We start from the raw sequence: 127,647 nt of genomic DNA on the forward strand, positions 1-127,647 counted from the left end.
CCCCCCAACAGGAGTATCCCCTGTGGTACAAGCCATGTGTACAACACATGAATCACTGTAAACCAGGGGTCACCAACACGGTGCCCGCGGGCACCAGGTAGCCCCCAAGGACCACATGAGTAGCCCTCAGGCCTGTTCTAAAAATGAAAATTGAATATTGATATTATCTGTTTCCCACCTTGTTAAGTCATTGTTGATAATTATTGTGAGAAATCATTAACGTAATCAGTGTCTTCACATAGATGAGTATCATTAATCATTAATAATCATATATAACTAAAGGCAAACTGAGCAAATTTGTTATTTCAGAAGAGCGTATCAAACTGGTAGCCCTTCGTATGACTCAGTACCCATGAAGTAGCTCTCAGTTTCAAAAAGGTTGGTGACCCCTGCTGTAAACTATCGTTTCATTGTGCGCGCTCTCGCGGTTCTTGTGCACTGCTCGGAAGGCGGGCTGTGTACGCCCCGCTATGACGCAGCAACGCATTTTTGTTCTTTTTAAATATAAAAATTAGATTTATTCGCATTTGTTTTTTAAACAATTGCATGCCGACTGCAATAAACGTGCTGTACATGTTGGTGGTTGTCTCTGGATATAAAACAAATATACATATTTGTTTTATTTTTTACGCGGGAGGTCAAAGGTTACTAACAAAATGGCTGCACACACTCGAGCCGCCACCACAATGCTGTCAGCAGCCAGATAGTGAGGACATATTTGGATGTTTTGATCCCCGGCGACCGCAGCAATCATTATACGGAACTATTCTCTCTCCACACAACACCGACTGCTGGCCATGGCCGACTTATATTTATGGATAAGTCCGCTGCGGCTGCACTAAAAACACTGTACAGCAATCTGCGGGGATACAAATCGAATACAGAGAGCCTAACGTTAGGATAGTCAGCCCAACACTGCTGCGGGGAAGAAGGAAACATCACGGGCATGTTGGAACTTCAGTCAAGACACAACTGCAAGACACGAAGATGAACAGGAAGAAAGATAAAGGATTTGAGAGCCCGCGCCCCTTTAAATTATAAGTATTTTTTGTATAATTGGGTCCTTGTTGGCGTTAAATTAATGTGTTAGTTTGCAGTCGATAGTAGGGCAAATATGACGTTAGCTTAACATTAGTAACATGTGCATAGAGTACAGAGTGCTCTGCTTATTGAATGAGAGGGAGTACCGTTAAGTTCATCACATGTTTACATTGTTCTCCTGTCACTGCTTTTTACGACCCACCAGGTGGTGTGCATCAACAACATCAACTTCCAGAGGAAGTCCGTCATTGTGAGTACTACAGAAGTTACAGGATATTTAACGTTACAGTACCAAATATAATATACAACGGTCATTCTGCTGTGGCTAATATTAAACCAAGGTGCATCCTATCCAGTGCTGCACCCATTGTTATATTATAGTTGACTGCTTGACAAGGGTTCAACCCTTTTTTGGCCACCTACACCTATTTACACATTACACTTATTCACATAGTATTACACAGATAACTCAGGTTTATTAAATTGTTAGTCTAATGATTCATAATTTGTATTTGCTAGATATGATGAAGGCTTATGTGTCAGACTTAAAGAGAAATGTCAGTATTTTTCAACCTGGACCCTATTCTCCCACGTAGAGCTGGGCGATATGGAGAAAATCAAATATCAGGATATTTTTGACCAAATACATCAATGTCGATATTGCAGCAATATTGTAGGGTTGACAATTGGTGCTTTCTTAAAATATTTACACAATGAGATTTTAGATAAATAATCATCAGTAATGTCGATATAATGACTAAGTGGGTAAAGGTAAATAATAGAACAACTAGAATAGTCTGGTAAGTTCAGAAAATGACATCACTTTACTGTCATGCAGCCTTTAAAACCAGGAAAAGACAACACTTGCCTGTGTCATGTTGTGCTATTACGACATCCAAATTGTAAGACGAAATCTAGCCTCATATGTCGATATAATATGGATATATTGCCCAGCCCTTCTGCTAAGTTTTAGCTTAGTGCTCTTTAAACAGACCAAACTCGGACCAAAAAGTGGACCCACAGAAAAGGGACTCAGTTCTTTTTGCGTTCACATTGTCAGTTTACTTGTAAGAGGACTCAGTTCTCTTTCTGATGTGGCATCAGGGCTAAAATACCTACAGGGCAAAAGGCAAAACAAACCTGAAATGTGTTGTGTTCACAATGTACAGGTGAATAGAACCGTAACACAGACTTGAAGCAAACCGTACTCAGACCACCTCCTGGAGGGTCTGAAACATCAAGTGTGAAAACCTCCTAAGTAACTATTGGGAACAACATTGTTTGAAATGAGTCCAGTATTTAGAGCGAGAGCCCTGCAGCCAACAGCTGCAAATCGGACTGCAATGTAATCCTATGGGGAAAAAGTGAACGTTTACATCCACTAAAAGTGCCGTTTTTGCCACTGACGGGCTCTGATAGTTATTACTGTGCTGCAGCCCAACAGAATTATGTAAAATGTAAGAACAAGGACATGGAAAGTCCAGCACAGATAATAGTGTTTGGAACATTTCTTGGTGAACAAACCCTTTTATGCAGTTCATCTAATCCAGACAATGAAAATCACTTTAGCTACTAATGACAATTGTAGTCCCTTTAACCAACTTCTTCCTCTCTGTTGCGTCCCTTAGGGCTATGTCGAGCTGACCATTTTCCCCACAGTGGTCAACCTGAACAGGATCAAGCTTAACAGTAAACAGTGCCGCATCTACAGGGTCCGCGTCAATGAACTGGAAGCCCCATTCATTTACAATGACCCGACACTGGAGGTGTGCCACCATGAGTCCAAGCAGTGAGTATTCAGTGTAATAATCAGTGCTCGAAGTGGGCCGGTACTCACCGGTACGCAGTACCGGCACTTCTACATTTTACTCTTAAGCGTACCTGCACTTTTTCTTGCGTACCGCTACTTCTCGCATGTAGCCGGTACTAGATTTTTCACTGCTGAAAACCTAGAAACTAAAAATAAGTGTGTCGAGTTTGTAAGTTGTTATATTAGCCTGGCTTCAGAAAGGTACTAAAAGAATGCGTGTGCCAGAGCCAGACACGTCAACAGAGGTCCAAGTCCAACCAGAAACATCAGGTACGATTCATGAGCTTCAAACTAACATTAATGTTGATGTGAGCGGAACAGCTCAGCAGTTAATGAGGAGTCTGCAGCTACCAACCTTAACGTTACCTTAGTCAGTGACACCAACGTCAACATTAATGTGAGTAACGAAACACATGGATGGCCTGACTGTTGGTCAAGGGACCAAATGATGTATTTTTGCTCCACGCACAGCTGGCTCGTTTTTAAAGATGACAAACTGGGCTGCAAAACATGTAGCAGCATCCCATCACTTGCTGGCCAGACAGAGAGGGGACTAACACGCACACACACACACACACACACACACACACACACACACACACACACACACACACACACACACACACACACACACACACACACACACACACACACACACACACACGACTTGTTTAAATAAATACATACATTTATGTTGTTAATAAATAACAATAAATTGTTGTTGTACCAGCAATATCTCCAAGTTTTGTTTTTCACTGTAGAAATCTCAAATGTCATAATGATTTGTAAGATAGTACCGGCACCTTTTTTTTCTCCAATTCAAGCACTGGTAATAATAATAATAAGCAGTTCTGAAATTGACATAGCTTGGAATTTTTTGCCAGAGGCTTCTAGTTGTTGGTCAACAAATGAAATCGTACTGTGTTGCATTAGATCTGTCAAATCAACATTGTCTGCTTACTTTGCTAGTAGGCCGACAACAACCGTAGCTAGTTGTATGGTTGAGTGAAAGGCTGAAAAACGTCAGTTTAAAGGCCTAGACACACAGAGCCGACGGCCGACCCTCGGCAGAAAAGGCAGTTGGAATCAGTCTCCCCGAGTTGGTCAAAAAAGTGCCTCAGAACACACCCAAGAGACAAGACGTAATACGTCTCCATAACAGCAGACGGCGCTAATCTGTATTGTCGCCCAAAAAATGAAAACCGGCAGCTGATTGGACGAACACGTCACGTTGGTCTGGTTTCTCTGGAAAGTCAAATCCAGACTGTCATGGCAGTTTGTTCAGAATACGATCTCATATTGTACTAAAATAGTTCACCGAAACGTGTTTCTGAAAACATTTTAAGCGAGCATCAATTTTATACATAATCCTGATTTGTTGAGTATTTATTTATCTGAAAACCCAACATGGAAATCTAGCAATTTTATCTGTAAAAGGTTTCTCAATTGAATTTTAAGAATATGTGAGGTAAGAAACTCATTTCTATTTTTTTTTTATTAAATAAGACAAAGTATTTTTATTTATCTTGTTACATTTGGACTACTGGCCAACATTTGACCATGGCTGGGTATAGTAGAGAAACTGTATGGTGCCAATATGATCATTTAGTGTAAATGTTTTTTTGTGTGTCTATGTAGGAGGAACCTCAACTATTTCTCCAGTGCGTACACCGCAGCAGTGAGTGCTGTGGACCCTGATGCAGGACATGGGGAGCTGGTCATCAAAGTTCCCCCTGAACTCTGGAAACAAGGAGATGGTAAGACGATGGCCACTTCTAATTAAAAAAGGCACACAGAGTTGTTTTCGATCAGGAGGAATCTAAAGTGTGTTTATGCCACATACACTACTGGCCTTTAAAATTCCATCATCTTCACCAGATCGAAGAGGATACAATTCCATAATAATAATCCCTTACCTGATAGTTTAAATTGACATGGGCACATGAAGTGGATTACCAAATTCCCCTGGAACAAGTGAAACATTTTTCAGTGTGGGGTTATTAATAGAAATGGAACTATAAGGTCATGACTGATACACCAATGTTTCTGTGTTTTGTGTCTCCAGATTTAAAAGTTTTGAAGGTGTACATAGAGTTTTCCCTGGACCAGCCGAAGGGAGGTCTCCACTTTGTTGTTCCTGATGTGGAAGGCAGCATGGCGGAGCGAGGAGCTCATGTGTTCTCCTTTGGATACCAGAACTCCACCAGGTCTAGAAACAATGGCTGCGTCTGAAATTCCACACTAACATGCTATTTAGTAGGCTAAAACAGTATGTGAGATTTTTTTAGTATGTCCGAAACCTTTGTATGAAACCAGTAGTACGCGAATTGCATACTATTTCCGGTAAAATATTACAGTATGCAATACTGGACACTACGCCGGCATAAATATCCCACAATGCAATGCGGTAGCAACGACAACGTTCATACCAAACAAACGGATAGAAACCGAGGAGCTCTGTAACGTCGATAACGCTCTAGTTTACATTTCTACATATTTAAACGACTGTTGGTGTAGCTATTCACCTCTTTCAGTAATTTAAGCGTTATCTGGCTAGAGCGGAGGTCAGCAGGGGTTACCATGGTTACGCGGAAATTACAGCTTGGTGCGTCCGAAAAGATCCACACTCCTTTTTGTTTATTTACACAAAAGCCTGTTGAAGGATAGTATATATGTTGAGTATGCAGGGCAGAGGAGGAGACTTCAGACGCAACCACTGACTAACCATGATTTACAGTAGTTGATTTTATATGCCAGTTGTGGAATACATCAAACTGGAGATTGAACCATTTTGTGTATTGCTACATGCACTTTGTCCATTTCCTGTATGTGCATGTGCTCAGAGCTCACCATAGTGTCTGCTTCCTCAGGTTCTGGTTCCCCTGCGTCGACTCCTACTCGGAGCTGTGCACGTGGAAGCTGGAGTTCACCGTGGATGCTTCCATGGTGGCCGTGTCCTGTGGCGATCTGGTGGAAACTATCTACACCCATGACATGAGAAAGAAGACTTACCACTATGTCCTCCCCATCCCCACCGCGGCCCCAAACATCTCCTTGGCTGTGGGGCCCTTTGAAATCCTTGTAGACCCCTACATGCATGAGGTGGGTTTGCAGTGACCAGTGGTGGGTTTAAATGAGGATATTTCTGTAGTTTGGGATGTTGAAAAAGAACAGATTTTGATGTCTATATTGATTATTTTTTAGACTAGCAAAAGGTATAATGGTGTGATTTCTTTTCCGAAACATCTGCTTTGACTTAAACAGTAAGCACGAAATACCTTACATGTTCTGGCTCATGTGTTTGAAGTCACAGTGGAACAGTAGTCGGAGCATTTAGCTTTATCTTCTGTCATTTGATGCATTTGTAATTTCATTTCATTTATTTATTAATAAGGACAATGCACATTGATCAACATTTCTGTAAATGTGCTAGTGTTAGCCAGCCACGCTCTTTAGAAATGGAAAGGTTTTTGCTGACTAATATCCAAACACACACCTCTCAAAATAGCTGGTCAGCCCAAATCACATTTGATTGGATAAACCTGTGTGACCGCACCCGTGTTTAAGATGAGTCATCGAAGAATAATTTTACACTAAAAGGGATATTTCATATAAAAATACTCAAAAACATTTTTTTGACACATTCAACAACGAAGGGACACAGGAATAGAAATTGGAAAATGTATTTTTAATTTCATGTGTCTTTAATAGCGGTTAAGTTCTGGGAATTTTTAATGGGACATTTTGTAGGACATGAATGGGTTCTGAATATAATCGTTAGTTGCAACCCTGAAGTGAGTTTCCCCTACACTGACACTGTGGCTGAGGTGCTGTAAATAACTGGCAAAGGGCGTTTCATAAATCGAATCCAGGTCGTTCCAGGCCTTTCTGTGTGGAGTTTGTGTGTTCTCCCCATGTTTGCGTGGGTACCGGGTACTCCGGTTTCCCCCACCATAAAAAAACATGTACCATCAAGTACCCTTGATCAAGGCACTGGCTCAGATCTGGAGTTGGTCCCCGGACGCTGTAAATGGCTGCTGTAATGGGTTAAATGCAGAGAATGAATTTCGCTACACGTACAGTGAGGAAAATAAGTATTTGAACACCCTGCTATTTTGCAAGTTCTCCCACTTAGAAATCATGGAGGGGTCTGAAATTGTCATCGTAGGTGCATGTCCACTGTGAGAGACATAATCTAAAAAAAAAAATCCAGAAATCACAATGTATGATTTTTTTAACTATTTCTTTGTATGATACAGCTGCAAATAAGTATTTGAACACCTGTCTATCAGCTAGAATTCTGACCCTCAAAGACTTGTTAGTCTGCCTTTAAAATGTCCACCTCCACTCCATTTATTATCCTAAATTAGATGCCCCTGTTTGAGGTCTTTAGCTGCATAAAGACACCTGTCCACCCCATACAATCAGTAAGAATCCAACTACTAACATGGCCAAGACCAAAGAGCTGTCCAAAGACACTAGAGACAAAATTGTACACCTCCACAAGGCTGGAAAGGGCTACGGGGAAATTGCCAAGCAGCTTGGTGAAAAAAGGTCCACTGTTGGAGCAATCATTAGAAAATGGAAGAAGCTAAACATGACTGTCAATCTCCCTCGGACTGGGGCTCCATGCAAGATCTCACCTCGTGGGGTCTCAATGATCCTAAGGAAGGTGAGAAATCAGCCCAGAACTACACGGGAGGAGCTGGTCAATGACCTGAAAAGAGCTGGGACCACCGTTTCCAAGGTTACTGTTGGTAATACACTAAGACGTCATGGTTTGAAATCATGCATGGCACGGAAGGTTCCCCTGCTTAAACCAGCACATGTCAAGGCCCGTCTTAAGTTTGCCAATGACCATTTGGATGATCCAGAGGAGTCATGGGAGAAAGTCATGTGGTCAGATGAGACCAAAATAGAACTTTTTGGTCATAATTCCAGTAACTGTGTTTGGAGGAAGAAGAATGATGAGTACCATCCCAAGAACACCATCCCTACTGTGAAGCATGGGGGTGGTAGCATCATGCTTTGGGGGTGTTTTTCTGCACATGGGACAGGGCGACTGCACTGTATTAAGGAGAGGATGACCGGGGCCATGTATTGCGAGATTTTGGGGAACAACCTCCTTCCCTCAGTTAGAGCATTGAAGATGGGTCGAGGCTGGGTCTTCCAACATGACAATGACCCGAAGCACACAGCCAGGATAACCAAGGAGTGGCTCTGTAAGAAGCATATCAAGGTTCTGGCGTGGCCTAGCCAGTCTCCAGACCTAAACCCAATAGAGAATCTTTGGAGGGAGCTCAAACTCCGTGTTTCTCAGCGACAGCCCAGAAACCTGACTGATCTAGAGAAGATCTGTGTGGAGGAGTGGGCCAAAATCCCTCCTGCAGTGTGTGCAAACCTGGTGAAAAACTACAGGAAACGTTTGACCTCTGTAATTGCAAACAAAGGCTACTGTACCAAATATTAACATTGATTTTCTCAGGTGTTCAAATACTTATTTGCAGCTGTATCATACAAATAAATAGTTAAAAAATCATATATTGTGATTTCTGGATTTTTTTTTTTTAGATTATGTCTCTCACAGTGGACATGCACCTACGATGACAATTTCAGACCCCTCCATGATTTCTAAGTGGGAGAACTTGCAAAATAGCAGGGTGTTCAAATACTTATTTTCCTCACTGTATGTGTATGTGACAATAAAAAGTACCTGTAACTGGCAGCGTGTTAGAGCTTCTATAGACCTCTGAGGCAACGCGTAGTGACCTTTACAGGTACAGAGAGAGCAGAGAGTAGTAATAAGTAATAAGTACACTTATGTGGAATTTGGTGTACATACATAAACAAACAAACAAACATATTAAACATTAATTTTGATGTTAATTAACAATAATGAGATAAACAATAAATACAGAAAAACAAATATATACATACAAAGTAAGAAAAAAAATCTCCACTATTCTAACATTAATTACTTACTAAACAACACAACAATCTACAGCCATCTGTTGAACATTATCTCTTCATCTAACTTTATCTCAACATAAAAAACCTGATGACATCGACTGACTAGTTTTTTACTACAGGCCTGATGTGATGTAGTAATATTTTGTCCATCCATGTGTTTTCTACTAATGACCACTAGATGTCCCTAAACACACGGTAGCAGCACTGAAGATGACTTCAGTGAAGTAGTGTAGTATATGGACGTGTCATGGTAGTAAATCCAGTAAAGAAACACAAAGGGGACATTCCTGCTATTTAGACAGAATCATAGGCGTAGATTTCGGGGGGGGGGGGGGGGTATGCAAGGTGCAGGGAATATGCCCCCCCCCCCCCTCCCCCCCATATTTGGAAGCGGTAGATTTGTCCCCCTCATAAAAGATGAAAAACAACCCACTACCCAAGAGTTAAAAATAACCGTTAAGGGGGCTCAAAAATATTGTTTAATCCCTTGTCAGGGTTGCGTTTCTACAAAAGTTGAATATGTCTCAAATTTATTACAGTATTGAAGGAAAAACAAAACAAAAAATGAATATTCGAATCCCAAAATTGAAAATCAAAATACTTACCCAACAAATGAATATCTGTATAGTTGGATATTTGGATCCAGCCCTACTTCTTACCAGTAAATAAATGTTTTCCAACGATTTCAGACACATTAACTTTAGTGTTTGACGCTGAAAAGATTTTGGGGGACACTATTATCACCACTGTGGTCTCACCAGAGAGCTAACTTTGAACAGTTTTGTATCTGTCTTTTTCTACACTTTCTTTTTCTGACGTTTTGAAATCTGCTGTAATAAATAGCTATACCATTGTTCTTTGTCCTGTCCCCCCCCCTCAGGTGACCCATTTCTGCCTGCCACAGCTGCTGCCACTGCTCAAACATTCCATGTCCTACCTACATGAGATTTTTGAGTTCTACGAGGAGATTCTGACATGCCGCTACCCTTATTCCTGCTTCAAGACTGTGTTTGTGGACGAGGCCTATGTACAGCTGTCTTCCTATGCTTCCATGAGTATTTTCAGGTAAGCATGAGATGGAGTGTGTGCATGACTCTCTGTCTTTTCAGGTGAGGTTAGGATTGTGCCTGATCCGTGTCCCCTACATACTTGTCTCGCATTGCCAGACCTTCCTCCACAGCGTTGCGGAGGAAGGTCTGGCTAGTCCACACAGCATTCCGATTGGAATGTTTGTCAGATCAGAATAGGTTTATGTGGTTTCATTTTCAAAAAACATCATATTTTTGTTGTACTGCACATTGCTGCAGCTCCTCTTTTCACCCTGTGTGTTGAGCTCTCTGTTTTAGCTACAGAGTGAGACATCTCACCTCTGTTCCATCTTTGTTGGGAGTCGCACATGCTCAGTAGCTAGGTAAGGACTACTAGCCAGTCAGAAGCAGAGTATGAGGGCGTGCCATGCTAGCAGCTAGGCGAGCATTATAACGTGTGTTCCAAAGTGACCACGTTTGTCTCTGAAGTAAAGGCTGGACTACAATAGAGCTGTTTGGAGCAGTTTGTGAACAGTGTTTTCTGTTGGAGATGGTAAGTCTCTTTGGGGGGGACTTTGGGCTTTTTCACTTTGGAAACCTATAACATGCACAAAAAAAAACACAGTAAAGGAAAGGAAAAAGCACAATATGAGCACTTTACTCACTTTATTCACTCACTTGGGCGGCACTAAGCGCCAGACGGAGCATTGGTGCCGCTGCAAAATAGCCTCGGGAAGGAACTTGTTTTGGTGGAACATGTGTATGTTCAAAAGTAGTTTTAGTCGTGCAACAGAAAACTCAGATTGGACAGATAGTCTAGCTAGCTGTCTGGATTTACCCTGCAGAGATCTGAGGAGCAGTTAACCATAGTCCTCAGAAATCTACCGGAGTAACGCTAACACAAAGAAAGAGGAAGGTAACTGACATCCAGCCGAAAATGAGGGACATGCGGCCGAATTTCTGGCGGCACCTGAACAATCCTGGAAATGAAGCGTTGTTGATATGGACTTCCTAAATACAACCCCAGCTATAGACAACTGGCAGTATTTACACTAATATGTCGTTGAGGCAGGTTGTTGTAATAATATATGTATTCATTGTATTCATCTCATTCGTTCTCACCTTGACTTGTTGGCTTTGTGTTTCAGTACCAACCTGCTCCACAGCGCTACGATCATCGACCAGACCCCGCTGACACGGCGCTGCCTGGCCCAGGCCTTGGCTCAGCAGTTCTTTGGCTGTTTCATCTCCAGGATGTCATGGTGAGATTTAAAGCAGTGAGGCTGTCAAGTCTGAGCCACACAGGCAGATATGACTATTGAAGGCTCATTTCTCATTGGCTAATCACAGTGTCAATCAAGAGAGTGTGTGTGCACTGTGTGTGTGCATTTTTCTCCATCCACCAGGAAACAAACTTTAATATAATAATAATAATAATTAAACAAAACATAAAGCCCTTTTCAGCAGTAAAACATTGCAGTGGTGGCAAGCAGTTGATGAGTTTGAGTTGGTGAAATATAGAACATGTCATCCCTGAAAGATGCTTTACTAATGTGATTGGCATTTATTGAAGAGCCATTGTCCTTGAAAAGAGTGCTTGTTGTTACATGATGGATTAAAAGAAATACAAAGGTGTTTTTCTCTTGATCATGCATGCATGAACTAGCTTTGAGACTAGCTCTGGCCTAGAGGGCTCAGTGTGCATTGAACAAAGTGCTGTAAAAGTCTTGACACAGTGACTGGCCAGGTGAGCAGAATTGTAAAAGTATGGGCGGTTTGAACTTCACTAACTGTTCACTGTCTTATTTCATTCTTTACAAAATGACTTCTGTCACTTTCCATGTGTACTACTAGGTGCAGTGCCTTCATGAAAAGACTATCCAACTGTGTGTGCTGTTATCCTTATTTGTACAATTAATCGTGTCTTAACCCTCTCTATAACAGCAGGCCACCTTTTAAATGTGGCCACAAAAATCAGTTATAAATTCTGAAGCAAATGCGTTACTTTAATTAACCTCAGAGGCCAGATTTGTATGAAATGGAAAAGTACTGTCGTTATTGTTTGGAAGCATACTCTCATAATGTACAAACCACTTTCAATAGAGCTCAGCAATTCTCTCAATTACAATGTGGTCTTTTTGAGAAGTGTGGTAATATTTAGCCCTCAGAGCATAAATATAAGACTGGTGATTAGAGATTTACAACAGAACTAAGCTATTTTGTCCGTACTAGGAGTCAGAAGTCGGGCCAGCACTGGCCTGAGTGACTGTATTCGTCGACATGATGGATCGCTGGGTTACCGCTTGGCAGCTTGGCCAGTGTGGTGAGAGACTGACGGAATGATTCGGCGGGCGGGGGGTCGCTTGCGTTTAGAGGCATAACAGAGTTTAACACTCTAGTGCTGCTAGTACAGTGGAGAGGTCATGCTTTGAAGGTAATCAACAGGATCTTATACTATATTCTGAATTTTTCCGGAAGCCAATGAAGGGATGCAAGGATTGGTGTGATATGAGTCCGGCGATTTGTTCTGGTTAATAGTCTGGCCGCTGCATTTTGTACAAGTTGTAGACGACGTAGAGCAGCTTGACTGAGGCACGAGTAGAGGAAGTTACAATAATCAATAGGAGAGAAAATGAATGCATGAATAGGGCTGGGTATTGTTCAAAAATATTTGATACCGGTACCGATACCAATACTGTGACTTCAATACCGGTTCCTAAACGATACTTTTTTACAATACCAAATATTTATTTTACATTACGGCACGAATGTATTTATGTATTTTTCAGCTCTGACTATGTGAGCCCTGTCTCTGTGTAGTTTTTCCTGTGTGTCTCTACGACGTGTAACGTTAGACAGCCAATCATAGACAACATTAGATCTTGGTAGAACCATGCTGCATGCTGATTGGCTCACTGACGCTGATGAGCTTTACTCCTTAGGTATTGAAATTGGCTATTGAATGACGAGGCATTTTTCGATACTCGATACGAAGTAGGCAATTCGGTTGGTGCCTAAAAAGTATAGAATTTGGTACCCAGCCCTATGTATGAATGAATAGTTCCAGATGTGAAGGGGACAAGGTACATTGGATTTTTGCAGTGTTTCGTAACTGAAGAAAACGAGACTGGATAAGCTTAGCTTTTGTGATTGTGATTCTTCTTTGAAAATCGTCCAATGAAGGGACTTTGAAAACCAAACCACTCCTGTTTCCTCCTCTCCTCTCCTGTTTCCTACTTTCCTGTTTCCTCTCCTCTCTCGCTGACCTTTAAACACACATCAGATGTGGGGCCTCGGTTTGCTGTTGTTGTTGAGCTGGCTTCTGTCGTGTAAGAGAGCTCGGGAAAGTCAGATCTCTTTGATTTTAGGAAAGTGTGGCGCTGCCTGCTAGCAATTAATCGGAGTGGGGGTTAACGTGGGCCTGTAATTGAAAACAGGCCATGCTCAGGAGCCTGTCTGACATAAATGAGAAGGCATAAGAAAAAAACTGCTCTTTTCTCCAAATCTATGAAACTGTACTGACAAATAGTAAAGTTAATTATAAACTTTAGAAAACAAGACCTTGGGTTACTTGTTTATCTCTGCCTTGTGTATCTAATAGAAGAGGAACCAGGTTTTCTTCTTGATGAATGTCTGCTGATGTGAAGATGGACTTGACCAATAGTGAAGGTTCTGTTGTCCAATATGATGTATTTTAGCGCATTTTGCCGCTTTCCAAGCCTGAATTTGGGTTTCTTACGTCATGAAAGAAAGGAAATGAAGAAAGGAAATTCATAGCTACAGAGATCCATGGTTCTTAATTATCCATCATAATATGATCCATAGACAGTTCTAGGGCAAAGAGTGGATCACATCGTTTATAGGAAAATACTTCCATACACTCTATCCTGCTGATTATAGCAGATGCACAGATGAAATCATCTGTACTACATAAGCCAGACTGGATTCAATTCAGCCTCAAGCGGTGAACTCACCAAGGTGGAATCAGCATATTGTGTCCCTTTTTTACGAGCTAATAAATCCAGGCTGATACATTTATAAGAGTTGTGTTTGCCAAGTCTTTTCCTTGGAATACCAGAGGGTAATATTCCCAATAATACAAAAACACAAGTATGGCCTTAAATAATTAAAAAAGGGTGTCAACTTTTTAAGAGCTCCAAACTGTGTGGTCAACAGGGTCTCAGTTCTCAGTTTCAAGATGTTCATATTCCATATGCATATTTATTGTAGCTTCACACTTCTTGGTTGCCATAAATCATAAGAAGAGGCCCTTTAAGTCTGAATAATTGCTGCTCTGAAGTTAATTCACTTCAAACTCATGGAGTTGCTACCATTCATTCGGAATAATTCCTGAAAGGTTGTACATTTACCAAAAAACCATGAAGGGAACTAAACTCACCCCTACGTTTTTAATTGATTTGTATTTTAACATGTTATGTTGTTACTTCTGAAGGGCGGATGAGTGGGTGTTGAAGGGAATCTCAGGCTACATCTACGGCCTCTACCTAAAGAAGACCTTTGGAGTCAACGAGTACCGGCACTGGATCAAAGAGGTAACACTTTTAGTTTCACCTGTTTATCCTGTCATAACTCCTACACGCTTTCTCCAGGAGATTGGTCAGTGGATTAGTCCTTACTTAGTCTATATCCACAATGTTCCACTTCTGAGATTGCTCCGATGCTGCAGGAACTTCCGCCGGATGCATGTATTTTCGCCGATATCTGTTACCTTCCTCTTTCTTTGTGTTGGAGTTCTAAACTCCGGTGGATTTCTGAGGACTATGGTTAACTGCTCCTCAGATCTCTGCAGGGTAAATCCAGACAGCTAGCTAGACTATCTGTCCAATCTGACTTTTCTCTCGCAATTATTTTACAGCGGCTCCATGCGGAGCTTAGTGCCGCCCATGACGATGATGATTGGTTTAAAGAAATACCGATAAACCAGAGCACATTTTTCTCCCATCCCGGAATGCTGTGTGGACTAGCCAGACCCTCCTCCACTCCACAGCGTGTGGATGGTCTGGCAAAGCGGGACTAGTGCTTACTTAATGCAGTCCATTTACTTTCAATCAATACATCATCTGCTAAACTAAGTCTATCCTGATGCATCTCGTCTTGTCAGTGTAGTTCTTATATGTTGGTTTACACAGTTGCCTCACTCACTAAATATGTTACCTCAGCTGTGTGATGTAGCACTAGGGCTGAACGATTTCATCGTTTTCAAATCGAAATCGCGATTTGAAAGAATGCGTTTAGCTAATTGTAAAGACCGCGGTTTATCGAATGTGCAATAATTATTTGAATTTGTCATTTATTTTATATTACCTTATTTTACATGATTGTAGTAGGTGCAATATGTAGATGCTGCTTTTGAACGGAGGCATATCAGACATTTCAGTTTACAGGAAAGTACTGATATTTTTAATAGAATTGTTTATTATTATAACTTTAGCCTTTGTGCTAAATGTTCTGTTTGACTGTTCAGTGTTCCATGTTAATTAAAAGAAAAACACTTATTGCTGGCAGTTCATATCTATGTTCTCATCCCTGCATAAGAATACAGAGCAGTTTTAATCGTGTCTCATGTTATAATGCTCCATGACATGTTTTATTTGTTACACAGACAATATTGAACTTTAGCTAAACCGAATCGTAATCGCAACATCTGGCAAAATGTTCAGCCCTATGTAGCACTCAGTTTCCCTGAACCTCCATAACCTTAACAGTTGATAAACACGTAACCATGTCTTATGTCGTTAGAGGAGGCCCTTTTTAGTTCAGGCAGATTGCCTCCACTACGAAACACTTCAGATAGTGCCAGGAAAGATAACTTTAAAGGTGCTCTAAGCGATGTTGTGTGACGTCACTTCTTGTTGACGTTCGAAGTATTGTCAAAAAAACGGAGGCTAGCTTGCCCCTCCCTCCTCCTCATCCCGTCCCCTCCCCCTCCCTTCCGCACACTAACTCCCCCAACCCCCACCCCAGAATCCTTCTTGTTGGCCTTCCCTGGTTAAAGCTACTCATGTAAGGATTTGTTGCTTTTCTTTGTCATGTCTGATTGTAACCTGAATATTTTGTGTTTTGGACTGTTAGTCAGATAAAACCAACAATTTGATTAGATCATCTTGGGCTTTTGGAAATTATATCTTTCTCTATTTTCTGACATTTTATAGACAAAATGATTACTTCATCAATCAACAGATGAATCAATAAAGACAAAGGTTGCTAGTTGCATCCCTTCATTTTATAGACTAAACGATGAATCGAAAAGTAGTCTGCAGATAAATTGATAGTAAAAATAAAATGTATTTGCTGCCCCACAAATAACGTGCATGAGATGCAAAAGAAAAAAAGGAAGTATATATAAAACAGAAATGAAATGACTGAATTCTTTCCTGAGCTGTTTGTTAATAGATGTTATCCGGTTGTTTCCCAGGAGTTGGACAAGATTGTGGAATATGAACTAAAGATGGGAGGGGTTCTGTTGCACCCAACCTTCACCGGAGGCAAAGAGAAGGACAAGTAACATATTCATTTTCACTCCATTAGAGTTCTTTAGTTTGAACATTTGAAGTATAAGTGACAGGCAGGGTCCAAAATGAACTCTTTTGTCCACCAGCCAAATGGCTAGTGAATGTTCAAATTGTACCAGCCACTCAATAGATGGCCACTGTTTTTTTGGCTGGTGAGTGAAGCAAACTTGCATATTTTACCAGCATTTTGCTAGTAGATTGTGCTAATTTTGGACCCTGGTGACGGGTCATTTTCCTGGATCATACAGTATATAATTAGATATATACATGACACACTGACAAAACATTTTTCTCTTTAGTCCAACTCCCCACCTTCACTTCTCCATCAAGCACCCCCACACCTTGTCCTGGGAGTACTTCAAGATGTTCCAGTGTAAGGCCCATCTGGTGATGAGGCTGATAGAAAACAGGATCAGCATGGAGTTCATGTTGCAGGTTAGACACAAGCAGCATTTTCTCCTCTTCTGCCTCTGTGATTCATCGTCAACGTCAGAATTTGTGAACTCCATAACAAAAAAAAAACAGGGTTGGTCTTCATCTGAATTCTCTGTTTTCTGCTGCCGTCCTATAGGTTTTCAACAAGCTTCTGAGCCTGGCTAGCACAGCCTCATCCCAGAAGTACCAGAGTCACATGTGGAGCCAGATGCTTCTGTCTACTCACGCCTTTCTCAAATCCATCTCCAACGTCTCGGGCAAAGACATAGGCCCCCTCATCAAACAATGGGTGTATCCTTTTATCTGTAATGGATCTCTGATTGCAAACACATATAGTGATTATTAATGACCTAACACAGTTGGGAGCAATAGAGGTTAAATGCTTAGTAGGGCTGGGTACTGAATTCAATACTTTTTAGACACCGACCGAATTGCCTCTAAAGTATCGAATATCAAAAATTGCTATCAGCGTCAGTGAGCCAATCAGCACGCAGTACGCTTCTACCAAGATCTAATGATGTCTGTGATTGGCTGTCTAACGTTGCACGTCGTAGAGACACGCAGGAAAAACTCTACGTTACAGAGGGATGAGGTCATGTAGTAGATGCTGAAAAGTAAATACAAAGATTTGTGGCGTAATGTTGTAATTTCTTTTTGTTTTATAAAATTGGCATTCAAAAAGAGTATCATTTAGGAACTGGTATCAAGGTCACGGTGTTGGTATCAGTACCGGTATCGAAACTTTTTCTCGGTTAACTTTAACCTCTTCGTACCAGAGACCAAAGTTCTGTAGTGAAGTTCTTTGGCAGTTTTGCCTTTAACAGGAAGAGGAATGTTCTCGAGCTGGAGATCCGTCAGGACTACACATCATCTGGAACTCAGAAATATGTGGTGAGCGTTCAGAAACAGTATGTGGAATGGATGTGTTGTCTGTGTCTAGAGCAGCTAAAGTACAACTGTAGACGTTGGTGGATGCTTTTTTTTCTTTTTTATAACCAAAGGTTGAAATGAGAATTAAATAAATAAAATCAAGGTATTCTGCTGGCCACAAACCTAGTCTGAATGCCCAAGATTGCTGACGCTATTAGTCAATGAATGGAGTGTTTTTTTTCTGCAGTGCAGAGTAACAAAGAAAAAATGTAATTCCTCTCTTTAATCTTCTATGCCAGGTACCAAATATGGCACAAACATTGCTGTTCTTCCTGAAACAGTCCTGTCATGTTGATCTTTCAAAAAGCCATGACCTAAACAGAGAAATAAATACAGTAATGTTACAGATTCCCTGTCTGTATGTGGCTAGAAGGGCTCTTACATTTACGTTATTATTACTTTGGTTGTCATATCATGATATGTAAATTTACCTGCAGGGTCCAATCAAAGTGACAGTGCAGGAGCTGGATGGATCCTTCAACCACACGCTGCAGATCGAGGAGAACAGCCTCAAACATGACATCCCCTGTCATTCCAAGAGCAGACGGTACCTACTACAGCACAACACATCTGTCAATATTGTATTTTGCATACTTAATATGTTAAGTGGGGGGGGGGGGGGGGAAACGCTACACATGCACACTATATATTGATATACTATAAATACATTTCAATCCATACAGAGAATATCGCCTGGGACAACAAAGAAACATTTTTTTCATGAGAGCCACACTGATAGGACAAAGTCAACAGGAGAGCCACTTTTACCGCAAAGTATCAACAGTTACATCCAGTCAAAAACAGCATGTCTGCTTATCAATCTGTCATCCCTGAACATACGATATGCAGTTTTTTCTACATTAGCCCATCATGTATCTAATCGTCCAAGAGCACATTCGGTGTTAAGAGCTGGGCAGGCCGCCCAAACTGGGAACTCGGCAGTAAGTTAGTGTTATGGACGGAAGGGCAGAGCAAGTTTAAATATCTTTTCTAGTCTATATTTCCATCTTGTAATGCCGCTATTTTGGGTATTTTTTAAATATATATTATTTGTAACAGAGCAGACTTAGGGTTATGTCAAAGCCCTGCTTGTTTTGAATGTTTTTTATGAAACATCTATTAACTGCATGATCATATCACCGCATTATTTACTGCCATGCGAGCCACAAATTAAAGCTTGGCGAGCCACAGGAGCCTCACGAGCAGCACGATGAGTAACACTGGTCTGGAAGCACGGGGGAGACTTTGTTCTGCCTCCAGGACAGATGTTGATGCTCACTACACAGCACGACTTTACTGTTCATTTCTTCTCTGCTCCAATCGCCAACAGCTGTCTGCTCTGATCCACCAGTCACACTCTCCCCCTAAAAAAAGTGTTTTTTTAAATGGTGATAGTATATTTTATGCTGTAGTTATGTGGTTGCTGTAATGTTGTATCGTAAAAGTAGTTTTCATCCTGATACTCCAGTATCACTGCCACCCGTTGTCTTTGAGTAAATGTCTGACTTTTTGTTGGATGTTTCCTGGTGGCTCTGTGGCGCCGCCTGATACGTTAATCTAGTTGGCCTCTATTCCGTCTTTGCTGTTTCTCTCCTCAGTCCTCTCCTCTGTTCTGTCTGTTGATTGTTCTGTTTGTTCCTTTCCACAGAAACAAGAAAAAGAAGATCCCTCTGATGAATGGAGAAGAAGTTGACATGGATTTATCGGCCATGGAGTAAGACATCATCGCTGTCACTATTTGATATAAGATTCAGTTATTGTCCTTAAATTTAATTAATATATTATGTGAATGTTGTCTTTTCCTGGTGTTAAAGCTGCATTACAGTTATATAAAATACAGTTTTCAGAACTTATTTGACTACTCTAGCTCAAACAAACCGTGCCTCTACCTGCTAAGCCGTTAGATCCACATGACTCATCATCATCAGCCACACCTTGTTCAGATGAAATGTGTGAAAGATACGGTGGCTGACCGGGGCAAACATATCGCAACTCAGAAAAACCACATGCAAATAGACAAAACACAAGCTAGCTCAAACAAACCGTGCCTCTACCTGCTAAGCCGTTAGATCCACATGACTCATCATCATCACTCACACCTTGTTCAGATGAAATGTGTGAAAGATACGGTGGCTTACCGGGGCAAACACATTGCAACTCAGAAAAACCACATGCAAATAGACAAAACACAAGCAAATTAAGAAAACATCTTCACTAATTTGACAACACATGCACAGCATTAAGCAAATGCGCTGCAAATACACACAACACAACCAAATACAGAAACGTGCTGCAAATAAAGAAACGGTGCAAAATTAAAAGTATGCAAACCCCGAAAACAAATGCAACAGCAAAAAGGCTGCATCCAGTTTACACAACGGAAGTTCTCCAGGCCTCTAGGGGGAGCGCTAAGTGGAACAGCTCCCACGCGACCCCATGGAGAGAATTAAGACCCTATCTTGCTTACCCGGCGCAGCGCAAAGCCCCACGCAAGCGTCTTTGCTAGTTTAAGACCGACGCAGTTGTCAATTTTTGTCCAGCGCCCACGTCATTTAAATAACAAATGCACCTAGGCCAATTTTTAGATTATTAGAACGTTAAAATAGGGCAGTGAGAGAGAGAGAGATTTGTTTTGGAAATAGGAAGAAAAGTGTAGTAAAGGGGTGACATAAAAAGGTGCATATTCATTTGTTCGTTTGGCCCTAGTCTTTTACAGTATTATAAAAGAGCAACAGGACTGCCTTCTACAAAATCTTGCTAGCTAACAATAGTAAGCCCATATATGTAGGTTAGGAAAACAAAATATCCACTCTCTTTGACATAACCTCACCTTCCGTGTAAACTGGATGCAGCGTTTTTCTGTTGCATTTGTTTTCGGGTTTTGTGTGCTTTTCATTTTGCATCGTTCCTGTATTTGCAACGCGTTTGTGTATCTGGTTGTGTTGTGTGAATTCGCAGCGTGTTTGCTAAATGCTGCGCATGTGTTGTCAAATGAATTACGATGTTTTCATAATTTGCTTGTGTTTTCTCTATTTGCATGTGTTTTCTTAACTTGCAGTGCGTTTGCCCCTGTCGGCCACCGTAGTAGAAAGATCTCTGGAAAACAGCTTGGACGCAGTGCAGGATTCGGGTGTACTTTACTTTTCTTAACTTTCTGTTAACGTGTTTGCCTCCTGTTTCGTGTGCAGTGCTGACTCTCCTCTCCTCTGGATCCGGATTGACCCAGACATGTCCATTCTGAGGAAGGTGGAGTTTGAGCAGGCGGACTTCATGTGGCAGTATCAGCTGCGCTATGAGAGGGATGTCGTTGCACAGGTGGGCTAATGGCAAGAGTACAGTCCTTCACACTGGCCTTTTTTTTAACATTTCTAAATCAGTGACCTAACTTGTTATCCTATACTTCCACATTAACCATATCACCCTGCAGTTTGTTCAGTTTTTTACCTCCAGCTAAGACAAATCACTACACGCTTCCAATCTCTAGGTATGGTGAAGGGTATGTGATGATGTGGGGCTATTTTAATTCCAAAGGCCAAGGGGACTTTATCAGGATGCATAGTATCCTGGATCCATGAAATAACTGGCCTTTAAAAATAAAAATCTGCCTGCCTCTATGGGAATTTAACATAGGGGTGTGTATACTTATGCCCCCTGTATTTTAAGGAAGAACATTTATTTATTTACGATACATTATTCATTCACAAAGAAAATTGGTGTCCTTAAAGGTTGGATTTTTCCTTTTTTCTTTTCTTTTTTTTTTTTTTTTTTTTAAGGCATTAAGGTCAATTTCCAAAAGATGATTTTTTTTATTTCTCTTTTTAGTCAACTTTAGCATGGGTTCATAATTACAATTGGTAGTTTACTGAGTTAACGTTACCGGGAGGTCATATAGTTGTGATGAATATTTTGCTCAGACAGAAAATCATTGATTTACAATAAGAGAATACGTTACAGATGCATCGTTGCATTTCAAGTGTTGCATACGGTAACTTAGCCTACTTTGGATGTCTCGTGAGCTAAACCGGGTAAAGTTATCACTGTCACTGTGTCACGAGCCAAAGCATTCAGAGTTTGTTGTAGCAACCAATGTAAAAATAATAAAAATAATAATAATAATAACTTAGATTTATATAGCACCTTTCATTAAACCCACAGACGCTTTACACAAGTACAGGGGGACAAGGGGAAAGAAAACAGTAGGCCAACACAAACACAGACTGAAAAGAAATAAAACCGGCCGCTAAATGGAAGAGGGATGTAATTTGATGTAGGGTACTGACAACCACATCACGCATTGTAAAGTAATTTTATGAATGAAATAGACATATTACATACCTAAAGGCCAATTCGGGGTCGGTTTTGAATCATTTACAATCCCGTAATTGTCTCCATCTGTTAAAAACATCTGTCACTCTCCCTTTTAGCTTTTAGTTGTTCTTCGGTTAATTTCCTTTTTTCCTGTGATGGCCCTGCCCCAGTAATAAAAATAAAATAAAAATACAATAAGTCCGATATAAAGAAATCTCCTGATACCTTCTACCTGACTGGATAAATAACACAGGCTTTTCCGTTGTTACGCCAAAATCTGTGACCCATCAGAATGTGTGACTGTAGCGCCGTCTACCTGCCGTAAATCATTCTTCTGTGACTTTGCGGGAAAATCGGACCCGGACAAAGGCTTTAATAAAAACTATATAAAAATAGCATTCTTTTCACTGTTAGTCTCATTTGCTGTTACAGGTCATTTATGATCATCAGATGGAACATTACACAGTTTCAGAAACATTTCAAATTTACATATAGTAACTATACCATACTATACAAATCAAAATCCTATCAAATCCCTTAAAGTTACTATTGGTTACTTTAAGGCAGTGGTTCCCAACCTGGGGTCCGGGGACCCCTCAGGGGGGGCAGCAAAGATCAGAGGGGGTGTGCAAGTCTTTATCTGGTTTGAGGTTGAGGTAAAAAAAAAACTATTTGCACATGTTAAAGGAGAATTCCGGCCAATTTTTACGTTAATCTTGATCGCTATAGCTACGCGAGTACTTTCGATACTTGCGTTTTCAACTCAGACATTATTTAAATTCACCTACCCTGGTCCTTGTCTCGATCCTGCCGATAGCTAGCTTGCCCTGCTAGCTGATAGCCGTTAGCCGCTAGCTGCCGTCCAGTGAGTGTATTCAGACAGGCTTCTGTGATAATCATCCCAATAACAATCCATGGAGCGGCGGTGGTGTGGCTATGTCCTCCAGAGGACAGGTCATGTCATGTCTTGAAGTTTATTCTCCCTTAAAAAAACAGTAGTGCAGTAGTAGCTGTTAGCTGCTAGCTGCCCTCCGGTGAGTGTGTACAGCCAGATAGCCGTTAGCTGCCGTCCGGTGAGTGTATTCAGCCAGGCTTCTGTGATAATCATCCCATTAACAATCCACAGAGCGCCCGGTGGTCTGGTGGATGTCCTGGATAGGACATATCATGCCTTCGCAGCGAAAGGTTTAGATTATTTCACTGCACTGTAGTGGTTATGACCACATCAGTGACTATGTAACTACATGGAAACGGGATAAACGATGTCTGTGGCTTGCACAGTAATAGTGTTACTGAAGCTTAGCTGTAGCATCGCGCTGTCTCCTGGGAATTCAGTTGTAGCAGGAAAAGGTAAACAGTAGTGTGCAGATTGGAGCGTAGTGTGTGAAGAGCGGAGTTGTTTATAAGGGAAGAAGCTTGGAGTAACGTAACTATGGAGAATATAGCAGATATACAACACACGGGAGAGCCTTTTGAGTTTGATGGTCGTCCTTATTTATTCAAACCCGAGTATACAGACAAAGAACTTTTGTTGGAAAGAACAAGACAGACAGAGGGGAAACAGGCAGATGAACTTGCTGTTCCAAGCACAAGCTAAAGCTAGCCTTCAGTAACTGGAGGACATAGCAACACCATCGCCGTTCTGTGGATTATTATTGGGATGATTATCACAAAAGCCTGGCTGAATACACTCACCGGACGGCAGCTAGCAGCTAACGGCTATCTGGCTGTACACACTCACCGGAGGGCAGCTAGCAGCTAAAAGCTACTACCGCACTACTGTTTATTTTAGGGGGGAATAAACTTCAAGACATGACATGACCTGTCCTCTGGAGGACATAGCCGATTGTTATTGGGATGATTATCACAGAAGCCTGTCTGAATACACTCACTGGACGGCAGCTAGCAGCTAACGGCTATCAGCTATCAGCTAGCAGGGCAAGCTAACTACCGGCAGGATCGATACAAGGACCAGGGTAGGTGAATTTAAACAATGTCTGAGTTGAAAACGCATCTTGTTGACATGTAAGGGCCCTGTTCATGTGGCACAGACATATTAATTGCATTTTGTGTCTGTTAAGAGGAACAAAGGCACTCTAAAACTTGCCCCGACCACTGCCGTTTTAGCTCAGGGGACGCTTGTACATGTAGCTGCAGCTTCTCCGTGTTACCTGCACTGATTCAGGTCGGGGTTTTTTCTATCGAAAGTACTCGCGTAGCTATGGCGATCAAGATTAACGTAAAAATTGGCCGGAATTCTCCTTTAAACAAATTATGATAATACACTAGAATATATAATGTATACAAAAGTCTGTATAAAAACTATATATTTTTGTTCTTGCTTAAAATTGTAGGCAGGCTACTTAGTAGGCCAAACCTCTTAACCTGTGACCCTGCTGTCATCCTGCCACGGCATCACTATTTTATGAATGAAACATGGCGGAGAAACGTAAAAGTGCTGATAACTCCTCTGTATCAAAAAAGAAAGTAAGGCTCTATCTCGAGAATTACCTCAACTTCGGTTTCGGAAGGGGGGGGGGGCTCAGCTTTTCTTAGACATAAGTAGGGGGGCGCCAAGGAAAAAAGGTAGGGAACCACTGGTTTAAGGGATTTGAAAGGCTTTTGATTTGATAACTGGATTCTGTACTGGATTTGAACAGGATACAATGCCATTAAACCATATCCAGAGCTTCCAGTTTGATGCTCATCAGATGAACATTTACTTTATCTCTCTGCTAGGAGGAGGCCATCTCAGCATTGGAGAAGTTCCCAACTCCTGCCTCCAGACTGGCTCTGACAGACATCCTAGAGCAAGAACAGTGTTTCTACAAAGTCCGCATGCAGGCCTGCTTCTGTTTGGCCAAGGTGTGTGTGTGTGTGTGTGTGTGTGTGTGTGTGTGTGTGTGTGTGTGTGTGTGTGTGTGTGTGTGTGTGTGTGTGTGTGTGTGTGAGCGTTGTATTTCAGCAACACTGGACCATAATAGTACTGAACAGCACAAACTAAGGTAGAAAATTGTTGAATGATTGTGTGACACTTTATGTATGTATATCTTCACAATTGATGTACCACACGTTTCTGGAGTCTGTATCACGAATTCCATCTTAGCCTCAGGTGTCACTAAGTCATACTTTACAAAAAGTGACTTCCATATAATGGGAAAATGACCATCCATTATATAGCACATGATTGGGTTTAAGATATGACATAAATATGACACAATTCAAGAAGGGCCTGGGCCAGCCATTGTAGTTTAGCCTAAGCAGATACATTTAGTCATGTCAGGGCTATATATATATATATATATATATATATATATATATATATATATATATATATATATATATATTCTTTGACCCATCATTGGGCTATGCTGTCATAAATCTACTGGGCCCTCTGACAGGCGACACCTTTCTCCAGCCCTGACATGACTTACCTATACATAAAAGCTGCAGTATAGTGCATATACTGCAGCTTTTATGCATTTTGTTGTTGTTTGCTAGCTGAGGGAATTGATGAGGAGGCACCTTCCAATTAATGGAGAGCGAGTCTTTGGCTTCCCCTCCGGTGGGGGCGGGACTTAAATGCACTCTGTCTCTATAGGGAGCAGTGGTGAAATGTAACTAAATACATTTACTCTAGTACTGTACTTCAGTCCAAATGTTGAGGTACTTGTACTTTACTTGAGTCTTTTCTTTTCATGCCACTTTCTACTTCTACTCCGCTACATTTCAGAGAGAAATATTGTACTTTTTACTCCACTACATTCATCTGTTACAGCTTTAGTTACTAGTTACTTTACACATTAAGATTTCTCCACACAAAACACATGTAGTTTATAAAATCTCATGCTTTATTATAAATAAACTAAAACTAGCCAACAATATAACGTCCTACAAGTCCAGCTGAGATGATTAGACCATTAAACACACAACTGTTTGGATCCTTTACACTTTCTAAAATGGGACACTTTTACTGAAGTAACATTTTCAATGCAGGACTTTTACTTGTAACAGAGTATTTGTACAGCGTGGTATTAGTACTTTTACTTAAGTAACGGATCTGAATACTTCTTCCACTACTGATAAGGAGTAATTTAACGTTCAGTTTATAGACATCTCAAACTAGCATGATTCAGCTCTGATAGTTTCTAATGAATGGTGACAGTGTCTTAACCATATTTCCTGCCTGTCTCATCTCATTTATTTTGGTAAAAATCTTAATTGTTTTCAAAAACCTCAGTTCAAACAATATTGTGAAACAGGCCACAGTATGTGAACAACATATAACTTCTGAGCCGGCGAGGCCACCCACCTGAATAATCCTATTCTGTGGCTCCAGGAAACTCTCTATTCTCTGGATTTGGTCTATTCCAACTTTAACCGCACTGGATTTCCACCATTCGGGTTCCACCTGAACCAATATTTTTACAACATGATAAACTGAGTGGAGGTTGAAATGGCAGCACTTCACTTCTTTCATTAAGTTGTTGTGTTTGGCCACAGAACCCCCAACAGACTCCATCGTAATGGCCTATGGTATATACTACACACACACACACACACACACACACACACACACACACACACACACACATATATATTCTGACTCCCACTCACAGACTTTCATACTCACACTGCCCACAAAGTGAAATATGACTGACCTCGGATGGACTTGGCTGCATTATGATTTGTTGGGATGGCATTGACGTGCTTGTTTTTGGTAGAAAATGTTGGAAGGCAGAAGGAACAGCCCAGGGCTGTCATGCACATGTTAACAACTCTGACACACAAAAAATACAGATGTGTTCATGAATGCAGGCATACACACGTACAAAAACATTCCGGTGTGCATGCCCCCCTTTATTTATCTTGTCAAATGACAACATCCTGTGTCAGTGACCCTTAGCCCTATATTACCACATTAACATAAATTCCCCAATATCCTGTTGGAACCCAAAGGCCACTGGAGCCGCCAGTCTTCATGCCTGTGGAAACCTCATGTGCTGCTCATGTGTACATTTGCCTTTTACCTTGTAGTTCAGTTCTCACCACAGAGATTATAACGGACAGAAAGGACATTGTTATACAAGCTACAACATTCTTGACTTGTCATTTGTGTGCCACGCAGTATTTCTCATGTAACTACCACAACTCTTGAGAGTGTGTGTATATTTTACATTCCACATGCTTTGCAGAATTCTTGAATGTTTAGTTTGGCCGTTATTTTTATGGTGATCACAGCAAATGGAGGACCCCCGACAGATGCCGTCCTCCGCGTGTGGCAGCTTAGACAGACGTGAAATGAAGTAATTGACTAAAGTAGAGCTGCGTTCTTCTCTTCTCGTGTGTGTGTGTGCATGTAAACCGTGCAGATAGCCAACTCCATGGTGAGCACGTGGCAGGGCCCGCCGGCTATGAAGTCCCTGTTCACACGAATGTTCTGCTGTAAGAGCTGCCCCAACATCGTCAAGACCAACAACTTCATCAGCTTCCAGAGTTACTTCCTGCAGAAGGTACGTCTAACGGACAGGCACACACAGTTCAAGACACACTTGTTCTCAGTACCGTAAACACACTCTCAACAGACTATAAAAAAACAAAAATGATCTGTCATTCCAGGCGATTTCAGCTTATCACAGATATACGTCAGCTGCTAACAATACATTGCTGTATAGATATATTTCTAAAAGGTTTTTCTGTATTTGTTTTAGTATTTTGTCAACCATTTTTCAGCAGTAAAATGTCCCAGTCAGAACATGTTTAGAGCACAATTCCTAAACAACCAAATCTAAGGATCCTTATGTAATTCCAGCAACAGTTGGGCTCTATTATACAAGGGCACAGTGAAGCACAGTGTAAAATGAGATATGAAATTGGTCTTTTTCGCAGCAATATCACAACATGGTTACGGTCTTCTCTTTGTTGTCCATGTCAGACGATGCCCGTTGCCATGGCGCTACTTAGAGATGTCCACAACCTCTGTCCCAAAGATGTCCTCAACTTCATCCTTGACCTCATCAAGTACAACGACAACAGAAAAAACAAAGTAAAGACACACACACACACACACACACACACACACACACACACACACACACACACACACACACACACACACACACACACACACACACACACACACACACACACTTTTACATGCATAGTAACTATTAAAGACGCGATCAATTATGGCTGTCAAGTACACACAGTATTTCATTTTCAAGTTATTCAGTGGTATTCTAAACATTAGTGGTTAAAAACCTGTGGCATATTTAAAACCTTAAAAAACTTATTTTTAAAATGTTATTTTACAGATGCTAACAGTACAACATTGGCCCCAGTGATCAGCATCCACAAACAGGGGTTTAACTTCTCCTCTTTCTTCCGGTGTCTTCAGTTTTCAGATAACTACTACCGTGCAGATCTGATTGAAGCACTGACCAACTCTCTGACCCCCGCCATCAGCATCAGCAACGAGGTGCGCACAGTGGACAACTTGAACGCTGACGTCCGTCTCATCTTGGAGGAGATCACACGCTTTCTCAACATGGAGAAACTGCTGCCGAGCTTCAGAAACACCATCACTGTCCGGTTAGGAGCACAGTCTTTGCCTCTATATGTTCCACACATGATACCCTCAAACCTGTTTCTCCTAGCAACTCTTCATCTCAACTGTTAAAATAATTTCAAATGTTGCTATATTCCTTCCTATTGCTGTAAACGGAGTAAAGAACCCTCTTATCTCCAACCATGAGCACCAACCACTAATTATTTTAGGAAATCAGGCTTAGGTGCTAGGATTCTGCCACAATAATTGAACAACAAAATAAGGAAACACATTTTTACAGGATACAATACCTGTTTTGTACAACCAATGTATGTAATTAGTCTTGTTTAGCCTTTGCTTAAAAAGTCAGAAAATAAGATAAAAATAAGATTGGTCTTCCATATACCACAAATAATGTGTTAACCACACAAAATGTTTTTATTTATGCTGAGATTGTAGATATGGAAGATAACTTTCAATGAAAATATAATGGAAATATAGCATTTATCTTCCCTTAAAGTTTCCATGCCCTCTGCCTGTAAACATTACTGAGGGATTAAAAAAAAATCATTTCATCTCTGGCATATGTGTCCCATGTTAATATTATGTCAGCTCAGCTTGTAAATCTCATATTTGTTTTCAGGCACTTGAGGCAGCATAGCTTTATTTTAAAGGTAGACTCAGTTTTAGATTATGCTCAACGCATATCCATCTGCCACAGTCAGTTTAGCATATTAAATAAGAAAAGTAACTGTAAGGTTTGTGGGAAAGAAAGAGGGAGTCACGAGGTTTCATTAATGTATTATTTATATTTACTTCATCCAAAATGAAGAGCAAACTGTGGCGTATTGCCTTCCGTTAGAACTCTTTCTGCATTAATTTCACACACAACTAGAAGATCCCTGATTCCTCTGTTCCCCTGCTCTCTCCAGTTGTCTGAGTGCGATCCGTCAGCTTCAGAGGAACGGCCATATTCCCAGTGACGCGTCACTCTTCAAGTCCTACGCTGAGTACGGGCACTTTGTGGACGTGCGCGTCGCTGCACTGGAGGCTCTGGTGGACTATACTAGAGGTAGGACATTTATCTCAAGGATGCTAGCTGTTATTGGTATTATTATTATTATTATTATTATTATTATTATTATTAGTAGCATTTTTGTGAAGCTCATTGACCTAGCTCACGGGTCCTGGAGATGTTATAGGTTTGTTGAAGCCAGTTAAGGTGGATATATCTATCTGTCAGTGTATTAATAGGATGTGTAAATTACAATTCCATGTTTAATCAGATTGTGACCCAATTTTTTTTAAATTCCCACACCTCTTATAGTTAAAAAAACACAAATTATATTCTTTTGGTATGCGGCACTGATAGGTGGAGGTTAATTAAGGCCAAATCTTCAAATGCCAGTAAACATAATATTTGAACGTTTGTTGAAAGCAACCACGGTTGTATTTTATTTTGACAGCATCTTCAGGATCTTGAGGATGTTTGTTCACAGTGACATGTCTTCATGTGTTCAGGTCTCTGACGTGTGCACGATGTCTTTGTTTGTCCCGCAGTTGAAAGAAGCTCAGCGGAGCTGCAGTGGCTGCTCAACATGGTCCAGAATGATCCAGCTCATTATGTCAGGTCAGCTAACAGCCAGCACACATATGCATTCATTACATACACGCCCATGTGTACATTATCAGTGTAAGTGCAGTGTCCTTGCCTCAACGTTATTAAATCTTGTCTTCCCAAATGTGTCAATTCTAATCTTCTAATCAGGAATGTTTTTTAGAATCTGTCCCTTGACACCTTCAGAGGCCTTAAAGTATGGGTTAATTTTTTCAAGTCTATCTTAAAGGAGAATCCCGGTCGATTTCAACACGTAGCTCTGTTGTTTGTAAATTTGGAGTGCTGTCAGTAGCGAGAAAGACGAAAACAATCGGTGTTGCCTACACAGTGTTATCCTCCTGCTACAGTTTGCACCCAGGAGGATGAAACCGGCAAGTTTTAAACGTGCTTTTAGCCTCTTTACATGTTCAAAATGTCATTACAAGTGCCTACCCATGTGAAGTGATTCCTTCTGAGTGAACACAGTGAATCTGACTGCAGTAGATGTGAAAGAAATGCATAAAAGTTGTGCTAATTCAGCTCTGTTTAGTTCCGGTGGTGAGACGGCAAGACTTAGGGACCGTCCACAAACTACAACACCAAAAAGAGATGCAACAAAAATATTTATTAATTTAATGATTAAACAAGGTAGTGTCTCCAAACTTAACTCAATTATAACTTGTCTCCTCCTAGTTACAGCACTCCAAATTTACAAACAACAGAGCTACGTGTTGAAATTGACCGGAATTCTTTAATACGATAATTGCATACCCAAATGTACATTGAAAATGTTTTTGGCTGTCCATACTGGGCACAAAAGGATCCCTTCCTAAAGCGATTTCAGTGTAAGTAAAGAGCAAAGGATAACAAAAGCTAGAGACATTGTTTAATTTTTGGGTGACTTCTTAATTTCAGCTAAAGATGATATGAGGCTTTAGCTGTCCAAGTTAGACAAATCAATTGGGCGTCCTCCAAAGTGAGAGTGAAATTCCTGCTTTGTCTTACTCCCACTCTGCTGTGGCTCCCCAAGAAACACAAAGAGGGAACTTCATACTAAAAAAGGCTGAAACTTTGGGAACGCCTTTTGCATAGAACAGGTCTGAAATTGTTAAACGTCTTTATGGCTTGAACAATAACAGCAACCAATAAGCCTTTCAGTGTGTACACATATGAGTATTTTAGTATTGTTTTTAAGATAGACTTGAAAATACGTGAACTCTTCTGCCTCTGCCATTCCAATGATATGCAACCACTTGTCTGACACAGTCACACAGACAAACCTGTAGATTACAGTTTAGTAATACCCGTTACCCTTTAGTGTATTTTACCGTCTGGATAAGTGATTGTGCGTGGGTACTCTGATTGACTAACCTCATTTTATGTAGATGTAGTTTATGTTAAATGACCTGTAACTTAGAAACAACCAGCATGGATTTTTAATCGTCTTCTTGTTCTTGTCTTTTTGTTGTCCAATTAGACATAAGATCCTGGGTATGCTCAGTAAGAATCCACCTTTCACCAAGACAACAGACTCAGCTCTGTGTAACGAAGCTCTGGTCGACCAGCTCTGGAAACTAATGAACTCAGGTGAGGTGTACACACACACACACACACACACACACACACACACACACACACACACACGCGCACACACGCACACACACACAAACACACAGGGCCAGTTCTGACCTGGTATTAAAATCCGATCCGAGTGGAGAGCTCTAGGTACATGGGTTTTCACCTGGCAGCAGAATGTGTCTTCACACGTCCTCAGTGACCACTTGTGATCAGATCTCACTTCCCCGCTTTATATGCAAAGACACACGTGCATCATTTCCATTTGCATGTTGACTGGTTGTGTGTTTATAGTGTCAGTTGTTACTAGGGATGTCCAAATCCGATCACGTGATCGGAAATCGGGCCCGATCACGTGGTTTCAGACTCGATCGGAATCGGACGTTACCTCCCGATCAGGACTCGGATATATATGTATATATATTCTCATTATTTTTTAACACATCTATAGTTATGCGGTGGCACAGAGTTAGACCCTTTTGCCTCCACACAGAAACAGCAGCACGTGCGGCATGACATCACTTTGTTGCAGAGATGCTATTGGTTAAATGCCAAAGTAGAACACGGAAGCAGCTTGAAGTGGAAAGCGTGAGTATGTCTGCGGTCTGGAGGTATTATAAAGTTGATGACAACAACATTGCCATAGCAAACTGTGAGATATGTAACAGAAGTGCTCTGTTTGTTAACAGAGTTGTTGAATGTTAAAATAAAGTGAATTAAATAAAAAATAAGGAACATCCTGGATCTGTTTTTTCGCTCTTCTTTATTCTTTTTTTTATATATTATAGAAGTATCGGATCGGGACTCGGTATCGGTAGATACTCAAAATCAAATGACTCGGACTCGGACTCGAGGGCAAAAAAACCTGATGGGGACATCCCTAGTTGTTACTCTCACATATACAAGTGAAAAATGAAAAAAAGTGCTTCACACAGTCCATCTGCGAGCCGACATAAGGAGATCTACTGACGGGTGGCAGGACCTGTGCAGGAGAGAAAGCTCTCAGTACGTTTGTATCTTCTAAGTGAATCTCTGTGGCTTGAAGTTTAGTTTATATTATAATTTTTTACCAAAATAACGGGGAACTTTTATTGTGAAGAACTTATAGGAAATGAAACCGTTTCACAGCCGCTGCGATTACCACGCATTTCATCGTGAACTCCAGCTCTGGTAATGCCAGACTAATAAATAACAGAAGGAGAAGAGACGCAATATTTGTTAAAGGCAAAATGTGTCAAACCATTCTGACTGAAGTACTGTGGTGCTGCAGAGACGTCCCGGCCTACAGATCCTATCCTACAGACTTAATTAATAATTTTCAATGAAAATAATGATACAAAAACGATCATTCCCTCCAATATCGTGAATCATATCGCAAGCACAATATCCGTCTAAATAATCGCAATTATTTTCCTCATATCGTGCAGCCCTAATCTGTTATCATCCCATTCATAACAAGAAATGGTAACAGATGGCTTTCTGTCCTTCAGATGGACCAAGGCAGAGTTCAGTTAGTTTCCCTTTCCACATGTGTTTGACTGGACAGACTTCTGTCAGACTGCCTGTCTGCTGTTGCACAACTCACTGACACCGTTTGAACGTCATCGTCCATGAAAGCTGCCAAGGAGTTCTGAATGAACTTTAAAGGAATCACGGTGACAGAGTTGGTATGCAGCACTCGTGTTTCTCTATCAGCTGCTTTCCAGACCTTTGCTCTGTCTGTTCTAATCAAGTGAAAAACTTTGCTGTTCCATTTCATTCTATATTTCACTAATTCTCTTCTTACCTGTGTTCTTCTTTTCTGAGGGGAATTTTTGGGACTAGCTTCCAGTTCCACTAGTTTACTTCTGTGTACATGGCTGCACATTAATTTCCAGTCAATGTATAGCCACGTGTACTGTAACTGTGTGGTTTTAATAATCATGTATTCTATAAAACGTAGAAGAAACTAAAAGAAGCCTATCACAAGTTTTTGTCAAGTTTATGTCCAAGATGACTGCTAAATAGCTTGTTTTGTGCGACCAACAGTCCAAAACACAAAGAAATTCTCTTTACAATTAAGCAAGTCAAAGCACTGAGAGGATGGAGTGCGAGATAATCTGGCATTTTCTTTGATACATCACTTGATACATTTTTCATCAACAGTGAATTGTGTTGAATCGTTTCATCAACGGTTTCCGCACTATTTCATTGACTTGACAGGTCGTCTTTGCAGTGCCACTTTCATTATAACGTTATATATGATTTTTTTTGCTTCCTGTGCATTTCTTTCATTATTATCTTGTTGTATTATCCAGTCTATGAACTGAAAAGGTTTAAGGTCTACTTTTTGGCCGTGCCTCCACCATATACGCACATGGTTCTGCCTTCTATTGAGTCCTCAGGTTTCATTATTTCTCTCTCTTCCTGGGGGTCCTATGTGTCTTTCATCTAGCTGTGTATCAGTCTGCCAATCCATACACATCCCATCTACAACTATATCTTCACTCTTCTGTTTTCCTGAAGACCATTGGGCTCTTATTGCAGCAATGTATTTAATTTGTTGACTCACAAGCTTGAAGGATGAACAAAAATGTTGATGCTGATTGTTCCCAGTGAACTTGTGTTTGTCGGTCAGTCGGTGTGGGTGGCTGCTGCCGCTGGACAGCCTGGCCTGTGCTGCCAGTTTAAATACACAGTGACCAGAGTGGTAACTTTAAATACTGTTATAGAAATGTGTTGGTGCTTTTATTCTTCTCCCCCCATAACTCACAGCCCCCCACGTGTTAAACACACACACACTCACGCAGGATGATGTTTCACAGGCTGAAGGTCAGTGCCGTAAGAACAAAAACTCTGTGTACTTTCTGCTGCAGTTCGAGCCATTTATTTCAACCTTCTTCTAAAGCCACAGTCCACCACCCCATGTTAGGTGCCTGGCCTTTGGATTGTCAGCTTCAGCAATAGTTTTTGTTTAATTCATTCCAACTCTTAAAACACTACTACTCAAATGACTCGTATAAAGATGTATTTAGCTCTCATGTCGCTGAGAGCTGATCGTCTTGTGTTAAGTTAACATGTCTCTTCGGTTAAGTCAATAAAATGTGTGGTTGAAGAACAGGCAGCTCAGGATTAATGGCTGGGATGCACTCTGGTACTAAATGAGTTTGTACCACGACCATGTCTGAAGGCAACAGCGTTGATAGCTTTTCCGAATGGCCACACACTAACGTGGGATGAGAAGCAGGAGCAAGATACAATAATGGTTGGAGTGGGGATAACGGTCTTTAGTCGAAAGTGCTCATGGCGTTGCCCTCGTTTTTACACACCGTGACCGTCTGACGTGGGAAAGCTGTGGGCAGAGGAGGTTTCAGACAATGTTCTTCCCATAAAGATATCGTGATATCTTGATAGGTGTGGACTTTTCCTGGTTTTAAAGGCTGCATTACCGTAAAGTGGTGTGATTTTCTGAACTTACCAGACTGTTCTAGCTGTTCTATTATTTGCCTTCACCCACTTAGTCATAATATCCACATTACTGATGGTTATTTATCTAAAATCTCATTGTGTAAATACTTTGAGAAAGCACCATTAGTCAACCCTACAATATTGCCGCAATATCAATATCGTGGTATTTGATTTTCTCCATATCGCCCAGCTAGTTAAAACGGATTCCTGAAGACCTCTCTCCGTGTTTCTCTCGTAGATGGTTCGATGACCAAGGCCTCTTGTTTTGTTTCCTGTTAGCAACCTTGTCTTCTTCTCCTGTTTACTGGCCGGTTTCCGCCATGCGTAGCCTAAGCGCCGACTTCTGACCAAACTACGCTGTAGCCCAGTTTATTCACTCCAAACCAGCTGACGGAAACGCACCGGATTCACGTTACTTTTTTTGCAGACAGTTGAATGGAAACAGGGCTATTCCTGTTTCTTCCCTCCTCCCATTCTTTCTGTCTCCATCTCTCTGCCTCTTCATCCAACTCACGGTATTGGTGGCTAGTTAGTTTTGCAGGTAAGGCTTTTTTCATCACGCTTTGTCTTTCCATCTCGTTCCTTTTCTCTGTAATAACTGGTCAGTTACGAAGTGACGCAATTAGCCTTTACTTCTCTGTTCGACTGCATTTGATCTAGTCTATAGCGACGACGTTTCATGTCCGGGATTGCTCCAGAAATTCCTCTGGTTGTCCCTCATTTTCGGCCGGATGTCCGTCGCCTTCCTCTTTCTTTGTGTTGGCGTTCTAAACTCTGGTGGATTTCTGAGGACTATGGTTAACTGCTCCTCAGATCTCTGCAGGGTAAATCCAGACAGCTAGCCAGACTATCTGTCCAATCTGAGTTTTCTGTTGCACGACTAAAACAACTTTTGAACATACACATGTTCCACCAAAACAAGTTCCTTCCCGAGGCTATTTAGCAGAGGCAATGTTGCTTAGCGCCACCCAAGACGATTGTGATTGGTTTAAAGAAATGCCAATAAACCAGAGCACGTTTTCCTCCCATCCCAGAATGCTGTGTGGACTAGCCAGACCCTCCTCCGCAGCGCTGCGGAGGAGGGTCTGGCAATACGAGGCTACATTTGATCTAACCGGCTTTGTGCTTTTGTTTTCAATCCCACTGCCCTCAATTGTCAACCCCATAACTCCCTTCCACCTTGCCCTTTCTTTTCTCAGGTACCTCCCACGACTGGCGGCTGCGCTGTGATGCCGTGAACCTCTACTACACTTTGTTCGGTTTGACTCGACCCTCCTGCCTTCCACTGCCAGAGCTGGGCCTCGTGCTCAACCTGAAGGAGAAAAAAGCTGTCCTGAACCCCACCATCAAGCCTGAGCTGGAGGTCGGCCCCGTTGTGGACACCCCTGCCAGTATCGGCATCCATGGCGTGGGCATGTGCTACGCAGCTGTAAGTGGTGTGCGCTCGTTTGTCAGGACAGTCGGTTTAGCGTAAATAGAAAATGCACTTTATGAACTACTGACCAAACTGTATTTTAAGTTATTTCTTGACAGGTCGTATTTGTATTTTGACCATAAATTGTGTCGTTTCAGCCAACACACACATTAGTTAAAGACGTACTACATCAAGCTGCAACTTGACTTTCAATGGTTTCTGTGCTCATGTCATCAGCGAGCTGCTTGGTGGTCTTCATGTCCCTGTTTTGAATGTCTTTGATTTATGAAACCTTTCAGATGGCACACAGATAGTAACTACTTCATAAAAACTGTGTTATCTTAGGTTGGATCTATGTAATTATGGCTACTGTAGTGCTGCCAACAGTATTTGGCTGTACCTTGTTCCCATTGCATCACTGCTGTACCCAGATTCACTGTTCTCACGGTTGAGAGCACAAATGTGGTTATTAATGCATCTGATTGAATCAGTTTTATCAGCACATTTAGCTTTATGATGAATCATGCACAAGTTTAAGGAGCTGATGGGATTACGTTTTACCTCGTACGACTTCATGAAATGACTCAACATGGAAGCATGTTAGGTCATCCATTCTGGTTTCATATACACTATTTGAATGTGTTACAAACTCACATAATTATTATATATTAAAGTTACATTAAGTAAGCCATCCTACTACATATTGAAGTTTGTTTGTGTGTGCCAGGTGGATGAGGAGCCAGATCCTATTTCATTAGGGGTGTGTGGGGTGGGCCAGCCCCCTCAGGGCCTGAAGAGGAAGGCTGAGACCCCGCTGGGCTCCCCCCCAGAGCCAGGACAGGTGCTGCAGCAACAGGACGATGATGCAAGAGGAGGCCACTTCAAGATCCGGGTAACAGACTGCACACCTCTACACTCCGGCTGGGCTCTGCTTTTATTCAGGCTAATCATTTCTAAACTTCTGTTTTGTTTGAGTTTTATCTGGTGTTAATATGTAGCTCTGGTTTGTTGCAGTTCAACACAATGGAAGATGAAGACATTGATATGGAGACGGTTCATGATAGTCAGGCTTTCATTCACCAACATCTCCATCTGTTAGAGAGACCCTCTACACCAGGTACACACACACACACCAGCGCTTGCATGCACGCACGCACACATGCGTGCACACACACACACACACACACACACACACACACACACACACACACACACACACAGGCACCCATGCATACACACACACACACACCCATGCACACACACACACACACACACACACACACACACACACACTATTTCTTACATCATTCTGGAAAATAAATAAAAATAGCCATCACCTGGTAACACACACACCTGTCCTCTTTGTCTTGTTAGGTAAAGAGCCGCCGTCAGTGGAACAGTCCCTGCTCTCCATGCCGGCCACACCCGTGCCGTCCTTCTCCAAAGAGACGTCCTCTTTGGCCTCCAAACATGCCGGGGAACACGGCCACCACCATCACCACCACCACCACGAGCACAAGAAGAAGAAGAAGAAGCACAAACACAAGCACAAACATAAGCACAAACACGAAAGCAAGGACAAGGAGAAGGACAGAGAGAGGGACAACTCGCACGCCTACAGCAACAGCCCGGCCAGCGGCAGGTCCCTGCGCTCGCCCTCTATGTCCGACTAAACATCCAACTGCTATTGGGTCAGTTAGAGTTAACTGAAATGGAAAGCAAAACATGTTTGGTTTATCTAAATATTAGAGTTTCCCCCAGAAAAGCTGTTTTAGCCCGGTGGCAAGTGTCTTTTTTTTGAGGAGAGCCCGGCTGGGGCCAGTCACAGACTGATGGTAGCATTGATGTTTCTGTGATACCAGAATCATGGACGGAATCGCAAAATTGAGAATTTAAAAAGGCTTTATTATAAGACAGATTCCATAGGGCCGTACATTAAGTCAGTGCTAAAAGCTAACTGGAGATTTGAAAATATGACTACGTCTTAGTTTCAACCGAGCCACCCCACTGCAACTATAGTTTAATAAACGTCTCAAAAATACCTTAAAACAAACTTCCCAGTGGCTCAGGCCTGGTGGGGGGCAATTTAAGCCCGGTGGGCCACCAGGCTTACAATACACTGGGGGAAACCCTGAATATTCATTACTCAGTGGTATTAACCTTAGAGCTGCAAAGATTCATTGATTAGTTGTCAACTAATAAATTAGTCTCCAACTATTTTTTTTTTTTTTTAAGATCATTTTTGGGCATTTTAGGCCTTTATTTTTACAGGACAGCTGAAGAAATTAAAGGGGAGAGAGGGGGGAATGATACGCAGCAAAGGGCCGCAGGTCAGAGTCAAACCTGGGCCCGCTGCGTGGAGGAGTAAACCTCTATATATGGACGCCCACTCTACCAACTGAGCTATCTGGGTGCCCGTCTCCAACTATTTTGATAGATTGATAATTTTGAGTAATTTTTTCTGAAAAAAATGTCTGTAATGTCAGCTTGTTAAATGTGAATATCTTCTAGTTTCTTCTCTCCTCTGTGACAGTAAACTGAATATCTTTGAGTTGTGGACAAAACAAGACATTTGAGGACGTCATCTTGGGCTTTGGGAAACACTGATCCACATTTTTCACCATTTTCTGACATTTTAGAGACCAAACGACTGATCCATTCATCCAGAAAATAATCAACAGATTAATCGACTATGAAAATAATCGGTAGCTGCAGCTCTAATTATCATACAGGAAGACTCGAGTGGAAGAAAGGATGCTGTTCCAAGTGTCATTAAGGTAAACCCTCCAGAGGCATCACACCACACAGCCTGCAGCACTTTGTGGACTTTTTGACACTGCTTCCAATCTGTCTGAGGCATGCAACCACGTACACCTCTCTCCACAAACAGGCCAATAACCCCCCCCCCTACAAAGACACCACTCTGGTGTGCCTCATCCCCACAGCTCAATGCCAACATTCAGTGAGTGGCTTCGGAGGGGAAACATGATGATGGTGGTGGTGGTGTGGATTAAACCATTCTGTCTGGACTGAGCCTCCGCTGTATTTCACATCCTGCAAATGACATTTCCCCGTTTGCTTCCAGATGAAAATAGAGGAATTTCCTGTTAGATTTTTTTTTTTACTGTACAATTGAAACTCAAGTAATACTAGTTTTTTTTTTTTTTTTTTTTAAATATATATTTTCTTTCTGTTTTTTAACTGTCACTGATGATGAAAGATACTTTTGTATTCATGAATGTTTTAACTAGATTGAATCCAGCTTCACAAAGGCATTTATGGCTGGTTTACTCTGGCACTGTTTTCTTAGTTTTGATTAGGTGGTTTCAAACAATGAGCAGAACATGCAGAATTCAATATTCTTCATTTAGAGAACCAGAAGAAGATTAAAACTGATTCCACATGTTAAAAAAACAAACGGTTTTCTCATTTAAACAGCCTCCTGAATGAATCTTGCCTTGGCTATTTACAATAACATTCATGTAAAGATTCTTGCCATAGTCCCTGTCAGCATTTGTTCCCAGTTAGTGCTTGTGAATGATCCTGGGGACCCTTTTATCCAGTGGGTTATGGAGTTTCCCCTGATGCTTGTGAATTCCCTTCTTGGGATTAGAAACTGTTAACCAGGTGTTTAAAATACAAAGTTCACCAGTTTATTTAAACACAATAATCTACTTAAAGCTGAGACAATATTAGATTTACCAAATGTACAGTAGATTTAAAGTAGAATTCACAAGCTTTATGGAAAATTAAGGATGCTTAATTTAGGAACCTGAGCCTAGTGATTCCTACATTGTAATTTTGTTTTATCATTTCTGGATTTAATTATGTTTAAAATAAATTGAAAACAATTCTCCCTCCTTTTTATTTTTTGCCCTCCTCGCTGCTCCCGTCGCACTTATTCAGACATTCATCATCGTCTGGCAACATACAGAGGTCATCGCTCACATCTTTCTCAGTTTGGTTATTTCTTGACTCTCAGAGGGGCTGACTTCACGATGGTGCAGACTTCACTGATCTGCATTTACAGTGAAAAGTAAAATCTTTACATCAAAATGAAGATTTTGAAATGTTCCAAACTCCAACACAAAACTTTGTTTAGATGCTATAAGCAATTATTTAATAAATTAGAAACGTTCACTATAATACCCATTGAAAGAGTCAGATAGTGTTGTGGGGGGGACGTTAAGTCAGACTCAGTGGTGAGTAAATAAATTAACTATCGGTTATCGGGCAGATAAAACGCAGATACAGATAATCAGCAAACTGCCAAAAAATGGACCGATAATCGTCCAGAGACCATAATCGGTCTATCCCTAGTTTTTAACCTCATTTTCCTCTTAACCGGCTTTCTTAGTTTTGGTCAACGCCCACCTCTACATTCTCCAACACCCCATGCTTATTAGAGATAGGCAACACTCTTTCTGAAGACCACATTTTTGTTATTAGGTCATTATTAGGCTATGCTGTAGACCTGGATCAACCATCTCAACAGGCTGGATAGGCTTCTTCTAAAACGTTCTTCAGGAACTTCTGTTCAGGGCGCTGCTCCTCCATGTCCACCATCGTTGCACCAGGAACATCCGCCTTCATTTCACCAGGTTCATTGGTGGACTCTTCTTCTCTAACGCTTCAGTCCGGATTTCTCTCTCCTGTAACAGCATGACTCCCCCTCCCAGCTGCTCCTGGGCCATTTTCTCTTTCCCCTCAAGTCTTCAGTCTGTTCTGAGGGCCCAGAAAAGATGCTAGAATGAATAGCTGTGGATGTGGAGGGGCCCATAGAGAATGCCCAGTATTTTGTGCTACGCCCCTATGTGTTTCTGTGATATTATGCCTTTCTATCAAACTGAACTATGTGCATATGCCACTGTAAACTTTGACACTGGCCCTGTGTACATTTGTAAACTGTGGTCGGAAATTGTCACTTTTACACATGCTTTTACACCACATTAAAGGAAAATGGAACATTCGCGACAGGAAATGACGTCATCGTGCACAGCACGGCGCCAATGGCCAGACAGGCACAGCAAAGCAGAAGAAAGATGGCGCCGCCAGGCGGCGCTGTTTTGAGTATTCCGAAATTTGCTGAAAGCCAAAGAAACTTGCCTATTATTTGGGTAGACATTCCCAATATATTATATACGCTAAATACCAGCGACAGCTAGCTAACACTTAGCGCAATGAACAATAGAGACAGAAAAGTAGTTTCCCCACCAATAAACTAGCTAGCATGGCCAGTGTAAACGGATATAGCCTAGCTAGCTAACGTTACCGCAGCCAACAAGACTTAGTGTCTTCGCATGAATGAAGAACTAACGGCATCCAATGATTCAAAGGAAAGGTGAGGACATGTCTCAGTGACAGCAGCAAAATATTCAATATAAAAAAGCAATTTGCCCCATACGTTTTGTGTCTTGTTAGATTTTGTCTCTCTGTGGGTTTTTGCGTCTCTTTGTAGTCGGTTTGTGTCCCTTTGTGGTGGTTTTGCGTCTCTTTTTCACATTATTGTGGACCGTTATTATTACCATATCTGTGTTTAAAACATTGGAAAAGTTAGAGCAGATAATAAATAAGAGCTTAAAGACAAAACCCGTTTAAGAAGTCCAACTACAGTCATTATATCTGAGAAGTATTTTAGTTACATTCATTTGGTTAAAGTGCTGCCCAAAACGGCTCTAGTGCTGCACCTAAACCCCTATAACGGACGGGGAAACCCTGGTCTTGCATGTTTGGCTCTCTATCCTGGGCTGACCTGCAGTCCTTTGACATAGGCTACCCTACCACATGGACACCCCCAGCTCCGGTGTCGTATTGGCTGGTAAACTGTATAATCTGAGTCCCGGCTGAGATAGGAGCCCTCCTCTTCCCCAACACCAATAAAACTCCGGTGCGCTCCTCTCCGTCACCTCCCCCTCTCTTCCTTCCTTCTGCCTCCTGTTCTGTTCAACGGCCCTCCTCTCCGGTGGTCCTCCGCACTCAGCATCACTCACTGTCCGACCTACAGCACAGGAGTACGCTCAGCCCGGCGCAGAAACATGTTGCTTCACAAACCGGTACGGTAAGAGTGCACGTCTACACCTTTTAGCTACAGGGTCACGGCAGAGTACAGACATCGCTGTGCGTAAAACCGTGCGTAATTACGCCAGCGCTTAAGGAGTTCAACTCCGCACGTATGGAATGTTTAACTGTATGGAGAGATAGTCTTGATACCTAGTGGTGAAATGTAACTAAGTACATCTACTCCAGTACTGTACTTAAGGACAAATGTTGAGGTACTTGTACTTTACTTCAGTCTTTTCTTTTCATGCCACTTTCTACTTCTACTCCGCTACATTTCAGAGAGAAATATTGAACTTTTTACTCCACTACATTCATCTGACAGCTTTAGTTACTAGTTACTTTACACATTAATATTTCTGCACACAAAACACATGTAGTTTATAAAATCTGATGCTTTATTATAAATAAACTAAAACTAGCCAACAATATAACGTCCTACAAGTCCAGCTGAAATGATTAGACCATTAAACACACAACTGTTTGGATCCTTCACACTTTCTAAAATGTTTTAATACTTTAAGTACATTTTCCTGATGATACTTCCAGACTTTTACTGAAGTACCATTTTCAATGCAGGACATAACAGAGTATTTTAGAGCGTGGTATTAGTACTTTGACTTGGGTAAAGGATCTGAATACTTCTTTCACCACTGGTTCTCTTAGCTTTTTTTCTGGAACATCCCCCATCTTCCCTCTTTCTGTCCTGCTGCTGAGCATTTGCAGAACAATTGTAGATTGGTCCAACTATCAAAGGCGATTGTTATGCCAATGCGGGTGGTCTCCATTCACTTTGAACTAAGCACCGCAGTAGTCTTGACAGGTCATCGACAACATGCAGTCAGCACGACCTGTGTAGACCAATTCCAGTAATGGAAGAGCTCTGTGTTTTCTGTCCATGTTTGGATTGAGTGCTTCACAAACTTTTGAAAATATAAAGTTGAGATTTAATTTTAGAGCAGCCAGTGAAGGCTGAGCCCCCCCCCCCCCCCCCCCAGGATAGAAAGTTAACACATTTGGAAGCATTTCACAATCATCACACCAAATGTAAAACCAACCAAAATACACAAATTGTTAGTTACTGTGTTATAAAAATAGATGTTTGTTGTTTTAAGCCCCCAACGCCGTCTTCCAGGCAGCACTGCCTGGAAGGCACTAGGATTAGGCAATGGTTAGGGTTAGGGTTAAGGTTAGGGTTATGTGCCTTGAAGTTTCCGGTCGCAGCGCTGCCTTGAAGTTGACGTTGGGGGCTTAAAACACCATCAAGCCTTATAATGGAACCGTGCTAAACTGTCTAACAAGCGGCTGTGATTTTTTTGTTGTATTGTCGACTCGGAACAGACCTTAGTCTATGCAGCAGTTATATTCTAATGTCCGACGTGTTGTTGTCTCAGTTTGTTTGGGTCCTGTCAGTCCTGTGTGCCACTGACGTGTGTTGGGGATTTGCCTACGACCGGCCCCGACGCTCCGGAGAGGACGGGACTCCAGCCAGGACAGAGTGTAAGTACGCTGGTTTTGTTACTGGGAAAAATGGAGAACATCTTTGAACTGCTTTCACCCTGAGCTGACAGGCATCCACATCCCCCCCCCCCCGTAGCTGGCCTTGAGCGCTGTAGAAGGCAAGAGAAAAGTCTCTACAGGAATCAGTAAAGTGTCCCGTTGACAAGAGTGAGCAGTGAACCTCCTGGATTGTCTGTCAAAAAGAAGTAAGATTTCACTGAGTCTGTGGGTACCTGGGAATCAGCCTTTTTCTGTGTCATTTCGGCAAATAGTATTACAATAGGTGAGGAAATCACTAAGGTAGTCATCCACAGTGACAATAAAACATGATTTATAAAATCTAGCCAGCAAATATTTTAATAGCTTAGTATTCTATGCACTAAAAAGGTATGTATAAAGGCTTTAGCCTGCCCACACCTTATTGTAGGCCCAGTTTATTATGAAACTTCATTTTATACAATATATGTAGTAGGGGGTCCCTGCTCCGTCTCTCTTTCAGCTAAAGGGTCCTTTGCTTAAAAAAACGTTGAAGACCGCTGCTCTAGACATTAACAATGTACATTAGGTGACATACAGTGTGCGGTTCATGCCCCTTTCATAAGCTTGATTTTTAGTTCTGCGAAGGCTCCATGCAGAGCACCGTAACCTACGTAAGTGGCCTGAACGTTATACCTGTGCGTTGGTGTGTGCGTCGATCTCTTTAAGAGAATAGCAGGGCCGGCATATGTGTGTGTGGGTAGTGTGTGGTAGAGCGAGTGAGAGAGTGAAGGCGATTAGCTTCGGAGCGAGTAGCGACTCTAGAGTCATAGTGAGAGAAACAAAGTGTCTCCCCTGTTCTTTCTGACCACGGTGGGAGATCTGGAGCAGGAAAAGTTAACCCTCTCCTTGATTTTGTGTTGTTTATGGAGAAGGAGAACCAGGAAATGAGTCGGGGGGGAAATGCAACGCTACAATATGTAACTACACCTCGCGGCCGAGCGACGTGCGTCGCCGCGAGGTGTAGTTACATATTTCGAGAGGTGGGCGTCAGGCTATGGCGTAGGGACGGGATCTCCACATACCTACGTACATAGCCACGGCGTAGATTTTACGCAGAAGCATAAATCACGCTATACAAAGAGTTGTGTACTCCTCGTCACAGGTTGCATGTGTCTGAGCTGCGAGGAGTTGAACTAAACGGGGATTTTCCTTCACACACTAACATTGTTATCATTTCTCGAGTGTAACTGTTCACAAAACAGCAAAAATAAGAGTGAAATAAGTCGACCTTTGTTTTATTTATGTTTTCCTAAGTCTGTTAATTCTCTTGTGGACCTTTGGGTCCTTTAGAGTAGGGCTGCAGCCAAAGATTATTTTCATTATTGATTAATCTGCAGATTGTTTTCTTCATCAATTAATCATTTGGTCTATGTAGTAGTGAAGAAAGTCCATTCCAGCTTCCCAGAGTCCAAGATGACAACAGTCCAAAACCCAAATATATTCAGTTCACTGTCACACAGACTAATGTGAAGTTTTGCTGCTTTTTAAATTGAATACATTTGGGGTTTTCACTGTTTGTTGGACACAATTAAACAATTTGAAGATGCCCCATTGGTCTCTTAGAAATTGTGATGGACATTTGTCACGGTTTCTAACAATGAACTAATTAATCATAATGAAAATAATTGTTAGCTGCAGCCCTGCATCACCACACTGCTAGTCTCCTATTGCCAGAAGTGTGACAGCCATGAGTAATCTCTGCCAATCAGATGGCAACATTGCCAAGAGACGGAGCAGGGACCCCTTACTACATATTGTAGAAAAATAAGTTGTATATTAAACTGGGCCTACAATAACGTGTAGGGCATCCTAAAGCCTGTATACATACAGTACATTTTTTGCATAGAATACTAAGCTTTTAAAATAGCATTATAATTGTTGGCATGATTTTATAAATCATTTTTTAAATTTTAAAACATACAACATGTGGCACAGTGAATCTTTAGGATTAACTGTATATGTGGATGGCTATTTTACCTATAGGCCAGTAAGCCTATCATCAGTGGTGATTTATATTTGCTAATAATATGTTGGCTTCATGTTAAGACTTTTTCATTTTTGAAAAAAAACTTTCAAAAATTAGCAATATTTTGGAGGCCCCCCTCCATTGACTGTGAGGACCCCCTAGCGGTCACGGACCCCCTGTTGAAGATCCCTGGGCTTGTATCATGTGGACGCGCTGACAGATTGGTTGTCATTAGTTAGAATTCCTCATGGGGGAGACAGAAACTACGCACTATAGTTTAAAATTAGCTGATATATGGTTAAACCTCATTGGCTCTTACCAGTGTATCTCCGTGTGTACTTCGTCCACAGCAATCCCACCAATCGGTCCCAAAACCCAATTAGAGAGGAAATGCCCTAAACATATTCTTTGTAAATCTTTACAATCATTCTCTAAAAGAACCAAGCAGGCCTGCCTACATTTTATTCAAAACTTGACATTTTCAGCGTGCACCTCGCTAGCTCGAAGTTTGTTGTCGAGGGTTTTCGAGAATGACAACACATATACGTTTGTTGTGTTTTTCTGCTGTCAGATTAATGAGAACAATGCAAAGGCGCATTAAGCTTCTTAAAACTGTGTTCAGTAATTCAAACCCGAGAAAAAGTCACACACTTCACTTTAGTTGCCAAAGTGGCTGAGGGCAGGCGAGTGTATTTTGGACCCGCATTAATGTATCTTGGCCAAGTGTAGGTAGGACATGCCTGAAGCTACGCTCCAAGACACACGCAGAACACAACTTTTCAGGTTTTTTTTGGAGCAGAGTAAATCTTGAACCCCTATGTGAGCTTCAAGTGTAATCAGTCACCCCAGCGTCAACTGGAGTGACACGCGTCCTGACCTGGCTGTCTCCAAGATCACTCCTCTAATGAGCAACATGCAGTTAGATGAGAACTAACTTTCCACACCAGCAACTGCAGCTCCAGAGGAATGTCTCCTGCTCAGTTTATTTGCTGGGTTATTTTCTATATGAAGTGTCTGCCAGCGCATGTGAAATGAGCGAGCAGAGAGTATATGGTGGTAGTGGGGGAGGGTGGGGAGGGGGGGTGTTACAACGGATCACTGTGACCCTGCGAGGTTGTGATTGGGCAGCCCGAGTGTTTTTTTTTTTTGTTTTTTTTTTTGGAGAGAGAGTGTGTTTGTGTTGCTCTACCTTGAGTCAATATTAAGAGAGCTCGCAGCTCATTTTGTGCCTCAGATTCTCCTGTCGGCGTGAGAAGGTAGAGGTTGGCTTCACTGTGCTACAGATTGTCATAGCAACAGGCAGCGGCTGCAGTCTACTCTGGAATTTGGTTGCTGTATGTTTTGCTACATTTTTGCATTAGAAGACTTTACAAAAAATACATTTGTCAACGCCCTGAGAGTGAAATGAAACATTCCCATGCTTTATTCACTGAAACATCTCGGCTCTCTCACCTTCATCTGAAGCTGTTTGCAGTTTCATTACAGTCCATCGGTTAGTCATGAGACTTCATCTATCCCAATTATTGGGCAAACAGGTTGAAACCCATTTTTTATATTAAAAAATAAAATGGCCAATTTTGTACTCTTTCTACTGAATATTTCCAAACACAGTATACTCAGATCTCTTCCATCTCTGAACATGTGTGGATAATCCGTCATTCTGCAAATCACAGTTCTGATCGTCATCTGTCAGGACATTTGAGTCACTCAGCTCAGGAAATTTGTTACGTGAAGAATGTAAAAAAAAATACAAACTTACCGGAGGCTGAGCGATCGGCTTCAGTCGATCGTAGCGACCGTAAAGTCAGGATTTACTCTGACCAGAAAGGTCTCTGCCATTTCTGTAGATACAAACCATCAACCAGCCTACAGTTGCACCACTGAGCGCCCTGCTGCTGAGCAGAAGGTATTTCGCCAGGTCTCAGTAGAAAACGCACAGGTGTGCATAACGAAATGATTGATGTAGGGCTGCAACTAACTGATGATTTTCATTGTTAAAAAATCCGTGGATTATTTTCCGGATGATTGGATTAGTTGTTTGGTCCCTAAAATGTGGATCAGTGTTTCCCAAAGCTCAAGATGACGTCCTTAAATGTCTTGTTTTGTCCACAACTCAAAGATATTCAGTTTACTGTCACAGAGGAGAGAAGAAACTAGAACATATTCACATTTAACAAGCTGATGTCACACAAGTTTTTCATAAAAAAATGACTCAAACGGACCAATCGATTATCAAAGTAGTTGGAGATTGATTTAATAGTTGACAATTAATGGAAGAATCTTTGCAGCTCTAGAATGCTGGCTGGATTCCATTTAGCTGCTTCAGTTTCAGTTGTATCATCATACAACAATGTTAATGTTGTAATTAATAACAGCTGTGCTTTTCCTACTTTGACAAGTCTGCTCCGATGTGAAAGCTCATTATTGACTGTAGGAACAGTCATTTTACCAAAAAAACAACCCATTAAGATACATTCCCAGAGCTTTCAATCTCATAATTCATGTTTTGTTATTTTACCTGCCTGGCCTTTTTGTTCCACACTAAAAGTTGCTAAGACCATTGCCAACAATCATTGTGTATTTTAAAAATTTGTGAGACAGTGAGTGAAATCTCTTATTAGGGTTGATGGTGGTCCTCGATCAAGGTCTCGCATTGCCAGACCTAAGGTCTCTCTACACCACACATACACTCTGGGATAGGGGAAAAAAACGCCCCTGAAAAAAATATCTAATGATATCTAATTTAGTTCTTTGGGTTTAAAGTGCATAATTTCAAAATGCTTCAATCCCTGTTTTGGAGTCACTCTTAATCTCCCCTCAACACTGGGTGCTTCTCAGAAGAAAGAGCTTCACAAGCAGAGCTTAAGTTAGAATTTAAACTCTGGAGCCAAGAGGACATGTATATGCTCTAGTACAGTGTTTCTCAGGGGCCCTTGGAGGGTTCCAGTGGGTCCCCAGCAACAAAATGGAATAGTAGTATAGTGTTTTCATCATAATGACATCCACAAGTAACACAGTGACAGAATGTATGACTATTTTGATCATTAGTTTCATACACTTTAAAAAAAAAAAAAAAATTCTATCAGATGGGGGGCCCCTGGGACAACATTTTATCAAATGGGGGGTCCGTGGTCTAATTTGTTTCTAGGGGTCGTTGACGTTAAAAAGTTTGGGAACCACTGCTTTAATAGGCTGAGACAAAGAAACATCCACAGTTCTCATCTTTGACCTGCAGTCCACAGAGCGGGAGTGAGTCTTATACTCCACGCTCTGAGTCGACACGCTGCGCCAGCCAGCTGGGCAGCATTTAAAGTGTTACTCAGTTGCTTCGCACATACTGAGTACATATGCACGTGTACTTGCAAAAACACACACACATACACGTACATACAGTATGTCCACACAGGAGCACACAAACTCCCGTTGGCATCCTCTGGTTTTCTCTGTGAGTAAGGCTGTTGGTGGACAAGGAGCATGTTGTTAGAAATGAAGCAATATGTTCAGTCTGTCTCCCTCTCAGATCTCCAGGATGTCTTCAGTTAAGCCAGGGGGTTCTCACAATGTGGGTCGGGTTCCATACCGGGCCAGCGTCCTTTGGGACCTTAGTGGACTAAGAGCGTTAGTGTGTTAGTGTTAGGGGACCTGTCCACATAGTGAGACAGAATTACCACAGTTAGTTTAGGACTTCACGTTCAGTCACTGTTGAGTTTGGCACATGGCTTACAGACCTTTGTCACATTTATAAGAAGTTGTTATCAAATACAAAACTAAACTGAATTGCTCATTTTTAGTTTGCCACCCATGTTTGTTGTTTTTGACAAAGTAGTATGTTCTAATGATGACAGCAGGTCAGTACAGGTTAATACGTTTCATTTCCTCTAAAGACATTTGAACAGTGCAGCCATTCACACAGTGCTGTGTTATGTCCTCCCAGTTCTCTGTTAATGGTTTGGAACTGTGGAAGGTGTTGAGTTCAATGACCAGGGCATTTGTGGGCCAAACCAAAATAAGGTTATTGTCGTTTGAAGTCACAGTGAAAGTGTGTTAAAGCTATAGTGCGTAGTTTCTGCCTCCCCCATGAGGAATTCTAAGTGATGACAACAAAACTGTTGGCGCGTCGCCCCCCGCCACCCCCCATCGGCGTGTAATGGGCTTATAGTGTTGTCATTTATACATATGTTTATTTGGTTTATGGTATATTGTCTATTTTGTTGTATGGTCTTGAATATTGTAGTTATTGTGTCATCTTTTCTTCATTTTTGTCTGGGTGGGTGGTGATGACGAGGGGGGTGGTTTTGTATGTTAGAAAAATAAAAATTGTTAATCACAAAAAAAGGAAAGTTCAAACTAGTGCTGTCAGTTAAACGCGTTATTAACGGCGTTAACGCAAACTCATTTTAATGGTGTCCATTTTTTTAATCGCAAGATTAACGTTCTTTTTGGCCTAGCAAACTTTGTAGTTTTTTTCACATGCTGTTACAACAGCTAGTAACGTTAGAAAAACTACAACACCACACCGGATCTAGCTAGACTGGAAACTAAACAACACGCACACCGCACACACACTTGTTTGGGCTTGCGATGCAAGCTGGCCAAAGAGTAGTAGGCTAACGTTACGTTTTGAGTGGATGGCGAGCGTGAGACGCCGAAATGGATGCCAGTAAGATTCTGAATGGAAAGTTTACTTTTAAAAAGTTGTCAAATGGTTCCATTGACAAGACCAAAGTGATCTGTGTGTTGGTCGTTGTGAACTGAGCTATCATCGCAGAACGTCCAGTCTGAAATACCACTTAATGGCCAAGCAAACAGCTGATGGCCAAGCACACAGCTGATGGCCAAGCACACAGCTGATGCCAATTCTCCACCCCCCCTCGTCAAAGCCAAAATGAGAAAAAATTATTGGACAAAAAGAAATCTAGGGACATTTAGAATAGATAAAAATGTGCGATTAATTGCAATTAATTGCGAGTTAACTATGACATTAAAGCGATTAATCGCGATTAAATATTTTAATCGTTTGACAGCACTAGTTAAAACACAAAACACAGGTATACGAGACACAGGCAAACTGAACTGTTCTGTTTTTCAGCCCGCTCTGCGCCTCAGTACGTGGCCACCTCCGGCTCCTGCAGGAACCGGTGCTTTGAGCTGCTGGAGCTGGAGCCGCCAAACTGCCGCTGTGACAACCTGTGTAAGACGTACAGCGGCTGCTGCTCGGACTTTGATCAGCTCTGTCTCCGGACAGGTACTTAATCCTCCTCTTCTCATCACTTTTTCCTTTCTCCGTAGCTTTTTATCCCCTCTGTCTTAGTTCTTAGTACTATACGAGCAAAATATAGCTGATGAAAGTAGACTTTGTCTTGGTTCTATTGTGTGTTCTGCTATTTTGAGCAGTGCGAGTAATTAAAAAGTGCTTGCATTGTTTAATGTAGTTCGATATATTCCTAAAGTAGGGAGATCAGGAGTTGTGCTGTGACTTTTGGCGGTGTGTTTGCTATCAGAAGAAAAGTAATCAGGCCGGGCTAGAGAGGCCAAGTGAAACAGTCTCAGATTTTTATCGCCATCAAGCTGGAGGAAATCCTTGGACATCTGGCGTTTGATATCCATCAGGTGGTCAGGAATACAGCTGCCACTTTGATGTGTGTGTGTGTGTGTGTGTGTGTGTGTGTGTGTGTGTGTGTGTGTGTGTGTGTGTGTGTGTGTGTGTGTGTGTGTGAGAAGGGACAGGATGCTCTTGATTTATATTCCACATTTCAGAATGAGTTTTGTTATGTTACACCTGACACATACGTGTGTGTTAAATAATTATCTAAATGATGAAAAGGAAGCAGAAGAAAAACACATTAAGTTTATAAATATGCTCTATCATTAATTACTAATAAGCAGGCCCACACGGACTCTTAACACATCTCCAACCCAAGCAGAAAAACATTCTGCAGATTTTCATTTCACCACCACTGAAAACTGTTAAAACATCAGCTGATTCCATTTGAGTCTGCTGATAAGTTACTTTTAGTGGTGGAAAGTAACTAAGTATATTTACTCAAGTTCGGTACTTAATACAAATTTGAGGCACTTGAAATTTACTTGAGTATTTTTTATTTAATGCTACCTCATACTTCTGCTCCACTACAATCCAGATGGAACATTCTTACATTTTGCTCTAGTTATTTTACAAACTAATATTTACATACCAAACATATGATGAGTCTATAAAATGTGTTGTCTATAGGTTACACTCACAGTATATATATATATATATATATATATATATATATATATATATATATATATATATATATATATGTATGTATAGCTGTAAAGCTGTGAAGTCCTACTTACACACAGACTTTGGATACTTTTAAGTACATTTGTTACTTTGATAAGTTTTGTTTTAGTCAGTTTAATGTCTTAAACATTGGTGAGTTCAAATTATTCTTTTTTCAAAAATACTTTCTCCTTTAAATCCAGACTTTTATATAGATAGATAGATATATAGATAGATTAATAGATTGATAGATAGATAGATATATAGATAGATATATAGATTGATAGATAGATAGATTGATAGATTGATAGATATATAGATAGATATATAGATAGATTAATAGATTGATAGATAGATAGATATATAGATAGATATATAGATAGATTAATAGATTGATAGATAGATAGATATATAGATAGATATATAGATTGATTGATTGATAGATAGATTGATAGATTGATAGATAGATAGATAGATTGATTGATTGATAGATATATTGATAGATAGATTGATTGATAGATTGATAGATAGATTGATAGGTAGATAGATTGATAGATAGATTGCAGTGTGCATACAAAATTGAATAAAATAGAACAAAGTTAAGTAGGGGTGCACGATATTGAAAAAATGTGATATTGCGATATCGATAATGAATATTGCGATATCGATATTAATTTCGATATTTTTAAACATATGTAAAATTACCAAAGTTATGGGAAAACACATCAAAATAGATTTATAACAAATAAAACAAGTTTTCTTACAACACAAGGTTTATTTCAACTGACAGTCATATTGGACTGGTCCAACATGTGTCTACAGAACAGGACATGTTTTACTGCTTGGACAGTATAAAATAAATAAAGAGCATGTCTATAGAACAGGACATGTTGTACTGGTTGTATATACACGACTACAGTATAAAAAACAATGCAATGCACATCTCTTGGCTTAAAACCAAAGTATTTCCAAGCTACCGAGGAGGAGGCATTACCCTACAGTCACATTAGCTACAAGAGACAGCTACCATTCATTTTCAATGGGAGTGGCCGTTTGGTCACGAGCGACTGCCAATCAGAGTGAAGGCAGCGTGAGGGCAGCGTGACGTATGTCAGTGGCTCAAGTCGAAGAAAATAATTCAAGATGGCGGACAACGCTTCAGGACATCGTATATATGTATATATCTGATATGTTTGGCATTTAATCTCACATATTGTGTTACTTTTATCGAGAAATAAATACTTTTAAATCCAAAAACATCGTTCTTGTGACTTAACAATACCTCTGAAGTAACTTTTAAGACGTGGTTTAAGGTAGCACCGGAGAATTTCTGTCGCTCTCTTTTGTAGCTAATACTTTGGGCCTCTAAAGTTTCTTTTCAGTCTGTTATTTCGTCGTCTCCCAGAGCAACACTCATTTTCTTACTTTTGTGTTCTTTTTGCTCCACTCTTCGCTCTCTCTTTAGCTCCTTTCTTTTCTTTCGCCTTGTTTTATGGTTCTGCGGAGGCTCCACGGTGTGTGCGTCGAGCATGTGGGTGTGTGTGGGTGTGTGTGGTAGAGCGAAGAAAAGGTGAGAGAGTGACGCCGATTTTCTTCAGAGTGAGTAGTGACCGTAGAGTGTTAGTGAGAGAAACTTAAGTGTCTCCTCTGTTCTTTCTGACCACGGTGGGAAATCTGTAGCAGGAAAAGTTAACCCTCTCCTTGATTTCATGTTGTTTATGGAGAAGGAGAACCAGGAAATGAGTCGGGGGAAATACAACGCTACCAAGTGATGTGTATTCTTCGAGAGGTGCATCAAAGAGTATAGACGTAACAAGAGGAGAAACTCAGTGGAACTGCAGCTCCGCCATCTTGGACTGAATGTAACACAACGTTCTATTGAGTTTCTCCTCTTGTTGCTTCTATACTCTTTGGGTACATGTCGGGCGGGATGCAACGCAAACAAAATATTGCGTAATTATCGCGAGACTTTCGGTATAATATCGCGCAACGTGATATCGCGATAGCGATATTGAGTTGATATATTGTGCACCCCTAAAGTTAAGTAAACAGAACAAAGGCAACTAGAAAACATATGAATAAAAGCAAAATATATACAACGTATCTTAAATTGTAAAAGTGTTTAAAAAGTTTGAATTTGAAACAGTGGTAATATAAGTTAGCAGCGTTAAATGGATTGTTTATGCATATCAACATCCAATCCAAGACAAGATCTCTGAGAGATCTGATCATTTCTGAGCCTGATTGTTCCGCTGTAACATGTCGTTGTGATGGTTGTGACTTACTGTGGGCCTTTTCTTACTTGTTATGTTTATTACTCTTCATGTATTGCCATCGCTCTTTTGGTCTGTCATCGTTTCCCCCTGCCGCTTCCAGCCTTGGTGGTCTGATTTTATGTCCTCTCCTTCAGCCTGGTGGTCCTTGGCTTACCACTGTATTCCTCCCTGTGCCGGAACATGATGATAGACTTGTGTTGGTTGTACCCAGGGACTTTAAGCTACAGCTCTCATCTGGTGTTCTCATCTTGAGAATTTTGGCCAGAATACAAATGTCAGTGATTGTCCCAAACTGCTCAGCTGTATAATATGCAGCCAAACCACTGGAGCATTAATATATCATCTCTCATTTATCAACACTAATCTGTATATATCAAGGTTTTGGAGTCTACTGTTTTTATTCACATCTCTCTGTTCCCGTTTACAGAGGGGGGTTATGAGTGCAGTAAGGATCGCTGTGGGGAGACTCGGAATGAACAACATGCCTGCCACTGCTCTGATGACTGTCTGGCCAGAGGAGACTGTTGCACCAACTACAAGTCTCTGTGTAAAGGTTTGCAACTTTAAATGTCCTAAATGTTATAGTACATACAATGATTTTTATCGCTGCAATCAATGATTAATGTGTGGATTATTTTCTGGATGAATGGATCAGTTGTTTGGTCTCTAAAAAGTCATAAAATGGTGAAAAATGTGGATCAGTGTTTTCCAAGATGACGTCCTCAAATGTCTTGTTTTGTCCACAACTCAAAGATATTCAGTTTACTGTCACAGAGGAGAGAAGAAACTAGAACATATTCACATTTAACAAGCTGACATCACACAACTTTTTTTCATAACAAAAATGACTCCAACCGATTATCAAAATAATTGCCGATTAATTTAATAGTTGACAACTAATTGATTAATCTTTGGAGCTCTAATGAAATGCATGGTAAGGCTTAGAATTCAAATCAGAGGTTTTCACGTCTTATCTTGCACCTTACCGAACAAGCTTGAAACCAAACAAAAGTGCACTGCTAACTTCAGATGATGCTATTTATCTAGTAAGCTGTTGTGTCTTAAAGACATACACCCAGTTATCAACATCAGTCAGCTTAGATGGTAAATGCTTTTTTTCTTTAATACTAATATGAACAAAATGCTGCCTGTCCTACAGTTAACATGCTTGTTCATATCAGTCTGTTTACATGCATTTAAGGTCTTTCTAATCTGCTTTACAATTATGCGCGTGCATAACAAAGACTTCAGACAGGGAAAAGATCAAATCAGCTGATCTCAGCAAAACATTTGACTGTATTGTACAATTCAGACTCCGCTGTCCTCTCACTGTCAGTCTGCTCAGACACACACAGCAATAAAACAAAAGTCAGGAAGCTGCGTCTTCTGTTAGTCCTGTTAAAATAAGGTTGAGGTGTAAAAGAAGTGTGATCACTGACCTATATGTATATGCAGCTTTAAAGTCACCGTTAAGCACACTGATTGTGTCTGTGTGCCCTGCTGGCTCAGCCGCCAGTCAAACACATTCAGAGGTTTGGAGGTGCAAGGTTCAAAGTTCTTTATTTGTCACGTACACGACAATAACAGAAGTAGTCGTTGGCAGGCCTCAGGCACCTCCAACAATGCTCATCAAATAACTAAAAAACACAAAACGCACAATGAAAAGCTAAATCTGAATCTAAGACAAAAGAACAAAGAAATAGCTGAAGGCTAAAAGAGCATTTCTGATATATCATTGAAGACTTTTGTTTCCTTTCCATAAGACAAAAATACAGTATTAACAATGTGGACTTTAATATTTGCTATGTTGTCTCAGTCCCTCCTGTGATCATGTTCTTTCAGGGGACAGTTCATGGCTGCAGGATGAGTGTGAGGAGATCAAGACAGCTGAATGTCCTGCTGGGTACGTTCACATCTGAGCAGTAAAGGAGAATAAAGGGATCGACCAGTGTTCATATTAAAGCCTTTTTTGTATGCCACATATCTGAATGATTTGCTGAGGATTGAACTACGCTGACCAAGGTTGATTTCATTCAACCTTTTTCTTCTTTCTCTGGTGTGTGTGTGTGTGTGTGTGTGTGTGTGTGTGTGTGTGTGTGTGTGTGTGTGTGTGTGTGTGTGTGTGTGTGTGTGTGTGTGTGTGTGTGTGTGTGTGTGTTTATGTGTGTGTGTGTGTGTGTGTGTGTGTGTGTGTGTGTGTGTGTGTGTGTGAGGGGTATGCTGAGGGATGTGCTTAATATTTTAAAGACCTGCTGTATGCCAATGGCCCATGATTTTGTATATGTATTTAACTGCATCTATAATATGTATGTCCCTGTAAATTATTAATTTCAAGTGGACTTAAATAAATTGTTAAAATGTGTGTGTGTGTGTGTGTGTGTGTGTGTGTGTGTGTGTGTGTGTGTGTGTGTGTGTGTGTGTGTGTGTGCGTGCATGTTTATGTGTGTGTGTGTGTGTGTGTGTGTGTGTGTGTGGGTGTGTACAGGTTTTTGCGCCCACCACTCATCATGCTATCAGTGGATGGATTTCGAGCTTCTTATATGAAGAGAGGAAGCACTGTCATACCCAACATCGAGAAACTGAGTAAGAGTTGGAGGGCCGATGAGAAAGATTTGGTTTAGCTGTAAGATCTCTGTGCTTTCTCCTCGGCAAGGGGAAGATTGTGGATGAGCTGATTTATGGAGCCATGGGCTTCAATAGACGACCGGTAACTGATTTGGTGTAATTCACAGGGTTCTCTGTGCTAATCTAGGGTGTCCCTTTGCTCTGTTGTCCTTCCAGGAACATGTGGATCCCATGCTCCATACATGAGGCCTGTTTACCCGTCAAAAACCTTCCCCAACCTCTACTCACTGGCTACGGTAAGGCACAGCACAGCATGTTGTCATCAATATTCAGGTTGTCAGATGTTGTCTGTGTCATGTCATAAAACATTGTTTGCCTTTAGTGTTTACATGTGTTAACCTCAGCTGTATCTTAAAATGGTCCGCTAATGTTAGTGTTAATCTTAAAGTACAGCTGAGGCTAACTGCTGAAGCTGAATAAGTTAGCATATTTACAGTTATTATGCTGTCATGTTGACATTTCACTAGTACTTTTTACCAAGTGTAACTGTGATATCTAATATTGGTAACATACGCATGTAGCCTAGAGCATCTAGAGCGAAATAAGTCAAGTCAAGTCCGCTTTATTTGTCAATTTCTTCACATATACTAGACATGCAGAGGAATCGAAAGTTTCTTTTCTCACCATCCCACGGTGAAGACGAAAAATGCACAACAGATAACACAAGACATTTCTACCACAAGAGTAAAAACAAAAGTGCTCAACAGCTAGGGACATCTTTCCTAACACTAAAACAATAAACGGCAACAATATCACAAGACAAGATCACAAGACAAAAACACAAGAATGCCACAAGCAGCAAACATTTTTATATGATGTGGTCTGGTAGTGCAGACAGATGTGCAAAAATGCAACAGTGCAACAACAGCAACTTCAGAGTCCAGAGTTTTTGTGCAAAAAAAAAAAATAATGTAAAAAGTACAATATTCCACTCCAAGATGTAGTTAAGTACTTAAGTCTTTAAGTAAATGTCAATGTGCAGTCCCCTGGACATGTCCTAAAATGGCTACCATTACTGTAGCTCTGAAATGGAGTCACAGTATGCATGATGTAATGCACACACTCTTACAGTTTATTCTTTAAATGTTTTGTAGGTAATACAGAAAAAAGAAGACTTACCAAGTATGGTTATTAAATGAGCCTAAGCATAACCTCAGTTTGATTGGTTCTCAGGGTCTTTACCCAGAGTCTCATGGTATCATCGGCAACTCCATGCATGACCCGCTGTTTGATGCCACCTTCACGCTGAGAGGCCGAGAGAAACTCAGTCACCGCTGGTGGGGAGGACAGCCAGTGAGTACTGCCTTCTTGACGATAAATAACTTGTGTTGGCTTTGAACGTTGTGTTTTTCGAATTCATCTGACAGGCCACAGATCAGAGGCCAACATAGGCAGGAAAGACTTTTCTTTTGAAGCCCAGTGCAGTATGAATGGCAGGACTCAGATCTGACGAACCAAGTCTGATAGGCTTTATAAACCAATGATTAAAAACAGATGTTAATATGAAAGCTGGGTTGGGATCACTTTTAGGTCTTACATAGACCGAAGCATTGACATTAAATAGTCTGAATCTCTTCAAGGCTTTGTTTTTGTGGACTTACTTAAAGAACAAACCAGTGTTAGTTTTTTCGACAAATTGATCAAACTAATTATTGAGTCAGGATCATAGACTGTAAAAAAAAATGCACGTAGCATTGGTGACGTCACCCATTGGTTTGTGGAGTGCCGTTTTAAAGCCTCGAGTTTGCATTTTGTCTGTCACCATCTTGTTTTTTCTGAGCCAGAAGGGACCATATTTGGACAAAAGTGTGGTTGAAAACCGGCAGACTTTCTTCTTAAGCTACCAGCTAACGCTAGTGCTAGCTAGCTAGCTTGGTTGGCAGAACGCTGAACAAGACATTTTTAGGCGACCAAATGTTCCAATTAACTTTGCTGAAGTGAAAACACACAGTTAGAGAGTCAAAGTTTAAGATGAAAACACGGGGTTTTGTGTCCCCAGTGTTAGCATGGTTAGCATTGCTAAGCCTCTGTCCTGATTGACAGGTCTTAAGGCATCCCCTGCTTTATCCTCTATTTTAAAATAAATGGGACCATCATTTACTAAATGAACATAATGCTGTGGGATATCCTTCTTATTTACCGTAGTGTACTGTACACCATGGCCTTGGTCTGTGTCCTGGGTGACGCTCCAATAGTATCATCCTAAACTATATCAGTCAGACTGATAAAATAATGCGACTGTACTGTTTCTCTCTTAGATCTGGATCACAGCACTCAAACAGGGAGTGAAGGCTGCCACCTTCTTCTGGCCTGTGTAAGTCCACATCCGCATTTTTCCCTTTTACAGCAGTGTGTTGGTGCTCTGCACAAGCCTTGGATGTCCAAAAAAATAAATGTAAATGTCTTCCTTTTTCTTTTCAATATGTGTTCTTTTTTTACCTCATTAATTAGATTAGTTTATTTGCACAAAAGAAGCAATAAAGTACATACAATATATATATATATATATATATATATATATATATATATATAAAGCAATTTTAGTGCAGGAGAGGAAGGAAGCCTAAAAGGCTTATTCAGAGTCCTCCCCTAATGCAAATAAAAAAAAAACAACTAAGATTGATATAATAACTCTACAAAAGTAAAACAAGCAATACAAGAAACAAACAAACAAACAGGGAAACATACAATATAACAATATAACACACACAAAATATATGCAACTAAAAAAATAAAGGGTAATGTTTTAGTGACCCATTCAATGAATTCCACAGCAGTGCACCTCTATTTCTGATTTTTAAAAAACTGTCTTGATTTACAACAAATAGGCAAATGGAAATAATTTTTTGCCTAGTTAAATGTGAGTGAATATCTGCAATACATGGATTTATATATAAACATGCATGTTTGAAAGACTATAGACAGCAATAAATATTTCCTGAATAGAGGTACTGATGGATCCTGTCTGTAACCTCACAGGGAGTCAGATGTAGCTTGTTTAACATACTGAATGCACTGTTTGTTGTAATTCATGTACTCTGTTACCACGTTAATAAAGTGCCAACAATGACCTTATTGATATTGGAAGCGTGACATCTCTGCCAATCAGATGGCAACATCAATGTCTCGCATTGGCTCTGTGGAGTAAGGTCTGACTACCCCACAGATGCATTCTGGGATAGTAGGAAAAAAACATTATTATAAATATTCTCTGGAAGGAACTTGTTTTGGTGGAACATTTGCACCCCGCAAAAGAAAACACCACATACAATATTAGATGAAGTTACCTGTTGACACAATACAGTATTGTGAGTTATTTAAACTAGCTGATACATGGTTAAACCTCATTGGCTCTTACCAGTGTATCTCCGTGTGTACTTCGTCCACAGCGATCCCACCAATCGGTCCAAAAACCTCCCAGTTAGAAAGGAAATGCCCTAAACATATGCTTTGTAAATCTTCACAATCATTCCCCGAAAGAAGTACGTAGGCTTGCCTTGTTGCGCCATCCAAATGTCCGTGTAACGTTAGCTCAACACACAGTGAGCGGAGGGTGAGGGACATCCTAAAAAATGTACTTCCATTAATCTAAACTAATGTCCTCCTCATACCTATGAAAGCATATGTTATGGGATGTTTCCTGTTGTTGGTATGTATAATGTCCTAACTAGTAATTGTAGTGCACTGCAGGTTACTTACACCTGGTCCAGTGACCAAACCTGACACAGGGCCACCTACGTCAGGTTTGTTCTCATCTGCCCAAACAAAGTCAGCTAAACAAATAAACTCTCCAGAGTTTGATGTTAATGTGCATTAAAGACCACTGCGGATGCATCCTCTTATAATTGATAATTTAGGGACTGTAAATAATTTGGTGGTGAAAGTTGTCAAAGGAAGTTATCAGAACATGTTCCTGCTGCTTACTCAGACCTTTAGCCTGTGGAATACAAAGGAGCCCACATTTATCAGCACAGAGAAGGCTTTGATGGAGCTAGAGGCACATCTCAGCAGAGGGCTGTTTTTACAGCAATTTGTGCAAATGGGCCTGTTTACAGTGTGCAGGATTCCTCTGTGAGCTGGGGTCGCAGACATGCTACCCTATAGAACCAGAGTGTGGTTTACAGTACTGTTCTTGCACTTGGCACTGCCAGAGGTGTGTGAGGGAGAAAGAGACAGGAGAGTGCATACGACAGTGAAGGTCTGTGCTGACATTTCTGTGTGGCTGAGAGAGACTATTTTACAACACACATTACATATTTTAGTGTGCATTGTGGGGTTGGCATGTTTAATGGTGACCAGCGATTATAGCTAAATGATTGGCGGACTGGTTGAAGGTCTGTGTTGAGTTCAGACCGAAAGAAGAGAGAAGAAAGAAAAAAAGGGAGAGTGTATTAAAACAGATTATTGGAGGAGGGGACATTTTTTGAAAGAGTGAAGATAAAAGACAAAAGTTCAGAAAGGAATCGAACACGGAGAAAGTGTAAAGCAGTGTAACCACGCCTTCACGCTCCCCCCAGCTGCCTCAGACATCAAGCCACGTTCAGGGCCTCAGTCCTGGGCCTGATAGTTGACAGCTGTGGGCTGTATGACAGCCAGCAGCTTGGTTGGTGGCCTCTTCACTACACAGGCAGCCTTTGACTGCCAGACACTTGAAACAGCGAGGGGGCTTGAAATTGGTTCTTTTCTACAACCCTCAACTTTATGAGTCTTTTTGAGTTAATGGTTTAATTGTTCATGAAAGCAGCAGGGCTCCAGAATCAGTCTATTACTGTCACTCTCTGTTTCTCTCTTTGCCTTGTTGGTTTTCTTCCCCTTCATTGTGTGTGTGTGTGTGTGTGTGTGTGTGTGTGTGTGTGTGTGTGTGTGTGTGTGTGTGTGTGTGTGTGTGTGTGTGTGTGTGTGTGTGTGTGTGTGTGTGTGTGTGTGTGTGTGTGTGTGCGTGCGTGCGTGCGTGCGTGTGTGTGTGTGTCGCAGTGCTATCCCATTGGAGAGGCGCATACTGACCATGCTGCAGTGGCTCCACCTCCCTGAAGCAGAGAGGTGAGTCTTTCATTGTTTCTTTGGCTCACATTTGTCTTCCATCTTCCTGTTTTCTCTGGGCTATTGTTTTTTTTTTTAGTTTTTTTGCAGCCACAGCTTTTCAAGAGTGTGAGAATAGTTTCACCCATTATCCCATTAGTTGTTTGGAGTTCTGTGATGTAATCCAGTACCACAGCTGGATGTTCGTAATGAAAATATCTATATTAGTGTTAATTTGCTAATGAGTGCATTATGCAAATACGTAGCTTTATTGTGCTCCTCTGTAACCATTACAACCGCTAATGATGACACTTTCTCATTTTGGTTCAGTGGAGAAAAGCCGTTGATGATCATGAAATAGCTGCCAATTTTTCTAAGCGTTTAGAAAAAAAAAGGTCTGAGGTGCTCAGAAGTTCGGACAAATCATGAAGGTGCTTTCGGAAGGGAACACAAAAGTTAAAAGGCACTCTTCTTGCGTAGTTAAAAAGCCTTTATTTGAATGGCTATTTCATAGTACATTAAAAATAGAGCTGGGTAACAGCCCACACGTAGAGGCACAAACAGCCTTCTAATGCTTTTCAAATAGAGGCTTTTGAACTTTTTGCAAGATGAGTTCCTTGGACCTGTCTTTTTCAGCTGTAAGTGTTGTTGGATAATCTTCTGAAGTATTCACCAGGAATGTTCTGTATCTCTGACTTTGTAAATGTATTGATAAAAATAATCCTACCACTGCTACTACTAACACAGATACCATTGCTGCTACAACTACTATCTCTCTTATTACTGCTAGTACTGTGGCCTTCTACTTCTACTACTACTATCACTTTACTAAACCACTGTAGTTGCAGTTGTACATACTGTGGCTGCTGTCAGTGACAGTACTGCTGCCTCTATCAAATGAAGCACTGTAAAGTAAAGGTATTATTATTGATTATTACTATCAGGACCACAAACAAAGACATCTGCAGTGTGACTTGCATCTTGTTTCAGGCCCTACGTTTACGCCATGCACTCTGAACAACCAGACGTATATGGACACAAAATGGGACCCATGAGCATAGAAGTGAGTACCGTGTGTGTGTGTGTGTGTGTGTGTGTGTGTGTGTGTGTGTGTGTGTGTGTGTGTGTGTGTGTGTGTGGGTGTGGGTGGGTTGTGACTCCTTTTCTGTGTTTCAGTTGAACAACCCTCTGAGGGTGATTGACAGAATTGTTGGCCAACTGATGGACGGACTTAAACAGATGAAACTACACCGTTGTGTCAACATCATCCTGGTGGGGGATCATGGTACACACACACACACACACACACACACACACACACGCACAAAAGCATTTCCATTCACTTCATTATAGGTTTCACCAGCCAATCACACATGCTCCTGTGTGCTCTCAGGTATGGAGGAAGCCCACTGTGATCGCACCGAGTTCCTCAGTAACTACATGACCAACGTTGATGACATCATCCTTATCCCGGGGTCTCTAGGCAGAATACGCTCAAGATACCCCAATAACCCGAAATGTGAGAGAGGCCAAGAGAAAACCTTATAATAAAGAATATTATTACTTAACGTTTTTAAGATTTTTGCGCTCTAACTCATGCAGACTTCATTGTGTTCACAGCTTTTGGTCAGTTAGACCTTCATCATTAAACATAGACACAGACATAATCATTAAAAGGCACCAACAAAAAGCCTTGGCTATCACTGAGTATGTTTACATGCACACTAATATTCCATTATTATTCCGAATATGACAATATTCTGTTTGGATATTCTGAATAAGACCCTTTTCCGATGAAGACGTGGGATATGTCGGTATTATTCAGGTTTTAGGTTTTCAGGTATTTGGACATATACAGCGCATTCAGAATCTGCGTCTCAATCAGGGTTTTTACTGCAGTTTGTGGCCGTTTATGGCCACTTGCCTGTTTACGTCAGCTCTGGGCGTTGTGGTTGTTGTACAAAACCAACCAGCCAACAGTTTGCAGGGCTGTGCAATGGCCAAAAGCAGTGCCGACCATTTCAAAAGCTGGTTGAAGGAATGAAAGAGGGAGGCTGTGTTCGCACGGTCCAACAAGTCCACCACCGCTGGAAAACTTAAAAAAAAAAAAATCCTGTTTTGCACGGCTGAATGTAAACGGGAATATTAGTGGAGTATTCAGAATAAGGGCAAAAAACTGAATAATATGTGCATGTAAATGTAGTCATTGCACACTGTAAACATGGTTGTTAGAGTGCTGTGTCCGACCAAAGCCATGTTTTATCTTCTTGATGTCTACATTCATTTGTCCTACCAACCCCCTTCTCAGTAGTACACCAGTTGGTGTTTTTTTCTGAGAGTGAACTGTTAAAATACACAGATCAGTACTGTATGTTGCTTTGTTGGGAAGGTAAATGCTTTGCAACAGTTGTATCTGCTCTGACCATGTTCTTTTTTTCAGATAACCCCAAGGCTGTTGTTGCAAATCTAACAGTAAGTGTCAGGCTTGAATGGAAAATATACTGTGTGAACAAGTGCAAAAGTACTGATTGAGAATTTTGTACATTTTGATAAGAAGAGAGATTCTACTATTGTTGCACAAATAAGGTGGAACATGCAATACTGGGTGGTGATGTGTCTGTCGCCTTTTTGATTGGCTCTTACAGGATCAAAATGATTGTTTCTTTGTTCCAGTGTAAAAAGGCAGACCAGCACTTTAAGCCGTACTTGAAGCAGCACCTGCCTAAGAGACTGCATTACGCCAACAACCGACGCATTGAAGACATTCACCTGCTGGTGGAGAGGAAGTGGCACGTTGCCAGGTACAGTAGCACCACTACAACAGGAAGCACAAATAACCAGACCCAAACAGAATTTGCAGATTTTTTTTTTGTTTTCAGTAGTGATCCAGAATGAAAATCTTCTCGGGATAACGATACAATATTTGCTGATATCACAAAGTCTGCCACGATTAGATCCGATTCGATTCAGAAGCCTGCGATCGATATGAGACGATATCATTAACGCCCATTTAACACAATTAGTTACATTTGTTATTTATCAACTCACAAAAAGCAACTAAAATATGATTTGACAATTTGATTACTGAGCTCTTTCAGCCATTTAAAAGAAAAACAAACTTCTTTAAAAAAAAAGAATAAATATAAAGTGGGAATTTCAAATTAAGGTGCATCTTAAGGATGATATGTACCTGCGACCCTTTCATCCCCTCTCTCTCCCCCTTTCCTGTCTATCTGCACAATTAAAAAAATATATTAACATATTTAAAAAATATATATATTTTCACTTTGCATTGATGATATTGAATTGTTGATCATTGAATCAATATATCGATCAACATCGGTGTACAGTATGTTACATCCCTACCAACCTGACACGTCAGGTTGATAACTTAGCCAAACCATACACACAGACATCACACACACAAACTCCAGTACTGCAGTGAGGATAAATAAATGTCAATAAGGTGCTCCTTGTAACTTCAGATTTTGCCCCCATAATTCATTTTTTGAAAGAATTTCTCCAGAAATTCTAACTAATTTAGTTTAAATTTGTTGCTGCGTCTACAGTACCAGGAAGGGCTCTAATGTTGTGTGCAGTCAGTGTAGATGTGGCGTTTTCAGCCCACGCGTCACTGAAGCTTTTTATTGCACATCTTGCTTAACTTAACAACACATTCTGTGTCAACGTGGGCTGCTACCAACGCATCATTAACACATGTAGTGCTGAAAAGTTTTAGGATGTGCTGTACAAAAAAAAAAACAACTCACATCTTTTTTTTAAAGTGCAGCTGCTAAAACGTTAATGACTTGCTAAAATCAACTGACAGGCGACAGTGACGAAACTTACTGCAGTGATTCAGGGACACAAAGTAAACCATGAAGTCATCAGGACTGAAAGTGAAAAAGAAAACAAACTACCTCGGCTGACAATGCTACATATATATATACACACATATGACACACACACACACACACACACACACACACACACACACACACACACACACACACACACAGCTGCTAAATGAAAGAGATCTTTGAGGTTTCTGTGCAGCTCACCAGATAGACAGACGGTCTAATCATTGGCACCGGAGCTTTGAGCAGAGTATCAGAGCGTTTATACACACACACACACACACACACAAACATACGCACGCATGCACGCACACGCACACGCACACACACATGCACACACAGACACAGTCAATGTCTGACCACTATTCACACCAAATGAAACACTAAGTTATTTCCCTGTCAGCTACTCATTTACATTTTTAACATGCTTGTGGCTTCACGCATGCACGCACGCACGCACACACACACACACACACACACACACACACACACACACACACACACACACACACACATATATATAAAGGTGTATAACGGGAAGCAGTGTTTTAATGGACACTTAGTAAAAAGTGGCTGTTTTTTGAGGCCTGGGTTGTGTGAAGAGGTGCTTGTCCTGGGCTGAGGGCTGAAGTCGCTGAATACTGACAACATATTGCAGTTCAACTGTTACCACGATTTAACCCTTTAAAACCTGTGTGGACCTGACAACACACTGCATCAGGTCTTTCTAAACCATCTGCATATTTAACCCCTTGAGATTAATGTAGTAATTAGTTTTGTTGTTTTAATGACTTCTTAAGTGCAACGTGACTTAATGAGGCATGCACCCTGAGATCACATGGAAGTATGTCAGTGTGTTTGTACTGTTTCTTCCTCTTTTGGTCACTTTGACCCCACATTTCACAAAAACATTCAAAAACGTACTGCACTTAGGAATTGAAAGAGATTCAACACGTTAGGTACCACTAATCCTGAACAGTTTGTTCATGATAGAAGTTCTAGATTGCAAATTGTTTTTACAATTGTTTTTAAAGTTGTTCTCTATCTCTATTTGCCTGATTTGACCACCGTTTGGCACGGATGATGGGCATCTTTCAGAACTGCCAAAAGAAATGTAATTAACACAAATAATTAGCTGAGCAGCAAATGACCGCAGTTTGAAACAACAGTGGTTGCTGTGATATGCAATATTTTAGCTTGTATCGCAGCTTGTGATTGGGCTTTTGTTGCGAAACCTTCATGTTCAATATGTGGTCAATGTGCATCAACCAAACTCTGATCTATGATTCATACTATTCATTCCAGGAAAGCTCCGGAAGGGAAGAGGCACTGTGGCTTCTCTGGGGACCATGGCTATGACAATAAGATCAACAGCATGCAGGTACTCTTGATGATCTACAGTGGCATAAAGAAGTCTGACAGCAGGCTTTTATTATCCAGTGCAGCAACATAGATTATAACGTGATGTTATAGATAGGCCTGTCGCGATAGTCAATAAATCAATTAATCGCACGATAAAAAAAATGAGCTGGATAATTTTTCCGGCTGCGATAATTTCCATTTGCATGCTTGTTTGTTTCCCTTGTCTCTCTCCCTCTCTCTCTCTCTCTACCAAAGAGACTGGAGGACCACTCTCGGTTCCTTAGCGTAACGAGGAGTGAACCCTCTTGTCAGTCGCATGGTCTTTGTGTGTGGACTCCTGGTGGAGAGACAGAGACAGAGAAACGCTAGTTGAGAGTTGGGCCGGTTACACACTGGCTGCGTCGCATGAGCGTGGCGTTTCTGTTGCGTGTCAGCTGCGTGGTGTTTTCTATGTCTTTACATACCAGAAACGTGTCTGACGCGGAACTGCTGCTGCTGCTAGCTACAGAATATTTTGTTCTGTATTGACAGGTGCAATATTAGAAAATCGATTTTTTTTTTTTTAATTACATTTATATCTGCATTTATATCAAAACCTAGAGACTTTCAAACATCAACATGTCATTTATTAATATGTATTAGTGTCAAAATGACATATAAACATCTTTTTATATAAACATGTGGCAGATAGCCACATAGATATAGATATAATTTATTAATTATATATTATTTAAATTTAATATTTAGTGTTTAATAAATAATTGTTAAATGTAGTATAGAGTCTGTAGTCTATCGCACAAACACTCGACTAATGCTGCAAACATTTGATAGCCAGTACGAATTGCCTGGGAGAACATACGTGTCACAAACGGCAATTCCACAACTGTACAACAGCGTGAAAGACGACATACTAAAGGAGATCAAAGACATATTGTGGATATTTAAAATGTCTTCCAGTTCCAGCGTTAAATATTCTTTAGAAATAAAAGTGTATTGGTCTTTGAAAAGGTGTACTTGCATTATTATGCCATTATCATTATATTAGATGAAAATGGTCTCGGAACAACAATATTATCGTTTATCGCAATAATTTCTGGGACAATTTATCGTCCAGCTAAATTTGTTATCGTGACAGGCCTAATTATAGAGCCAATCACAATATTTGTTTACAGTAACTTCCAGTTAGAAACCTCCTGCGTCCCGTACATACAATTTAACGTCTCTGAGCAAACCGGACGAGGAACAACTGGATATACATATATATATATATATATAAAATGCATGTTTAATGCTATCATATGTCAACACTAATTTACCTTGTGCGCCACTAAAGAAACTGACAGCACCCAAACTAGCAGCAGTCAGTTCGACCGACGGTGACATGTTGCTGTTCCTAACGCTAGATTTGGTTTACCAAAGATGCTAGCAAAGCAACACAGGACAGAAAATAAGCTCAGCAGAGACCACTGATAGGTCGGAACACCGTGTTTAACTATATATCTTTAAATGTTACAGTTATAGCTGAAAATGCTTTACTTAACACATTCTATGTCAGCGTGGGCTGCTACCAATGCATCATTAACACATGTAGTGCTGAAAAGTTTTAGGATGTGCTGTTCTGATCCACACCTGTGTAAAACGAAAAACCCACATCTTTTTTAAAAGTGCAGCTTCTAAAACGATGATGACTCGGTAAAATCAACTGACAGGCGACAGTGACGAAACTTACTGCAGTGATTCAGGGACACAAAGTAAACCATGAAGTCATCAGGACTGAAAGTGAAAAAGAAAACAAACTACCTCGGCTGACAATGCTACATATATATATATATATATGTGTGTGTGTGTGTGTGTGTGTACCATGATCCCCCACCAGGATGATGTTGACACAGCGGTGCAGTTTCATCTGTTTAAGTCTGTCCATCAGTTGGCCAACAATTAAGACACACGCACGCACGCACACACACACACACACACACACACACACACACACACAAGCGTAGCTGCTAAATGAAAGAGATCACCAGATAGACAGTCGGTCTAATTGTTGGCACCGGAGCTTTGAGCAGTGTCAGAGCAGTGACCACTGATAGGTCGGAACACCGTGTTTAACTATATATCTTTAAACGTTACAGTTATGGCTGAAAATTACAATAGAAATTAACAAGTTTGCCGATTTCACAAATCTCTGCAAATTATTCAAATCAACTGCCCACTTGTCTACCTAGAAGTGATTTTTTTTCTTTGTGCGACACCATGCTGATTCCCATTATTGACACTGAACGGTTGCACAAGTATTAGGTCTAAATCTGAAACTGTTGTTATTTATTGTGACAAATATATTTATAACTTGTGCCCTCAACTTTTACTTTCAGACTATTTTCTTGGGGTATGGACCTACATTTAAATTCAAGACTAAAGTTCCAGCCTTTGAAAACATTGAGCTTTATAATGTCATGTGTGGTAAGGCATATTTTTGTGTACATGTGTTTGATTCTAGTCCTCTTGGACCAGCCACAGTGTGTTTTAATGAATATGTTAGTGGTTTATGTGTGTCTACCTCACTGATTCTCCCACTCTCAGATCTTCTGGGTCTGAAACCAGCTCCTAATAACGGAACCCATGGCAGTCTGAACCACCTGCTGAGAAACCCACCCTACAAGCCCACCATGCCGGAGGAGGTTTCCAGGCCAGTGGCCTCTGGTCTGGTTGATGGGGGAACAGAGGACCTGGGCTGCAGCTGCGAAGACAAGGTCAGCCGCGAAGACTCAGTGGCAGACGTGGGCCCGGCTTCCTGTACACTATGACAGGAATACTACTTTTTAGGAGATTGGCTTGTCGAACCAGGCTACTTAGATTAGTGATAACAGCAGTAAAACCAAAAGCATCCTGATCTTCCTCACCTGCCACGGAACTCCACACTAACACGCTAACTCCATTTCAAAAGTGTCAATAATTCACTAACTATATTAACTTGCATCCTGCAAGTTTCAGCAGCTGTAAAGCTCAGTAATATGTTATCTGATATAGATCATAACATCATAACATGTAGTCAGTGATTCAGTTTATTATAACTTTTGTTCGAACATTCTATGGTTTTAGTAATATTGTATTCACCAAAGTAACGGCTGAGTTCTAGGAATACTTTGTCATTAGCTATTATTCCGGGTTTTGCCCTTATTCTGAAAAAGATCATATTTCGACTAAACTGGTTACATGGCTAATGAAAGTCAATATTCCACTAATATTTCTGTTTACATGCAGACGTGCAAAACGGTCTTTATGTAGATATTAAGAGCATGGAGCACTGCAGCTGATGGTGACACATGGATGCTTTTGGTAACTTTTGTATGTTTTAGGTGATCAACAAGCCAATTTCCAAAAAGGATTCTGTATTACTTTATTGTTATGGTGATGACAATGATGCAAGGGAATTTGTTGAGTCTATGCAACAAGGCAGTTTTTCTGTGAGATAGTTTTGGTTGATTCTCTAACACTCACAGCGTATAAAAATGATAAAATATTATAAATGTTGGTAAAACTGTCAGTCAGCATGTTCTCAAACTTCTCCTGTATATCATGACCTCCAGGGTTGCACCTAATGTTACAGCTCCCACTGCTGTGATCACAGTCAAATGGCCGGCTTCATGCCAGCGCTGTACATCTGGTGAGGGACAATGCACAATTCATTTATTGTACCAGATATAGCTATGACGTCATCTGTAGTCCCCGAATTACCAAACTGGTATTTTGTAATACTTTGATATTACAGATATGAAGGAGCTATACGGAGCTATCCACCATCCCTCCATTCAGTCCAAAGACTGACCCAGAACTGAGTCCGTCTTTGGATTGAGATGAGATGAGACATGAGGATCAGTTGGTTAATCTTATTGCTCATGTGATCTGTTGACTTTTTTTGGCTGCTAAACACGATCTGTAACTCAAAATCCATTACTAGCTGTTCTGAAGAGTCATTATATTCTGTTTGTCTAAGAATAGGAAATTGTGTAGAACCCTGGTACTGGGGAACAAACAAAAATTAACAGATTTTATATATATATATATATATATATATATATATATATATATATATATATATATCCCTCATATACTATATCAGAATCAGAAAGGGCTTTATTGCCAAGTACGTTGCACATACAAGGAATTTGTCATGGTGTTGTTGGAGCATGTCACACATTCAAATATAAGAAGGATAAAAAGAATATAAACAATATAAGTATAAACATATACACACAAGATGTATTAATAACGATAAAATACATTTAAATAAATAGTAAAATAAGTTAAACAGTAGTAAAAAGAGTTAAACAGTAGTAAAAAGGTATTAGGTATCGATATTAGGTATCGGGTAATGATTAAAAAATGTTTGTAAACCTTTAAGAAACCATTTTTAAAACATCTATAAACATTACATATATAGATGGACCAGATATTCCTAACACTTTGTTAAGGGTACTAGTTGGTTTGTAAACTGTCTATAAACAGTGTTTGGATGGTTATTATAAAGTTGCAACAGATGACTATCATACCTTGTTAAGTACCGGTAGTTAAAAAATCTATAAACATTATTAAGATATATAGTTAATACTTTGTCAGTGGTTACTAGTAGCTTTGTAAACTGTCTATAAACAGTGTCTGGATGGTCTCTGTAGCGCACTGGAGGACCAAACAGCAAGGAAAGGGGTTTGGAGTACAGATGATGTCTGTTTTGCTTTTTAAGTGCAGTTAATATTTTACACAGAGGACCTGTAAAAAGAATCATCTACATGGTTACTTTATAATGTGCCTGTGACTGTTTGACTTGTGAACATGTATCTAAATACCTGATTGCTTTGTTGTTTCTTCTATTCAGCTTCCTTAAAAACTTCAATAACAATTTTGCATCTTTGCTTTCTGCTGCAGAGTGGGTGTCAACTCACCTTCAAGCCAAGTCATTTAAACAGAATCTGTAGTTCATTTGCTCACGAAAAGGCAATCTCTCATTTCATTAAGGCTAATCCTTCCCATTAGACTTCTCCGTCCAGACATTGTCAAAGCATTTCTGAGATCTTCTTCCTGAATGGCTTGGATTGAAAGTGACTTGGAGCCAGACCCTCTCTGCAGTGTTTCACCTTATCTATGCTGTGTTTGTGATTCCCATGTAGATCTCTGGCAAGAGATTGTTTCAATCTCCGATCTTTTTGCAGTTGCGTGTAAAAAGTAGGGGCCAGAGAGGTTTGAAAGTGACCCTTGTACGAGGCTATAACCTGGAGTCACTCTGGCTCTGTCTCTTACAGAACAAAGTGGAGGAGCTAAACCAGCGACTGAGGCAAGCTATTGATGGTCAGTTTGTCATGATGTTACTGAGAATGACCTGTTTCTTATACATAGACTGTAAAAAACATAATGGACGTAGCGTCCGTGACGTCAGTCATTGGTTCGTGGACTGCTGTTTTGAAGCCTCGATTTTGGCGATACAGGCATCGCCATCTTAGTTTGAAATCGAACGTTAAGATTTTTAATTAACTTTACCTTAAGTTACCAGCTAACGTTAACACTAACGCTAGTTTGTTTGGCAGAACACTGAACAAGAACTTTTTAGGATGACCAAAATGTTCCAGTTAACTTTGCTGAAGTGAAAACACACAGTGATGTCAAAGTTTGAGACAAAAACACAGACAACAGCCAAAAACAAGTTGAGGTCTTTTTTAATGTCCACAGTGTTAGCATGGTTAGCATTGCTAAGCCTCTGTCCTGATTGACAGGTCCTAAATCCTCCCCTGCTTTATCCTCTATTTTAAAATAAATGGAACCATCATTTACTAAATGAACATCATGCTGTGTTGAAGAAGACTTGAAACTAGAGATTGAGACCATAAACTCATTATGAAAATGTTTACTGAGATAATAAATCAAGAGAGAAGTAGGCTCATTTTCTCATAGACTTCTATAGAAACAGACTTCTGTTTGGAGCCAGTGGAGTCTCCCCCTGCTGGAAGTTAGAGAGAATGCAGCTTTAAGGAGCTTCAGCTTTGGCTTCACTTCTCAGACCTGGAAGCTTCGTCCATTATTTTTACAGTCTATGCTCTTATACAGTCAATACAGTAATTGAGAAAAGACATTGTAAATACAGTAAATGATCCACCATGTCCCAAGTAAACCTGCATCATCATCCTTTGCATTCTCATGGATTTTAGCTTTCACATGTTGCAGTTGGTTCACTTCGGTGTAAACGTGTGGTGTTACACACCTGCGCTGTGTCCCTCTGTGCTCTTCCTCTCAGACAGCAGGAACCTGCCGTACGGTCGGCCTGCTGTACTCTTCCGTACCAAATACTCCATCCTCCACCACAGTGACTTCATCAGCGGCTACAGCGAGGCTCTCTCCATGCCTCTCTGGACATCCTACTCCGTCAGCAGACAGGTACTCCTCATGTGCTGCTGGACCTTCTTGTGAATATTTACAGTCAGCAAACAACCTGAAAAACATTTAGACGGCAGCATGGCAGTCTCATACACCAAACAGATTGATTCATTAGTATGATTATTAGTTTATAGACAAACATATTGAAGAATTTAGGATCCAGAACCAGCTTAAAAAAACTAATTTTACCTTTTGAACACTGGCTCTGAGGTTTTCAAACGTGGCTCCACAGACAGTTACAGAAGGACACACAACTCTCTTCTATAAATACACAGATTAGAAGATTTCTGAACCGATATTTTGCCCATTTTGGAATATGTTCAGATCTCAATATTTGCTATTATTTGATAAAGACATTTGACACCCCCTGGAACACCCACAGGGACCCCTGGGGGTCCCCGGACCCCACTTTGGAAACCACTGTCTTGACCAACCAACAGCCATTGGCCAAGTGGTCTCATGTTTTCATGGACACATCTGTGTGTCAGACCCCTAACTGTTATATTAGTCATATTAGATTAAATGTAATTGTTACTAAAAGTTGATATCTGATGATGTTGCTTTCTTTCACAATGTGTTTGACGATGAAATGGTTATCAGGGACGTTTTCAGACATGAAACTATCCTGAGAGCAGTGGATGAAAGCGACTGTTCTCTAGGACATGACATGTTTAATATCAGATATATTTGTTGTGTGTTTGTACGTTCAAAAGTAGTTTTAGTCATGCAACAGAAAACTCAGATTGGACAGATCGCAGAGATCTGAGAAGCAGTTAACCATAGTCCTCAGAAATCCACCAGAGTTTAGAACGCCAACACAAAGAAAGAGGAAGGGGACGGACATCTGGCGGATCTTCTGGCGGCACCTGAACAATCCCAGAAAAGAAACGTCGTAGATATAGGCTAGTTGACCTGTGTCCTCTGTGTGTGTGTGTGTGTGTGTGTGTGTGTGTGTGTGTGTGTGTGTGTAGGTGGAAGTGTCCCCTCTGCCTGAAGCCCTGTCTAACTGTGTGCGAGCTGACAGCAGAGTCCCTCCAGCCTACAGTCAGTCCTGTACCAACTACAGATCCGACCGACAGATCAGCTACGCCTTCCTGTTCCCGCCACGTGAGTCCACCTCCGCAGCACACACACTGTCACACAATCCAATCAATATTTTGCATGTTCATTTTCACGTTAATTCATTCATTAGTTCATTTTCACGATCATTCGGGGTCGTGGATTGTTAATTAGACAAAATCACAAGTATGGCTCCAATACATGTGATGATATTTTGTTACATTTTTTACACTACATGATCAATTAGTCCATTAAGAAAAAAAAAAAAAAACTCAGATACTCTGATATAGGGCTGCAACTAGCGATTATTTTCTTTGTCGATTAATGTTTTGACTCAAACTGATTAATGGATTATCAAACTAGTTGGGGATTAATTTAATAGTTGACAACTAACCGATTCATCTTTGAAACTCTGCTCTGATATGTTGGCTTATATTATTATAGTTTTGAACAAAGGCTCTACACTGGTAACACAACTTCTGCTGGGTGTTTCATGTTTTTTTTAGTCTTATCGTCAATATCTGGTATAATATCATTTTCCTCAGCAGCTTCATCGCTGAGATCTAACAACATCACTGCACCTGGAATGGTTTTTAATCACGTTTCATTCTTTTCTTTATTAACAGAGTTATCCTCAGCCGTAGACAAAAAATATGATGCCGTCCTCATCACCAACACCGTTCCCATGTATCCTGCGTTCAAAAGTAAGTCCATCAGTGATTAGAAGTTTCTTCAAGATGTCTGGAGTCCTGTTGAAACCTTGTACGTTGTGCTTTTCCAAAATCAGTGTTGATGGGATGCAATCACTGCGTTTTCCCTGTTTCGCTGCCCATTTTCCCTCTCCATCTGTGTCTCTGTTCCCACCCTCCTCCACCTCTCTCCCTCAGGAATATGGAGTTACTTCCAGAGAGCACTGGTGAAGAAATATGCCACCGAGAGAAATGGAGTGAATGTGCTCGTTGGACCCATATTTGATTACGACTACGATGGTGTCAGCGACTCGGCTGAGAAGATAAAAGAGTAATAATAATAATAATAACTTTTATTTATGTAGCGCTTTTCAAGAAACCCAAGGACACTTTACAGAATTACTGTGGCTAAGCTAAAGGAGGTTGTAGGCTGTGGTTAAACAGGTGGTGTTTACCACAGAGTAAGAGTTACAGAGCTACACACACTTTTTTAAAGGTTGAAATGTTCGTGTAGGATTCAGTCTTTAGTAAAAAACATGTCATACACATTACAGTGTCAAATGCTGTATGTGTTAAGAATAGCATCATTATCAGTCCTAGAGATCTCAGCCGTACATGAGCATTATGGTTCATATCGATGCATGAGGAGGACTCAACCCATAAATAAGCAGCTACAGAGCATTAGAAAATAATTACTCTATATACGACTATTTATTTAGGGGATTGCTCTGGTGCTGCTGGAAATTCTGCCGCATGTCCCTCATTTCGGCCGGATGTCTGTCCCCTGAATGTGGTTAACTGCTCCTCAGATCTCTGCAGGGTAAATCCAGGCAGCTAGCTAGACTATCTGTCCAATCTGAGTTTTCTGTTGCACGACTAAAACTACTTTTGAACGTACACGTTCCACCAAAACAAGTTCCTTCCCGAGGCTATTTTGCAGAAACACCATCATTGAGTCCTGCGCTTAGAGCCGCCCAAGACGATTGTGATTGGTTTAAAGAAATGCCAATAAACCAGAACAATAAAAGGTCTGGCAATGCAAGACTAGAAAACAATTAACATATCATGTTTCCTCCTGATCAAGTTTACTGTAAATTGATGCTCTTTGTTCTTATGATCAGATATTGAGCATTGTATATAAAGATAATTCTTTATATGAAAAGTTAGAGCTCAAGTCTTTTGTTGGACCTTTATTGCAGGTATCTGAGTGGGACATTACCCGTCCCCACGCACTACTTTGTGGTCCTGACCAGCTGCTTAGACTTCACTCAGGCCGCAGACTCGTGTAGCGGGCCGCTGAGCACCGCTGCCTTCATCCTGCCACACAGAGCCAGCAACGACGAGACCTGCAACGTAAGGATCAACTTTAAATCACTTTTTAATAACACTCACATAGAGACCAGCTATGGATACTTCACTCAGAAATAAAAAAATGGAAATTTTGCATTATCCTTTCACCTGAATACAGAACAGAATCTAAATAAACTGATTGAATGTCGAGAAAAGATTTGATAGTAAAAACAAAATCACATATTTCAATATTTAATTTGAACATGTAAAAATGTGTTAAAGAAATAGTGCAACACTTGAGAGGTAAGCTTATTAGAATAGGATGAGAAGATTGATATCAGTCCCATGTCTGTGTCAGAATGCAGTTAGCCTAGCTTAGCGTAGTGGGGAAACAGCTAGCCTGGCTCTGTCCAAAGTAAAAAAAATAACCAACATTTCCATCTTTGATTTTTAACCTTTACACTTTTTTGGGGGGAGTTATGTGTTGGAACTATTTCTTGACAAACAACCGTTTGCACTTCTGTGCAGTGTCTCCAGCTCTGGGTTGCCAGATACAGTCAGTGAGAACGTGTCTGTGCAGGCACAATGGTAGCAAACCTGGCAACCTCACTGCGAAAACACGATGTAACACATAGTCACTGTTGTTCGCTAAGAAGTAGTTCCAGCATGTAACTCCTAATGAAACTACAAACTGTTGTTTTACATTTCTGTTGGTGCGCAGATCAAACAAACCAGAAACAACATGTTCCTGAGTGAGCGTTTGGTCCGTGTATTTTTTTCCCCTTTTGGACAGAGCTAGGCTAGCTGATTCCCCATGGTTCCATCTTTTTACTAAGCTAGGCTCACCACATCCTGACTCCAGCTCTGTACTTTACACACAAACATGAGAGTGCTATTGATTTTCTCATCTCACTCTCATGACAATGTGAACTATGTTCCTTCAAAGCCAAATCTCTGGAGGGTTACGAGTGCTAATGTTTGTGTGTTCCCGCAGAGCTCGGAGGACGAGTCTCGCTGGGTGGAGGACCTGATGAAGATGCACACAGCTCGAGTCCGAGACGTGGAGATCCTGACGGGCTTGGACCTGTACCGCAGAACAACCCGGAGCTACGCCGAAATCCTCTCGCTCAAGACCTACATGCACACGTACGAGAGCGAGATCTGACGTCTGCTGGCTCTGTTCACATTAATGTTGCTGATCTTTATCAACCGTGGTGGATGTATGTGGTACAAGGAGGAGATGTGATCATCTCTGTTACACTCTCGCTGGATGCTACGGCTGCTGGATGCAGCTGCATGTTCACTGAGCATTTGGTTTAATCTCATTAATTTCATCCATGAAGATCCCGCTTTAACACCACTGAGCTACTAGCTGTGGTACTGTCCACTGTATTCTGTTGAGCAGTAGGAAAATATAAAGACATCCAGGCACTCAAATCCAATGAAATTACATCAAACTAAAAAAAACTCCACATCAGGAACAACACGACCTACATGCAGAATTATTCTGGCAGACACCGTGCTTAGTTTGTCTTACTTTAGTATGCAGTTTTTATAAGCAAAGGGTATATACAGTATATACTGTAAAAATAAAGGGCTGAATTGAATCTATACCAGTTATTTTGTGTCATAATGTGTAAATATCAGACAGGTCATTAATGGTCAAGTTTCCTTGGGTTCATGGCACAATGTAGCAGAAATCTGCAGCAGAATCAGTCTAAAGTCTAGACAAAAGCATCACCTCAGTATTAAGGATTGTTCCACAGGTCTGTGGGACATAAAGCTGACTCATTATTACACTTTGTTCTCATTATGTTCAGTGATTAACAAGAAATTGTCTTTATTTTTTGAATGAAATGATAATGAAATGTTGTGTGTGTGTTTGTGTACAGTGTGTATATGTTGAATTCAAGATATTTTCTTAGTGTGTGTGTGTGTGTGTGTGCATTTGTGTGTTGTGGTGTTGACTTTTTGTTCTATGCACAAAAACAATAATGTCAATGATAATGAATTAATAATGTATTCCCTAAAACATTTTCCACCTGTGAGACCTATTTATGCTTTATGTTTATGATGACATGCTTATGTCATCACAATAAACCAGTGTTTTTACTAAAATGAAGTGTGGTGCATATTAAGTTAGTCCAGCTGTTTTTTTTAGTCCATCTTCCAGCTGTGGGCTGCACACTGTGGAGACATGGGTACTCAGCAGTAGTGAAGCATCTAAGCTACACTACAAAGCAGCTTCATATTCGTCTACACAAGCCAGCCAGCAATACTACACTAAAAAAGATCTGTCCCTCTATCCAGTACTGCCACCTGATGGACACTGGTAGAAATCCCATTTGAGATGTGAGCTCAGGCGGTTTCCCTGAATAAAACAAGAAAAATGTGTTTTCTGGAGACAACTGTGTGACTCCTGAAAACAGCAGTGACTCAGTGCTAAGCTGTCACACAGCAATGGTGAGAGGGAAGGTGAAATCAACAAGAGTTTGGGTAAATAATAAGTAAGATAGTACAGTGAGTAGAATAATCATAGAAGATGGATGGATAGAAGAGGTTTAGGGCCAATGTGAAAACTATGAGTTTCATTTTTAACATTGGCCCTAATCCTCTTCAGTAGTGTTCCTAGCTGTCTGCAGTGCTGCTCCTCATTTAAAGTGAATGAGTTTAGCTGATATGTCTTGTGTGTAAAAACAGCCACTGCTTATCCTGTGCCCATGGGCCGTTTTGCACATGGAAACCACAGTTAGCAAGGTTCTAACCCTGGAGCTACAGCCTGAATGTGAATTCATTGTAGAACAGTGAACACAATGAAACTTTAGCACCTTGTTTCCTTTATTTTAATTTTTATGTTTCGCAATGGCAGAGAGCAATAAGCCGGAGTATATGTTTTCACACCGCAGCTTGTTTCATCTCATTCATGATTTTCCGCCTTATGAGAGGAAAAGCAAATTCTGACTTTTCCCTTTATTTAGCACTTCCTTTTTATTTCTATTTGCTTTAAATGACATGACATTTTGAGGTAAGCCATTTTTTTTGTGATAGCATTGCCAGCTTTGTAGTTGAACTCAACAAACGTAAATCATGCTTATTGTGTGTCTATGTAGATATATTTCATGCAGGTTGCTAGTGCTAATGTTTTAGCTGTTCGGTTGTATTTGTGTGTTTTCTTTGAATTCCAGTATGCCTAGGTCTTGGAAAAGAAAGAGGAACTGAAGGGTGCCTCTCAATCAACACACACACACACACACACACACACACACACACACACACACACAAATACACACACACAAAACATTAATAATATCCTACCAAATTAATATTTGTCATTAATCATTTTTAAGCATTCATATACAGTGGTACAGTTTCAATATTGGCTTATTGCACTTGATACTACAGTATATGATAGTATCAGGAATGTTATCTTTCAACTTATGCAATTTAAGTTTAGGAGTTATGTATACACACATCAGCCATTTATACTGTATCTGTTTCAGGCTACTGTTGACTGTCTCTGAGACTTCTTACGAAACAGTATTCTTATTTCATCACATACACACAGTACAATGGCGGAAAATTGAATTACTGCATTTAACCCATCCTAAGTATTAGGAGCAGTGGACAGCTATACATACATGCCTTATTACTCCAGTCTTCTAAAGATATTTCGTCATCTGTATCCTCCTTCCATAATCTCAGATTGATAGACACAAACAAGTCACACAAAGATGAAACTAAACCATCATCATAAAAATAATGTCCTATACTTGCTACCTCTAAAGGCTCTGACACACCGACCCGACGGCTGACCGTCAGCAGTAAAGGCAGTCGGACTGATCAGTCTCCCCGAGGTCCAAAAAGGGCCTCAGAACACACCGAAGCGACGCCGACTTGAGCGTACATTCTGCGCGTGTGCGAAACGTAATACGTCTCCATAACAGCAGGCGGCGCTATCTGTATTGTCACCAAAAAAATGAAAACCGCCAGCTGATTGGACAATGCATCACGTGGGTCTGGTTTCTCCCGAATTTCAAAACCGACCTTAATGGCGGCTCGTTCGGAATATGATCATGTATTTGACGAAAATAGTTCACCGAAACGTGTTTCTGAAAACATTTTAAGCGAGAAATAGGCCGTGCAGTTGCTGAATCTGTCTTCATTTCAGATCGACAAAGGTCAGTTTAAAAGATTTTCGTCAGATTTTCAGAGGCGTTCGTCCCGCTCGTCATTTCCGGGTTAGCACTCCACCAATCAGATTGGTCATTGAGTCAACAAGTCAAATCGGCCCAAATGAACGCTGACGGCTCCTCCGACTGACGACTGACGACGGAACACACCAAACAGACTCGGGTCACTGACCTCGCCAGACGGTCCGACGGCCGATAATCGGATTGGTGTGTCAGCGCCTTAATGAGGAGATTGCAGCTAATGAATGGTTTTGAGATGAGGATATAAACCTTGTAAGTTGAAAATATTTGGGGGAAAAAACATTACTTGGAATAACATCTATACTTCTCATCTTCTCTAGATCTTGCATTCACCTTAACCCCTTTTCAGCATCCAAAAAAAGCAATCCAAAAAATCCTGGATCACTTTTCCCTTGTTTCAAGTTAAAATTACCCCAAATAGGACTGAAGCATTAGCAGGAAGACTTAATATTCAAATATGTATTTAACTGTGCAGTTTAGTGCATTTCTCACCTTTTTTGTCACCATAGAAACCAACCTGCTAAAATTTAACAACCTTTAAAATTGATTTTAAAAACAAATACAAATCAGCTGTCGTGATTTAATTTGTGGGAGAGAATTTAAAAAAAAAGAAGGGTCAGCCCGGCGATCGCCTGCTCAATGCTGGCATCCATACCAAGATTTTTTTTAGCAAGAACAAAGACTCTACAAAGCAGGTATGGAGGCTGAATACGGGAAGTGAATACGTGCTAGCAACAGGCAAGAAGTCCCGACAAAGCAGGACCAATTTCAACAAGTACACTTGTGTGGGTGACATGACAAAGGACCACCAGAAGCCGAAAACAGTCACTGAGCGTGAGGACACGCAGGCTTTTTTAAGCCTCCTCAAACGGATGCTGCGTGTGGATTCGGCCACCAGGATCAGCCCCGCTAAAGCTAAAGCTCTGAGGCACCGCTTCATCACAATGACACACTTTCCCAGAGAGGCTGACCCAGACCCTTATGTGATGTCATCCCGCGTGAACATGACAATGTTCCCACCACAGGACTCCCTAGTTGAAATCCACAGCTTTGTAGGCCTACGCTCCAGTGAAGGTTCCTCAGCTGATGTTGATGACGGACCAGCAGCCTCAGCTGACGGAACCACCACTGGTAATAACACTGGCCCTGTCACTGCTCGTCCTAATCAGGCCTGTGGCAGTGATGAATGCACCACATGCTTCGTCACAGTCCGAACTCGGAGGGCGATGCTGAAGAGGAAAAGGGGATTCTTCTTCATGATGGCCACGTGTTGCTGCTCTGTAGATGTTAAAGAGTGACGTGGTGAATGAATCCCCAGCAATGTGTGGCCTTCCAGCAAGAAAGTCCTCACACTCACACACCTTAATAAAAAAATAAAGTTATATATTGGGGTTATTTCTTTATTCCTGTTCTTCTACGATTGGCTGTTTTGTAACCACTCAAAGGCACCAAAACAAGTTTCTGTGAGTCAGTGTGTACAGATAGATCACAATAGTATAACAATAGTTAAAAGGGGCATAGGCTGTGTAGGGGCTTATTTTGTTTTTTTTTTCACAGTTTTGCATTTAGTTATTTAATATTTTTCCATTGGTAAATATATATTTTTTCTCTTCAGTTCATTTATTTTCTTGGGCCCACGCTTGCACTGTAAAATATGGCTGCACGAGATTGATGTTAACATCCTGTGAATAATTACATCTGGACTGCATAGTAGTTAGTAAAGGGTAGAAGGGTAAAAAATACTACATTTTCGTGTGCACATGAAAGTAGCACGGTTGTGAAATTGTTGGGAGAAATGACCAATGACGCGGTTGGCGCTTCTGAATACTTTCACTTCCTACAACAGAGAGAACAGCGGACTGTAGACACACAGCAGACATGGCGAACACAATGTAACAGTAAGTTCTTTTTAACACTTGGGTTTTACTCTGAAGTGCAGTGTTTACAGCATAGAAATAATGGTTTACAACATATTGACGCAACACAACGGTAGGGTTATTTTGTCGTTATGTAGCCCCGTGTCCTCGCGATTTATTGTCGAAAAATGCTACTTGCCTTTTGTGTTTTTCACAATTTCCGTCTGTGTTATGACATATTTATTTCTGATGTATTACAAACAGTGTTACTGTAAGAATACGTGGAGCATATTTTGGGACAGTTGACAGAGGAGAGCCACTGGGCGTTGTACTTGTCGTGTGATTCATAGATACATACTTCTTCACTGAGGGCCTCACTGTAAACATAAAAGGAACCCTTAAACGATTTAGGAACAAGCTGAGGGATTGTTATATACAAATATTGGGCATTATCTTATCTAAATTAGTTTAATTTATTAACAGCATGGGCATGTCACATATATACACAGTAAACAACTTTCGGGCAGCTTTCAATCTAACAAACATTGGTGATTTTAGACCCTTTTTAGGGGGGGTTCAAGCACCCCTAAATTTAATTTCAGCCCCCCCTAAAAATTATAATAATAAAGTTTTTTTTTTTTTTTAATCAATTGTAGTGCTTCAAGTTAGAGTTTGTGAACTTGTCTGTTAGTGACAGAGGACAAACAATCACAGGTTCAAAGGGCTTGAAACAGGTTTAATATCCTGTGCGTCTGTCTCCAATGCTACGCACCTGTAACCCAGTCAAGGAAAGGGTTAACAGAAACGTAGTGTTGGCCAATCGGAGGAGGTTGTGCCAGACTCCCGCCACTAAAATTGCTGAATGTTAGAACATTGTGTCAAATTGGTTGTCATTACTGTGACTTATAAAGTGTCAGGCTTAGTTCCATCGTAGTGTTAATAGTGTCAAAAAACTTTAGCTGACGTTGTTGTTCAGTCTCAGAGATTATCGGCTAATGAAATTACTGATTTAACAGGGGGAGTTAACACTTTTGCATGGCACTGTATCCCTGTCACATTCTCATTAGGGGCTGAGCCCCCCTGAAGGTCTGATCCTAGAATCGCCCCTGCTAACAAAGTTCTTGTTAGATGCAATTTTGTGTATTTCTTTTGGAACAATATGCTTATTAACATTTTACACAATGAAGCACGTGTGTACACACACTGTGTTCACTTCCAAACGTACAGGACTGTACTTCAACCACTCAAATCTACACTGAGGTAAAGATGATGGAAACAAAAAATCAAACAGACAAACAGGAACAGCAAACAGAAGTCAAAAGTAGGGCTGCACAATATGTTGTTTTTTTAAAAAAAAAAAAAAAATCGTCATTGTGATATCAGCTGGCGCAATAAACATGTCGCGAAAGGCTGCGACATATCGCAAAAGACAGACACAGATTTTGTTGTTGTGTTATTCAATTCCATTTTAAATTTGTTCAATGAAAGAATGTTGGAAAATATTTCATTTGTTTTAAATTCAGCAAGCAATTGTATTTAGCAGAATACTGAAATGTAGAACTGGTTACACTTTAAAATATATGTGTATTTATCGCAATTAATATTGTTATTCTGTAATATATATCAACAACGTTATTGCATATTTTCCTCATATCGTGCAGCCCTAGTCAAAAGTAAGAAAAGGGTCAAAACACTCTCAGACAATTCATAAGTACATTCCAAATTTAAATAAATGACTGCCCAACCGATTCATTCCATGGTTTTATGGTTTGAACTAGGCCTGCACGATGTTGGAAAAAACTTACATTGCAATATTTTTTTTCCCTGCGATATATATTGCGATATGAAAAAAAGACATTTTTACAAGAGGACATAAATAGCCCTATTTAGAAATACTAAATCATTTTCAACTACTGGGGTGATTTTGTAGGGGAGTGCATCTACAAAGAAAATAAAAATGAAAAAGGAACTTTTCTAATGTGAACCAGTCTTTGTTGAACTTTAATGCTTTACAAAAACCAAAGCAAGTAAGCGCTGTGACTACTCTTCTGAAGTGATTTTGGAGAGGGAAATTAGGAAGAAATACACTGGTTGACTGACATGACACCATTGTATTCATATAATATCAATCCAGGCTAAAGTGAATGATATTAATAATGCATGCATGTTGCTTCCTCTAAATTTCAGGTTGTGGTCGACTAGCTGGGCCTGCTTTGGTTGTTTGATAAATTGATTAAAATTGATCATGATTGGTGGTTTGCTGTGCATGCAGAGCCTGCATGTCACACTCTTGCAACAAACTGTGTATCCAAGAGCACTTAAATCAGTGTAAATGACGTTATATCAGAAAAAGACTGCTGTTGTAGATTAGTGTTACGTTTCCAACGTCGCAGCTCCGAACCATAACGTTAGTTGGGACAGATGCCTTGTTTCTTTAGGCTAACTATGTTAGCTTTAGCCTGGCTGGTAGCAGGTTTCTGCGGTGAAAAATCGCCGGGATATGTCGTGATTACGTTGCATTAATCAGGTGATTTAGTTTGTCTTTACAGCGAACATAAAACACAGACTACTGTAGCTTCACTACACATGGAAAAGTATGTGTATCACTGTGTCAGCGGCAGCTGCCGCTAAAGGCCCTGACGCACCAGCCAGACGGGCCGCCCGTCAACAGAAAAGCCAGTCGGACTGATCAGTCGGGTCCCCGAGGTCCAAAATATGCCTCAGAACACAATGAGGCGACGCCGACTTGAACGTACGCTCTGCGCGTGTGCGTAACGTAATACATCGAACCCCCCCCCCCCCCAGTCGGACTAACGTTACATCACATGACCACCTGTCTTAAAGGGGAAGGGTCGGCCGGTAACAATCATGGAAAAGGAGAACGGTGAAAGTTTACTTTTTTTTATCAAGCAGCAAAGAAGTTGTAGTGTCAACATCGCAACGTCTTGCGATGTGACTATCGCGCATGCGCACATTGCGATGTAGACGATGAAACAAAATATCATGCAGCCCTAGTTTGAACGCACATTAGCCACATTACAAGTAGAGCCCGACCGATAAAGGATTTTTAAGGCCGATATCGATACAAATATTTGGTGATATATATATTTTTTTAAATCCAGAAATGTGTAACAAAACATAACATACATAACATTAGTTATTTGTAGTTATTTATGAGTCCTCACTAAAATAATGATTATGCAGTTTAAAAATAAACTTTTATTGTTTTATTGTCACAACAGAACAGAGGAACATCAAAATATTTTAAAGTTCTGATGAATAAAATGTATAAAAATACAAACTTAAGATATGAAACTTAATTTCCTTTGAACAAAAACACAATAACAACAACAAAAATTAAAGAGTGTTGCCAACAGGGAGGTTGTAGAGCGCCCTCTGGTGGGCAAACTATGCAACGCCAACACTCACACATGGTTGAAGGGTGTTTCGTCCATTTTTATTTTATTTTTTTAAATATTCATTTATCGGCCATTATCAATGCCGATACCGATAGTTTGAAAAATGCCTAATATTGGCCGATAATATCGGCCCGCTGATATATTGGTCAGGCTCTAATTACAATCTTTACATTAGTCAGTAATCAATTCTCCTCTTCATCTGCTATCTCCATACCTTTTATGTCTGTGTCTATTAACTGTAACTTACTGCCAACACTTGAACCAGTAGGATACTGATCAGCAATGTTTTAAAGGCTATCTATTCCTGCATCAGACTCAGGTCATGTAACCAGTGTTGTAATGTAACAAAGTACAAATACTTAGTTACCGTCCTTAAGTAGAATTTTCACGTATCTTTACTTTGTATTTTCATTTATATCATTGGAAACTTTCACTTTTACTCCACTACTTTTCCTAAATAAAATGTATACTTTTACTCCGATACATTTCCCCTCAGTGTCTCCGTTACCTGTTACTTACAAGTAATATTTTTGTGCATTGGACAAAAACTTAAAATTCCGTTTCAGTTTTTCCTCTCTGTTGATGTCAGACTTTGAGTTAGATGTTTAAGAAGTGTGTGGAAACCCTGGATATTATCATTTACTATAAAGGAAGCAACAATAAAGTTAATTATCAAAGTTTTTCTTTACTTTTACTTTTAATAGTTAAGTACATTTAATATCAGAAAATTACTTTTGATGCTCAAGTTCAGTAAATATCAGATACTTTAAGACTTTTACTCAAGTAATGTTCTAAAAGATGACTTTAAAGGTCTAATGTGTAGGAATTTCTCCCATCTAGCATTGACATCATATATCGCAATCAACTCTCTCGCGCCGCGTAGTTTAAAGTACGTATTACAGCTTCAAAAAGCCGGTCTCTTGCTCTTTTCAATATCCTTTTTCTTTTTCTGTTCCTGAAATTAGGATTTTGAATACGTGTGGTCCTCCATGTTTCCTTCTTCAAACTTGCCGGGGCCGGGAAGCTACGATACCCATTAGCAGCATTAGCAGCACCTGTGAGTTTATCATGTGACAGCAAAAACGCGAAAGGCGGAGCAGTATGTCCTGTATGTCCCTTACCGGCTAACGTAGTTCAAGATGGAGCATGAATATGGAGCGTCTACCCCAGTTCATGCAAATGCAAATGTAAAATTTCAAGCCAATAGGAATACTTGGAATTGATGGTGGTGGTAAATATTTATGAAAAAGGACAAGTTTGTGATCGGGCAACACAGATTTTGATAATGAACAACTAAACACTTTACACACTGGACCTTTAACTTCTATCAGAGTCATTTTCTGGTAACATACTTGTGCTTTTACTCAAATATTGCTTTCAAGTACTTTGTACAATGCACGTAAAGAAGAGTTCAGACATTTTAAATTATTATCAGGACTCATCAAAACAATTAGCCTACAGATTTATGCCATTATCATTGGGTATGGGAGTCCGATTACAATATCTGTGATGATCAGTGTGAAGACTGCATGTTGGAAGATGTCAACCATTGTGGCTGGTCTTACTGTAATTTGCGGATCTAAAATGGGATTCTAGAGAGAGTTAGACAAGATAAAAGGCTTACAGTACAGTTTAGCTGTCCTGTCGTCTGTAATCCCACACAGGTGACTGTTGTGCAGCAAATATGGGTCAGATAGAAGAAGCCCGGGCATCGTGCCTTGACACCCTCACCTACCACAGAGAGCTGCTGGTGTCCAGGCTGAGGAGCGTTCAGTGCATCCTGGACAACCTGTTGGCCTGTGGCTTCGTCTGTGAAGAAGATGTTGAGATCGTACAGCGAACCGTCACCAAGCCAGAGCAGGCAGGAAAACACATCTACAACACATTGTCTTATCTCTCTGTAAAATATCCAAAAATAAAAAGCAAAGTTTGTGAAATCTCACCAACACAGACCTTCTTTCCTGCGATTGTTTTCTAGGTGCGCAAAATCCTGGATCTTGTCCAATGCAAAGGAGAGGAGTCCTGTGAATACTTTATTTACATCATATATAAAGTATGTGACGCATACATAGACCTGCAGCCATGGCTGAAAGAGATCGACTACAACCCGAGCAGGGATGTTACGGTGATGACAGTGGTTAACACAGATCCCAGTAAGTGTTACTAATGCTGTTCTAGGCCACCAGATGTTCTTTTATTTATGCTTAATAGGTATCATGTAAGGGTGTTTGTGCCACTAAAAGGCCCAAATGTCTTAGAGAATGTGTTAGAGAGTTAGGTTTGTTCTGTTGTAAGATATACAAACAACAAGTCATTCACAAATGTAGCTCAGTTTGTGGTTCTACAATAAATCATTCATTCAACGTTTATTTAAACTCAAGAGATCATTGAGGGGCGGCCCTCATTTACAATGACATTGAATAAATCCAGCCTTCATGAAAGTTATTTTCAATTTGGAGGTCGTTTTTGAGATGCTGTTCTATTGTATTGCATCGCACAGAGATGTGTTTCTGCTATTCTGTCCTTACCGTTGCAAGAAGAATTTCTACTTTCAAAATGCTTCAGTAGAAGTACAGAAGCAGCAGAAATTATTTTAAATATTAGGATTAAAAACACTTGTTATGCAAAACATAGTTTAAGATTCTGATTACTGATTCACTCATGTGTAACTGGCATTTGAATGTTGAACGTGGTGGTGAAGCTAATTTTGATTAATTACTGCCGTATTTTAAAATGAATGGAACCATCATTTACTAAATGAACATCATGCTGTATTGAAGAAGACTTGAAACTAGAGATTGAGACTCATTATGAAAATGTTTACTGAGAAGTAGGCTCATTTTCTCATAGACTTCTAAAGAAACAGACTTCTTTTTGGAGCTAGGGGAGTCGCCCCCTGCTGGAAATTAGATAGAATGCAGCTTTAAGGAGCTTCCACATTTTCAGGCCCAGAAGTCGCCACTTGTCCTAAATAGAAACATCCATAGACCTTACAATATCACTAAAAGCTTCTATATCACACTAGTCTATATCAATGACACAGGGAATTCCACGGGAAGTTCCTCAGGATGTCCCTCATTTTTGGCCAGATGTCCGTTACCTTCCGCTGTCTTTGTGTTGGCGTTCTAAACTCTGGTGGATTTCTGTGGACTATGGTTAACTGTTCCTCAAATCTCTGCAGGTAAATCCAGACAGCTAGCTAGACTATCTGTCCAATTGGAGTTTTCTGTTGCACAACTAAAACAACCTTTGAACGTACACACGTTCCACCAAAACAAGTTCTTTCCGGAGGCTATTTTGCAGCGGCACCGTGATTGCATCCGGCGCTTAGCACCGCCTAAGATGATTGTGATTGGTTTAAAGAAATGCCAATAATCCAGGACACGTTTTTCTCCCATCTCTCAGAATGCTGTGTGGACTAGCCAGACCTTCCTCCGCAGCGCTGTAGAGAAAGGTCTGGCAATGCGAGACTAATATTCCACTAACTGACTGTGTACCTTCTCAGTCAGCAGGTACTGTGAGAAGTTGAGGCATGAGATGAGCCGGGACACGTGCTTTATCATGTCATACGGCCAGCAAGAGGAGAGCCGTCTGGAGGACCTTTACACTGACACACTGATGGAACTGTTGAACGACTGCAATGAGAGTTTGGGCTTCTTAGAGAGTCTGGACCAGCTCCTAGGAGACCATGCGGTCTTCAATCCCCAAGGGGAAACCATCTATGTGATGGGGGATGCCGGTGTGGGCAAATCCATCCTCCTACAGAAGCTCCAGAACCTCTGGTCCAAGAAAGAGCTGCAGACGGACGCCATCTTCTTCTTTAAGTTCCGCTGTAGGATGTTCAGCATCATCAAGGACACAGAACAGATCTCCCTCCGAGACCTTTTGTTCAAATACAACTGCTCTCCAGATCAAGATCCAGACCATGAGGTGTTTGACTACATCCTGCGCTTCCCGGAGAAGGTTCTTTTTACATTTGATGGCTACGATGAGATTCAGACGAATGACCTGATGAATGTTGCTGAAGTGGTGTCTCCAGAAGCCAAGGCACACCCCCTCCAGCTGCTCGTCAGCTTGCTCTGTGGCAAACTACTCCAGGGCTCCCATAAGGTGCTGACGGCCCGGACAGGGACCGAGATCCAGAGTAGGGTGATCAGGAAGAAGGTGGCTCTGCGCGGCTTCTCCCCAGCTCATCTGAAGACCTACATCCATCTGCACTTCAAGGAGCAGGAGCACCGAGAGCTGGTGTCAGTCCAGCTGGATGCTAGCCCCCACCTCTGCGGCCTCTGCTCCACCCCGCTCTTCTGCTGGATTGTATTCAAGAGCTTTAGGCACCTGCACACCATGCATGACAGCTTCCATCTGCCTGAAACCTGCATCACACTCACGGACATCTTCCTGCTGCTGTCTGAGGTGTTCCTCAGCCGCTCAGCCTCGCCTGCACCGTCCCTGCTGAAGAAAAGCACTCGCTGTGCCTCCGACACATTCAAAGCTGGGCTCCGACCTCTCGCAGCATTTGCCAAACTAGCACTTCAGGTTTTGGAGAGAGGTAGCTTCATTTGCAGCCAAGAGGAGATCAGTGTGTGCGGCCTGACAGAGGAGGACCTGACCCTGGGCTTTCTTCGACCCGTCAGTGAGTATGATGCCAGTGGAGGCCCTGCTACATTTGAAATCCTTCATATCACCCTCCAGTCTTTCCTGGCGGCATTTGCTCTGGTGCTGGATGAGCAGGCTGCTGCCAGCTCCATCCTCAAGTTCTTCACCGAGTGCAGCAGGAAAAGAGAATCGTCCTGTCTGCCTTTTGACTTCTGCATCTGTGGCTCCTCAAAGTCCAGTGAAAAGCATCCATTTGCAACTAATGACCACCTTCAGTTCACTAATCTGTTCCTGTGTGGACTGCTGTCCAAGGCTCACAGCGGCCTGATGGAGCATCTGGTGTCTCCAGTGTTATTAAAGAAAAAACGGGCCTTACTGAAGTCCTACCTTTCCACCAGTGTAAAGTCCCACCTCCATGGCTTACCCCACTACAACGGCGAAGAGGGCAGGAAAGTTCACGTTCTGCCCAACTTCCTGTGGATGCTGAGGTGCATCTTTGAGACGGGGAGCAAAGACATCGCTCAGATGACAGCGAAAGGCATCACAGCGGGCTTCATCAAGCTGGGCTACTGTAACGTGTACTCAGGGGACTGCACGGCCCTGAACTTTGTGCTGCAGCACCGGCAGAAGCTGCTGGGCCTCGACATGGACAACAACAACATCAGCGACTATGGGGTGATGCAGCTGAGGCCCTCCTTCAGTAAGATGACGGTAGTGAGGTAAAAACTACAAACATGTTTAAACTACCTTCTAATCTCCATCATAATGTCTGTAACTCATCTAACCAAAGATTGTCTTCAGATTGTGCGTCAACCAGCTGTCTGACAGCAGCATGGAGGTTCTGGCAGAGGAGCTGTGTAAGCACAAAGTGGTGGAGGTCTTGGGGTGAGTAAGATACATGTGTACCAGAGGTGGAAGAAATATTTAGATCGTTTACTCAAGTAAATGTACCAATACAACAAGAATACTCTAGCTATGTTGGAAACCGTTCCCTCATTCACTTATTCACTATTCCTTATATAGTATTTTTTTTAAAGTAAACTACTGTATATAGTGAACGACCAAACCAGATTCTAGACACTCACTGAAAACACATTGTTGCGTGACTCGTGTCAGTAGATCGCCGGTTGTTTGCGTGATGGAAGTGGGCGTGCCCAGCATCATGTAAACAAACCGAAACTAAAATACTTCTAATACGTCCCTGAAAGAAAGCAAGCACTCAGGAGAATATTAAAGGTTGTGTATTATACAGTATATGTTGCGTGTTACATTTCCACTGTTTAGAAACCAAAGCCCGCTCCATTTTTCCTTTTCAGTTTCCGCGGGTCCTTCTGCTTCTTCTTCTCCTCCGGGAAAACATGACCGCGTGGGAGTAAAGTGTAGGGTACATTGTATGTACACTCAGATTAGTCGGTATTTTATAGTGAATGAAATTAACCGCTGAGAATTCGAACACCACTACAAAACGGCGAACACACTATTTCTGTGATAGGGAACGGTTTCAAACACCGCTTCTGTTACAAGTTCTGCATTCAAAATCCTAATTAAGTAAAAGCAGAAGTATTATCAGTCAAATGTATGTATATATATATATATATATATATATATATATATATCATTAGATTGTAAATACCGATACATCAATGAATAAGCAGAGTTTTACTGTTGTAGCTGCTCCAGGTGGAGCTAGTTTTAACTACTTTAAATACAGCTAGTTTAGTCCAGTTGTTCCAAACCTAGGGGTCGGGTCCCTCCTAAGGGTCACCAGATAAATCGGAGGGGTTAGTCATAGGCGTCGATTTCGGTGGGGACGCGTACCTATCAGATTTAGTCTTGAGTCATTTTGTACCCACTACAAATTTTGAAAACCTTGATCTCAATTTAGTTAAAAAAAAAAATAAAGTTCATAACACATATAATTCTTGAGCGGCAGATTCCAACAAATAAGCGTTTATTTACACAAATCTCTGTCTCCACAGGGCAGGCACAGACACAGCTGCTCTGCTGCTGCGCTGGCTACACACTTCTCTGTTCACAACACTGCCTGTCGGGACATTCTAAAACGCTTAACGTGAAAAAGCTGAAACGTGGTTTAGGCTACCTAAACAACGATCAATGATCACCAAATTTCTCATGGCCATATCTTGTCATGAACACTTAAGTCTAAAAAAACTAAACCGAAATCCAACGATTATAGAAGTTATCTCATTAACGTTTTCTTCTTAATTGGCGCCTATGGCGAGGAAAAGGCTTAACGTGGTTTAATGTACCTAAACAATGATCAATGATTAACAAATGTCTCTCTCATATTGCTCCTCATAACCACTGAAAACTGTCAAAAAATCGAACTAGAAATTTGGTGATGATTGATCGTTGTTAAGGTACATTAAACCACGTTAAGCTTTTTCACGTTATGACTTATACAACCCCATGAGAAATGTGGGGAGTCAACCCACAGCCGCTCCTCTGCCCTGCTGAAAATGTGAAGCAGAAACGCTTAATGTCAGATAATGTCCATAATAATAGGACTTTGGGTTAGATTTTTTTGACAGTTTTCAGTGGTTATGATGAGCAATATGAGAGAGAAAGTTGGTGATCATTGATCGTTGTTTAGGTACATTAAACCACGTTAAGCTTTTTCCTTACAATAGGCTCTAAAGAAGCAGAAACGCTTAATGTCAGATAACGTCCATAATAATTGGACTTTTGGTTCGATTTTTTGACAGTTTTCAGTGGTTATGAGGAGCAATATGAGAGAGAAATTTGGTAATCATTAATCATTGTTTACATACATTAAACCACGCTTTTATTCATTTACATTAGTAAGCTATGGACAGCGTCTTTGAAAACATGACCTGTGTGAAAGAGAAAAAAAAAAAAGAATGCGTCATTTTACCCAGCACATTTCAAACCAAACTGACGCCCATGGGGTTAGTAAAGGGTCATGATGGTCATGATTAATGAGAGAGGAAAGAAAAATTTCAGCTACTGTGTTCATTTGTTGGATGTTTTTCTAGTTTTTAGGAGTCCTCTTTGAAACTTCTAACTCATAGACATCTGAAACAGGGCCCAAAAACCACTGGTTTAATCTTTAAAATGCCTTGTCTTTTTCAAGATTATCATGTGCTTTTTATCTAAAATCGTGATCTGATTTTAGATAAAAAAACGAGCCACTCTAGCTGTGATATAATTTGTTTTAAAATGTAAGTATCTAAACTGTATGCAATACTTAATTGAATGTAGGTGGACACAAACATCCAGTCGGAGTTTTCCCATTTTTCATGGAGTTATAGATTCATCCATTTTCTGAGTATGTTAGGAAGAGTTCATGTTGCTGGATTGAAAGCTCATTGCTGACTTTTGGAAAACATACTGACTTGACATGTTGGTCCCTAGGTTACGTAACTGTATTTTTGGCAACACAAATGCCAACTAGGAAGTATGGTAGGCTACTTCCCTAACAATTGTTAGTGTTTCATAAAGTCAAATTCTGCTTTGTTTTTCTGAGTGTGAAACAGAATCCTTTACCTTCGTTTGTATTTGTGTCCTCAGGCTTTACAACAACCACATCACAGATGTTGGAGCCAAGCTGGTTGCTCAGATAATTGAGACATGTCCAAAGCTGCGAATCCTCAAGTATGTTTCTAACTTGTACCAATATCACATTAGAATAATATAGTAGTTATAGTAATTGTAAAGTTAATATGTCGTGGTCTCTTAAATTTATGTTGACATTCATTTCTTTGTCCTTAGGTTTGGTAAAAACAAGATCACTGGTGTTGGTGCGAGGTTTTTGGCCAGTGCGATTCAGAAGAGCACTTCTATATTTGATGTGGGGTAAGACTTGTTTGCTGATGCAGGATGTTGTTGTCCCGCTGTGCTCATGAAAGCAGTGGGAGCAACTAGAGATGATTAATGGAGGAATGTTTCAGATGGTGACAAAAAAATTTTTTATCACTATTTCAGGTGACACAAAACATACGTAACGTGTTATTTTAAAAACAAACATAGGCATTATTTACATGTGATGATGTAACCCAAATTTGCCCAAAACCCAAGCGTTTTGGGCTAACTTGACAGGCAACCGGCCCAGGCATTAAAAACCCTTGGTGAATAACGCATGTTAAATTAGAGAGGACTGTTATCTTGATGGACGTGTGTGTGCATTTTAACGAGAAATTAAAGCATGAAAAGGATGTCAAATTAATTATTTCTTGAGGATTAAGTAAGGCAGGCCCTTTAAGTGGCACCATGCTTCCTGATGTGGCTCAGACACCGGGTTTGATGTGTTTGCTTGCAGAATGTGGGGGAACAGCGTCGGCGATGAGGGAGCAGAAGCATTTGCAGAAGCTTTGAGGCGCCACCCCAGTCTGACCAACCTCAGGTAAGAAGGCAGCTACCTATAGCGACAATAAAAACCTGCTGATTTAAACTTATTGATTAAACGGAGTAGTTACTGTGTTTCTGTGTTCTAGTCTCGCAGCCAATAGCATCACATCTAAAGGTGGGAAGTGCCTGGCAGAAGCGCTGAAAGAGAACAGTGTCCTCAGGATATTCTGGTAGGCCGGTCGCGCAGTTTGAGCTCAGAGATTTCACAGTTGTAAGAGAGAAATACTCTGTGTAGAGAATAACCTGTTTGTGCTGCTGCAGGTTGGTGCAGAATGAGTTGACTGATGAAGCAGCTCCACACTTTGCCCAGTTGGTCCAGGTGAACACAGGTTTATGCCACCTCTGGTAAAGAAAACACCCATGCATGAACACACTCTGTATTCACTCACATGCTGTCTCCATGGCTGACACCTGTTGGATACCCCGCTCTGACGTGGACTGTCTGAAACTCTCCTGCTGTGTATATTTGTGTGCAGGTTAATCAGCAACCAGTTCACTGTGGATGGGATCAAACAGCTCGCTGAGGCCCTTACTCACAACACAGCACTCAAAGAAATATGGTGAGGATCAGGTAGTGCTCTTCCTTTTCTCTACTGGCCTCCAGATGGTGTGGACCAACTTTTTCACTGAGCCTTCCATCTGTGGTAACACTGAATTTAATCCATTTATCAAAATGATAGAAGATTTCAGGAAAAGACAGAAAGACTCACAGTTTAGTGAGACTATGTAACATTACAGCAGCAACGTGATCATTTCATGATAAAGCTGAGTACTTTAACCTACTATAACAGGTCAGTAAACTGACAGCAATATCTACTTTTAGGGACTCATACATGGGGCGCACACTCTACTGGGTAAGCTAGAGGTTGCCCTACTGACAGCAATATCTACTACTATGTCAGTTTTGCTAACATTAGCCACCAGAAGCTCTGGTCATACCAGATTAAGTGAAGCCGAAGCTGAAAAACATTGTTTTTGCTTTGTATTCTAACACCAACCTGTCTGGGTGTGTGCTGATGGCCTTCATGTTGAACCACACACTGAATTCATGTGAATGTATCTTAAAAGACAACATGGGTTGGAATTGATAAACATAAATAGTTATATTCAATGTAATAAAATGGTAGTGCATTGGGGAACTGAGGTGCCTTTTGTTTGACTGCTTCTTAACTGAAGATTAGTTACTCAGTGTAGGAATTGTAGAAGTAATTTGAATGTGATTGATGTGTGTGTGTTCCTGTTCCCACAGTGTGAAGGGAAACCAGCTCTCTGAGGAGGAAGAGAAACAGTTTGTGGCAGAGAATAGGCTGCGGTTCCACTGATGGGCACTCACGTGCGACGTGCATGTGCTGCTGAGAAATGTCTGTATGGCACAATAGATGTAGTGTATGTTATGTTATAGGGCTGCACGATATTTTGTTTTATCGTCTACATCGCGATGTTGACGCTAAAACTTTTTTGCTGCTTGATAAAAAAGTCAACTTTCACCGTTCTCCTTTTACATGATCGTTACTGGCGACCCTTCCCCTTTAACCCTTGTGTTGTCCTCGGGTCAAATTTGACCTGTTTTCAAAAGATTTTGCCCAAAAATAACATGGATGCATAAATGATGCCACCCATGCATCCATGTTATTTTTGGGCAGGTAAATTAAATTTTGGGTGTTTTATTCAATTTAATAGCATTTGAAACAAATGCTTAAATGGTTTCAAAACAGCATCCTGACTAAACTTTGACATAAACATCCTCTGATCTTAACTATTAGCCAAAATAATTAGTAATTTCTGCTTTTTCTCAAAAATTAGCTATAATGTCATATAAATTAGGTTTATTGACCATGAATAAAAAAAAGCGTGACAAAGACGTTAAAAAAAAAGAGTCAAAAGCAAAAAAAAAAGTTAATTTTCAATGGTGACCCTAAAGGACAACAACTTCATGATCGTCGGGAAGACAACACAAGGGTTAAGACAGGTAGCCATGTGGGCAACGTGTGTATGTGACGGAACGTTAGTCCGACGGGGTTTATTGTTATGGGAAGTGAGGCTCTCCCGTGTGTAGAAAAGTACAGCTGCAGCTGCCGCTGACTCAGTGATACACATACTTTTCCATGGGTAGTGAAGCTACAGTAGTCTCTGTTTTATGTTCGCTGCAAAGACAAACTAAATCACCTGATTAATGCAATGTTATCAAGACGTCTCCCGGCCATTTTTCACCGCAGAAAGCTGCTACCAGCCAGGCTAAAGCTAATATAGTTAGCCTAAAGAAACAAGGGGTCTACTCAGTCCCAACTAACGTTATGGTTCGGAGCCGCGACGCTGGAAACGTAACACTAATCTACAACAGCAGTCTGTTTCTGATATAACGTAATTTACACTGATTTAAGTGCTCTTGGATACACAGTTTGTTGCTAGTGCGTGACATGCAGGCTCTGCATTCACAGCCAACCACCAATCACAATCAATGTTGATCAATTTATCAAACAACCAAGGCTAGGCCCCGCTAGTCGACCACCACCTGAAATTTAGAGGAAGCAACATGCATGCATTATTAATATCATTCACTTTAGCCTGGATTGATAGTATTATATGAATCATGAACCAGCGTAATTAACTACCTAATGTCCCTCTTCAAAATCACTTCAGAAGAGTAGTCACAGCGCTTACTTGCTTTGGTTTTTGTAAAGCATTAAAGTTCAACAAAGACTGGTTCACATTAGAAAAGTTCCTTTTTCATTTTTTATTTTCTATGTAGATGCACTCCCCTACAAAATCACCCCAGTAGTCGAGAATGATTTATTATTTCCAAATAGCGCTATTTATGTCATCTTGTAAAAATTAGTCTTTTTTCATATCGCAATATATATCGCATGGAAAAATTATCGCAATGTCAGTTTTTTTTCCAATATCATGCAGGCCTGTTATGTTATGTTATGTATGAACAGTGTGGTGTATTATTTCAATTTCACCTGGCTGCTGCTGTTTGGCTGTGGGCACAGAGCCTGACTATAATGTAAAGGAAAATATTGTGTATTGATCACATCGATCATTGTTGATGAAATCATTTCTGGACTAAGGAAACTGTCGGTTTCGTGTCGGAGATGTTTACCTGAAATCTCGACCAAATATTTGACATTTGACAACCATGACTGTTACAAAAAGGGAAGTGATAACACTGATGAAAAAAAGGAAAAGAGTTTCTTCCTCAGGAACCTGTGTGACTTTAGGTGCATATTTTGGTTTGCATGCATATATGAACAATAACTTTATTCTATTTATTTTTTGACTGTTACGACTCGACGGAGCTGTTAGCTGATGGGATGTGTGGCGGTGTACTTCAGTGTGAAGAGAGTGAATCATGTTTACTGTTTGTGTGATAGCTCTTTGTGCAGAGGTATACAGATACCCTTTGGCTATTGGATCCAATCAGAATGTGTTCTGTTGCATGACATCAGCGAATTAATTTCTCCTGATGGACTCTGGTGAATGAGAACAAAACATGGAGCTTAGTTAAATTAAGAATTGGTTTTATTCTCGCTGATCTGTTTCCCTCTATAGACCTTTTCTCACAGCAGGCAATTTAAATTAACTAGCAGGAAAAGTGCAGGTAGAACTTATAAAATGAATTTTGGCTCTGTTCCATTGAAGTGTTCCAATAATCTACTGAAACTCACACACCTAAATGAAAGGCAGCCAATTAGCAAATTAAATCTGTGCGTTTGTTTACGGCTACATGTCAAAATGTCTGCTGTGTATCCTGGTTAACATCTTCCAAAGCTACCATTCCCTCTCATACAGGAGCAAATCACTAACCCTAATGCCTTTTTAAAGGGGCACTCAGGGACTTATCACTACACTTCCATACAGTAAGGGGACTTGCGAGAGACACATGCAATAAATAATGGTTAAAATTGAAGTAGCATATTCTAGGATATACTGATTTATAGTTCTTAGTATGGGTCAAGCTCCAAAAACACTGGATACTCAATGCATTAGAACCTCCCTGCCTGGTAAATGCCCACATGGTAATCAATGAAGTGCCTCTTTAATTCAACTGTTGAATTGGACCACCAGCACAATCATGATCAGTCGTTGAGCCCCTGAAATAAAGTGGCCAAACGTAAACTTCTTCACTGAACCTTCACTAAGCTCCATGTTTGACACATTTGTATTTGAATTGGAATAAAACACTCCATGCTGATTAGACCGCACAAAAATAACGAGACATAATAATGCCATAAATACACGAGAATGTTTAATTTATTTTTGTATGCAGTTTTACAGAAAATAAATATTTTAACAGATTGTATGTTTGTTATTATTTTTTGTCCATTATAGATTGAACAGCACACAATCTCAGTTACATTTCATTAGATAATGATTGTTGCGGCTCAGAACTGGCAAGAAATAAATTATTAAAACGCCCCAAAGAGTGACTTATCCTAAACTAGCTCATAGGGTTAATATTAGGACTGTATCCTCCCAGTTTATTTCAAAGACTAAACATATAACTCTCCTAGTCCGTCCCAAACCTGAGTCGATACATCACTGTGTTTCTTTCAAACTGCATGCACAGGATTTCTCACTGCATGTGCAAAAAGAGGAAACCCCGACCAGATGTAAAGGTAGTTGCAAAATAAAATGTTTGTGTTAACACACAGTGTAGAACAGAAGAATCTGTTCACCAACCTGGAGAGACCGGTACAAGAACAGTAAACTAGTTTTACACCAAGGACAGATAGTGGAAATCACATTTTCGACAAGCTATACTTATATATACTTATTATGACTTTTTTTCGACATACTATTCTATGACTTTTTTCGACATGCTATACTATGCTTTTTATGACTTTTTTTGGATATGCTATACTATGACTTTTTATGACTTTTTTGGACATGCTATACTATGACTTTTTTTATCACTTTTTCTGACATACAATACTATGACTTTTATCAACATACTATACTATGACTTTTTTATGGCTAAAGAGACTGGTGAAGAGGGCTAGCTCTGTTGTGGTCTGCCCTCTGGACACCATAGAGGAGGTGGGGGAGAGGAGGATGTTAGCCAGGCTGGCATCAATCATGGGCAACACCTCTCACCCCCTACATGAGACTGGGAGTTCCCTCAGCAGCTCCTTCAGCAGCAGACTGCTGCACCTTCAGTGCAAGAAGGAGCACTACCGCAGGGCCTTCATTCCAGCAGCAGTCAGACTCTTTAATGCAACATCATAATGTAGCACTGCTAGCTATTTCTGCAATATGAGCCATCACTGGACAATATTCTGCACTATGCACATTTATCTATTTATTACTCTTTGTTACCTCCAACTGTGCAATATGTCATTTCTATTCATCTGTATATCTGTGTTTATATACTGTCTGTTTATATAAGGGTGTTTATTGTGTAAATATGGTTGTTTTATTACTATTATTATTATAACTAATTCTATTTTTGTGTACTTCTTATACTTTATGTATATTTTTCTCCTATGTCTACTTAATGTGTATTTGTGTTATTCTGATGTGTGTAAACAAAAATCTTTTGAGATGCTGTAGCACAGGAATTTCCCCATTGTGGGATTAATAAAGCCTATCTTATCTTATCTTTTATGACTTTTTTTAACATACTATACTATGACTTTTTATGACTTTTTTTCGACATACTATACTATGACTTTTTTTTTACTTTTTTCGACATGCTATACTATGTCTTTTGATGACTATTTTCGACATACTATAATATGACTTTTTAGACATGCCATACTATTACTTTTTATGACTTTTTTCGACATACTATACTAAGACTTTTTATCTTCTTTTTGACATACGTACTATAAAATGACTTTTTTCGACATACTATACTATGACTTTTTTTTCCCTTTTTTCAACATACTATACTATGACTTTTTGACTTTTTTCGACATACTATACTATGACTTCTTATGACTTTTTTTGACATACTATACTATGACTTTTTATGACTTTTTTCGACATACTATACTATGACTTTTTATGACTTCTTTTAGACATACTATACTATGACTTTTTTCGACATACTATACTATGACTTTTTATGACTTTTTTCGACATACTATACTATGACTTCTTTTAGACATACTATACTATGACTTTTTATGACTTTTTTCGACATACTATACTATGACTTCTTTTAGACATACTATACTATGACTTTTTTCGACATACTACTATGAGTTTTTTATCACTTTTTAGACATACTGTACTATGATTTTTCATGACTTTTTGGATATACTATACTATGACTTTCTAAAAAGAACCTTGAAATGTTCCACTTTTGATGAATACATTATCATTTAACATTTTAATGAAATTTATACTAATTAAAACCATTCCCACTTTTCCAACTATTCTCACTTCTACTAAACATTCTTATGCAATTATGCCAGCAATTCAGTTTAGCTTTAGCAATTTAGCTATTCAGCATTCACCAGCATTTTCTGCAGGAAATGCATGTTCTAGTTATTATTCATCCTGCCTGCAATAGCACAATCATCTTCCACCTACTGTAACAAAAAACAAAACCTTTTAATTTATGATAAAATGATGATGTCTGAGGAAAAGGCTGGTGTTAAGTTAAACCATACCCAGGGAGGTGGAATTTTAGAAAAGCTTAAATTTGGTGGTGTGAGAATACAATTCCTCATCCACTCACTTGTCTCTGAAGCTTCCTAAAGCTTTTAGTCAGTGGATGGAGGACGACTCAACCATCTCCATGACAACTGAGCAACTCAACCCACTGAGGAAGCTTTGAAAAATATCATAAAAAGTCATAGTATAGCATGTAAAAAAAGTGATAAAAAAGTCATAGTATGTCGAAAAAAGCCATAAAAAGTCATAGTATCGTATGTCAAAAAATAAGTCATAGTATAGCATGTCAAAAAAGTCATACAAAGTCATAGTATAGTATGTCGAAAAAAGTCATAAAAAGTCATATTATATTATGCCGAACAAAGTCATAAAAACTCATAGTATCGTATGTCAAAAAAGTCATAGAATAGTAAGTCGAAAATAGTCATCAAAAGACATGGTATAGCATGTCAAAAAAAGTCATATTATAGTATGTCGAAAATAGTCATCAAAAGTCATAGTATAGTATGTCGGAAAAAGTCATACAATAGTATGTCGAAAAAAATCATAAAAAGTCATAGTATAGTATGTCGAAAAAAGTTATAAAAAGTCATAATATAGTATGTCAAAAAAGCCATAAAAACTCATAGTATCGTATGTCAAAAATGTCATAGTATAGTAAGTCGAAAATAGTCATCAAAAGACATAGTATAGTATGTTGTAAAGGAAGTCATAGTATAGTATGTCGAAAAAAGTCATAAAAAGTCATAGTATAGTATGTCAAAAAAGCCATAAAAACTCATAGTATCGTATGTCAAAAATGTCATAGTATAGTAAGTCGAAAATAGTCATCAAAAGACATAGAATAGTATGTTGTAAAGGAAGTCATAGCATAGTATGTCGTAAAAAAGTGATAAAAAAGTGATAGTACATTAAGTCGAGAATAGTCATCAAAATACATAGTATAGCATATCTAAAAAGTCATAGTATAATATGTCGAAAAAAGTCATAGTAATGTATGTTGAAAATAGTCATAAGAAGTCATAGTATAGTATGTCGAAACTAGTCATCAAATCATAGTATAGTATGTCGTAAAAAATCATAAAAAGTCATAGTATAGTAAGTCGAAAATATTCATCAAAAGACATAGTATAGCATGTCATAAAAAGTCATAGTATAGCATGTCAAAATATAAGTCATAGTATAGTATGTTGAAAAAACTCATCAAAAGACATAGTATAGTATGTCGAAAAAGAAGTCATAGTATAGCATGTCGAAAAAAGTCCTAAAAAGTCAAAATATAGTATGTCAAAAAAGCCATAAAAAGTCATAGTATCGTATGTCAAAAATGTCATAGTATAGTAAGTCGAAAATAGTCATCAAAAGACATAGTATAGCATGTCGAAAAAGAAGTCATAGTATAGCATGTCGAAAAAATTCATCAAAAGTCATAGTATAGTATGTCAAAAAAGTCATAGTATAGTATGTCGAAAAAAGGGAAAAAAAAGTCATAGTATAGTATGTCGAAAAGAGTCATTGTAAAGTACGTATGTCGAAAAGAATATAAAAAAGTATTAGTATAGTAGGGTGAAAAAAGTCATAAAAAGTCATAGTATAGTATGTCGAAAAAAGTCATAAAAAGTCATAGTATAGTATGTCAAAAAAGTCATAGTATAGTATGTTGAAAAAGTCATATTATAGTAAGTTGAAAATAGTCATCAAAAGTCATAGTATAGTATGTCGAAAAAAGTCATACGATAATATTTCGAAAAAAATCATAAAAAGTCATAGTGTAGTATGTTGAAAAAGTCAAATTATAGTATGTCGAAAATAATCATCAAAAGTCATAGTATAGTATGTCGAAAATAGTCATAAGAAGTCATAGTATAGTATGTCGAAAAAAGTCATATTATAGTAAGTCGAAAATATTCATCAAAAGACATAGTATAGCATGTCATAAAAAGTCATAGTATATTATGTCAAAAATAGTCATAAGAAGTCATAGTATAGTATGTTGAAAAAAGTCATACGATAGTATGTCGAAAAAAATCATAAAGTCATAGTATAGTATGTCAAAAAAAGTCATAAGAAGTCATAGTATAGTATGTCAAAAAAGTCATAGTATAGTATGTCGAAAAAAGGGAAAAAAAGTCATAGTATAGTATGTATGTCGAAAAGAAGATAAAAAAGTCTTAGTATAGTAGGGTGAAACAAGTCATAAAAAGTCATAGTATAGTATGTCGAAAAAAGTCATAAAAAGTCATAGTATGGTATGTCAAAAAAGTCATAAAAAGTCATAGCAGAGTATGTTGAAAAAAGTCATATTATAGTATGTCGAAAAAAGTCATATTATAGTATTAGCAGAGTATGTTGAAAAAAGTCATATTATAGTATGTCGAAAAAAGTCATAAAAAGTCATATTATAGTATGTCGAAAACAGTCATCAAAAGTCAAAGTATAGTATGTCAAAAAGTCATAAGAAGTCATAGTATAGTATGTCAAAAAAAGTCATATTACAGTATGTCAAAAAAAATCATAAAAAGTCATAGTATAGTAAGTCGAAAATATTCATCAAAAGACATAGTATAGTATGTCAAAAAAGAAGTCATAGTATAGCATGTTGAAAAAAGTCCTAAAAAGTCAAAGTATAGTGTGTCGAAAAAAGTCATAAAAAGTCATAGTATAGTATGTCAAAAAAGCCATAAAAACTCATAGTATCGTATGTCAAAAATGTCATAGTATAGTAAGTCGAAAATAGTCATCAAAAGACATGGTATAGCATGTCAAAAAAAGTCATATTATAGTATGTCGAAAATAGTCATCAAAAGACATAGTATAGTATGTCGGAAAAAGTCATACGATAGTATGTCGAAAAAAATCATAAAAAGTCATAGTATAGTATGTCGAAAAAAGTCATTAAAAGTCATAATATAGTATGTCAAAAAAGCCATAAAAACTCATAGTATCGTATGTCAAAAATGTCATAGTATAGTAAGTCGAAAATAGTCGTCAAAAGACATAGTATATTATGTTGTAAATGAAGTCATAGTATAGTATGTCGTAAAAAAGTGATAAAAAAGTCATAGTATATTAAGTCGAAAATAGTCATCAAAATACATAGTATAGCATGTCTAAAAAGTCATAGTACAGTATGTCGAAAAAAGTCATAGTATAGTATGTTGAAAATAGTCATAAGAAGTCATAGTATAGTATGTCAAAAAAGTCATAGTATATTATGTCGAAAAAAGGGAAAAAAAGTCATAGTATAGTATGTCGAAAAAAGGGAAAAAAAGTCATAGTATAGTATGTCGAAAAAAGGGAAAAAAAGTCATAGTATATTATATCGAAAAAAGGGAAAAAAAAGTCATAGTATAGTATGTCGAAAAAAGTCATAAAAAGTCATAGCAGAGTATGTTGAAAAAAGTCATATTATAGTATGTCGAAAAAAGTCATAAAAAGTCATAGTATAGTATGTTGAAAACGTCATATTATAGTATGTCGAAAACAGTCATCAAAAGTCAAAGTATAGTATGTCAAAAAGTCATAAGAAGTCATAGTATAGTATGTCAAAAAAAGTCATATTACAGTATGTCAAAAAAAATCATAAAAGGTCATAGTATAGTAAGTCGAAAATATTCATCAAAAGACATAGTATAGTATGTCAAAAAAGAAGTCATAGTATAGCATGTTGAAAAAAGTCCTAAAAAATCAAAGTATAGTGTGTCGAAAAAAGTCATAAAAAGTCATAGTATAGTATGTCGAAAAAAGTCATAAAAAGTCATAATATAGTATGTCAAAAAAGCCATAAAAACTCATAGTATCGTATGTCAAAAATGTCATAGTATAGTAAGTCGAAAATAGTCATCAAAAGACATGGTATAGCATGTCAAAAAAAGTCATATTATAGTATGTCGAAAATAGTCATCAAAAGACATAGTATAGTATGTCGGAAAAAGTCATACGATAGTATGTCGAAAAAAATCATAAAAAGTCATAGTATAGTATGTCGAAAAAAGTCATAAAAAGTCATAATATAGTATGTCAAAAAAGCCATAAAAACTCATAGTATAGTATGTCAAAAATGTCATAGTATAGTATGTTGAAAAAGTCATATTATAGTAAGTTGAAAATAGTCATCAAAAGTCATATTATAGTATGTCGAAAAAAGTCATAAGAAGTCATATTATAGTATGTCGAAAAAAGTCATAAGAAGTCATAGTATAGTATGTTGAAAAAAGTCATCAGAAGACATAGTATAGTATGTCGAAAAAGAAGTCATAGTACAGGATGTCGAAAAAAGTCATAGTATGTCGAAAATAGTCATCAAAAGTCATAGTATAGTATGTTGAAAGAAGTCATACGATAGTATGTCGAAACAAATCATAAAAAGTCATAGTATAGTATGTTGAAAAAGTCATAGTATAGTATGTCGAAAAAAGTCATAAAAAGTCATAGTATAGTATGTCAAAAAAGTCATAGTATAGTATGTTGAAAAAGTCATATTATAGTAAGTTGAAAATAGTCATCAAAAGTCATAGTATAGTATGTCGAAAATAGTCATAAGAAGTCATAGTATAGTATGTCGAAAAAAGTCATATTATAGTATGTCGAAAAAAGTCATAAGAAGTCATAGTATAGTATGTCGAAAAAGAAGTCATAGTATAGCATGTTGAAAAAAGTCATACGATAGTATGTCGAAAAAAATCATAAAAAGTCACAATATAGTATGTCAAAAAAGCCATAAAAACTCATAGTATCGTATGTCAAAAATGTCATAGTATAGTAAGTCGAAAATAGTCATCAAAAGACATAGTATAGTATGTTGTAAAGGAAGTCATAGTATAGTATGTCGAAAAAAGTCATAAGAAGTCATAGTATAGTATGTCGAAAAAAGGGGAAAAAAAGTCATAGTATAGTATGTCGAAAAGAAGATAAAAAAGTCTTAGTATAGTAGGGTGAAATAAGTCATATTATAGTATGTCGAAAATAGCCATCAAAAGTCATAGTATAGTATGTCGAAGAAAGTCATACGATACTATGTCGAAAAAATCATAAAAAGTCATAGTATAATAAGTAGAAAATATTCATCAAAAGACATATTATAGCATGTCATAAAAAGTCATAGTATAGCATGTCAAAAAATAAGACATAGTATAGTATGTCGAAAAAGAAGTCATAGTATAGTGTGTCGAAAAAAGTCATAAAAAGTCATAGTATCGTATGTCAAAAATGTCATAGTATAGTAAGTCAAAAATAGTCATCAAACGACATAGTATAGTATATCAAAAAAGAAGTCATAGTATAGCATGTTGAAAAAAGTCATATTATAGTATGTCGAAAATAGTCATCAAAAGTCATAGTATAGTATGTCGAAAAAAGTCATATGATAGAATGTCGAAAAAAATCATAAAAAGTCATAGTATAGTATATTGAAAAAGTCATATTATAGTATGTCGAAAACAGTCATCAAAAGTCATAGTATAGTATGTCGAAAATAGTCATAAGAAGTCATAGTATAGTATGTCAAAAAAAGTCATATTATAGTATGTCGAAAATAGTCATAAGAAGTCATAGTATAGTATGTCAAAAAAAGTCATATTATAGTATGTCGAAAACAGTCATCAAAAGTCATATTATAGTATGTCGAAAAAAATCATAAAAAGTCATAGTATAGTAAGTCGAAAATATTCATCAAAAGACATTGTATAGCATGTCATAAAAAGTCCTAGTATAGCATGTCGAAAAATAAGTCATAGTATAGTATGTTGAAAAAAGTCAACAAAAGACATAGTATAGTATGTCGAAAAAGAAGTCATAGTATAGTATGTTGAAAAAAGTCAACAAAAGACATAGTATAGTATGTCGAAAAAGAAGTCATAGTATAGCATGTCGAAAAAAGTCCTAAAAAGTCATAGTATAGTGTGTCAAAAAAAGTCATAAAAAGTCATAGTATAGTATGTCAAAAAAGTCATAGCATAGTATGTCGAAAAATAAGTCATAGTATAGTATGTTGAAAAAAGTCATCAAAAGACATAGTATAGTATGTCGAAAAAGAAGTCATAGTATAGCATGTTGAAAAAAGTCATACGATAGTATAGTATGTTGAAAAAAGTCATTGTATAGTACGTATGCCGAAAAGAAGATAAAAAAGTCTTAGTATAGGAGGGTGAAAAAAGTCATAAAAAGACATAGTATAATATGTCGAAAAAGAAGTCATCGTATAGCATGTTGAAAAAAGTCATACGATAGTATGTCGAAAAAAGTCATAAAAAGTCATAGTATAGTATGTCGAAAAAAGTCATAAGAAGTCATAGTATAGCATGTCGAAAAATAAGTCATAGTATAGTATGTCGAAAAACAAGTCATAGTATAGTATGTTGAAAAAAATCATAAAAAGTCAAAGTATAGTATGTCAAAAAAGCCATAAAAAGTCATAGCATCGTATGTCAAAAATGTCATAGTATAGTATGTTGAAAATAGTCATCAAAAGACATAGTATAGTATGTCGAAAAGAAGTCATAGTATAGCATGTCGAAAAAAGTCCTAAAAAGTCATAGTATATTATGTCAAAAATGTCATAGTATAGTAAGTCGAAAACAGTCATCAAAAGTCATAGTATAGTATGTCGAAAATAGTCATAAGAAGTCATAGTATAGTATGTCAAAAAAAGTCATATTATAGTATGTCGAAAATAGTCATAAGAAGTCATAGTATAGTATGTCAAAAAAAGTCATATTATAGTATGTCGAAAACAGTCATCAAAAGTCATATTATAGTATGTCGAAAAAAATCATAAAAAGTCATAGTATAGTAAGTCGAAAATATTCATCAAAAGACATTGTATAGCATGTCATAAAAAGTCCTAGTATAGCATGTCGAAAAATAAGTCATAGTATAGTATGTTGAAAAAAGTCAACAAAAGACATAGTATAGTATGTCGAAAAAGAAGTCATAGTATAGTATGTTGAAAAAAGTCAACAAAAGACATAGTATAGTATGTCGAAAAAGAAGTCATAGTATAGCATGTCGAAAAAAGTCCTAAAAAGTCATAGTATAGTGTGTCAAAAAAAGTCATAAAAAGTCATAGTATAGTATGTCAAAAAAGTCATAGCATAGTATGTCGAAAAATAAGTCATAGTATAGTATGTTGAAAAAAGTCATCAAAAGACATAGTATAGTATGTCGAAAAAGAAGTCATAGTATAGCATGTTGAAAAAAGTCATACGATAGTATAGTATGTTGAAAAAAGTCATTGTATAGTACGTATGCCGAAAAGAAGATAAAAAAGTCTTAGTATAGGAGGGTGAAAAAAGTCATAAAAAGACATAGTATAATATGTCGAAAAAGAAGTCATCGTATAGCATGTTGAAAAAAGTCATACGATAGTATGTCGAAAAAAGTCATAAAAAGTCATAGTATAGTATGTCGAAAAAAGTCATAAGAAGTCATAGTATAGCATGTCGAAAAATAAGTCATAGTATAGTATGTCGAAAAACAAGTCATAGTATAGTATGTTGAAAAAAATCATAAAAAGTCAAAGTATAGTATGTCAAAAAAGCCATAAAAAGTCATAGCATCGTATGTCAAAAATGTCATAGTATAGTATGTTGAAAATAGTCATCAAAAGACATAGTATAGTATGTCGAAAAGAAGTCATAGTATAGCATGTCGAAAAAAGTCCTAAAAAGTCATAGTATATTATGTCAAAAATGTCATAGTATAGTAAGTCGAAAATAGTCATCAAAAGTCATAGTATAGCATGTCAAAAAATAAGTCATGGTATAGCATGTCTAAAAAGTCATATTATAGTATGTCGAAAATAGTCATAAGAAGTCATAGTATAGTATGTTGAAAAAAGTCATACGATACTATGTCGAAAAAAGTCATAAGAAGTCATAGTATAGTACGTATGTCGAACAGAAGATAAAAAAGTCTCAGTATAGTAGGGTGAAAAAAGTCATAGTATAGTATGTCAAAAATTAATAGTATAGTATGTTGAAAAAAGTTATAAAAAGTCATAGCATAGTATGTCGAAAAATTAATCGTATAGTATGTCGAAAAAAGGCCTAAAAAGTTATAGTATAGTATGTCGATAAAAGTCAAAGTATTGTATGTCAGAAAAAAGTGATAAAAAATTCATAATATAGCATGTTCAATAAAAGTCATGAAAAGTCATAGTATAGCGTGTCAAATAAAGTCACACTATAGTATGCCGAAAAAATCATAAAAAGTCATAGTATAGAATGTCGCTAAAAAAGTAATAAAAACTCATGTTATAGTATGTCGATAAAAGTCATGAAAAGTCATAGTATAGTATGTCGAAAAAAATCATAAAAAGTCATAGTATAGTATGTTGAAAAAAGTCATAAAAAGTCATAGTATAGTATGTTGAAAAAAGTCATAAAAAGTCATAGTATAGTTACTATAATATGACTTTTTTTGACATTTTTCGACATACTATAATATGACTTTTTTTGACATACTATACTATGACTTCTTATGACTATTTTCGACATACTATACTATGACTTTTGATGACTGTTTTCGACATACTATAATATGACTTTTTCAATATACTATACTATGACTTTTTATGATTTTTTTCGACATTCTATCATATGACTTTTTTCGACATACTATACTATGACTTTTGATGACTATTTTCGACATACTATAATATGACTTTTTTCAACATGCTATACTATGACTTCTTTTTTGATATACTATACTATGTCGTTTGATGACTATTTTTGACTTACTATACTATGACATTTTTGACATACGATACTATGACTTTTTATGACTTTTTTCGACACACTATACTAAAAAGTCATAGTATAGAATGTCGCTAAAAAAGTAATTAAAAACTCATGTTATAGTATGTCGATAAAAGTCATGAAAAGTCATAGTATCGTATGTCAAAAATGTCATAGTATAGTAAGTCGAAAATAGTCATCAAAAGACATAGTATAGCATGTCGAAAAAGAAGTCATAGTATAGCATGTCGAAAAAATTCATCAAAAGTCATAGTATAGTATGTCAAAAAAGTCATAGTATAGTATGTCGAAAAAAGGGAAAAAAAAGTCATAGTATAGTATGTCGAAAAGAGTCATTGTAAAGTACGTATGTCGAAAAGAATATAAAAAAGTATTAGTATAGTAGGGTGAAAAAAGTCATAAAAAGTCATAGTATAGTATGTCAAAAAAGTCATAGTATAGTATGTTGAAAAAGTCATATTATAGTAAGTTGAAAATAGTCATCAAAAGTCATAGTATAGTATGTCGAAAAAAGTCATACGATAATATTTCGAAAAAAATCATAAAAAGTCATAGTGTAGTATGTTGAAAAAGTCAAATTATAGTATGTCGAAAATAATCATCAAAAGTCATAGTATAGTATGTCGAAAATAGTCATAAGAAGTCATAGTATAGTATGTCGAAAAAAGTCATATTATAGTAAGTCGAAAATATTCATCAAAAGACATAGTATAGCATGTCATAAAAAGTCAGTATATTATGTCAAAAATAGTCATAAGAAGTCATAGTATAGTATGTTGAAAAAAGTCATACGATAGTATGTCGAAAATAGTCATAAGAAGTCATAGTATAGTATGTCAAAAAAAGTCATATTATAGTATGTCGAAAACAGTCATCAAAAGTCATATTATAGTATGTCGAAAAAAATCATAAAAAGTCATAGTATAGTAAGTCGAAAATATTCATCAAAAGACATTGTATAGCATGTCATAAAAAGTCCTAGTATAGCATGTCGAAAAATAAGTCATAGTATAGTATGTTGAAAAAAGTCAACAAAAGACATAGTATAGTATGTCGAAAAAGAAGTCATAGTATAGCATGTCGAAAAAAGTCCTAAAAAGTCATAGTATAGTGTGTCAAAAAAAGTCATAAAAAGTCATAGTATAGTATGTCAAAAAAGTCATAGCATAGTATGTCGAAAAATAAGTCATAGTATAGTATGTTGAAAAAAGTCATCAAAAGACATAGTATAGTATGTCGAAAAAGAAGTCATAGTATAGCATGTTGAAAAAAGTCATACGATAGTATAGTATGTTGAAAAAAGTCATTGTATAGTATGTATGCCGAAAAGAAGATAAAAAAGTCTTAGTATAGGAGGGTGAAAAAAGTCATAAAAAGACATAGTATAATATGTCGAAAAAGAAGTCATCGTATAGCATGTTGAAAAAAGTCATACGATAGTATGTCGAAAAAAGTCATAAAAAGTCATAGTATAGTATGTCGAAAAAAGTCATAAGAAGTCATAGTATAGCATGTCGAAAAATAAGTCATAGTATAGTATGTCGAAAAACAAGTCATAGTATAGTATGTTGAAAAAAATCATAAAAAGTCAAAGTATAGTATGTCAAAAAAGCCATAAAAAGTCATAGCATCGTATGTCAAAAATGTCATAGTATAGTATGTTGAAAATAGTCATCAAAAGACATAGTATAGTATGTCGAAAAGAAGTCATAGTATAGCATGTCGAAAAAAGTCATAAAAAGTCATAGTATGGTATGTCAAAAAAGTCATAAAAAGTCATAGCAGAGTATGTTGAAAAAAGTCATATTATAGTATGTCGAAAAAAGTCATATTATAGTATTAGCAGAGTATGTTGAAAAAAGTCATATTATAGTATGTCGAAAAAAGTCATAAAAAGTCATATTATAGTATGTCGAAAACAGTCATCAAAAGTCAAAGTATAGTATGTCAAAAAGTCATAAGAAGTCATAGTATAGTATGTCAAAAAAAGTCATATTACAGTATGTCAAAAAAAATCATAAAAAGTCATAGTATAGTAAGTCGAAAATATTCATCAAAAGACATAGTATAGTATGTCAAAAAAGAAGTCATAGTATAGCATGTTGAAAAAAGTCCTAAAAAGTCAAAGTATAGTGTGTCGAAAAAAGTCATAAAAAGTCATAGTATAGTATGTCGAAAAAAGTCATAAAAAGTCATAATATAGTATGTCAAAAAAGCCATAAAAACTCATAGTATCGTATGTCAAAAATGTCATAGTATAGTAAGTCGAAAATAGTCATCAAAAGACATGGTATAGCATGTCAACAAAAGTCATATTATAGTATGTCGAAAATAGTCATCAAAAGACATAGTATAGTATGTCGGAAAAAGTCATCCGATAGTATGTCGAAAAAAATCATAAAAAGTCATAGTATAGTATGTCGAAAAAAGTCATAAAAAGTCATAATATAGTATGTCAAAAAAGCCATAAAAACTCATAGTATCGTATGTCAAAAATGTCATAGTATAGTAAGTCGAAAATAGTCGTCAAAAGACATAGTATATTATGTTGTAAATGAAGTCATAGTATAGTATGTCGTAAAAAAGTGATAAAAAAGTCATAGTATATTAAGTCGAAAATAGTCATCAAAATACATAGTATAGCATGTCTAAAAAGTCATAGTACAGTATGTCGAAAAAAGTCATAGTATAGTATGTTGAAAATAGTCATAAGAAGTCATAGTATAGTATGTCAAAAAAGTCATAGTATATTATGTCGAAAAAAGGGAAAAAAAGTCATAGTATAGTATGTCGAAAAAAGGGAAAAAAAGTCATAGTATAGTATGTCGAAAAAAGGGAAAAAAAGTCATAGTATATTATATCGAAAAAAGGGAAAAAAAAGTCATAGTATAGTATGTCGAAAAAAGTCATAAAAAGTCATAGCAGAGTATGTTGAAAAAAGTCATATTATAGTATGTCGAAAAAAGTCATAAAAAGTCATAGTATAGTATGTTGAAAACGTCATATTATAGTATGTCGAAAACAGTCATCAAAAGTCAAAGTATAGTATGTCAAAAAGTCATAAGAAGTCATAGTATAGTATGTCAAAAAAAGTCATATTACAGTATGTCAAAAAAAATCATAAAAGGTCATAGTATAGTAAGTCGAAAATATTCATCAAAAGACATAGTATAGTATGTCAAAAAAGAAGTCATAGTATAGCATGTTGAAAAAAGTCCTAAAAAGTCAAAGTATAGTGTGTCGAAAAAAGTCATAAAAAGTCATAGTATAGTATGTCGAAAAAAGTCATAAAAAGTCATAATATAGTATGTCAAAAAAGCCATAAAAACTCATAGTATCGTATGTCAAAAATGTCATAGTATAGTAAGTCGAAAATAGTCATCAAAAGACATGGTATAGCATGTCAAAAAAAGTCATATTATAGTATGTCGAAAATAGTCATCAAAAGACATAGTATAGTATGTCGGAAAAAGTCATACGATAGTATGTCGAAAAAAATCATAAAAAGTCATAGTATAGTATGTCGAAAAAAGTCATAAAAAGTCATAATATAGTATGTCAAAAAAGCCATAAAAACTCATAGTATAGTATGTCAAAAATGTCATAGTATAGTATGTTGAAAAAGTCATATTATAGTAAGTTGAAAATAGTCATCAAAAGTCATATTATAGTATGTCGAAAAAAGTCATAAGAAGTCATATTATAGTATGTCGAAAAAAGTCATAAGAAGTCATAGTATAGTATGTTGAAAAAAGTCATCAGAAGACATAGTATAGTATGTCGAAAAAGAAGTCATAGTACAGGATGTCGAAAAAAGTCATAGTATGTCGAAAATAGTCATCAAAAGTCATAGTATAGTATGTTGAAAGAAGTCATACGATAGTATGTCGAAACAAATCATAAAAAGTCATAGTATAGTATGTTGAAAAAGTCATATTATAGTAAGTTGAAAATAGTCATCAAAAGTGATAGTATAGTATGTCGAAAATAGTCATAAGAAGTCATAGTATAGTATGTCGAAAAAAGTCATATTATAGTATGTCGAAAAAAGTCATAAGAAGTCATAGTATAGTATGTCGAAAAAGAAGTCATAGTATAGCATGTTGAAAAAAGTCATACGATAGTATGTCGAAAAAAATCATAAAAAGTCACAATATAGTATGTCAAAAAAGCCATAAAAACTCATAGTATCGTATGTCAAAAATGTCATAGTATAGTAAGTCGAAAATATTCATCAAAAGACATTGTATAGCATGTCATAAAAAGTCCTAGTATAGCATGTCGAAAAATAAGTCATAGTATAGTATGTTGAAAAAAGTCAACAAAAGACATAGTATAGTATGTCGAAAAAGAAGTCATAGTATAGCATGTCGAAAAAAGTCCTAAAAAGTCATAGTATAGTGTGTCAAAAAAAGTCATAAAAAGTCATAGTATAGTATGTCAAAAAAGTCATAGCATAGTATGTCGAAAAATAAGTCATAGTATAGTATGTTGAAAAAAGTCATCAAAAGACATAGTATAGTATGTCGAAAAAGAAGTCATAGTATAGCATGTTGAAAAAAGTCATACGATAGTATAGTATGTTGAAAAAAGTCATTGTATAGTATGTATGCCGAAAAGAAGATAAAAAAGTCTTAGTATAGGAGGGTGAAAAAAGTCATAAAAAGACATAGTATAGTATGTCGAAAAAGAAGTCATCGTATAGCATGTTGAAAAAAGTCATACGATAGTATGTCGAAAAAAGTCATAAAAAGTCATAGTATAGTATGTCGAAAAAAGTCATAAGAAGTCATAGTATAGCATGTCGAAAAATAAGTCATAGTATAGTATGTCGAAAAACAAGTCATAGTATAGTATGTTGAAAAAAATCATAAAAAGTCAAAGTATAGTATGTCAAAAAAGCCATAAAAAGTCATAGCATCGTATGTCAAAAATGTCATAGTATAGTATGTTGAAAATAGTCATCAAAAGACATAGTATAGTATGTCGAAAAGAAGTCATAGTATAGCATGTCGAAAAAAGTCATAAAAAGTCATAGTATGGTATGTCAAAAAAGTCATAAAAAGTCATAGCAGAGTATGTTGAAAAAAGTCATATTATAGTATGTCGAAAAAAGTCATATTATAGTATTAGCAGAGTATGTTGAAAAAAGTCATATTATAGTATGTCGAAAAAAGTCATAAAAAGTCATATTATAGTATGTCGAAAACAGTCATCAAAAGTCAAAGTATAGTATGTCAAAAAGTCATAAGAAGTCATAGTATAGTATGTCAAAAAAAGGGAAAAAAAGTCATAGTATAGTATGTCGAAAAAAGGGAAAAAAAGTCATAGTATATTATATCGAAAAAAGGGAAAAAAAAGTCATAGTATAGTATGTCGAAAAAAGTCATAAAAAGTCATAGCAGAGTATGTTGAAAAAAGTCATATTATAGTATGTCGAAAAAAGTCATAAAAAGTCATAGTATAGTATGTTGAAAACGTCATATTATAGTATGTCGAAAACAGTCATCAAAAGTCAAAGTATAGTATGTCAAAAAGTCATAAGAAGTCATAGTATAGTATGTTGAAAGAAGTCATACGATAGTATGTCGAAACAAATCATAAAAAGTCATAGTATAGTATGTTGAAAAAGTCATATTATAGTAAGTTGAAAATAGTCATCAAAAGTGATAGTATAGTATGTCGAAAATAGTCATAAGAAGTCATAGTATAGTATGTCGAAAAAAGTCATATTATAGTATTAGCAGAGTATGTTGAAAAAAGTCATATTATAGTATGTCGAAAAAAGTCATAAAAAGTCATATTATAGTATGTCGAAAACAGTCATCAAAAGTCAAAGTATAGTATGTCAAAAAGTCATAAGAAGTCATAGTATAGTATGTCAAAAAAAGGGAAAAAAAGTCATAGTATAGTATGTCGAAAAAAGGGAAAAAAAGTCATAGTATATTATATCGAAAAAAGGGAAAAAAAAGTCATAGTATAGTATGTCGAAAAAAGTCATAAAAAGTCATAGCAGAGTATGTTGAAAAAAGTCATATTATAGTATGTCGAAAAAAGTCATAAAAAGTCATAGTATAGTATGTTGAAAACGTCATATTATAGTATGTCGAAAACAGTCATCAAAAGTCAAAGTATAGTATGTCAAAAAGTCATAAGAAGTCATAGTATAGTATGTTGAAAGAAGTCATACGATAGTATGTCGAAACAAATCATAAAAAGTCATAGTATAGTATGTTGAAAAAGTCATATTATAGTAAGTTGAAAATAGTCATCAAAAGTGATAGTATAGTATGTCGAAAATAGTCATAAGAAGTCATAGTATAGTATGTCGAAAAAAGTCATATTATAGTATGTCGAAAAAAGTCATAAGAAGTCATAGTATAGTATGTCGAAAAAGAAGTCATAGTATAGCATGTTGAAAAAAGTCATACGATAGTATGTCGAAAAAAATCATAAAAAGTCACAATATAGTATGTCAAAAAAGCCATAAAAACTCATAGTATCGTATGTCAAAAATGTCATAGTATAGTAAGTCGAAAATAGTCATCAAAAGACATAGTATAGTATGTTGTAAAGGAAGTCATAGTATAGTATGTCGAAAAAAGTCATAAGAAGTCATAGTATAGTATGTCGAAAAAAGGGGAAAAAAAGTCATAGTATAGTATGTCGAAAAGAAGATAAAAAAGTCTTAGTATAGTAGGGTGAAATAAGTCATATTATAGTATGTCGAAAATAGCCATCAAAAGTCATAGTATAGTATGTCGAAGAAAGTCATACGATACTATGTCGAAAAAATCATAAAAAGTCATAGTATAATAAGTAGAAAATATTCATCAAAAGACATATTATAGCATGTCATAAAAAGTCATAGTATAGCATGTCAAAAAATAAGACATAGTATAGTATGTCGAAAAAGAAGTCATAGTATAGTGTGTCGAAAAAAGTCATAAAAAGTCATAGTATCGTATGTCAAAAATGTCATAGTATAGTAAGTCAAAAATAGTCATCAAACGACATAGTATAGTATATCAAAAAAGAAGTCATAGTATAGCATGTTGAAAAAAGTCATATTATAGTATGTCGAAATAGTCATCAAAAGTCATAGTATAGTATGTCGAAAAAAGTCATATGATAGAATGTCGAAAAAAATCATAAAAAGTCATAGTATAGTATATTGAAAAAGTCATATTATAGTATGTCGAAAACAGTCATCAAAAGTCATAGTATAGTATGTCGAAAATAGTCATAAGAAGTCATAGTATAGTATGTCAAAAAAAGTCATATTATAGTATGTCGAAAATAGTCATAAGAAGTCATAGTATAGTATGTCAAAAAAAGTCATAGTATAGTATGTCAAAAAAAGTCATAGTATAGTATGTCGAAAATAGTCATAAGAAGTCATAGTATAGTATGTCAAAAAAAGTCATATTATAGTATGTCGAAAACAGTCATCAAAAGTCATATTATAGTATGTCGAAAAAAATCATAAAAAGTCATAGTATAGTAAGTCGAAAATATTCATCAAAAGACATTGTATAGCATGTCATAAAAAGTCCTAGTATAGCATGTCGAAAAATAAGTCATAGTATAGTATGTTGAAAAAAGTCAACAAAAGACATAGTATAGTATGTCGAAAAAGAAGTCATAGTATAGCATGTCGAAAAAAGTCCTAAAAAGTCATAGTATAGTGTGTCAAAAAAAGTCATAAAAAGTCATAGTATAGTATGTCAAAAAAGTCATAGCATAGTATGTCGAAAAATAAGTCATAGTATAGTATGTTGAAAAAAGTCATCAAAAGACATAGTATAGTATGTCGAAAAAGAAGTCATAGTATAGCATGTTGAAAAAAGTCATACGATAGTATAGTATGTTGAAAAAAGTCATTGTATAGTATGTATGCCGAAAAGAAGATAAAAAAGTCTTAGTATAGGAGGGTGAAAAAAGTCATAAAAAGACATAGTATAATATGTCGAAAAAGAAGTCATCGTATAGCATGTTGAAAAAAGTCATACGATAGTATGTCGAAAAAAGTCATAAAAAGTCATAGTATAGTATGTCGAAAAAAGTCATAAGAAGTCATAGTATAGCATGTCGAAAAATAAGTCATAGTATAGTATGTCGAAAAACAAGTCATAGTATAGTATGTTGAAAAAAATCATAAAAAGTCAAAGTATAGTATGTCAAAAAAGCCATAAAAAGTCATAGCATCGTATGTCAAAAATGTCATAGTATAGTATGTTGAAAATAGTCATCAAAAGACATAGTATAGTATGTCGAAAAGAAGTCATAGTATAGCATGTCGAAAAAAGTCCTAAAAAGTCATAGTATATTATGTCAAAAATGTCATAGTATAGTAAGTCGAAAATAGTCATCAAAAGTCATAGTATAGCATGTCAAAAAATAAGTCATGGTATAGCATGTCTAAAAAGTCATATTATAGTATGTCGAAAATAGTCATAAGAAGTCATAGTATAGTATGTTGAAAAAAGTCATACGATACTATGTCGAAAAAAGTCATAAGAAGTCATAGTATAGTACGTATGTCGAACAGAAGATAAAAAAGTCTCAGTATAGTAGGGTGAAAAAAGTCATAGTATAGTATGTCAAAAATTAATAGTATAGTATGTTGAAAAAAGTTATAAAAAGTCATAGCATAGTATGTCGAAAAATTAATCGTATAGTATGTCGAAAAAAGGCCTAAAAAGTTATAGTATAGTATGTCGATAAAAGTCAAAGTATTGTATGTCAGAAAAAAGTGATAAAAAATTCATAATATAGCATGTTCAATAAAAGTCATGAAAAGTCATAGTATAGCGTGTCAAATAAAGTCACACTATAGTATGCCGAAAAAATCATAAAAAGTCATAGTATAGAATGTCGCTAAAAAAGTAATAAAAACTCATGTTATAGTATGTCGATAAAAGTCATGAAAAGTCATAGTATAGTATGTCGAAAAAAATCATAAAAAGTCATAGTATAGTATGTTGAAAAAAGTCATAAAAAGTCATAGTATAGTATGTTGAAAAAAGTCATAAAAAGTCATAGTATAGTTACTATAATATGACTTTTTTTGACATTTTTCGACATACTATAATATGACTTTTTTTGACATACTATACTATGACTTCTTATGACTTTTTTCGACATACTATACTATGACTTTTGATGACTATTTTCGACATACTATAATATGACTTTTTTCAACATGCTATACTATGACTTCTTTTTTGATATACTATACTATGTCGTTTGATGACTATTTTTGACTTACTATACTATGACATTTTTGACATACGATACTATGACTTTTTATGACTTTTTTCGACACACTATACTAAAAAGTCATAGTATAGAATGTCGCTAAAAAAGTAATAAAAACTCATGTTATAGTATGTCGATAAAAGTCATGAAAAGTCATAGTATAGTATGTCGAAAAAAATCATAAAAAGTCATAGTATAGTATGTTGAAAAAAGTCATAAAAAGTCATAGTATAGTATGTTGAAAAAAGTCATAGTATAGTATGTCGAAAAAAGTCATTCAAAGTCATGGTATAGTACGTCGAAAAAAAGTTATAAAAAGTTATGATGTAGTACATCATGACTTTATATATAGTATAGTATAGTTACTATAATATGACTTTTTTTTACATTTTTCGACATACTATAATATAGTATGTCAAAAAAAGTCATGGTATAGTATGCCGGACAAAAGTCATAAAAAGTCATAGTATTTTATATCGCAAAAGAAGTAATAGTATAGCATGTCGAAAAAACGTGAAAAAAACGTCATAAAAAGTCATAGTATCGTATGTCCAAAAAGTCATAGTATAGTATGTCGAAAAAAGTCATTCAAAGTCATGGTATAGTACGTCGAAAAAAAGTTATAAAAAGTTATGATGTAGTACATCATGACTTTTTTTTTTTATGGCAATGCTGCTTTTAGACTGGCCTCTAACCTGAAAACTGCCTGGCTTGTTAGTACCTGTCAGGGGTATAACCCCCGCCGGTATAGTCTTCAGAAGTCTGATGTGTACAAAAAGAGAAGCAGTTTTGGTGTCTGGCAAAATTATTTTAAAGAGCTGGAATGTCTGGAAAGTGTGTCTATCTGGTTTTTCATCTGTCTTCTGTGTGAGAGTGAATCGTTTAGTTGGTAAGAATGACTTCTGCCTGTAATCTCGTAATCTTACCAACAATACCAATCATTTGTAAATCTACCAGCCCAAAATGTAATCTCACCACGTTACTAATGACTAAGATGGCTATTCTGACTTTCTTCTGATGTTATCTGTGTGGTAATGTCATTAGGTAAGGCTTGTTCGCAAATAAAAAAAAAGAATTTAGAAAGCAACTGGAGGAAAGATTGTGCAATTAATTCTTAAGGTCAATATAAGTCTTTTTGTGGCAAGTCACTTCAAATTTATCGTGTTTATGCATAGGTTATCTTACTGAATGGACATGAATGTTTTAGTTATTTGGCCCCTGTTTTTTCTACTTGTGACTTTATGGCTTCTTGGCCATGAGTCAATTAGGCCTAGTGTTGAGCATTGTAGAACAATGTAGAGCATTTGCATGTTTAAAATAGATTTTCCAAGAAACTTGTAAAACAAAAATGTTACTTTCATGTATACTTTCGCTGCGTGAGGTTTGATTGTGATAGGAGTAAAGGAAAAAATAAGCCCATTAGGGTGTATTTTGGGCATATTCGATTAGTATATTGCTCATTTGCTTATTCAAATTAATTTTCAAAGAAACTTCTAATACAAAATGTTTTACTTTCCATGTAGACTTTCATTGTGTAAAGTTTTATTGTGGTAGGAGTAAAGGAAAAAATTAACCCTATGCGGGTATATTTTGCGTAGCCTATATTCGATTAGTGTATAGCTCATTTGCATATTCAAATTCATTTTCAAAGAAACTTGTAATACAAAAAAATTTACTTTTCATGGATACTTTCATTGTATAAAGTTTTATTTTGATAGGAGTAAAGGAAAAAAATAGCCCCATTGGGGTGTATTGTTGTCTGGCCTTACTGGCACACATCTTGGATTGATAAGAATTAAACATATTTCCTCAACTAGGATTTCTTAGAACTTTTAGTATGTTGTTCTGGACACCTTATAGAAATGATCTATGCTGAAAAAAATTCTTTTACAATTAATTCTATTTTTATGGAACGTATTGTCACATTAAGGATGGAGGGATACAGCATTTATTATTAAGCTCCCATTACACTTTTAAAGATGTATATTTTATTTCAGTATTCCCTTGTGAGATCAAAAGATCTAAACTAATTCTTATATATTTAGATTCTTTGGAATTGGAAGTGGGGTGAAAATCATCCCTTTGCCTGCTCTAGTACATTACATACACTACTGGTCAAAAGTTTGGGGTCACTTAGAAATGTCCATTCCACTCCATTCCAGACAGAATACCAGCTGAGATCAGTTGCATTGTTTTTTTTAATCAGGGCAGCAGTTTTCAGATTACATCATGTGTTTACATAATTGCAAAAGGGTTCTCAACTGTTGTAGACAGAAGTGGCTGAAGAAACGCTTGAAATCCATGCTTTTTGGTGTAAACGCCAAATTAAAAGTGGTACAGCTCCCATTTACTCTGACACTCTGGGGTGTGCCTGATATCACTGGAAAGGTGATTGATGTGGGTGTGTTTGTGTCTTTGAGAAGTTTTCTACAACAGTTGAGAACCCTTTTAACATTATGTAAGCACATGATGTAATCTGAAAACTGCTGCCCTGATTAAAAAAAACAATGCAACTGATCTCAGCTGGTATTCTGTCTGGAATGGAGTGGAATGGACATTTCTAAGTGACCCCAAACTTTTGACCGATAGAGTATATAATATATATATATATATATATATATATATATATATATATATATATATATATATATATATATATATATATATGTTATATAATATAAATAACACTGAGGGTCTTGCTTTTTTATGAAATAAATAAGACTTGTTTCCGCTCTTCTTAGACAGTTCCCAATACAACTTGATAACATCTTTCAATACACCACGTTCATGTTATGTGGGATGGAAAGTAAAGATAAGAAAGATTCTTGTGTTTACATCACAACAGCATTCATGACATTGCATGTGATGACTCAGTGGTTACATGAGTTCAGAGTTGTGTATCTGTAGCCATAAACCGTGCCTGCAGTTAGTTTGAGCAGTACACTTTGACTAATGTGATTTGGTAGCACATGAGATATATTGGCGTTGTCGATGTGAGTGCTGTGCATGAGTTAGAAACAGATAATTACGCCCCCAGTTCGCTAAGCAGACTTTGCGTTAAAAATCCTCTTTGCGACTTTGATGTGTAAAAACGGTGGATTGCCCCTTTAAAGCCAACATCTCTCATGTTGAACTTTATCCTAACAAAAAGAATAACAAGCTAGCGTGTCAAACCCAACTGGCTGCAGCGCAAACTAAATATGAAAACCACTCATTCTGATTTTTATTTCTTATTTAGAAGAGTTTGAAATAAAATTATGAAAATGTCATGATAAGTAATGTCCACTTGTCAGTGATAGATGTGTGTTTTTTAGGATAGAGAAACAAATGACCAATTATCGGATAGCTTCCACTTTCATGGTTTAGGAGTAATGTTCTACACGTAGCATGGAGTTTGATGTTACGTGTACAGTGCAGAGTGAGTAATGAACCCAGCAGTTAGTGTCTGACAGGAGAGACCATAGATGTCATGTACTGTATATATATATATATATATATTGTCATGGTCTGAGCAGACCAAGATTTTATGTCTGTTCTTGTACACAGCGTTCACTTATCATTTGCTGTGTTAGAGCGCCATCTATTGGTCATAACGAGTATTGGAATGTACGTTTGGGTGAGTTAACCGCTTACTTCCTGTTTATCGGGCAGACACACGAGAGAAGTCAACGTGAAAGGTTGTCCGGTTTGCTGTCTCAGAACAAGTTGTCTTTTTCACTTGCTTAATAGTTATTTCTTACCCACACGAAGGCAATGCCCGTAAGTATAAATTGTTCTACTTAAATATGTGTTTGAACAGAAGTATGGGAAATGTATAAGCTATGTTTAAGCTAAGGAATCCTTTTGTTCTTCGTAATGGCGATAATTGCTACATATGTGTGGCTAGCAAATGTGTTTTATAGCTTATAAGATGAAAACGAATGGACTGAAAATAGTTTTATTTGTATTCACAGTTTTACAGCATAAATAAAGGAAAGGAGAAAAGGAATGAAGATTTCTTGTATCGACGTTCTTTGTTCGTCCTAGCCTGATGGTTGTAAACTTGCTGGCTAGCTCAGTAGATCTACACTCAGTGAGGCCAGTAAATATATAAACTTAGCACAAAAAGTAAGGAAATTTGTGTTTGGTAGATTATTTCTCTGTGGTAACAATGCTTTTTGGCAATAAATCTTATACCGTTGGAAAGCCTGTTTAGTTCCCTTTCAAATGGTGCCCCATTTGTAAGGAACATGCATTTGTGGGATGAGCAGCAGTGCTGAGTATGTGGGTTGCGCCCATGAAAAATTTGCCAAATCTTCTCTGCAAATGCCAAACAGCTTATCCTGCCATTGACTCGTTTGGTGTTTGGTGGATTGGGTGATTGAAGTTTAAAGAAACAAGACATATTGGCAATTTAACAATTTATTCATTTCACAAACAGGAGCCTCAGTAGCGTGTGGAAGAACCATACACAGCCACAACAGCCTGGCACCTCCTACTTCTCCACACTTTGACCCTACGATCCAACTGCCGTAGGCAGAATCATCCAATCCACCAAACACCAAACAAGTCAATGGCAGAATAAGCTGTTTGGCATTGGCAGAAATGATTTGGCAAATTTTTCATGGGCGCAACCCACATACTCAGCGCTGCTGCTCATGCCACAAATGCATGTTCCTTACAAATGGGGCACCATTTGAAAGGGAACTAAACAGGCTTTCCAACGGTATAATATTTATTGCCAAAAAGCATTGTTACCACAGAGAAATAATCTACCAAACACAAATTTCCTTACTTTTTGTGCTAAGTTTATATATGTATCTATGGGAGACACAGGGTGGAGAGGGAATGGAGGACAGAAGGGGATTTGGGATTCAGCGGCTGACTCTCTCCTCTCTGGTTCAAGGGGCATTGACCTGGAGAAGCAGCTGCCCTGTTGATTGGTTCGAAATAAACCTTCACATACATCATCAACATGCATCTGGATGAATGGATACCACTGATATACTGTATACTCTATACCAAATATTCATGAATTTATTCATATTCTAATACTGCATGTGTATAGTGCATGCATGATTTGATGCCTCAAACACTTTTAGAATTGGAGTACTACAAAAATGGTCGTGATCGTTTTTTCATTTCAAAATAATCCTCAAGCTTTATTTTTTCTTAGCTGCCCTCCACTACCATGTGCTCTCACCTGGAGGTAACTTTAAAGACCAATAGAGTGATGAAGGGGCAAAAATCCATCTACGGAACACTTCATCTCTCATTTACTGACAGTTTTAAAATAACACTTCCTCATGCCCTCATTAGGAACCTCCACATGCAGCTGGGATTACATAGGGTTGCTTTTAAAGTTACTATTAATGTTATAGTGAAGCAGCTGATTTGTTTTTCCAGTATAAAAATAGTCTTCAGGTGGTGGGCTCTGCGTAATGGAAACAAGGAAGTTGTGGAGGAAAAGGATGACGAATTCCAGCGGAGCATTGGGTGTTTTCACTGATGAGTTTATGTTCTCTTGTGGATGATGAGTTTAAATCAACTGTCAGCTTTTTACTGGATTAAGAGACTGTACACTCTAGCTCATTCATGGTAGAGGTCTTCAGGCAGACCTGGGCCCACAGACTGGATCAGGTCCAGGTCTAGTCATTCCAGTGTCCCTCAGTCCTTGGCCAACTTTACTTGCTTCTGGGTCTGTATAAATGCAAGCACCTGATTGAAGCTGCCAAGACCCGGGACCAGTCTGCCATAGTTTAGTCAACCAATCACCAGCCAAGAAAGTCAATGACTTCCAGCACAACGACAACCATTCATTTCTCCCACATGCCGTTCTCAACAGAGTTTTAGTAGTGAACAATGGTCACCTGGGAACCAACGGCTGGTCGTTCCTATGAAAGTTATAGTAAAGGTCACCTTTTGCGTATAAACCAGGGGTTGATGCATAGGCTGTATAAGTGAAGCCAAAACATCTGGATCACACCCTGGTGGCTGGCTGCAGTATAAGCCATAAGCCCCGCCCCCTCAATGTTAGTGGCTGGGACATCGCCCAAACTAAATAATATCGCGGCTCCACCGCCCGATCACTACTGAGCTGACTCCGGCTCCAAAAGTAAAAGATGGCAGCGCCCGTATCTTGGAGATTTTGACTTTACTTTTGTACAGCGGGAGGAAGTGGAGACGCATTGTCTATCTTTAGATACAAGTCTGTGGTTTAAACCAGCAAAATCTGCAGCTCCAACTGACAGTAAACTGGTTCAGCCGGAGTAGATACATCATCTCATGGGGAGCCATGGTGGCTGAGGTGTTATAGCATCCGACTGAAGATCTCCCCCCCACCCCACAAACACTTTCAAAAATAGTGTTTGAAATTCACATTTGCATTATCTGTGATATTTGTTATGCAAGGACAAACGTTTCAGCTGATGCCTTCCTCAGTATGCAGGCTCCTTTAAACAGGTACAGTAGCAGCGTCAGGTACGCAGAATCAAACACTGTCATAGAAACATGCAGAGCACATCACAAGGAAACCTTGTGGGGTTCCATTAAAGGTGCAGTAGGTAAGACTTATAAATAGGGCTGTCAATCGATTAAAAAAATTTATCTAATTAATTACAGACTCTAACGGTGCCTGAACCGATACTTTTTAAGAAAGTAAAAAAAGAAAAGAAAACAAAGGGTACTAAACAACAGTAGGTGACATTAAAGAACGGCTTGTTTATTGCTAAGGCCATATGGTCAAAATTAAATGATTTAATAATAATGTATAACAATAACTTATTTCACTAGTAAATTGCTGTTGAACGACAAAAACAACCACCAAGGACATTTACAATAACTTCAAATGCACCACGAAGATGTAGTTTACCAGTTTCATTGAACGCACCGTCTGTGTTGTTTTTCCGACGGCAGCTCGGCAGCTGCAGATTGTTACATCCCGCTGTTGAGTCACAGTCCTCTACAGTAAAACACAGTCAAACTTTACACCGTTCAGCGTTAGCTGTCAGCATTGTAACCGTGTTTAATCCAGCTACTAGCTAGCGGTAGGCTAACGTTAGCTGCTGTTGAGTATAGTGTTAACTAGCGTCACATGCAGTGGTGTTTGTGTTGCCTGTATCGTCTTCAGAGCACCATAGAGAAGCGCAGACATATCAGTGGCACTGATTTTTACAGTGATTTTTGCAAGTAAATGTTCCAGTTAATGATCCAGGAAGCACATTCTTGTCTCCCTCCTTCATTTTACAGTCCAATGGTGGCTAGAACGGCTCCGGGTCAAACGTCAATATGGAATGGATTAATCTGCGTTATTTTTTTTAACGCGTTATTTTTTCTCAGATTAATTAATCGAAATTAACGCGTTATTTTGACAGCTCTACTTATAAAACTAACTTTCTGTTATATTTGCTGAAACTGACCCTATGTTCCAGTAGAACTACATGAAGCAGTTAATTTAAAAAAAAATCCGGCTCCTCTGGCACCACCTAC

The 127,647-nt window shown here is 38.5% G+C and overlaps 3 protein-coding genes across 9 annotated transcripts; all 3 read left to right on the forward strand.

The window, feature by feature from the left end:
- The first annotated feature begins 635 nt into the window (after positions 1-635).
- Positions 636-38,659, forward strand: taf2 (TAF2 RNA polymerase II, TATA box binding protein (TBP)-associated factor). The gene is made up of 27 exons (XM_031322808.2): positions 636-1,037; positions 1,237-1,291; positions 2,670-2,830; positions 4,490-4,608; positions 4,917-5,058; positions 5,722-5,953; positions 9,702-9,886; positions 10,998-11,111; positions 14,303-14,402; positions 16,286-16,371; positions 16,682-16,817; positions 16,954-17,108; positions 17,594-17,708; positions 18,185-18,294; positions 19,396-19,461; positions 20,936-21,062; positions 24,795-24,920; positions 27,428-27,568; positions 27,991-28,101; positions 28,453-28,646; positions 29,535-29,674; positions 30,163-30,232; positions 31,677-31,786; positions 36,421-36,650; positions 37,363-37,527; positions 37,650-37,752; positions 38,010-38,659. Exons 1-27 carry the CDS (start codon positions 988-990, stop codon positions 38,306-38,308), a joined length of 3,642 nt encoding a protein of 1,213 aa, XP_031178668.1. The 5' UTR covers positions 636-987; the 3' UTR covers positions 38,309-38,659.
- Positions 38,660-41,677: 3,018 nt separating this feature from the next.
- On the forward strand, positions 41,678-78,753 carry enpp2 (ectonucleotide pyrophosphatase/phosphodiesterase 2). Of its 4 annotated transcripts, none has more exons than XM_036006798.1 (26): positions 41,678-41,976; positions 42,616-42,688; positions 44,087-44,192; positions 51,287-51,442; positions 55,169-55,294; positions 56,584-56,644; positions 57,227-57,324; positions 57,523-57,602; positions 58,540-58,659; positions 59,625-59,680; positions 62,341-62,406; positions 63,376-63,448; positions 63,562-63,670; positions 63,779-63,904; positions 64,826-64,857; positions 65,059-65,186; positions 67,548-67,623; positions 69,980-70,067; positions 70,188-70,357; positions 72,815-72,950; positions 73,891-74,030; positions 75,002-75,137; positions 75,716-75,793; positions 75,977-76,109; positions 76,978-77,131; positions 78,063-78,753. In XM_036006798.1, the coding sequence occupies exons 1-26, from the start codon at positions 41,936-41,938 to the stop codon at positions 78,231-78,233; spliced, it is 2,733 nt and encodes a 910-aa protein (XP_035862691.1). In that variant the 5' UTR covers positions 41,678-41,935; the 3' UTR covers positions 78,234-78,753. The 4 variants fall into 4 exon arrangements, with proteins under 4 accessions (XP_035862691.1, XP_031178672.2, XP_035862692.1 ...); XM_031322812.2 differs by having other exon boundaries at positions 72,905-72,950; positions 78,063-78,752; XM_036006799.1 differs by lacking the exons at positions 75,977-76,109; positions 76,978-77,131; positions 78,063-78,753 and having other exon boundaries at positions 73,895-74,030; positions 75,716-75,789.
- A 4,263-nt stretch (positions 78,754-83,016) lies between these two features.
- nod1 (nucleotide-binding oligomerization domain containing 1) lies at positions 83,017-99,835 on the forward strand. 4 transcript variants are annotated; one of them, XM_036006795.1, is made up of 13 exons: positions 83,103-83,268; positions 88,219-88,415; positions 88,533-88,707; positions 90,060-91,869; positions 91,952-92,035; positions 94,703-94,786; positions 94,904-94,987; positions 95,451-95,534; positions 95,626-95,709; positions 95,801-95,884; positions 96,016-96,099; positions 96,789-96,925; positions 98,450-99,835. In XM_036006795.1, the coding sequence occupies exons 1-12, from the start codon at positions 83,238-83,240 to the stop codon at positions 96,859-96,861; spliced, it is 2,874 nt and encodes a 957-aa protein (XP_035862688.1). In that variant the 5' UTR covers positions 83,103-83,237; the 3' UTR covers positions 96,862-96,925; positions 98,450-99,835. The 4 variants fall into 4 exon arrangements, with proteins under 4 accessions (XP_035862690.1, XP_031178671.1, XP_035862688.1 ...); XM_031322811.2 differs by lacking the exon at positions 98,450-99,835 and having other exon boundaries at positions 83,023-83,177; positions 96,789-97,119; XM_036006796.1 differs by lacking the exons at positions 83,103-83,268; positions 88,219-88,415 and having other exon boundaries at positions 90,064-91,869.
- Positions 99,836-127,647: the final 27,812 nt, after the last annotated feature.

Source organism: Sander lucioperca, chromosome 10 (assembly GCF_008315115.2).
Source record: "Sander lucioperca isolate FBNREF2018 chromosome 10, SLUC_FBN_1.2, whole genome shotgun sequence".
NCBI classification, from domain to species: Eukaryota; Metazoa; Chordata; class Actinopteri; order Perciformes; family Percidae; genus Sander; species Sander lucioperca.

Bases quoted from the DNA above. Each gene is read 5' to 3' on its own strand.
- taf2 (XM_031322808.2), top strand. From the start codon at position 988: ATGAACAGGAAGAAAGATAAAGGATTTGAGAGCCCGCGCCCCTTTAAA. The intron at 1,292-2,669 runs GTGAGTACTACA...TGCGTCCCTTAG, and splicing joins TCCAGAGGAAGTCCGTCATT to GGCTATGTCGAGCTGACCAT. The intron at 36,651-37,362 runs GTAAGTGGTGTG...TGTGTGTGCCAG, and splicing joins TGGGCATGTGCTACGCAGCT to GTGGATGAGGAGCCAGATCC.
- enpp2 (XM_036006798.1), top strand. From the start codon at position 41,936: ATGAATGAAGAACTAACGGCATCCAATGATTCAAAGGAAAG. The intron at 42,689-44,086 runs GTACGGTAAGAG...TTGTTGTCTCAG, and splicing joins ACATGTTGCTTCACAAACCG to TTTGTTTGGGTCCTGTCAGT. The intron at 63,905-64,825 runs GTGAGAGAGGCC...TCTTTTTTTCAG, and splicing joins ATACCCCAATAACCCGAAAT to ATAACCCCAAGGCTGTTGTT.
- nod1 (XM_031322811.2), top strand. From the start codon at position 83,075: ATGACCAATGACGCGGTTGGCGCTTCTGAATACTTTCACTTCCTACAA. The intron at 91,870-91,951 runs GTAAAAACTACA...GATTGTCTTCAG, and splicing joins AGTAAGATGACGGTAGTGAG to ATTGTGCGTCAACCAGCTGT. The intron at 95,535-95,625 runs GTAAGAAGGCAG...TCTGTGTTCTAG, and splicing joins CCCAGTCTGACCAACCTCAG to TCTCGCAGCCAATAGCATCA.